Source organism: Camellia sinensis, chromosome 12 (genome assembly GCF_055761805.1).
Source record: "Camellia sinensis isolate YWXY chromosome 12, ASM5576180v1, whole genome shotgun sequence".
Lineage (NCBI taxonomy): Eukaryota > Viridiplantae > Streptophyta > Magnoliopsida > Ericales > Theaceae > Camellia > Camellia sinensis.
This window is the reverse complement of record NC_138972.1, coordinates 101,240,655-101,384,833: the sequence shown is the minus strand read 5'-3', so window position 1 is coordinate 101,384,833 and position 144,179 is coordinate 101,240,655. Positions and strand designations below refer to the sequence as shown.

The following is a 144,179-nucleotide window of genomic DNA, read 5'->3' as shown; positions in this document are numbered from 1 at the left end:
AAGGGCATCGGCCACAACATTGGCCTTCCCTGGATGGTAATGCAACTCGAAGTCATAATCTTCAATAAATTCCAGGGTTTTTCTCTCATGTGTTTTTAACTGCCACGAGCCATAGTCCACCATTTTCCCCTCTTGCATCAACACACAACCCAAACCCTCTCGTGAAGCATCACAATACACTGCGTAACCCAAACCTCTCACCGGAATAATCAAAACTGGAACGGTGGTAAGTCTAACTTTAAGTTCTTGGAACGACTTTTCACAAGTCTCTCTCCATACAAATTTGACCCCTTTCCACGTTAATCTAGTCAAAGGCGAAGCTAGCTTGGAGAAATCTTTCATAAACCGACAGTAATATCTGGCCAATCCTAGAAAACTACGGATCTCAAAAACATTCTTAGGCTATGCCCAATCTTACACTGCCTCTATCTTGGATGTATCAACAGACACCCCTTCCCCGGAGACTATATGGCCTAAGAATTTTACGTCTCTTAGCCAGAACTTACACTTCCCAAACTTAGCATACAGCTTATGGGCTTTAAGCAAATCCAGCACCATTCTCAAGTGTCCCTCGTGCTCCTCCTAAGAAGGTGAATAAATCAAAATGTCGTCTACGAAGATGACCACAAAACGATCTAGGAATTCCCTGAAGATCCGGTTCATTAAGTCCATAAACACTGCCGGTGCATTGGTGAGCCCAAAAGGCATCACCAGAAACTCATAATGGCCATACCGCGTACGGAATGCCGTCTTCGAGATATCTTCCTCTCTGACCCTCAACTAATGGTAACCTTATCTCAAGTCTATCTTAGAGAAACAACGGGACCCTTTCAACTGGTCAAATAGATCATCTATACGAGGCATAGGGTACTTGTTCTTAACCGTAGCCCGATTCAATTTTCGGTAATCAATACAAAGTCTCAAAGCCCTATCTTTCTTTTTAGCAAAGAGGGCCGGTGCTCCCCACGACGAAGTACTAGGGTGGATAAAGCCCTTATCTAGCAATTCTTAGAGTTGAATCTTCAACTCACTCAACTCGGCTAGGGCAAAACGATACGGTGCAATATAGATTGGTGCCGTGCTAGGCTCTAAATCAATAGAGAACTTGATCTCTCGATGAGGTGGTAAACTAACAAGATCCTCGGGAAAAACATCTGAATACTCACAAACCACTCTCGACCACTCAGCCTGGGTCTCATCACACTCATTACTCATACAGCTAGCGAGAAGACAACTAAGCTCGCTCCGCCCTCGCGGATCATACACTGGTGGCAAAACACTACCAACTCGATCCCCCAAGAAATGAAAACAATCCCCGCTCAAGGTACATACAGTGACCCTCTGGCGGTAACAATCAATAACAGCCCGGTATGACAATAACCAATCCATATCCAAAATCACATCAAAACCTGACATGGCCATAACTACAAAAGAAAATGGAAGCCGGCGGTTGGCGACCTCAATATCATAACCTCTACACCCTTGTTTCAAAATCAATTCACCCCTAACAGGTGATACAACACAAATAGGAGATGTTAACTGCGCCAACTCCAATCCCAAAACAGATGCAAATGCAGCAGATATAAAGGAATGGGATGTACCCGTATCAATCAACACATTAGCAACCGAGTTGTAAAACAAAAAGGTACCTCTTAGAACAGATGGAGCCGGTACAAGATCCTGCGGGGTAACAGCATACACACGCCCTGAAGGTCTCTGATCTACCTGCTCTACTCTCGGAGCAAAAGACTGCTGCACAGACTGGGACGATGAGACTCCCTGATTGGCCCTTGAGGCCTGAACAGACTGAGCTAGCTAATAACTCTGCCTCGACCCAGATGTACCAGATGTGCCACTCAACTGCGGACAAAACCTTTTTAGGTGCCCCGCCTGACCACACTGGTAATAAGAGAGCGGCTGGCCTTTGCCTTGACTCTGGCTCTGAGGACGAGCTGAAGATGAAGCTGCTTTGTGTCCTCCTCCCCTATGCGGGCAAGCTGGAGACTTGTGGCCCAGCTGGCCACATTTGTAACAAGTAAAGTCTCCTTGACTGCCTCTCCCATAACCAGAACTCGGCACTGGAAAGGTAGACCTAGCAAACGCACCCTGGGACTACTGAGGGTTAGAACCTCTCTGCCTCCTACCATCCCCCTGGCCATCCTGACCCCTCTTGGAGCCCCTCATCGTATCCTCCTCCTCATGCATAATAATCTCAAGATGGGCCGCAACATCCACAAGGCTCTCGTACTCCTGAGTCATGGACCTAGCAACCCTAACCTTGAGCCCGGTCCTTAACTTCTTTTCGAACTCAAGACAACGGCGTTCCTCAGACGCCACTAGCTCAGGTGCGAACCTAGATAAACTGGTAAATGCAGCCTCAAACTCAGCCACTGGTGTATTCAGTTGCTTGAGCTGACAGAACTGATCCCTCAACTTCTCCCTAACCGCAGGAGGCAAAAACTTGTCCTGAAAAATATCTACAAAAGCCTCCCAAGTCGCTCCAATACGCCCCCGAACAAACTTCCACCACTGACTCGCGTCTCATTTCAGTTGGAAGGATGCCAAGGTCACCCTCAAGGCTCCGTCTTCGATGCCTAGCATCTCAAATGTTTTCATCATCTGCTCAAGCCACTCATCAGCCTTAAAGTGGCTCTTTAGGATCTCCCAGAAACTCATCCAGGTTAGACCGAAAAAACTCCCTCTTCAAGAAAGAAGGCCCTACCTCAGCAACATGGGCCTGGACTTGATTCTCAGCCCTGAGAATGTCCATGGATTCCCTCAATGCTCCTGCCATCTCGCGGGCTAAGGCACCCATGGCCTGCTAACCTACTGTCTCAGCCATATTGGACTGACCAACACCCTCTTGCTGCGTCAGAATTTCATCCGGAATAGGCATCTCCTGCCTTCTAGGCCTACCTCGCCTACCACCACGTCTTCGTGCTGACATCCTATTAAAGGTAACGAAGAACATTAGCACATTCAGAAATGTGCCGAAGCTATTTCACTCGCGTCCTAAAACATTGGACAACAGTAATTCATTCCACGTAAGCACATAAGCACATAAACACTTACGAATTTCATTTCCAGATAATGATAGTCCCATGGCGTTACTAGAGTTCCGGTTAAAAACAGCATTGATCAAGTGCTTTTCCAACAGGACTCCCAGAAACCCAAGGATCCAATCAACATCCTAGAAACTAAATTCCATACCCATATAGTCACATAAGCATGTTATCAGATAAACACATAACATCACATCTAAGTCTCTAACAAGCGAGACAAACCCACTGTGGTACTAACCACTTCCCACGTACCCAAAGTATCCAAACCCGATACGCTCTGATACCAAGTTGTCACGCCCTCAAAATAATATATAAAAACCCAACTTTCTTGACATGCATAGACATAAGAGAATAAAGCATATTTCCATTTATCAGAGCATTTATTACAAAAGTTTTACATGTTGACAACAAAAGTAAATGCCCTACAGGCTTACAACTTTCCAAGTCAACACTTGGGTATAACAAAAGAAGAGTTCTAACTCTTTATACAAAATAAGCCATTGGCTTGAATTTACATGTAATACCAAAAAGAGAATAACAAAAAGATCTTTCTGCCTCTAAGTCTCCCAAGCTACGTCCTTGGAGGTGGCATATCACCTGAACCTGAAAATGATGTCCCATATAGGGTGAGCCAAAGCCCAGCAGAGATATACTAAACCAGATATGAGTAATAACTAAAACATTAGCATTCGATAAACGGTTAACGCTTGTAAACCAATTTACAACACTTCCCAGTTCCATGATTTATTCCACTTTTCTTTACTTATCCAATTCAAATTCATAAACATGGCTCATTATCTAGCCAAAAACTTGAAATGAGACTACAACTCATATTAAAACACTTCCATTTTTTCACAATTCAAATGAGAGTACAACTCATATTAAAATACTTCTAATACTTCAATCATCCACGTTATGCAAACGGGATTAAGATTTCAGGACTTTCACCCTAGACACTCCGGCCAACTTAGTTAACAATGGAGTCCATCCCCTATCTCCTCCTAAACAGGTTTAGGAGTACATCCCCTATCTCCTCCCAAACCATGAAGTGCATCCCCTATCTCCTCTTAAACAATATACATATGCAATGTATTTAAACACTTATCATATACAATGATCAAGCAAAGCACATATACAATGTGGCAATTCAACCGTCATATTCAATGACATAGCACATTTGATTAGTTTCAATTTTCCCTAATCAACGTATAGTATCTATAACAATCAAGGCTATCCTCCACCAATAGCCCAAAGCAGTTATTTCTAAACAGATAAATTATCAACATTTCATAGGTGAGTGATTAATCAATCCAACTACATCATTCAATTCCATCATTTCCTAATTTCATGATTTCCAACTCAATTTCATATTTCCCAAATTAATTATTCAAATTAATTACTCAACATGATTAGGGCATTTCCCTCATTTTTCAAATATCAACCCTAAGGCTCAATTTTATCAATTTAACAGCATTTATTCCATTTTCCAAGGTCTCACAAACACATGGAGTTTAACAATTTAAAACCCCATTTTTTCTTGTAACTTTAAAATAAACCCTAACTTTCCCAAAGCTACCATAATCTACCATTTATACAAAATGACTAAAATCTATGTCAAAACTCATAAGAAGGACTAGGGTATCCCTACCTCGAAGTTAGAAGCCCAAAGGAGTTGATGAAGAAGACTCAAAGTGCTCCAAATCCACGATTTTTCAGATTAAAGTGAAGCCCACGCCACCCTCTATCTTTCTTACAAAGAGATTAGGGTAGAAACACTTTAGAAGTAGATAAAATCTTAGAGAGAGAGAGAGAGTGTGTAGAGAGAGAAGCAGCCGGGGCTAGGGTTTAAGCAAAGAAGATGGTGAAAAAGTGAAGAAGAAGCTGCTGCTGCGAACTGGTATACTCGAGGCTCGCTCGAGCAAAGGAGTGGTCGCTCGAGCGACCAGACACAAAGAAACCTCGCTCGAGCGCAGAAAGCCTCGCTCAAGCCAACAACACGAAGCTTTAGGACTGGAACCCAGAAGCACGCTCGAGCGAAGGAAAGCTCGCTCGAGCCAAGAAACACAACCTTCAGGTCAAAAAGAGACGCAGACGCATGCTCGAGCGCAAGAATGCTCGCTCGAGCCAACAGACACACCACTCAGCTCTCGCTCGAGTGAAGGAACCCTGGCTCGAGCGAAGGAACCAAAACACAGAGCTCGCTCGAGCGACAAAAGCCTCGCTCGAGCGAAGACACCAAAAACTAGGCAGCAACAATTTGTTTCAAAACATACCCAACTTGTTACAAACTTGCCCAACACATCCTAAAACTCAAATACAAAGAATTAAAGGACGAAAATGAAACATATGTAACAACCGACATCTACGGAACTGAGTCCGAAATACAACAACCGAGTCCGGAATACAATAACCAATGAGAGGAAAACCGGGATCGTTATAAAATTCAACCCAAATAAACAATCAAACCTTAAAGCCTCAGGTTTGGTGTTGAACGATTATACACAATTGAAGTATTGCATGAGAGAGAGAGAGAGAGAGAGAGAGAGAGAGAACTGAAGTAGCTATGTTTCACCAAACAATAAACCATGAACCATAAATGATGATAAACAGAAATGAACCAGAAATAGAAATGATGCTAAACTAGAAACCATGAACCATGTAGACCTCAATTCCACTAACAAACAACAATTTAAACTTGAAGCATAGAGAGAAAGAGAGAGGGGGAGAGAGGTACTAGAGAGCTCCAATGGGGGTTCGAAGTTAATGATGATGACGGTGGCTGTGGTTGTGGGAGGAGCCAACTCGGTAAGCCAATCGAAGCACAGTTTCGCAGTTCTTAATCGGAAACTCTAGCCTTTAGAAAGCGAGTGAGAGGGTTGCGACTTGAAGCCACTGAGAGAGAAAGGAGTGAGGGGGAGAGGCGAGGAAGTTGATGATGATGATGGTGGCTGTGGTAGTGGGAGGAGCCAACTCAGTGAGCCAATCGAAGCAGAGTTTCACAGTTCTCAATCGAAAACCCTAGGTTGTGACTTGAAGCCCGAGAGAAGGAGAGAGAGGGGGAGAGAGTGAGAGACAGAAATCATTGAGAGAGAATGGAAGAGGCAGTGTTGAGAGTGAGCAAAGATGGTGGGTAGAAAAAAAAAACAGAGAGAGAGAGAGAGAGAGAGAGAGAGAGAGAGAGAGATAAGGAGGGAATGGGGATGAGACGTGGGTAGGTGGGAGAGGGAGAGAGCACAGAGTATTTGGACGGGAATCAAAGCACCATCTAAACCATTGATGTTTATCAGAATTGATCTGAGCCTTTGAAACTAAATGTATCTTGATATATTTTATATTTTTTCAAAAACCGTTCTACTTTATTATATATATATATATATAAATAAAATAAAAAAATGGTTGTTGACACTATATCAAATTTAGTTTATTTGTGTTTTATAATTTTCCATACAAGTGAAAGTAATTAAAATCATTAAATGCTTTTTTACTATATGTTCTAAAGCTACAAGTTAACAAGATCTTATAAAATAATTGTATATAAATTTAGAAGTTATTGAAATATTTAACTAAAAATGTATCTAAATAATTTAATAAAATATTAAATATATTTTTACTAGTTCCTCACGGGCATTTGTTAGCATTAGTCTAAAAAGAATGAATAAGACTATGGATACATCATTTTCTATTATATTTTTTACCATCTACTCACAATGAGAATGAGGTTTATGCTATGATGGTGTTTATTCTTATTGTGAGTAAGCAGTAGAAATTGCGGTAAAAAATGGTGTTAGTTGTCAAATTTTAAAAACAAGGCTAACGCTAACAACCCACGTACTTGATAAGGTGTATTTAATATTATATTAATTTGTCTTGAGAATAATTTTATATTTTAAATTTATTAATTAAATTAGATGTATAATAATTTTTTATTTTTAACTTATTATTTAAAATTTGTTAAGTTTGTAGACTCATTAAATAAAATAAAATATTATTAATTACTTCTTATTAAGTATTCGTGGGTTTTGTTGATGAATAATACTATATGTATCAATTAGTGTACTAACTAATCTATCAATTTACGATGTGGCATAATTTTAAAGGTTTTTGAAATTTGTAATGTGATTAATGAATGAGGCCAATAATAATGTCATAACTAGTATTGATACATTAGTTAGTATACTAACTAGTGCATGTAGCACCATCGTTTATTAACAAGTGTCCTTAGGAAACTAGTTAAAGTTGCATTAAATGAAATTAATTACTTTCACTAATATAGAATTTAGATAAAATAATGAATGGTTTATCGAAAAGAATTTAATTTTTTTGTAATAACGTCAAAATATTCTCTTTCTTTTGAGTTGATTTTTTTTAGAATTTCAGAATTTTACTTTTTAGTTCTTGTTTTTTTTTTTTTTTATGTTTGGTTGAAAAAAAATAATTTTTACATATTATTATTGCTTTTTTAGTTTCAAAAATTATTGATTAAACTTGTATAATGTAACTTACTTACCATATCCTTTTCAATGAATGATGTAAAAAATATATATATATATATATTTTAAAATAATAAATCATGTTTTAAAAATTTACATTCTTTTTAAATGGAATTAAGTGTTTGATTTAGTCACCTATATATTATACAAGGAAAATAGAGTTTTTAGTGAGAAGGCTTGTGAGAGCTCCAAAGTCTCATTTCACAATTGTTAATTTTTGTGATTTTAAAAATATTTAAAAATAATTCTATTGGCTAACAAAGTAATTATAGATTTAAAAAAAAAACAAAAAACCACTTAAAATTTTGAATTACAAATCCCTAAAATCTCTCCCCCCAATATTTCTCTCTTCCTAAATCTCATCTTATAACAAAGTAACTAAACATATTCCTCAAAAAAAAAAAAAAAAAAGACATTAAAAAAACATTACACATTAAAAAAAAAAAAATACAAATCTCATCTCATAAAAAAATAATTATCTATTTTAAAAAAATTATTATAGATTTAAAAAAACGTAAAACCACAATTGTTAATTTTTGTAATTTTAAAAATAGTACTATTGGCTAACACAGTAATTATAGATTAAAAAAATAATAATTTAAAATTGCTAATTTTTGTAGTTTTAAAAATAATACTATTGGCTAACAAAGTAACTATAGATTTAAAAAAATAATAATTGAATTACAAGTTCCTAAAATCTATTCTCTAATAATTATCTCTTTCCTAAATTTCATAATCTATCTATCTATGCTATATATTATAACAAAGTAATTTTTCATCTTAAAGGCTCTAAGTGTTTCAAAACCTTAAATCTAATTTTTAAATTTTTAATTTTTATAAAAAAAATTAATATTATTTAATTTTAGTGCAAATATATTGTTAGTAAAAAGAAAGAAAGGAAGAAAAAAGCAACAATTCTCAACCACACTCTCCCTCTCAAAATAAATCAAGCCTTTCTTTAAAAATAATATAAATCTCATGCACCATTTTCTCTCCTAAAATAAATTAATGAAAACGAAACTCTCTCACCTCCCATAAGATGTATACTATTAATATCTTTCACAACTGGTCTGATCTATATAAACCTACAATTAAGCCTAACATAAAATAAAAATTAAACCTTATATCTAGATTCTCTCTCTATTCCATAATTAAACACAATTTTATTCCTAAATAAATTTAAACATATCTATACTATGTATATTTTTTTTTTTAACATCTCATAATTTATTATTTTTTTATAATGATTCCATGATTTATAATTTAGAAAAGGAAAGATGAAAAAAATTATTCTTATACACTCTTTTTCTAACCAATTCTTTCTTTTATCTAAAAATACTAGCTATCATGCATTATACTTTTTCCAAGCCATTCATGTCTTCCTCGCCCTATAAATATTACATTCATGGAATGATGAAACTCATTATTTTTTAACTTTCTTTTTATGAGACAATTTGGAGGTTAGTTTGTATTTAATCTATTATATTTTAAACATACTCTTTTATCTTTTAGGTACACCATTTTTTCTTCTTCTTTTTTTTTTTATCTATGACCATTTTTTTTGTTTTTGCATTTCATATTTTGTGTGTCATTTCTCCCTCCTCTCTACCAATCATTATCTATATTTTGTTGGTTAATATTGTTTTACTAGAATTTTTATACTAAAATGGCGTGATAGGGTCATTTGTATAATAAAAAACATGTCATTTATTATAAAGTGATAGATCAAAATCTAAACAAAAACATTATTAATAAGTTTTTTGTATTGATTTTATGTTTGTATATCATTACATTAAAAAAAAAAGTACTTTTAATATTTTTTTGATATCATGATATGTGTTAATTGGTAGTTGACGGAGAGCACTACTAATCTTTTTTTTTTTTTTTCAAAGTTTAAAATTTTTAAAATGCATATGTTGCAATATCATTAATTTTTTCCTACTATAAATTTTATTTTAAATCTTATAAGATTTGTTCAATGACTAATATTCAATTTTTGTAAAAAAATTCCAATATATTCCTTCGAAAAGTTAATATATAGCAAGTCTATAAAATCATATTTTAAAACTCAAAATTATTAATATTTTTATTTGGTTTTAAATAATCATGTTAAAGTATATAAAAATATCCAAATAAAATTACACGTATTAATAAATATGGCATTAGTTTTATTGTAATCACATTTTTTAAAAATTTTTACTCATTTTTAATTTTTTTTGATATTTTAAATTACATGTTACGATAATTCTTCTTATTCATTAAGTTTTTAAAATTTCTTTAATTATTTCCCTTTCAAAAACCAATATAACAATTTTTTAAAATTCATATATTTTTATTCTAAAATAGTGAAGTATTAGAACTATGTCCTTTTCTTTATTTTTTATTTTTATAACAAAACATAATTTAAATTGTTAATTGTCAATACAACAATCTTAATCTATCAATACTATATATTATAGTAAAGGAACATTTGAAACAAAATTTTTAAACTTCTATATAAAATTTTATTTACGAGAGACAAATTACAAAAAAATAAACATAATTATCTTATTCTTAATAAATAATATATTATTTTATCCCGTGCATAGCACGGGTGACATGCCAGTATATTTTTAAAAGAAAGAGTTTATTTTTGTTTTTAGTAATTTTTTAAAAAAAAATTACTCTGTTTTTAATTTTTTTTTTCTCTTTTCAAAATGTCTATTAATTTTTTGAAAAACATTTTAAAAAATAAGAACATAATTTAATTTTTGTATTTTTTTATATAGATTTTTTTTAATTTTGTTTTTAATGAAAATGTTTTTGACTCAACTTTCTAATTTTTAAAATTTTATAGTTGAAAAATGGTTCTAAAATATTTTTAAAAAATGACTCAAAAGAGAGAATATTTAGAACTTATTATAAAACAATTAAATTGTTTTTGATATAACATTGATTACTTTTTCTAAATTCTACATTATTGGAAGTGATTAGTTTTATTTAACACAGCCTTAATTAGTGCTTTAAGGTACTTGTTTACAAGGTTTTGTTAACAAGTATTCTTATAGCACTTGTTAAGTATGTATTAAATATGGTTAGTCATTTTCATTATCATAGAAAAGAGAAAAGACAAAAAATATGTTTTTGTTAGAGACTAAACTATCATTTTCTCTAATTTCTTCTATTTTAAAGCTTAAAAAAAAATAATCATAAAAGTAAATACATTTATTTTTAAAAAACATCTCGTGTATTTTTTTTTAAAATTTTAAATACCTTCTATTTTCAATCATAATTAAATTATATGGTGTAAAAAAAATAAAGGACATATTTTTCTTTATTTTTTAAAATTTTTATATGCCTTTATTTTAAAAAAATATAAAAAATTATGTCTGTTATTATTTTTTTTTAGATTCATTTTTCTTAAATAGAGAGCATTTATTTATTTTTTATAAATCCACCAAATGTTATTTACAAATAAATACATTTACTTTTATGATTAAAAATATATTTTAAAAAAAACTTTATTACAAAAAATGTGTAATTTTAAAATAGAAGGAATTAAATAAAAACATAATTTAGTCTTTTAATAAAAATATATTTATTGGGAAAATGCTAGAAACCCAAATAAATTACCAAATGTTCTACCAAACCTCTCACATGGGTATGGGACCCACATACATGTAATTTGTATGAGTCTCACACCTATGTGAGAGGTTTGATAGAACATTTGGTAATTTATTTTGGGTCCCTAATATAACTCTATTCATTGTCTTTCCTCTTTTTTATGATAGTGGAGTAATTAATTATATTTAATGTGTCATTAACAAGTGTTCTTAGCACTTGTTAACAAAACTCTATTTACGAACAGTGCTACATGTATCAATTAGTGTACTAATTAGTGTAATTAGTACACTAATTGGTGCATATAGCATTATCCATTTACAAAACTCAAATAAATATTGTTTAGGATTTAACTGGTTTTCATTAATTACTTATTATCTATCAAGTATCCATGATAGACTTTATTAAATAAGAGATTATATTTTTCAATATCACCATTGATATTGAATGAATGTTGCAACAGTTGTTTTTAGATTCATGTTCTTTTGTTGATTAATCTTATGAAATTTTTTATATTGTTATAATTCTTAGATTCATTTTAGTTATGATTAAAAACAAAGGGAATTTACTTTTTTTTTAATAAAAAAAGTCACAAAATATCATTTAAAAATAAAGAACGTTCACTTTTATAATTAAAAAAAAAAAACTCAATTATGAAAAGTATATAAAAATGTTAAAATAGAAGTAATTGAAGAAGATGATAGTTTGGTCACTAACATGATATATTTAGGGAAAATTGGCCTAAGGTCCCTCTTCTACTTTTGATATGAGGAGAGGTCCTTTATAATATGTTTTGATGGCTAAGGTCCCTCAAATTTATTTTAGGTTATAAAGTACCTAAATTACCCTTCCTTTATAACATAAATTTGTTTGAATATTATGTGGTTGACTTAACTGATACATTTTGGAAACCGAATTTGAAGTGGAGATTTTGTCGGAGTTTTCGTCGGAGATTTCAGTGGAGATTTTATGGTGGAGATTTCGTCGGAGATTTCAGTGGAGTTGACGAGAAAGATTGCTACGATCGTGTAGATTTTGTTGGAGATTTCGTCGGAGATTTCAGTGGTGTGATAGTGTATTGATCACGTAGATTTTCAGTGGAGTTGAATCAGGTTTGTTTTCGATGGAGATAGCACATGCATTTTGATATTTGTTTTGAATTTTTGTGTAGAGAGAGGCCAGCTTGATAGAGTTGATTTTTATTTTTGAAATTAATTTTTTATTATTTGTTTTTTAATCAATTTGAAAGAGTGTTGACAGTGTGTTGATCGCGTAGGTTTTTGAGTTGAGTTGAATTAGGTTTGTTTTCGATTTAGATTCCAAATGGATTTTGATTTTTGTTTAGAGAGAGGCCAGCTTGATAGAGTTGATTTTTATTTTTGGAATTAATTTTTCATTCTTTGTTTTTTGATCAATTTCAGATAGTGTTGACAGTGTAGGTGATTTTGATGTTTAGAGTTCATTTTTGGTGCTCTGTTTTTTATCAACATGCTGATGAATTATAGTTGTGTTCTATGTTTTTTCAAACCAGAGAAATTTCATTTTCTGCACTATTGTTTGTGTAGTCCAGAGGAAATTATAAGTGCATATGGACATATTATTAGAAGTTTGTAATGGAGATAGAATATGAGAAAGTGAATGTAAGTTCATAAATTTCTCTATACTTGTATTTGTAGTTCAGAGAAAATTGTAAGTTTGTTACTCACTTTCAGTTTGTAGTTCAGAGAAAAGTATTTCTCTGGACTTGTATTCTATGTGATTTTTTTTCTATAATTGTGTTTAATTGTTAGCAGTAAATTTCTCTGTGATTCATTAAGTTTCTGTGATTTTGTTTTTTATCATCTTGAAGGTGAATATCAGTTTGTAGATGTCTTTGGAGTTTTATTTTAAGTTCAGAGAAAATTATAATTTTTAGAAATTTCTCTGGACATTTATGTTGTTCTTGTGAAGTGTTTCTGTGATTTTTTTTGTTGTTTTTTGTTTCAGTTTCAATGGACAGTGCAGTGTTGTTGCTGTGCAAATATGGGAATGATACTATTGTCATTAATGTTTCATGCGAATTGAATTTTGAGGAATTGGTTGGCATTTTGTGTAAAACATGGGAGAATTTGAAACCTGAGACTATGTGTATTTCATATTCTATTTTGGGCCATCCGAATTGTATGGTTCGAAATAATATTGATTTTCTGAATATGTTGAGGGTTGTTTGTGCACGCGGTGTTGATATAGTTGATGTTTCAGTTAGTAAATGTAGTACTTCTGATGAAGAGGATGAAGTGGGGTCTAATTGGGTAGATGTTGTGGATGGTGAGTGTGATAGGCTGGTGGATGTTGAAAGGAATTCACTCTCTAAGTTTTGTTCTCACCAAGAAAAGGTGTTATTGTCGGCTAGTTGGCGGAATAATATTACGAGTGTTGGACAAAAGTTTGAGGGTGGTGTGGTTGAGTTCCGTACTTTTTTATGCAAGTATGCTATTGAGGTTGGTTTTCAGTTTACGTATGTTAAAAATGACAAGCTGAGGGTTACGGCAGAATGTGCATATAAGGAATCAAGGGGGTGTATGTGGCGTGTACATGCTTCTGTTGAAAAAACAAATGGGTTCTTCTACATAAGGACTTTGAACAATGAACATACGTGTGGTGTGGCGGTTCATACGAGTAAACATTCGAGGATGACTTCCAGCTTGGTTTCTGGGCTGATACTTGAAGAGGTAAGTGCAAAACCTTTAACTCGTCCAGTGGATGTTGTGAAAGAAATGAAAGACAAGTATGGGGTCTCAATTAGTTATAACTGTGGTTGGTTGAGTGTTGAAAAAGCAAAATATAGTACATATGGGGATTCTTGTTTGTCATTTAATCAATTACGGTGGTATTTTGATGAGGCATTGAAGAACAATCCAGGGAGTCATTTTGAGTTAGATTTTGAAGATAACAAGCGTTTCAAAAGAGTGTTTGTGGCTTTTCATGCATGCATTGCTGGTTTCAAATATTGTCGGTCATTGCTTTTTCTTGATGGAACATTTTTGAAAGGACGATACAAAGGAGTTATGCTTGCTGCAACGGGGAAAGATGGGAATGAAGGTAATTGTAAATATATCTATTTTTATCTAAGTATGTGAATTTTCTATACATGTAGGAATTGAGTGAATGTGAATTTTCTCTGGTTTTGGCCACTGTGTGGATTTTCTATTGTTGTGGCCACTGTGAGAATTTTCAATGGATTTTTGTCAGTGTATGAATTTTCTCTGGATGTTGTCATTGTGTGAATTGTATCTGTAGGTGGTCACTAAGTGAATTTTCTCTGTATATTATGATTGTGTGAATTTTCTCTGTAGCTGGTCACTAAGTCAATTTTCTCTGGATGTTGCCAATGTGTGAATTTTCTCTAGATGTTGGCAGTGTCAAACTTCTCTGGTTGTTTTATTGTTCTATTTTTCTCTGTTGTTTTGTAGGTGGTCACTAAGTGAATTTTCTCTGTATATTATGGTTGTGTGAATTTTCTCTGTAGCTGGTCACTAAGTCAATTTTCTCTGGATGTTGCCAATGTGTGAATTTTCTCTGGATGTTGGCAGTGTCAAACTTCTCTGGTTGTTTATTGTTCTATTTTTCTCTGCATGTGTGTACCTAATATGCTTGTTCCTATTTGTTTTGTAGGTTTTTTTCCTGTAGCTTTTGCTGTTGTTGATGCTGAGAATAAAGACAATTGGTGTTGGTTTCTTGAACATTTATATGGAGTATTAGGATCAGAAAGGGTGATAAGTTTCATATCAGATCGACATTGTGGAATTGTGGAGGGAATTGCTAGGTTTTTCCCTAACTGCTTTCATGGATTTTGTCTGGAACATCTAAAGAGAAATTTGAGGGATAAGTTGTCATGTGGAAACACAAATTTGGTTAGGGAGACGATTGTGTCCAAGTTTTCAGAATGTGCATATGCTCCAACAAAGGCATCATTTCATTTCAAGTTAAATGAGTTAAAAAGTGAGGGAGGAGACATTGTGAGTATTTTCTTGAGAAGTTTACCATATGAAAATTGGAGTGATGCATATTTTGCAGGGAAACGTTATGGTGAGATGTATTCAAATGTTGCTGAGTCATTCAATTCATGGATACGAGAAGCTCGGCACTTGCCAATAACAAATTTGGTGGACATGATACGGTTGCAAATCATGAATATGAGGTCTGATAGGAGGCTGCTCTCTAGTAAATGGAATAAAATTTTGTGTCATCGTATGGATAGTGTGTTGGAGAAGTCTTTTTTGGACGGGAGGACATGGAATGTGAGTTTATCATCTGATAATGTCTTTGAAGTGCATTGTTTTCCTTCGGTTATGGTTGATCTTGGGTTGAGAACTTGTTCATGTCGAAAATGGGAAATAAATGGGTATCCATGTCAACATGCTGTTGCTGCAATTTTTAGGAGTGGAAAGAATTTGAATTCATTTGTTGAACCATTTTTTCATGCTGATATGTATCGTCAAGCATACTCCTTTTCGATTGGCCCAGTTCCAACTGTTGAAAAACCTGTGTGTAGCATTGAAGATGCTATGATTTTACCTCCATTGAGCAAGAGACCTGCTGGGAGGCCGAAGAAGAACAGAATTGCTTCTACTGGAGAGTTTAAAAGGGTGATTAAGTGTAGTCGTTGTGAGAGTATTGGTCACCATAATAAGAGGACATGCAAGGAACCTTTGTTAAATAGTTGAGGATTATACATTTTATTGATGGAATAATACATTTGATGATTACTTTGTGTATTTTGTTTTGTGAAATTTATTTTTTGGACAGTGTATATAATAATATCAATCAAATTCATCCAGAGAAATTTTTCAATATCAGTTAAAGTGTGTTTGTTGATATATACTATAGGCAGTGGGTTTGTAGTACCTGTCAAATTCATCCAGAGAAATTTTCCTATGGCAGAGAAAATTCTGTGTGTTGTGTTTTGAAGCTTCATATTCATCCACATAAATTTGACAATGGCAGACTAAAGTACTGTGTGGATTGTGTTTTTTCAATTTGATAATTGTTTTGTACTAACACAGTGCATTAGAGATTGAATGATCATATAGGCACCTTCTTTGGTGAGATATGAGTTAAATTTATCTGTAAATTTTTGGTAGCTTCATATCAGTCATTTCAAGAAATGTGCACAGCAGACAGAGCATTCAAAAAATTATTGTACAACCAAGAAACAAAATCAAGCTCTTTTGGAATTTCTCTGAGTTGAGAATTTCTCTGGACCAGGGAAGAATTTCTCTGGACTCACTTGAACTCAGAAATTTGTGTCAAAGCCAGAGAAATTTTCATCCAGAGAAATTTTTCACCATCAGAGAAAACTATATGGGCATTGTGTTCTGAAATTTGAAATTCATGCAATGAAATTTTCCAGTGGCAGATAAAATTACTGTGTGCTTTGTGTTTTGTTGAGTTTGATGATTGTTTTGTACCAACACAAAGTTTTACAGATTACATGATCATATAGGCATCCCCTTGGGACGATACAAGTTAAATTTCTCTGTGAATTTCTGGTAGTTTATACCAGAGAAATTTCTGCACACAATTTTCTCTGGCAGACAATTGTTGAAATTTACATTAGTCGAAATTAAAAAAAAAAAAAATGAAATTTAGATTAGTCAAGAAAGGATATATACATATACGTCAAGGATCATCATTCCTACAATGTATCAACAAGAAAGGATATATACATATATGTGAGACAATTTTCTCTGTGTGGATATGTACATTGTCTTCCTTTCACTAGTTTCACTATTACATTTGTGGTTCTTCTGGGGGTATTTCAATTGGTTCAGTCCATGACCGGCCAACTTCGGTCACAAATCACTCTATGAGTTCTGCCCTCATCAACCATATCTCTTGTGTGGACAATTTGGATTTGATAGGTTCATGCTTGCTATATTGTTTCATTATATAGCAGACAAAGAGGCCACAATCCAGACTGCATACAAATTATAGGTATGGTTAGTTTTAAGAAACATGCAACTGAAATTATCTTATTTATAGATGTATGAAACTTACGAATCGCTTTCTTGTTGTGGAGCATTGTTGACATACTCAAAGTCATAACTTGTGTTTTGTGAGTTAATTAATTTGAAAGAGGGTTGTGATTGAGCGTCTCTTTCAAGACAAGCTTTCAAAAAATTCTCCACGTAATCTTGCTGCAAAAAAATAATTTTTATATAACAGAGAAATTTACGGACAAGTCAATGGGATTCTATGAAAATTATCATCACATAAAGATGATGATGGATCAGAGAAATTTGCACTCGTTACCAATTGTTTTGCATCTTTGACATATTTGTCTTCTGCATCATCCCTCCTTGGCCTCAGTGAGTTGTAGAACCTCCATAAATTGTCTTGTTTGTCCAGGACAAGCAAGGTCCAGTGATTTCCATGTGTGGACTTCTCATTACCTCTAGTATTTATTGGGAAATGGAGGAACCTATAGTTCCTCCATGCTGTTTCAATATGCTTGTCAAATAAGGACACTCGAAAACTTTGATTTTCTGTCATGTTGATGAAATTCTGTGCTCAGAGAAAATCAAAAAATGGTTTTGTTAGTGACACAACTGACTTCAAGAAGTATATTAAGAAGAGAAAGTAGAAAGTAAATTCCAGAGAAAATCAAATAAAATAGTAGTAACATACTAAGCACATTGATGTGAAAAAAAATGAGGTTGGTTGTTGTTTCTCTCTGATTTGGTCAGCCAAAAGGATCTCTCCATAGCCATCAATGACCTGAAAAATATGATTTATAATTGTAATATTGTTTTATAAAGGCTGATGGAACATTGCAGAGAAATGTTGATGAAAGGGAAAGACTTACATTGTTGGCAATTTCTTTTTGCTTTATGAGGTTTCCAATGTCTTCAAAGGTAATGATATTCAACTCACTTGTCCAAATTAAAGCTCTACAAGATGACAAAGAAGGGATTGAATTGTTGTTAATGCAACATAAGTTTGTAATTTGTTGTTTGTTATGTTCTATTTTGTTTGTTGTACTTACTCAAGCCCAGACACATTTGATATGTGCTGCAAGATGTCTTTTATATGATCTTTTATCAATCTTGAAATGGGAAGAGTTTGTGGAAAGACCCAAGATTTTGTGATGTTTATAGGTTGAGGCAAGACGTATGCATCAGCATCAAGCACTTCTTTGTCCTTCGTGCTTTGCTCAACTTGTTTTGCAGCTTGTTTTGAAGCTCTAGTCACTTTCGCAACTTTCGGATATTGGAATTCTGGATCATGCTGCTTTTCCTTCCTTTCTTTTGCCTTTAAATTTTTTATCCTTGAGGTTGGATCTTTTTTGACTGTAGGCAGTGAAAATATTAGGAAAAGTGAAATTTCTCTGAAGCAACAGATGATATTTCAATATGTAAATTTATTTAATTCAATATTTTGCAGTTACCATAGAGTTTCTTCTTTTGTTTCGGTTGTTGTTTGTGTGGCATTTGCTCTTGTTGGGTTGTTGGTTGTTGTTCCAGTTGCATTCCAACTATACACAGTGAAAATCAAACAAGCCCCAAAAATGGAATAAGAAAATATACAGAGAAATGAAATGAGCAGTAGAAATATAACTAATGTGTTGAGAGAGATATAACTTCCAGAGAAAATTACCAATGACAGAGAAAATTATAATAAATATAAATTTCTCTGAGTTATGATGGCACAAGGACATAACTTTTTGTGGCTCAAGATTTTCACTGACCTTGTGGTTGAAGTTGTGTTGGTGTTCGGTATGGTTGTGTTGCTAGTTGGACAGATAGTTCTTGAACTTGTTCATGCAATTTGGCATTTTCAGTTTCAAGCTCCGAATTTGAACACCTCAACTGTTGAATTGTTTTTGCATCGTCTGCTTTTTCAACCTCCAACATCCTTAGTTTCATTCGGATTGTGCTTTCTTTTTCTTGAAGTTCTGAGTTATGTGATGTCAGGATTCTTATTGAAATATCCTTTTCAGCAAGTAATTCCATCCAATTTCTGTCTTCTTCTTTTTTAGATTGAGACAGTGCCTTCAGTCTTTGACGTAGATCAGCAATTTGGGCATCCTTTGATTCCTCAAATTCTTCAGGCTGATGCATTGTTGAGCCACAAATGCCATCATGTTGTTGGTCCATCGGCTCATTATTTTCTTCTTCATCACTTTCATCCTTGTTCTCTTCTTCTTGTTCATCTTCATCTTCATCTTCTTGTTCACTGTCTTCTTCTTTCTGTTCATTTTGTTCTTTGTCTTCTGGTTCTATTTCTTCACTTTCTTTGGTGGTTTCTTCTTCTGTGTTGCTTGCTTGATGTTCTTGTTCATTGCTGGCTTCGTATTCTTCTGTGTTGCCTTCTTTTTGTTCATTCCCTCCATCTTCAGATGGATCTTGTAATGTCTCCTTGAATATGACAATTGCCTTTTTTAATTCTTTCTTCATTTTTTTGCCAAGACAGAACTCCTCAGATGGGTTTTTGACTAGCTGCTTGTTATCAATCTGTAACAGGAGACTCTTTTATTAGAGAAATGTTACAAAATTCACTGAGAGAAAAAATTCAAATAAGGAAAATAAAATTCATCTAAATGATACTAATTGGAAACAAACTTCAGAGAAAATTGTATTGGGCCAGAGAAAATTAGAGACATGGAGTTAATTTTATGGGGCAGAGAAAATTATGAAACAGTGAAATAAACAGTGTTTATAAGTTAATGTTTTACTATATTTGTGTCAGAGAAATTTGAATTCCAGTGAAAATTCATTAGAAGGGTAGAAATAAACAGTGTTTATCAAAGATGCAAGGCACACAAGTTATGGGCAGAGAAAATTATACACAAGGAGATAAAATTTGATGGGCCAGAGAAAATTATGTAACAAAGAACATAATTCAGATATTAGAGAAAATGAATCAGGGCATATAAGTTAATGTGTTACAATTGTGGTCAGAGAAATTTGGATGGCAGAGAAAATTGATTACAATGGCAGAAATAGACCAGTGGTTAACAAAGAAGAAAACAGAAATTGATATTTCAGAGAAAATTAATCTTAATCAATCAATGCACAAGGAGGGAAACAAAGCAGTGGTCAGAGAAATTTTGAAATTTCACTGAGATTTCGGTAGCAATAGGAATCTAACCTGTCGAGGTGCAAGAGAGTGGACTGGTGTCTTCTGCAGCTGTTTCGTCAAGGTTTGAAGGTTCCACTTGGCACATCTTGGGAAGTCTGTTGTGTTACTGTCTTCTGAGTCAATGATAGTTGCATGTTCACATAGCCAATACTGTGATGAAAATGAAAGTAAATAAAATTTTGTAAACGCACAAATTTGTAAGTATGATAACTGCAAATTTGAATGGATATTATACTTACCAGCAATGCAATGACACACCCCGTAACTTTTTCTGGAGTTCTGTGCAATGCCATGATAGAATCAATCAATGTTGATGTGATTGCTTCCGGCCAATCATACTATTTCATTGATTCAAGAGGTTCCACATACTTTATAAAAACCCAACCTATTGAATTCCCACTTGTTGCAAAAAATAGGGTGAGACACAAGTACAATGTAACAATGATTGCTACATCTTTGAAGTCAGTTGGTTGCTTGCCTTTCATTGCTTTGACCAAGGCATTTTTAAGAACAGGACCAGTGAGCCTTGTGTCCTTTTGGAATCTTCTCCTGAGGAATGCAGATTTTGGCTTTTTAGAGTATCTTAATGACATGGCTCCTTTACCTCCTTCCAAACCAAAAATCAAGGTCATGTCATTTGTTGTTGTAGACACCCCATTTTTGACCGACCTTAAGACTCAGACGTCACCGATTGAGCGCTTGGTGATATTGCATATTGTGCTCGTTCAGAAGTTTCAGAGTCTTGGCTGCGAGCCCTGCCTCCGGACTTCCGAACCCTCTTCTGTGCCTTGCCTCGGTTTACGAACCAGACTCGGTTTTCTCTGTTTCTTTTCCTGAGGGGAGGGAGAGGTCCTGTAGACCATCTCTCAGTGGCCGTGGGCTACATTCTGTGGCCGTAGGCCATTTTGCCCATTTCGGAGCCCGGTTTCCGGTTTTCCGGGACCGTCAGGCCGTGTGCCTCGGTTCGGGACCGCCTAACCATCTCCGTTTGCTCTGATTTTTGGCATGCATCTTATTTACTCCCTTTTGAGGGACACTGGGGTCTGAGAAACCCACTTCGTGGCCGAACGCCACTTTCGGTGTTTAACGGGCAGTTTCTGGGACCCCGAACTGCGTGTTTTGGCTCCCGAACATTCGTTTTGCATTTGTTTTCGTTCATTTTTGGCAGGTACCTCTATTTCATCACTAGGAAGGTCATGGAAGGGTAGGAGGCCAGCAATTGTTTCAACAACCAGCTTTTTACTCCTCCGGCGCCCTCCGACGCCCGTTTTTCGCACTTCCGGGCCAATGTTGAACACCTTGGAGCCATTTTCTTCAAACCCAAACCACATATTTGTGATGTACACACATGGGAGGACCCTAAAAGTTCATGGCCGGCCACTAATTCCATTTGACCCTTTTGAACCCCTCATTCCGGGCCAATGTTGAACAACTTGGGCCATTTTTCTTGAACTTTTAACCACATATTTGTGTTGTACACACATGGGAGGACCCTAAAAGTTGGTGGCCGGCCATTAATTCCATTTGACCCTTTTGAACCCCTCTTGAAAATGGCTTGTTCTCTCTCCTGTTTCAGAGTTTCCAAATTCGAACCACAGGGTTGTGAAGAGGAGACCTGGGAGGCCACCTTTTTGTGGTGGCCGGCCACTAATTGAACTTGACCCTTTTGACCCCTAGCTGGCCGGCTAGGGGGGGTGGCCGGCTGGCCACCTGCAGAAAAAGTAAGGGGCCGGCCATGTTCCTCATGATTGGTACTTTACAGCTGTGCAGCTGTTTCCCCCAGAAAATATCCCAATCCGGGGGATATTTTGTGGGGGAAAGCTTGCCTCCTTTTCCCCCACCTTTACACCCTCCTTTTGGTCCTTATAACCAGCTGCCATTGTTTGTTTTGAGGGTTAGAAAATTTGTTCTTCAAGCCTCAAGATCCATATCTCCCTCCATCCTTCTCATTTTCCTAAAAAACCTTAAGTCCTATACCTTGTGTTCTTCATCACCACCAAGCTCTACCATCACTACTTCATTTCCAGCAACAAGGAGAGCTTCTCAAAGGCTAAAGGAGCTGCAAATTGGTCCAAGAAGCAACAAAAGCTTTGGTCTTCAAGGGTAAGTGACATTTCTCCTCTTTTGACCCTTTTTCTTGATCCATTTGTAAGCCCTATATGCTTTTTGTTTCAAGCTCCGGCCCTAACTGGAAGTGGCCCTCTTTTGAGCTCATTTTCACTTTTCATTAAGGACTCAACCCTGTTTGAGCCCTCCATGATGCACTTGCTTCATTAATCCTCTTATATGTCATAATCTTGCATGCTATTTTTGGCCCATGATTAATCTGTTTTTGAGCATGATGTAATCTGTTAATGTGCTTATTTTGGGCCCTTCTTCAACATTGTTGAAGGGCCCCTCACCATTTGGTGCCTCCATATGTCACTTGTAGTTATATCCCTTATTTGGCCCCATTTTTGCATAAATTGGTAGCCCCCTTTGCTTCTGTTTTTGTATTTTTCACAGAACTGAAAGTGGCCTTATTTTGGCCTATACTTCATGTTTCATTAACACTTTTTTTCTTTTTGGTGATTATTTTGTATACTTCATGTTATAGCACCTTTTGAGCCTCAATCTTGTGCCCTTTTTTTAGCATGTTTGTATATTGATTCGAGGCTTTCCATATACTGTAAACATTCATATTTTTGGTCCCTCTTCAATGTTGTAGAAGGAAATTTTTCAGTTTGGATTTTGCTTATATCACTTGCTTCATTACCCCTCTCTTGGCCCCTATTCTTGCATGCCATTTTTGCCATACCTATGCTTGCTGTTTGGCCATGTTTATAACTGTGAAAATGCCTTTTTTGGGACTGTCTAGCTTCTGTATTTGCATTGCATGTCCATATTGTGCATATTTGGCATAGCTATAGGCCATTCCGGGTGCCTAATTCGCATTTCGGGACTATTCCATGCATTTGGTGTCATTTCGTCTCATTTCGGGGCTGCTTTCCCCCACTTTTCAGTGCTGAAAGCCCATATCACATTTTCATGTCATTCGCATTGTGTATGCCATTGCCTCAGTTTGCGTGCCCGTGTGCACGCATTTCGAGGCACTTCATTTTTATCTGCCGGCGTCCTATGTGAGTGTGGCTGAGGTTCACTCATGTTGGTATAAGCCCATATCACATTTTCATGTCATTCGCATTGCGTATGCCACCGCCTCGGTTTGCGTGCCCGTGTGCACGCATTTCGAGGCACTTCATTTTTATCTGCCGCGCGTCCTATGTGAGTGTGGCTGAGGTTCACTCATGTTGGTATAAGCCCATATCACACTTCCATGCCATTGCATTGCGTATGCCACCGCCTCGGTTTGCGTGCCCGTGTGCACGCATTTCGAGGCACTTCATTTTTATCTGCCGGCGTCCTATGTGAGTGTGGCTGAGGTTCACTCATGTTGGTATAAGCCCATATCACATTTTCATGTCATTCGCATTGTGTATGCCATTGCCTCGATTTGCGTGCCCGTGTGCACGCATTTCAAGGCACTTCATTTTTATCCGCCGGCGTCCTATGTGAGTGTGGCTGAGGTTCACTCATGTTGGTATAAGCCCATATCACATTTTCATGTCATTCGCATTGTGTATGCCATTGCCTCGGTTTGCGTGCCCGTGTGCACGCATTTCGAGGCACTTCATTTTTTATCCATCGGCCTCTTATGTGAGTGTGGCTGAGGCTCTCTCATGTTAGTATAAGTCCATGTTGCATTCTATATGCCATTTCCATGCCATTGCATTGCGTATGCCATTGCCTCGGTTTGCGTGCCCGTGTGCACGCATTTCGAGGCACTTCATTTTCATCCATCGGCCTCTTATGTGAGTGTGGCTGAGGTTCACTCATGTTGGTATAAGCCCATATCGCATTTCCATATCATTTGCATTGCGTATGTCATTTTCTCGGTTTGCGTGCCCGTGTGCACGCATTTCGAGGCATCTCATTTTCGTGGCATTGTGCATGTTAGGCTATATCTTAGTTGCATTCATGCATGTCATGCATATTGCATCGTGTTCGGGATAGGAGTTAGCCCGGGCACGGGAAACGAGGTACGTTTCGTACTCCGAGTGACGGAACGTGTCTCAATTCCCTAGTCATCGACACTCCGGCTTATCCATGATGGAGTTAGGTTCTTGTTGTGTTTACACGTGCACTCATTCTATATTGAGTTGCACATTTCGACCCCTCTGCCATCATGCACCGATATGCGTGATTGGTGGCACGAGGATCGAGGCATGCATATATCTGTGAAAATACATTGCCATGCCCCTTTCCTGCTCTCTGTTGCAGCAAAATGAAGAATCAGCAACTTTTCGGAGTTTGGCTCGCATTTCAAGAAAAGGTGTAAACAGAGGCTAATTGGGGCATCCCAGTGGATTTCCGCGCAAGGCAGCCCAGACATGCATCATTCATCAGAAGCAAGGCAGTCCCTGACTTGCATGCCAGCTTTACAGTTTTATTATTTAATTTGTTAATTAATTAGGAATTTGTATATTATTCGGACTGTAACATTTGGACTGTAATATTCTTTTATTTGGGACTGTATATTTATTCGGACCCTCTGCGCGAGGGCACAACTGTAATAAGTGTGTGTGTGTGTGTTGTATGTCTTCCAACCCCACGTCTTTCTCCCTTTTATTTACCAGCTTATGGTGGTTAGACTAGGGCATATTTCAATTAGCATACAGTATGATAGCATGTTCGCATTCATTCATCTGTTTTGCATGCACCGGGCTCGGCGCATCATACTAACTGCATTGTACTTTCAATTCTAAATTGAATGCATGTTAGTTGTAGCATTCCATATGCCATGTTTAGAATAGCCGAACCTGCTATAATTGCATTTTGCATGTGTTGCATTAGGCATTTTTGTATACTTAGGATTCATGCATGGATTTCTAATGAATGTCTGTTTTGGCTTGGAGTACTCGGTAAGTTTTATGCTTTAGCATCCTTGCATGCGTGTGAGTGAGTGCCATGAATAGCATGCTTGCCATAAGGCTAAATGCTTATGTGATATATCTGCCTGAATGCCTGTGGGTGAAGGTTGGGTTGTTTAGATTGGAATAAATCATCGACTGTTTGTTTTAAGCCCACTAGATAGTGGCAAAACCATCCTTTCTTAAGCCCACTTGAGGGTGGAAAAATCTGCATTTTAAGCCTACTTGCGAGTAGCAAACCATCTTTCAAAAACAAACACGAAATGTTTTGTTCCAATTCGGGCGACCCAGTCTATACTTATATGCTGTGTGCATCACATAGTAACCTAGGCTAATAACCGGAATAAGAACACACAATGTTTTTAAAAATAGATATCATGGTTAGTAGAGGCCGGTCTTTGACCGGGCGAGCGGGGGTGCTCACGAAGTGACCTTCCCCAATCGTATCCAAGTTCCCGAGCCGAGGCAACTTTGGTGATGACGGACACGTGGCCTTTTGGCACCGAGTCAGGGTTTCCTAAATTTCCCAAAATAAAATATTTAGGTGGCGACTCTGTATCTGGCAAAGTAGTCCATGTTTGGCACTTCTTTCAAAAATCAGTTTTCTCAAAACGATTTGCCGGATTTGGACTCTTTGGTTCAGATTTAGAACCGTGACTACGAAAGTCGAGTCCGAGCTGTAGCGAGGCCCCCCCGCGGGCTTGTTACAATTGTAAAGGTCAGGTTCTTCTTCCCAACTGTGAATGCTTTTGTTTTTTCATTGTAACATTGGATTATGGCAACTACATCATCATCGGATTTCCTAGATTTCTTTGGATCCATCCTTCCAGTGGTTAGAGCTTGGATCAAATACCAGAATGGGGTCTTTTGAAGCTCTAGAAGATGTTTTGAACTGAATTTAAGTGTTTGAAAGAAGGAGACGACAGATGAGAGGTTGGATCGGAATTGAATGCTGTAGTGAGCTCTCTTTCTGTGGAGTTTAACAGGTTTTTTCCCCCTTGAGCTTGAGTCTTTTGAAGTTGGGGTACTCATCTGGATGCTAGTTGCTTCATCAGCTTGGACTTGTGTGTTTTGGGAAGGAGTTTGTGGTGTTTTAGTGCTGGTTTTTTATCTTAGATGATAAGAGGACTGAGAGAGTTGTTCTTGCTTCCTTGGTGTTTCTAGTGTTTTGCTGCTGGTTTTTGATCCTAGTCCATAAGAAGACTGAGACAGTTTCTGTTTTTTGCTTGGTGTTTCTGGTGTTTCGCTGCCTTTACGTTTTGCCATTTCTAGACAATGATTAAAGCATAGAGATGTCAACATTAAATCCCAGAGAAAAATGGAAATGTCAGAGAAAATTACAGATAAGGGAGAAAATTGGAGATGCCAGAGAAAATTACAGATAAGGGAAAATTACAGAAAATTTGACATGTCAGAGAAAATCAACACAGCATCATAAACATGGGAGAGAAATTTTCAATAATTGTTTAAATTACAGATAGAAGTAAACATACCAGAGAAAATGAATGATAGAAAAAAGTAAACATGGCAAGTGAAAGAAAATTTGCATTCCACAATTAGCAAAGATAAAATAAACAAAGTAATGTAAACATGGCACTGAGAAGTACACCATATTGAAATCAAGAATTGAACAAAATAAACATACCAGAGAAAAATGCACATTCTGGAGAAAATTACACATTCTTGAGGAAATTTCCATTCCAGAGAAAATTTCAATTCATAATATTAAAATGCAAGAAAAATTTACATACACAAGCAGAGAAAATTAACCATGATAGAGACACTCAATGGAGGAAAGTGGTGCGATGTGGTCAGAGAAAATTATAAATACCAGAGAAACTTAAGACAGAGGCAAGAGTGTAATTGACATTGCAGAGAAGGATACATATTCCAGAGAAATTTACAAAGCAGAGAAATTCAGAAACAAAATGACAGAAACATATTCAAGAATAAGATCAAAATTCAGAGAAATAACTTTTTCTCAAAGTACATATGGCAGAGAAAATTCCAAGAAGAAACATTCATTCCAGTCCACAATATTAAAATTCCAGAGAAAATTTAAAATGACAAAGACACAAGGGAGGAAAGTGATGTGATGTGGTCAGAGAAAATTATAAATACCAGAGAAACTTAAGACAGAGGCAAGAAAGTAATAGACATTCTAGATTAAGATAGACATTGCAATTAAAAATACATATTACAGAGAAATTTACGGAGCAGGAAAATTTATAGACAGAATTACATAAACATGTTCAAGAATAAGATAAAAACACAAAAAATTGTTGTGAAAATAAACATGCCAGAGAAAATTGAAAGAAGAAAATTACATTAATAAAAAATCAGAGAAATTCAAATGCCAGAGAAATTTACAGATAAAATCACACAAACATGTTGAAGAATAAGTTCAAAATACACAGAAATAAATTTTTTCAAATTCAGGTAGCTTTTTATTACGAAATTGAAACCCTAATTTATGAAAGGTTATTATAAAATGCTATTAACTGTGTTTCCAGAGAAAATCTAGTTGTATTGTAGAAAAACTGACCAGAGTTAGGATGAAACTTGAATGATGAGTTGATATGGCCCGCGATGAAGATGCGACGTGACGAAGATGTACTGAGATGATGATGAGCAGTGAAAACGAAGCTTTAACCTAGGTCAGAGAAATTTGTGAGGAAGGAATGGGAATGATTTTTGGAGAAGATAACGAAGCTGTAATGTCGATGGTGCAGATGATGTTGAAACCCTAATTCTGCTGTTCTCCTGTTCGTGAAGATGCTGGATGTTTGGAATGTAACTGAGATGTCGGAATGAGTTTGGTTCTGTGTTGATTTTGGCGAGGGTATTTTGGTCCACAAAATAATTAAAAACGCGCGCCAAGTTGTTTCAGGGACGTGAGGCATCACTATCTTTTTGTGTGTCCTTTATCCTCTAAATTGTTATTATTAGGGACCTTAAAAAAAAATCCCCATATATTTATAGCCTTTTCAATTTTCTACAATAATTGAGTTGGTTAAGAAATTTAATATGTAACGCCCTCAAAAAAAATAAGACATTAAACATTCATTCAAAAAATACGTACACAAAATAGCAATGTTGTATTCCATCCAGCAGAGTGTTCTATACAAAAGATGTTACAGGTTAATCAACAAAGTAAATGCCCTACGGGCTTATATCTTTTCAAGTACAACTTGGTTACAACAAAAGAGGGTCAAAAGCCCTTTACAAGTTAAGGCCTTTGGCTTTGAAATGAAAAGCATAAAACATAAAACAAAACAACCAAAACAGAGACTTCAGCCCTGAGACCTCCCATATAGCGATCCCAGTTTTCCTCTCATGTTTGCTGTATTCTGGACTCGGTTCCGTTGATAGTTGTTGTTGTCTGTATTTCATTTCCGTCCTTTAACTCTTTGTATTTGAGTTTAGAATTGCCTTGGGCGTGTTTCGAACAGGTTGGTTGAGCTTTTGTCCCAACTCTTATTGCCCAGATTTTTAGTGATCCGCTCGAGCGGGTCTTCTTGCGCTCGAGCGGAGTTTGCATACCTTCAGTAGTTTGTCTGTCTGCAAAAACACTGCAGATGTGTTTTTTACGCTCGCGCGGATTTCCTTACGCTCAAGCGGGTCGCGCTCGAGTGGGTGTTCGCTGTCTGTAAAAGTACTGTAAGAGTGTAATCTACGCTCGAGCGGGTTCCTTTTTGCGCTCAAGCGGGTGGTGTTTTGTTTTGTTCCTTGGCGCTCGAGCCGGTATTTTTGTGCTCGAGCGAGTTAAGTTTTTGTGCTTGACGCTTGAGCGGGTCATACGTATATCAGATCTGGACTATGTTATTTTAAATCACTTTTCACATTCTTTTTCTCTCTCTTACTTTTCAAAACTTCCATTGGAGAGCACCTCACTCTAAACCTCAACTTCTCTCTAGGGTTTGATCTAGTTTGAGTGATCTCCTACCCTTGGGCCTTTGTAAAAAGTGTAGAGCTTGGTGAGGGCTACCTTTTGATCCGAAAATTTCTTGGTTTGGAGCACTTCGAGTTTTCTTCATTTTCTCCTTTGAGTTCCGAATTTTGAGGTAGCGATAACTACTCATCTTTATGGTCTTTGACATAAACATGTAGGCATTTTGATTAAATGTTGATTTGGGAAATTTTTGGAGTTAGGGTTTCAAAAGTTATAAAGAGGGGTTTTATGATTTTAACCCATAAACATGTATTTTGAGTCTTAAAGAGAGATTATTGATGTTGTTGTTAATATTTGAGCCTTAGAGTCAATGTTGAGGAAGAGGGAGGAAAGCCCTAATTCTTGTTATGAATTAATTTATATAATTAATTTGGGAATGTTATGGAAATATGAAATTGAGTTGGAAATAATGAAATTGACTCATTATGAAGTAAAATGGTGGAGTTGGGTTTAATAATCACTCACCTTGAGAATTGTTGATTATTTATCTGTTGATGCATTTATTATCTGTTTAGAAATAATTGCTTTGGGCTACCGGTGGAGAGTAGTCTTGATTGTTGTAGACAATGCATGATGATTAGGCGAATTAAAACTAATCAATTGAATATGTCATTGAGTATAACGGTTGGAATAATACATCAAATTTGTGTATTGATTGAACATGTATATGATAAATGTTTATATACATTGTATTGTATGAGAAGAGATAGGGGATGTACTCCACGGTTTAGGAGGAGATAGGGGATGGACTCCTAAACCGAATATTGTTTGGGAGGAGATAGGGGATGGACTCCATTGATACAGCAAATCTGTGTATCATTTGTAAAGTACGGAAGTGTTTGATATGAGTTGTTATCTCATTTGAAATTGAAAGTATTGTTGATATGAGTCGTTATCTCATTTGAAAATTGAATTGTGGATAAAGGAAATGAGTTAGAATGTGATGTAATCTCATTTAATTTGTTTGGCCAAGTTCTGAGCCATGTTCATTAATTGAAACTGTATAAGTAAAGGAAAGTGAAACGAAGTATGGACATTTTTGTCATGGAATTGAATGTGTTATAAGTTGGTTTATATGAGTTAAACGTTTATCAAATGCTAATGTTTTAGTTATTGCTCATACTATGTTTAGCATATCTCTACAGGGCGTTGGCTCATCTTATATGGGACATCATTTTCAGGTGCAGGTGACATGCCACCTCCAAGGACGTAGCTTGGGAGGCTTGAGGCTGTTAGACCTTTTTGTTGTTCTATTTTGTGTTACATGTAAATTCAGGCCAAGGGCTTATTTGTGTAAAGAGTTAGAACTCTATTTTGTTGAACCCAAGTGTTGACTTGGAAAGTTCTAAGCCCGAAGGGCATTTCTTTTTTTGTCAACATGTAATATTTTTGGACTGGAACTCTGATGAATGGAAATACGTTTATTTCTCTTTAGTTTATGCATGTCAAGAATGTATGATTTATGGGTTAAATTTCGAGGGCGTAACATCTCAAGTTATGACCTTGGAGGCGGCATTCACCTGTACCTGAAAATGGTGTCCCAAGTAGGATGAGTCAAAACCCAGTAGAGATATGCTAAACAGAATATGAGAATTAACTAAAACATAAGCATTTGATAAATGCTTAATGCTTGAAAACCGATTTGCCAATCAACATTTTCCTCATATTCAATCCACTTCCCATTATTCATCCAAATTAATTCATTGACATAGTCCAATATTATCCAGACAGTTTAGAATGAGACTACAACTCATAAAAAAACACTTTGATAACCAACATCATTCAACACTTCTATTCACATGCCATTTTACAGAACTAAATCCGAGGGAATCGGCACCCATAAACAAATAAGGTTTCGGGACTTGCACCCTGGACACTCCGGCCAACTTAGTTATCAATAGAGTCCATCCCCTATCTCCTCCCAAACAATGGAGTACATCCCCTATCTCCTTCCACAAAGTATACATATACAATGTATTTAAATACATAATCATATGTAATGACCTAACAATTCACATATTCAATGTGTTAATTCCATAGTCACATTCAATGACATAATCTGATTGATTAGTTTCAATTTCCTTAATCATCATGCAGTGTCTATAATAATCAAGACTATCCTCCACCGATAGCCCAAAACAGTTATTTCTAAACAGGTAAATAAATCTATCAAACAGATAATTTATTACATTTTCCATCGGTGAGTGATTTGTCAATCCAACTACACCATTCAATCAAAATTCCCCCCAATTTCAAGATTCTCAACCCAACTTCATATTCTCACAATTTACCAAATTAATTATACCAATTAATTATTTTGATTCAATTAGGGCATTAAACCCCTTTCTTAATTATTGCACCCAAGGTCCAATTCTACCAGCTAGATACACATAACCCCTTTTTAGGACCTCACATATACAATGGAGTCCAAAGGTAGAAAACCCCTCTTTCAAACATTTCAAATCTCAAACCCTAACTTTCCAAAATTACCAAATCCCTCCATTTATACAAAATGACTAATGTTTATGTTAAAACTCATAATTAAGAGTAGAGTATCCCTACCTCAAATCACGAAGCTTAAAGGAGAAGGAAAGAGAAAACCCAAGATGCTCCAAATCCAAGATTTTCGGATCAAAAGATAGCCCAAACCAAGCTCTAAATTTCTTACAAAGAGACTAGGGTAGAAAACCTCTAGAACATGGATTATTTGTAGAGAGAGAGTGTGTAGAGAGAGAGAGGCAGTCGGATTAGGGTTTTTGGATGAAAGAGATGATGCAAAAGGGATAAATATCACGCTGCTACCAACTGATATAATCAAGGCTCGCTCCAGCGAAGAAGTGGTCGCTTGAGCGACCAGACACAAAAGAACCTCGCTTGAGTGCAAGAAACGTCGCTCGAGCGAACAATGCGAAGCCTCAAGTCTGCAACCCAGACGCACGCTCGAGCGCAAGAGTTCTCGCTCGAGCGAAGGAACACAAAACATAGGGCTCGCTCGCTCGAGCGCAAGAAAGCTCACTCGAGTGAAGAATACCAACCATCAAGTCTAAAAGAGACGCAGACGCATGCTCGAGCGCAAGAGTGCTCGATCGAGTGAAGAGACACACCAAACCAGGCTTGCTCGAGCGCAAGAAAGCTCGCTCGAGAAAAAGCTGCATCTTAAAAGAAACCTGAAGACCCTCAATCCTCGCTTGAGCGCAAGAACTCTTGCTTGAGCGAAGAAGCAAATACCCAGGCCTCACTCAAGCGCAAAACGCCTAGCTCGAGCGAAGAAGCCAAATCCTGGGCAGCAACCATTTGTTCTAACTCACAAGCAACCTGTTCTAAACTCACCCAACACATCTCAAAACTCAAATACAAGGAATCAAAGGATGGAAACGAGACACAGATAACAACATACAACCAATAGAACCAAGTCCGGAATACAATAAATGATGGGGAAAAAATGGGATCGCTATATAATACATCCTTAACTAGTTAGAGATATTCAAATAACTATTTTATCAGATCTATCCATTTAACTCACACAGGTTATGAGTAGTTTCAAAATGAGATTCGATCATAAGTGGTTTGGATTATATTTGGAGAACGAGTTTGGATATTTCAAATCCGTTGAAACTAACTTGATCATTATATATTTACGTTAAAAAGTTACAAAGTCACGTATAGTTTAATTACATCTTACCTTTTCATCTAACCCCTCATAGCTCTCATTTTACTTTTCCCACATATTTGGAACCCTTCGTTTGTCTCATCCATTCTCGCTTGAAACCCATCTTCCCAAAGCTTCAACATTTGTAAATGAACAGTTCTAACAAGCTATCCAAATGAAGTTTACTACGCAAAATAATCAATCATGACAACTTTTTGCTACAAGAAGTGATTTTACCTCTTAAGCAAAATAATCAATCATGGCAACTTCTTGCCACAAGTTCTCTCAATGGTTAGACATTTTGCCTCATTCCAACATTTATCTATCCTATGACAGCTAGCTAAACATTAAAAATGAATAAAAAATATTATACAAACCAACAAACATATAGCATGCACAAATAAAACTTTAACATTTACCGAGCCCACTTGAATAATATGATAAGGAGAACTTACATGGATAATTTTTTAAAATAAAATTTAGGAAATTGCTTATTAGTCGAGTAACTATGATGCAGGCTAACAACCAGGTAAACCAAGAAAAATATTTTTAAAAATCCACAAAACAAATAACAAGATGCCTTCTCTACACACTTTATAACATATAAAGCAAAAGGAAACTCTTTGCAACACACTAGCCCCGTTTGGTAGAGTTATAGGAAAGTGATTATAGATTATAACTTAACAGATTATAATTTATAGTTGTGAACATAAGCTGGTAACCTGTTTCGTATAGTTGTGGGATTATGGATTTAAACAGCAGAGTAGTGTTTGGTAAATAAGCTGTAAAATAGCTTTTTGCTGTGTAATTGTCATTTTTACCTTTATGAACATAAAAATTGTAATTTTGTCATTTTATTCACTTTAAATTTTGAAAAATTTATTTCATTAATGGAAATTAATATAATTAGTACCTATATTGGTACATTTTTACATTACCTCAATTTTTTTAAAATTAATTTATTTTTTTTTATATTGACTTCACAAGGGAATAAGAAAATGTCATTGCAATAAAAATACAATAAATTACTATTAAGGAAATAAAAATAAAGATTCTTACATATTAGATAACTCCTAATTTCGTCTGCAAATTGACATACAAATGTTATGTCTCCTCATTTCTATCTCGTTGTCATCACCTTCAACATGATTGTCATGGCGTGATTGTTGAGACCTTGATCCTTCCTCTTCATTAGGCACATAATTTGTGAATTTATCATAAGAGTCAAATGCAATATCACGGGACTGACTTCGTCGGATGAAATTATGAATTGCCATTGTTGCACAAACAAGTTTGACTTGGGTCGGCCACTTTTAGTTTGGTGGGATATCCTTTATCATCGGTCATCTTGCTTTCCAAATCCCAAACGTTCTTTCTATTATACTTCTATATAATGAATGTGCTTGGTTGAATTTTTCTTGTGCATTTTTGGGGGGGAGGGGGGGTTGACCATGTTCAAATTCAGCTAGATAGTATCTTTCTCCTTTGTAAGGTGCAAGATATCCTTTCATGTTTGGATACCCAGCATCCACCAAGTAAAACTCATCTATTTTAAAATTTCAAATATTAATAAAATAAAGTAAGCAATTATAAATTTAAAAGTAAATATGAAGATGTGAGTGTGGTGCATCCACTATAACAATCAAATATAAAACAATTACCTCCTTGTGGTTTTGGAAAATTATAACTAGGATTCCTAATGGTATCTAAGAAGATTCGAGTATCGTGTGCACTTCCTTCCTATCCTGGTAAGCAAAATGTGAAACACATATCAAAGTCACATGCAGCCATTATGTTTTGAGTCGCATACCCCTTTCTACCTATTAAACGAGCTTGCTTATCTGGAGATATATATGCTTTGATGTGTGTTCTGTCAATTGCTCCAACACAATCCTATTACAAAATAGTGAATAAAAATATTTTTACTCATAGATTGTTAGAAATATCCTACCAACATTAATTATATGTAACACCCAAGTTCCACTTGTAGTTAATTATTTTCCTTGAAATGAGGATAGTATTTGCAGTTGCTTCTAATATATGGATGCACACCATTTCTCGGTTGAGGCCTTACCCAATCAATAGATATCATTGCAACAGCTTTTAACACCTTGAAGTATTTTGAAATCATCTCGCACGGAATGTTGAAATCTTTCTTGGACATTTTTGTTTCGAATGTAACCACCTACAATATACAAAAAAATATTACAACCTGCTCCTAAACCGAGACTTTTCGTCCAGTTTCAAGGTCATAGTTTTTTTGTAACAAATCACACAATTGATAAAATACCTCTCTTTCCATTCAAAAATTTTCGAATATTCTTGTCCGATTCCCTTCTTGTAATTCTACCATCCACTTCCACCCTGTTAGAAAAGATGTCTTACATGGTTCTTTTATCAAATAATTTGTCGCATATGTCACTATGATGCCCCAAATTTTGATAATATAATACAATGATACACCGGGGTTAACTAGCGGATACACATCATTTATAAGCACAAAATACAGATAATTACACTAAAAGAAAATATTAGTTACAGATAAAATTCTTCAAGTCTTTAAATATAGATCAGTTCCTTGATACAAAAAGATTATCCAAAATATAGAAAATATAAAATCTAATCTCTATGGCAGCCATGGTTCCTTAAAGCTTTTAGGGATTTCGTTCTCGGTGTAAAACTCGCCTTCACCTGGCATAAAACGCCATGAGCTTGGAATGCCCAGTAAACACACACACCCCAACCCTTTTCCCATTCCAAATACACAAGTAACATAACGCCACGATCATAACATACAGTGAAATCAATAATTAAGCAAAGCTTAGAATTAAATTTCAGTTCTAATGAATAATAGTCAATTTTAATTAGTTCTAGGAAACTCCCTGCGGAATGCCGTTCCTACCCAACCACTAACATTAGCCACGAGAAATTCTGACTCCCCCTTGATTAATACAATACCAACCACTAGTGCGTCGCTTACCGCACAATTACCAATGATGCCCACGCACCTAGATTTCATACCCGAGTGGTGACATCACGGTTTGCCCCGAGGGAATGGGCTTCCAGGGATACTCTCCCTGTGTGAGACCCTCACTGCCACCCTTATGCCTCCCATTTCCGTTAAGCAGCCAGAATACCTCCCGTGCCATGTTAGGGTTCGAAAACACATTTGCGCAAGACTTCACAAAAATGGAACACATTCCACTGTATCATACTCTTGAATCCATCGTTCATTATCTCATAAAATTTAATACAGTGATCGCAACCCATTACCATCCCATTTGATTTCTCCTTTATTAAGTGCATTATGTTCTCAGTTATAGCAAAGCATGGTCAGTGTAATTACGAATCCAAACTAAACAACAAGTAATTTATTCATGGTAAAGCAAATTCACAATTTATCATAGATTATATATCAAGACTAAGACATTCAAGAAACATAGAATATAAGAGTTGCAAACCAAATAACAGCATATTAACACAAATTTTCAGATTTCCAGATTCGAACCAGTTTGAAAATAATTATGAAAAAAAAACTTTTATTAGCCCTAAGTATCTGGCCTCATGTGAGTTTGTAGATAAATAAGTCTAGTTTCAAACTCAATTTACGAAAGTAGGATAGGTATTTTAGATTTTAAGATAATTCAAAATTACCAAGATTTGTCCTGATTTGTTGGCCGTTACACAAATCGGTTTTTCTCTCAAACCCCGCACTATCTTGAGTTCAAAAATTTTTTAGTTAAAATATAACACCAAGATTAAGATTTTGACATAAAATTGGACTCAAGATTATTTTTCTGGAATTTTATAAAAATAGAGAAATTTGACTATTTTTCTGGTTCAGTGAGTAGCAAACTTAGAAAAAGTGTTTAGGTTATAAAAATACATCCTTAGGTCCTACCAAAATTATCACATACTATAGACATACCAAATATTACACCATAGAAACATATTTTTAGTTTATGGAGTTTTGATAGGAAAATAAATTCAAGAGATAGAAAAGATTTGCTGCTGGAAATTTAAGAAAGAAAGAGAAGCATACTATTTCTTGATTAATACACATTTATACAAGAGTGTAGGCCTAGGCTACAACATATATATACAAATAGCATGTATTAGGAGGGGAAAAACAAGTGGTAAAAGAACTTGAGAGAAGATGTGATGTATGTTTACCTTTGTTGTACAAGATTCAACAAAATTCTTCTTTTTCTTCTTCTTTTCTCTCTCTCTCTCTCTCTCTCTCTCTCTCTCTCTCTCTCTCTTCCTCTTTTTTTTCCCCCCCAAGATCACTCTCTTTCACTCCTCTAGTGCACGGATGAAAAATGTGTAAAATGAGGGGGAGAAGTGTGCATATATAGAGAAAGGATTAGAAGGTTTCTTAGGGGCCAAGTTCCATAGGTGTAATTGGTCAAAGTTGTTCATCAATGTCATCAAGGCCATTTCAACCCTCACATGACTAGCTACTTGGGCTCCAAGAAATATATATATATATATATATATGCCATATTTGTATTTATAAACATAATAAAATAGGCACAAGTACACGAATCAATAAAATATTACAATCAAGGGTTGGGATGAAATAAAATAAAAGTATATAGGGACCAAGTCTAAATTTATGAAACCTTGATATATGTTATTAATATAATAACATTATAAAATAGTTAAAATAATAAATTTGGGTCCCGTTAAATTAAAGCGCAAACAAAGGTGAGAAACCGAGCAAAAACGGCATTATCGGGAATTAAGATTTTAAAGTGATTAATCTATAATTATAGGGTCTAATAATTAATAATAGGGTTTTAAACATGATTATTAATCTACGGGATCGATTAGGGTTTACTCGAATTAATTCGCGATGTTTCCCGATTCTAGGGTTTAAAACACAATTAAGTGAAAATTCAAGGGCTTTATTGAAATAAACTCAACGTTAGGGATTTAATGGTAATTACAAAAATTAGGGTCTCTACATGTCACTACAACTATTGCCGCCGTAGCTAAGAGCATATTATTATTTTGTTGGGTTTGCGATGTGCTACCTTCATCTTCAATATCTTCATCATCATGATCATCATTCCATTCATCCTGATGAACCACCTCCAAATCAGCATCATCATGAAATTCAGCATCATGTGGGGTATGAAATTCCTCTAGAGTCTCATTAGTGTGAGGCATAACCCCTAAGCTAGGGTGTATGCCCATTCTCCTGTAGTAGTTGTATCTGAGAATAGTATGTCTAAGTCTTCAGTGAATTGCAACGGCATACGCTGAAATTTAGCAACATCAGGATACTTCTACAACAATTACAAAGGAAAATTTAACAATTTCAACTAACAAAATTTGGTCTGTTTAAACAAAAAACAAACAGAATATGTACATTAAGCAATTCACTTACCTCCAATTTCTTGATCCACCACTCATCAGATGCAGATATAGCTCCAGTCAATATATCACTGCCCAAGCTTGTCTCACCCTTTAAAAGGTTATTCCATAAAAGCCAATCTTTTTTCAACACATCCTAATGATTTTTCATTTGTATTCGTTGGTATGCTTTTCCAGTCATAGTTTTAAACTTACTTATCACATTTTCCCACCCGACCCTATCTAAGTGTGTACCAGGTCTGTGTCCAGCCTTCACTTGCTCAGCATAAAGCTTAATAAAAATTTCATTTGATTTTGCATCCCAGTGAGCTTTAATGGATGGTACTTGACTTGATCTTTCCTTATTCTTCCTATTTTCAGATTGTGTTTCCTCTTGTGTACTCATTCTATGAAAGAAAAAAAATTCTTTAAAACAAACTCATCCATCATTGCTTGCATTACAATAGCTAGATTAGTACAAAATAACCATACATGGCAACTAGGACAGACATATCAACATTCATTGGGTACAAAGCTTGGTACAATGGTTCACGGTAAACTACATAGCATAAAAACACCAAGTATCTCTAAAAGCCGCCTATCATCATTTGAAGAGTAATGGAACTAACATAACAATATAAATTGTGAGCAGACTCATAACAAGCTGATTCATGAATGTTAAGGATTGCTTAATCATTTGGTTCTTGACTTTTAGTCCTACAGTCTTGATATTTTGATTTTGATAAAGCATTCCTCTGCCTCTCTACCATCGCCACAAATTTTGGGGCACACCACCTCTAAAATTGACAATTTCTCTTCTCACAAATGAAATACAGTCTCCCTTTAGATGGCTTGTCAGACTCTATAACCCTTATAGCAGCTCTTAGACCACAATCACATTTCAAAGCCTCATACCTCAAGTCCAAGGTCTCAGCATTAGAAGAGTAATTACTAGAGGCTGACATGCCTTTGCATTAATTAGGAAGAATTGAATCCAAATCCTCTAAAATTGATTGCGAAGCTAATTGTATAATACATTTCATTTGGTCATTTTCTGATTCCAGTTTTATGAAAGATGATTGAGATAATATTTCACACACAAATCTAAGCGCACACCTTACATATGAACCAAAAAAAGACCAAAACAATAAAATGTTTCTAACATTATTCTAAAAGAGACAGGAATTCATTAATTTGAAATGAAATGTAAAATATAAACTAAAGTCCATAGTTTGAAATGAGACAAGAATTCATTAATTCATTATAAACTAAAGTCATCATACCAGATTTGTTAAAAATATAAGGCTATTGATAAAAAATTCATGACAATTTTTTATATAATTTACTGGTATCATAAAATTTTTGCTTCGTAAATGTGGAACCCATAACACACCTATTATAGCCACAAAAGTGGTGAGGCTGAGCATTGGATTTGGCAAATGCAGCCAAGAAGTATTGATTGAATAAAATGTTTCTAACATTATTCTAAAAGAATGCAAAAGCACTCCCTAATTCATATCACCAATGAACTAACTAAAGTCCACACTTTGAAATGAGACAGGAATTCAATAAAAATATAGAAATAATCACAGAGCAAACATATGTAAAGCACTTGGTCTTAAATTCCCAACAAGATAATGAACAACCAGTTTAGTTGCAAAGAAAGTCAAACAAAAACAAACCCAATTTTAACACGTATTCACGTAAGAATTTTTTTTTTTGTGTGGAACTGAATGTATTCACATAAGATTAATAAACATATGATTAGAAAATGGATATCAACACCCTACAGAATCTGAGTATGAACACAATATCCAAACCTTGCAAAATGTTAATTTCAATTCTCAGCAAAAGATAGAACCATAAAAAAAGGATAATTTGACTGACATTAATTGGCTTCAAATGTTATGTTTCTATTATGATGTTTTGCACAATTGGTATCTCAATGCATTCTGAAGAGGAAAAAGAACAAGCCAACTACATGATTCTCACCAGTCAATCAAAACATCGGCAAAAAAGCAAAGCTCCAAATCATAAAAAAAATTTACATATTCAATTAAACCAAATCATGGAGACATTTTCCTTCACAACAATATAGAAATGCAAATAAAGTCAAAACCAAAAGTTTAAAAAGCTTTACATTTCGCAATAAATTCCATAGACAAATTCAGCCTATTTGCTAGAAAAAAAAAAAAAAAACCCCAACTATTAGTAGAGTGTCAAACCATTTCACAGTAATCGGATGCACCATTTCACAGTAATCAGAGAGAGAAGGGAAAGAAGAGAGAGAGAGAGAGAGAGCAAGGTAACAACTCACACACCATTTCATAAAGCAACCAAAAAAAAAAAAAAGAACCTAAATCGATGTGTGTGTATATATATATATATAACATAGAAAGGGCATGAAATCTTACCTTTTTTGTGCAGATCAACGGAAGACAGGGAGACAAACTAAACGATCGACTGCGATCTTGGAGATGTGGAGGAATTCGTCGTTGGTCGTCAGAGAGGAGAGGAAAAGATGAGAAGAGAGTGTGAAAGGAGATGAGAGTGTTAGGTCAAGTGAGAAGAGGGTTTATATAATGGCATTTTCGTAATTTTCTCAATTTTGGAGGGGCATTTAAGTCATTTAAGCTCCCCTTACCACCTGCGCACATAAGTCATTTTTCAAAAGCACCCCCCGAGCTGCTTTGGAAATTAAGCTGAAAATGGCTTAAATTAAGCTATAATCTGATGAGTTAAGCTGCACCAAACACAATATTTTAGCTTAAATTAAGCTAAAAACTACAATAAGTAGCTTTTAAGCTACGCTAAATAGTCTCACTATCAGCTTACAAGGGGATCAAACTCAAAACAGTTGCACAAGCCATAGCCTTCAAACTGTCGTCCTGCATTGCTAAATACCTGCACTTTTGGCTCTTGCTCCTGAGATGATTTTCCACTCAAAATTTACTCGCAACAACTAGTAGTAATAGTCGCAGCGCTAAATCATTGTCTTGGATTACAATATTTGCACAAGTGCCCACAATATATCCACTTGATTCATGCTTCTTTTATTCTGACCCTACAATTATCATCAAATTAAAAACTTATTTATGATAAATTAATAGAAAACATTTGCAGTAAATCCAACTTTATAGTGAAGAGACATGAAGTTTGGGGTCATACTTTTCAAATACTATCCACTTATGCACATATATCCACAGGCTTAGTAGTGGTCTGTATCATGAAAATCATTTAAAGTGTATAGTACAGGTAACATGAAAAAGTTCCAACTCAAGATTTTAATTCTTTAAAGTCTGTTTTGTTTTTAAAGGATTTTTTGTCTTTCCAATTTTTATCTTTGGGGAAGACATGATTGGAACAAGCTCATACATGCTATAATTAGCATGTTTTAAACAGTGCTCTTTTTAATATGACATGTACAACAGGGTCACAATTGTTGATTGACATGAATTATTTAATAGCATGCCACAGGTGACTAAGTTCATATTGCCTTCTATTTTAGCTTGATTATCATATTCATAAAAATTATATATTAACACTAAACTGATTAAATTACATGTAAATGGGTTTTGTACATACTTCAATGAACTAAAGCAAGATGACTTTTTCCCATGGAGTCCATATACATTATTGGAATGAGGCATTTAGCTACATTATGCAGAACAACAACATATTATATATATATATATATATATATAAAGGCGTCATAGTGCACGTGGGATCTGGGGAGAGTAAGATGTATCCAGCCTTACCTCTATTTCAAAAGAGACAATTTTGAAATGTAAATCCATGACATACACAAGTGTCAAAACAGTGGAAAAAAGTTGCAAGCATTCATACAGAATATACTAAGATAAGTGAAGAAGGCAACAATGTATCACAAAGAAAAAGACCAAGTAATTTTGTTTCTCAATAATTCAGATATCTCATCCTTAGGATCAAAATATGCAAATTTTGTTCCTTGCTAGGCTAAATATATCTCATCCACAATTAGGATTGTACCTCAACCACAAAACACATCCTCGTTTTTCCACCATAGGTTTCGTTATGAGATGGCTTCTCCTATCTCAAGAAAAAATTGTTGCATTCCTTGTACAACATCTATATGGATGAAGCAAAATATTATGTAACACCAAGAATCAGAGGCAAAAAGAAGGATTTTGCTTTGAGGAGCATATGCTCACTTCAAAGCCACATTTCCACTCTCTTTTTAAGTCTAAAGGAGCCTTGTATATCTCAAAGTACATACGTCAATAAGCATTTGGCCATTTGCATTGATGTTCTCCACTATTATTGGACAAACTTTCAAGGAATTTTCCACTTCCATTGCCGAGCTTAAACATTGATTCCAACTCAGCAAGCCTTGTACAACAGTTTCGTTGCCTCACAGTGGAGGCACCAAGCAAGCTGTCATGACCCAAACCTACCCCTATTGGTTTAATGTCGTAACCGGCTAGTAATCCTAAGATTATAGAAGGCCTCTTAAACAGACACATAAGATTAGGAGCTAGTGGAAGCACGATATAGCATACATCGTCCATTGAGCTATGCAAACTTACATGAGACTGAAAATATTTAAACTTTTTATATACATATATTATCACATCAGTCATGTGTCATCACATATATAGAGAAGACAAAAGGGACTTAGCCCTATTGTAGACACCTCATTCTAACCAGCCCTAAGACTTGGGTGTTTTCTTTTGAACACCCAATGATAAAAATTGGAATATGCTACATTACAAATTGTTAAGCAGAAAAGTCAGATTTAAGCTTTAATCCCAACCTTCAACCATTTTGGCCAAATTATTTTATATCGTGTTTATACATATTTTTGGTATTTTTATTTAATAATAATAATAATAAAAGAAAAAAGGGAAGTGCGCAGTGTACGCGCACCTAATTCAATTATGTATATATATATATATATATATTATATGAATAAAGAAAGGGACAAAGTGCGCGGCTGAGGTGCACTTGATTTAATCATACATACCTAATATATATAAATATGTTTCTTTGATGATGGGTGTCGGCCATTTTGTTTATCTTTTATTTTTTGCTTTTACTTTACATGGCTATAAATGGTGTAAGACTTCAGAAGAAGAGGGGGAGGCTCAGAAGAGGAATAAAACGAGAGAGGATAAGAGAATTGTTTAAAAACAGAGAGAGTTTGTTTTGTCAAAATTATTTTCTTCCAATACTTTTCACATACCACCTTCACTGTCATACCATCTTTTAAAGCTAAAATTTAAAATTTCTTGCTGAGATTCCAAAGCATACACCATAATCGTGAGGGTGTAAAGAAGAAAGTTTGATAATTAGAAAATTCACCATTTCCCCCAAAGGTGAAATTTCACAATTTTCTCATTTATTTTCTTTCTATTTCTCTTGTTTTAAATATGTGATACTTGGGTTGCTAAAAATGGTTGATTGATGAAAATTTTCTACTAATTATATTATATTATATATTATTATATTGTATATATATCTTTTGGTATGGTGGTAGGTGAAACCACCATTATACTTATCATAAAAGAAAAGAAAATAAAAAGAAACATGAAAGTTGTCTGAAGCATCTGCTTAGGTGTTATTTTCTGCTGGTATTACTGTCTAAATATTATTTGCAGAAAACTTGTTCACTAGGTTTGGCTTGGCTCAGTAGTTAAGATGTTGGGTGTTGGGGCTTTGGTCATGGGTTCAAAACCCCATAGCAATATAGTTGTCTTTTTGTTTCATTTTTTTATATATTACTATTTGTGGATGATGATGTCAGCATGACGCACTGCTGACATCAACAAACGAAATATTCCTTGTTTCACAGAATATTCCTTGGTGTTAATGAAATATCTCATGAATTCTAAAAATTGCACTATGGCCCAAAATTTTCAAATAATTGTGGTGTGGCTCGACTTTTTGAGAGAATTTTCAGTAAGGCCCCTAGAAATGCGACGAAGTTATTCCTAGCTAAAAGGACCATTTTGGAGACAATTGTGAAGTTAGAATTTAGAAATTCTAAATATTTTTTGTTATTTTTTTAAAAGATTGTCGGATTAAGCTTTAATTTTGGCCACAAACAAAATGATATAATTTATGAATATTTGTTAGATTTTTCAATTGATAATTTTTGTATATATTATATCATTTCTCTTGAAAATGTTTTGTTTGCTTTGTTTTGGTCTTGCTACATGAAAAACAAGAATTCCCAAATGATTTTCCAAAGGCGAAATAGAGCAGCAAACAAATTTTCGGTGGATGATCTCCAAGGCCTATGCAGTTTCTGCTTTTCTTTTTATTTTGAGTGTTTGTGAAGATTTTTTTATATTATGTTATAACATTTATTCATCTCCCTTGGATTTGTAATATTTAAAGTGTTGTAATAATTCTTCATTCCTACTTCTTATCTATCCCATTCGTTAATCGCTTTCCCTAACTATACATATGAATATTCTTGCATGCCATGCATATTCATGCTTTTAAGTACATGATTTATGCCTAGATCCGGCTAAATTTGCATCTTTATGCTTTAATTGATTATTACATGATTTTGTGCGCTATCTCATGTTTTGCAACATGTCATGTTTTAGAAGCCGGATCTTTAGAAGCTTTCTTATGTATGTATTGCATTAGAATTTTGTATATAGGATCATGCATATTTTACTAATTTTATTTTGTAGTTGTTCGAGGGACGTCGGTAAATATGTAAGTTTTTATGCTTTAGCATCCCGTTTGTGTGCATTTTTCTTATTATGTTTAAGCATCCTACCATGTGGCTACTTCCTTATTTGATATAACTGTATGAATGTTAGTGGATAGAGGTTGTGTCGCTTAATTTGGAATAGTGTTGATTTTCATATTTATAAACTCAATTTATTTGGGTTTTATATCTCCAAAACTCTTTCAAAACTACATGAAATCAAATTATTCCAAAATAAATGACATAGTCTATACTTGTATGCTTCACATAGTAATTTTTAGGATTTTAAATAATCGAAATATGAACATATAAAATAAATAAAATTCATATCATGGTTTAGTAAAGGCCGATCTTTTGATCAGGTGAGTGGGGGTGCTCAATTAATGACATTCTCCTCTCATGCCTAAGGTTCCGAACTGAGTCAACTTTGGTTGTGACGAACAGTGGCCTTGGCACGAGTCATGGGTTTTCTAATTTTTCAAAAATATTAGGTGGTGACTCTGAGATCTAATAACGCAATCTATTTCTGACAAAAGGTTTTGTAATAAAATGGATTTTTTAAAAGTTGCCAAATCTGGACTCTTATCTATGTTTCACATTGCACTAGTGAGACTAGATCAAAGAGACAGAGGGTCTGAACTGTTTAACGCGCACAGGCATCCCCCGAGCATGTTACACCTATATATAGAATAACCAAAAACTTAAACTTTAATCACATAGCCTTGGCACTTAACAAATCCAGAACCTCCACGGGAGGCACATAGGTTGGTTGACAAGACAAAGTCCAGGCAGAAGCTCCAGGCCTGGTCACGCACCTAATCACCTATATATATATATATATATATAAACATGAGTGAGAGCTTAGTGAATAACAACAACGTAAAGCGGTTATGAATGATGTCCTTACTATAATCCAAAACGTTCAATTATAGTAGTAAATAAGAAATCAGAATCATATGCTTAGTAGATCCATATTTCATACAGAAAACATAGTAGTTATACGTGGTACATCCAATAGCAGAACCGTACGGACGGTCATGACGACCGAACAGACGGTCATGAAGACTGAACAGTCATATATGATGGCCATCAATACAGTAAACAAAAATTTCAAGAATTGGAACTGACAGAGATCTCTGTAACAATAACAGTAAATAGATGCTAAGGATGCCACGAATATAGTTCATAAAAATAGGACGATCATTCATTTAAACAAAAAGCACCATTTTAGAAACAGAGATAGCATAAGTCAGAAAATACTTATAATTAAACATAGCTTTACGAGATTGTTACTCACATAGCTCTAGAGACAGATTAGACGGACCGTAGTGCGTGACCTACACAAACGCATAACAGATACACATTGAAACACAATATCACTTCCTAAATCAAACCTGACTTCTCTTGTCTTTTTCTATTTAAGTAATCCGGAGTTCTACTACGCTTATACTTACTTTCTAAAATAAATAACACTTGAGATTGAGAAGGATTTGAGATTATATTCATGGAAGTAGAAAGAAATTAGATTCAATTGCATATAATTTGGATGAATTGAGGAATTGAACTTGAAATTAAGAAAACTATGGAATTAATCTTATGGATTTTGTAAGAAATTGGATTTGGGTAAGAAATTGAAGTTTAGATTTTATAAATAATTTAGCTAAAAGCTTAAAGTAAGAAATAATTGGGTTCAATTTCATATAATTGGAAAGAAATAATGAAGGGATTAAGTAATTTGGAGATTAATTCTATAAATTGATAAAAATTGGGTTTTGGATGGTAAATTAAATTAGGTTGAAGAATATGAGTTTTGATGCTTTAAATTTGTGAAGTTTGGGTTCAATTTTGATAACTATTATTGTTTGAAGATTTGATTCCATGTCTTGATGAAACAAGAACTAAATTTTTGGAAAAATTATGAGTCTATGAAGAATGAGCTTAATTTTTATATAAAAGGAGTTTTGATGTAAATGGTTTAAAGATGATCAAGTTTTCTTAATTATTTAAGAGTTTGTATATAAGTTTTGGAATTATATTTTTGAAATTGGGTTTGATATGAAAGAAATGAATTAAATTTAAATTTGGACAAATTAAGAAAGTTTTTGAATCATGTGTTCATATTTTCATCCCATCTCCTTCCAAACATTTCTAAGCAAGAACTATGACTCAATGAAGATTAATAAGTTAACAATCAACTTAAATGTTAAATAATAAATCATTGATTTAGTAGTAATTGATTAAGAAGCCAAGTAAGAAATCAGTCTATCTGGAAAAAAAAGATTTAGTAATGAAAGAATATGTGAAATGAGAACCCATCTTATTTTAGAAAGTAAGTATAAGCGTAGTAGAACTTCGGATTATTTAAACGAAAAAAGACAAGAGAAGTCAAGTTTGATTAAGGAAGTAATATTGTGTTTCAATGTGTATCTGTTATGCGTTTGTGTAGGTCATACGTTATGGTCTGTCTGATCTGTCTCTAGAGCTATCTGTGAATAACAATCTCGTAAGGATATGTTTAATTATAAGTATTTTTTGACTTATGCTATACTCTTTTTCTGAAATGGTGCTTTTTGTTTAAATGAACGATCGTCGTATTTTTATGAACTGTATTTGTGGCATCCTTAGCATCTGTTTACCCAATCTTTATAATTTAATTAACTCCAACTCAGACCCCAATTAACCAAATCTTAATTTTACTAAACTGAATCGAATATTTAATTAAACTCCCATGTGATCCAATACTTGAAATGAAACTGATTTAATTAATCAATTTCACCTTCTTAAGCCATTTAGGCTTTCCATTTCTAATTCCAAAATAACTCTTTTATAAAATCATATACGAATCAGACCCAATAATGTTCATCAATTCCAAAATTAAATCAGAATAATAACTAATTAAAATCCAAATCACCATGACTAACTAAATGTAAAATATTACATGTGGCGAAGTTGTCACAATAGCAGCTTTCAACTTTCTACTATTCTTCATTTCTTGAAAAAACAATGTAAACAACTGTCCATGGACTCCAAAAATTTCACACTTAACTTAAAGCTTGTGTCATAGCAAACATGGAATTAAAACTTTTGTGAAGAATATGTGTTTATCCTAACTTGCAAAACTACAATTCAAGAGGAGCTGTAGCTTATAACTGTCATCAAGAAAATACATAAATAGTGATAAAAGTGTTATTATTATTTATGTTAGTCCCTTACTGATAGAAGTTCAAATAAGTAGCCATTTAATAAAGGCCATTAAATTTTCTAGTGTATGTATGGACATTACTTCTTGGTTAAGAGGAGCCCTTCCAGAAATTCTCAGTGGCCTGGGAAAATAGTTTTCAACCAGCAATTGATGAGCCCTCAGTTGCAACTCGTGTTATTGCCCCAAGCACAAAGATATTACTTCATCAAAAGGTAATTCAATCTTCACTCTTACTTTCTATCTTTGGACCACTAATTGCATTAGACTTTGAATTAGCTTCTGCCTGGTATTTTGACAAAGCACATGAAACATTAGGTAACATTTTGACTCTGTAAATCACATCGACAAATGAAGCAGATAGATATGTTATGAAGAAGGGAAGATTTGTTTCCCTTAAATTAAAATTAAAACTTCTAATCACACAACTATTACATGCAGACATTATGCAGTAGCTCTTCAGAACCTCCTGTTTTAAACTCATAGATGGTATTTTCATAAACAGATATGAGAACATGCATGGCTTAACAGAGTTGGTCAATTGTTTCCTGAACCCACCTATGCAACAACAATTCTAGTTTAAGAGCTCATGTTAGCCAAGAAATTTTTAGTCACTATAACCAAAGTCTCTCAATTTAATAGCAAAATCATATGTGCTCTTCTCATAAATCATAGTTCATTTTCTCCTTGAATTCAAGCCTTGGAAGTATGTGAAGACATGCCATTCTTCTCTCTCAGCACTAGTGGGACCATCGTTATGTTTCCTGTCAAAATTGAATAGTAAAGAGATTTTGTCAGCTAACTATTCCATGGGCAGGGTCCAAGTTTTATGATACAAATCATCAAAGCAATAGCCAAACTGAGAACATACAGATAGGATGTGAGTTTAGATCATTTGAAGTACCACGTGTTTATGGAGATCAACGTTGCATCTGTTTATCCAAGTTCTGTTGCACTAGCATTGCAGCTCAAGTAGTTTTCCATCCTTCACCGGCATTTTCCACAACTACAAATGCTTATTTGCAACCATCCCAAAACTTGAATTGCTCACGTGCCTCCAACCGGTCTCTAGTGCCCAATGGTATCTACTTCACAAACACAATGTCTTCAAATGACATTTCCTTTGTTCAAAACAAACCACTACATAAACCCAACCTCAGGTTGATAGCCAGCTAGCTTTAGCTGCCCCGTTTAGTTCACCTAGCACCACATATATTTTGGCCAAATAAGGGTGAGATTTATCAGAAGCTACAAACAGATGAATATTGCTATCCATTTCAATCCAATTGGATCTAGGAGATGTTTTTTCTACACCTTGTACTTTGATGGTTGATCTGATCTTAGCAACCTTATAGGGCCGGCCCTGAGATTTAGGGGGCCCAAGGCGACCTTCGGAAATGGGGCCTTTCTCACATTGAAAAAAAAAAAAAGTTGATGGATAAATGGATAAAAATTTATTTGCACATATAATCATTAAAATTATAAATAAAAATTTATTTTCATATATTAAGATAGGAAGCAATCATTACAAATACTCAAAAAACTAAATATCTGGTTTTGTTGCTTTATAGTTTAGCAATATCCAGTTTATAATTGAACCAAATATCACATAAACATTACTCTTCTCACATTTTTAGCTGCAAAATCACCAAAGAAGCTTGCATAATCAAATTTATCCACCATATCCTTTTTCAATGGATAACAAAGCTAACCCATTCATTCTTTCTTGTGACATAGTTGACCGAAAGTAAGATTTGATTAACTTCAACTTTGAAAAACTTCTTTCTCCAGAGGCCACTGTAACAGGTACAGTTAACAAAATTCTATACACAATCCATGCCTTTGGGAAACAACCATCCATTGTTTTCAAATAATTTAATACTTCAATTGGCCTTTGGATTCCTTCCGGTAAAACTTCTTTCAAGACATTCAACTCTGAAAATAGATCTCTCCCATCAATATCAGAAAGTTCATCATGTTTCAGAAAATCTTCAAGATTAACACAATAAGTCTTCAAACATTCCTTGTTGGTAGAACTCACTTTTTGAAATCAAACAAAAATCCAAAATTTTCCTCATATACTTGAAATTGTTCAAACCTACTCTTAAGTGAAGAAAGAGCTTGATCAATTATATACATAAAGTAATTAACTCTAAAAGATTCTTCAGCAGTCTGTGTCACCTCTTCACTAACATTCTCGTCAAATTGCTTCTTTCTGCGAATGACACGCTTTTCACGAAATACTGGATCAATTTCCATTAAAGTAGCAACTTCTTTTGCCTCAATCATGGCATCCAAAAATCTAGTTTCTCTATACTTTTCAAGAAAGGTAATGAGTCCTTTTAACTAAATTATAGCAACATCAATATGCATGTCTTCCCTTTGAAATATTTTGCTAACAGAGTTAACTACAAACAATAAATTGTGCCAAATAATCATGCCAAGCAAAAATTTAAAGTTCCTAATTTCATATGTTGCTAAAGACTCAGCTTCACTCTTTGTATTGTGGGGTTCACCAAGATTTGCCAAATGATTTAAAGCATCTCTTATTTGTGGAGCTTGATATCTTATTGCTTTAACACTTTCAACGCGACTTTCCCACCTTGTTTGTGACAATGGCTTCAATTTGAGACCTTCCACATGATCTTTGAAAACTGTCCACCACTTTGTAGAAGATGAAAACAATAAATATATACGTTGTAACACTCCAAAAAAAGAGATAGCTTTGGGACAAGAGTTAGCCATATCACAAAGTGTAAGGTTAAGACTATGACAACCACATGGTGTGTAGAATGCTCTAGGATTTATTTCAAGTAGCCTTTTCTGTACACCTTTGTGTTTCCCTTTCATGTTAGAGCCATTATCATATCCTTGCCCTCTTTTATCACCAATATCAAGTTGGAGTGTGCACAATACCTCTTTAAGTACATTAAAAAGACCCAATCCCGATGTGTCATCCACCTTTAAAAATTCTAAAAAGAACTCTCCCACCTTTACTTGATTAGTTGAAACATCCACACATCTTATTACAAGAGACATTTGTTCTTCATGACTAACATCTGGAATACAATCAAGAATAACTGAAAAATATTTGGCTTCTTTGATTCTTTTCACAATTGTACTTTTGATCTCACCCGCTAACATCTGTATCAATTCATTTTGGATTTTGTGACCAAGATAATGGTAATGAATTTCATTCCTTTCAATGCGATGAAGGTGGTCTTGCATTACTGAATCAAATTGAGCAATCATTTCAATTAAACTCAAAAAGTTTCCATTTCTTTCTTAATAAATCTTCTCATTGTCTCCACGAAACGCTAAATTATTTTTAGTAAGAGTTCTCACAACAACAATTATCCTTAGTAACACCTTTTTCCAATGTTCTCTCTCCCTATTGCTTGGTTCTTGAACACCTTTATCAATTGTTTCATTCTTTTGCAATCTTTTTTCCAATTCAATCCATTTGCTCATACAAGTCATGTGCTCATTGCTAGTTTCATAACTTCTAAGCCTGTGACCTAGATTCTTCCAATCTTTAAATCCATTAGTAGCCAACTGAGTCTTGTTCCCATCTTCCTTAAATAACTTACAACAAAATCAAAATACTTTGTTTGAAGCATTTGAATATACTAGCCATTTCCTATCTTGCTTCTATTCATTTGATAAATTTCGAATGTAATATGTAGAGGAGAAATGTCTATCCTTGTCATCTCTAGGAAAATTGACAACATTACTTCTTATAGGACCTCTTTCAACTAATAAATCTTTGAAATTCTAATCAATCTTGTCCCAATTACTTGGGTCATTAATATTTAAGGGTCCATATTCAACATTAAAATCTTCACTTTCAGTGGCTTTCTCATTCACCAAATCTTCATTGTCATTCTCATTCAAACATTCAATAGGCTCTTCAACACCCAAATCTTCATTATTATTCTCATTACATTGATTAAGTTCTTCAATTACCAAATCTTCCTTAACCAAACATGAACTTTCTATTTGTTTCTTGCCACCAAAAAATTTATCAAGCGCTCCGATTGAGATTGAATAAAATTTTCTAATTTTTGCTTATTTTTCCTTTTTTCACATCCAGAAAGATACTTCCTAGGAGGCATGACTACTCTATATAATCACAAATCCACACAAATTCATAATCACTGATCTTTGCAAATAATATACTTTCAGAATTAGAGCACAACAAAAATTATAGACTTTCACTAAAGCACGTAAATTAGGTAATTTTCTAATTTAAAGAACAAATTATATAGGGCAAGAAATTAAGAGGAAAATTAGGGGAAAAATTAGGGCAACAAATTAGGGAAAAGATTTGGGCAAAAACTTCCTCCATTTAAATGTGATATATATATATATATATATATAGAGAGAGAGAGAGAGACTCACGGTTTTGATGCCCAAAATCGTTAATGCTCAGCTTCCGTCAAATATGGAGGAGAGGAGAAGACTGAAGACTTACGGTTTCATCTTCATTAATCCAATGCAAGAAGAGAGAGAGAGCAGTCCAATGCAAGAAGACTCACGGTTTCATCGAATATGGAGGAGATAGAGATGTGTTTCATTCTTCTCAGGTGCTGTGTTTCATTCTTCTCAAAGATGTGTTTCATCAAATATGCAAAGACCCATGTGAATTCATTCTGCTCAGGTGGGTATATCCTGATGTGTTTCACGTTTTTGGGGCCCATGTTCATTGGGCCTCTATTATGATATGTTTTATTATTATTTTTTTTGGCCCTACGTTCAATTGGGCTTACTATATTTGGATTTTTTTTTATATCTAAAACAAAAAATCATATTTTGGGGCCCTATTTTCAGCCCAAATCTAGGGGCCCAAGGGCAGGCCTCTTTGGCCTGCCCTCAGGGCTGGGCCTGCAACCTTATTCTATCGATTTGATTCAGCGTACATGTTAACCAGAAGGGTGTAACACCCATTATTGTTTGGCTCCAAAACCATCAACTTATTGACAGCAACTTGAGCAATCTCCAAGTTCATGTAAAGCTTACACCCACTTAATAAAACACCCCAAATAACAGAGTTTGGCACAATTCGCATGAACTGTATCAATTCCAATGCATCTTTGATCAAACCATCCTTACACAATAGATCAACCATGCACCCGTAGTGTTGAATTTCAAGAGGAATGGAAAAATCGCATGTCATGTTTAGGAACCTCGTACAACCCTCTTCAACTAGTCCTGCATGAATACAGGCACTAATTAAGAACACTAATAAAAGTAACACCATTCGGCTTTATCTTCCCCCTTCCATCCTACTAAACATTGCCAATGTTTCTTCTGCATAACCATGTACAACAAGCCCTTCAATTATTGAATTCCAACATAAAAGATTTTTTCCCCGCAACTTGAAGAACACCAAAAGGGATATATCCAAGCTCCCACACTTTGCATACATATCAACTAATGCAGACCCAAGGTAAACATCAAGATCAAACTCATTTTGCATTACATAAAGATGAATTTCCTTTCCAAAGTTCAGAGCACCAATATGGGCACAAGCCGAGATAATAGTAGCCATGGTCACTTCATCAGAGCTGATCCCATGGCTATTCATCTCATTAAAAATGGCCAACGCGTCTATATATTGCTTATTCTGCTAATAACAATTGATTATCGTTGTCCAAGAAATTAAATCCCTTTTGGGCATCTCATTGAACAATAACTTTGCAGATTCTACATCCCTCACTCTCACATACCCATCAATTATTGTATTCCACGAAGCGCAGTTCCTTTCAGGCGTTTCATCAAACAACCTTCGAGCAAAACCCAAATTCCCAACTCGAGCATAAGTCGAAACCATCGTAGTCCATGCAAAAACCTCACTTTCAGGCATTTCATCGAACACCTGTCTTGCTTCCATCATTTTACACAAACTTGAATAAAAATCAACCAAAGCAGTTTGAACAAACAAGTGTGAAGCAAACCCATATTTCAAATTATTCCCATGAACAGATTCTCCAAATTGAAAAGCTGATATTAATGCACAACCTTTAACTATCGACGAAAATGTATAACTAATGGGGCAAATGTGGGCTCTCAACATCTCCAAATAAAGCTGTAAAGCTTGAATCAGAGAAGAACAATGAACAAAGCCTCTTATCATTGCATTATACACAAACAGATTGGGTTTTTTCATCTGGGTAATGGCAAGAAGTGCATAATCGATTCGACGAAAGGTCGAACAAGCGGTGACAAATTGGTTCATAAAGAAACAGTTGTCGTTTGCGTTGGTCTTGAACATGAAGGCGTACGTTGATTCGATGTGTTTGAAGCTTGAACATGTCTTCAATAGCTCAATCACAGGATGGAGTTTTGGGTTCGAAGAACAGTTAAGGTTGGTTGTAGTTTTGAACACGGTTATCGCCTAGATGGCGAGAGAGTGGTCCTCACTGCAAAATTAATTTTAGAGGAAGGGCAATTTCGGAATGCCGACTCAAGCAGCCTATTTTAAAATGGGTAAATTACACTAATTACATCCACCGTTGGCGTTATAGAAATTATATTTCCACCTCTGTAGTTAATAGTCTCATTTCACAAATTCTTATTTATATAAAAAGTAAAACTTTTGGTAAAAAACAGACGAAATTACATTAGAAAAAAAAAAGTAAAACAAAGAAAGAAAAAGAAAAAGAAAAAAAGAAAAACAAAATAAGAAGAGAGAGAGTGTGCCATTCAAAAAAAACAAGAAAAGAGAGAGTATATGAATTTAATATATTTTGATACCAACGTTAATTTCGTTTAAATAATTACAATGACAGGGGGTCAATGTAATATCTCAAATGTTAGGGATGATATGTATTAGATCCAAATCTCAGGAGTGTAAGTGTAATTTACCCTTTTAAAAATTATTTTTGCCTTAAAAAATAAAATTATATGAAAACTCAACATTTTCTTGATATTTAAAAATAAATATAATAAACTCTACAATTTTGACACAATTAAATTGAATTTTCTTGATTTTAATTTATATAACACTTAACTCTAGGGTTAGCTCTACCATTTTGAGGGTCCAAAGCGAACTCTTAATATAGGACACCTCGTACATTGAAAAAAAAATTGTGATAAAAAGATATGTATTTAAATTTTGATCATACATATAGCAATCCCGGGTTTACCCTTGTTGTACAGTGATCCGGACATGTGTCTGTGGATGTCGGTAGTTGATTATTATCTTGTTTACATCCTTTTACTTCGTATTTGAGTTATAGGATGTGTTGGGCCGGTTTGTTACAGGTTGGTTGAGTTTAGAAACCAAAACTAGTTGCCCAGATTTTGACCTGTCCGCTCGAGCGGGGGTTTTGGCGCTCGAGCGGGAATTGCACCCATCCAGTATTTCCTGTGCAGTGTTGGACGCTCGAGCGTGGTATTGGCCGCTCGAGCGGGGTTGTGTGAGTGAAGCTCGAGCGGGGAGTTGGGAGCTCGAGCGGAGACCTGGTTTTGTAAAAGTTCTGGGAGTGTGTATCCGCCGCTCGAGCGGGATTGTTGACGCTCGAGCGGGAGTCTGTGAGTGACGCTCGAGCGGGGTGTTTGACGCTCGAGCGGGGCGACTGGGTTTAAGTTCTGTGTTTTGACCTTTCAAATCACTTTTTCACTTTCTCTTCTCTCTCTTACTTTTCCAAAAACACCATTGTTGAGCCTCTCACTCTAGAACTCTACCTTCTCTCTAGGTTTTGATCTAGTAGGAGTGATTTGCTCATCTTTGGCCTTTACAAAAAAAGTTGTTGATCGTCGAGGGCTACATTTTAATCTGAAAATTTCGAGATTTGGAGCACGTTGGGTTTTGTCATCTTCTCCTTTGGGGCTCCGAATTTGAGGTAGGGATATCCTACTCCTCTCTATGGATTTTGTCTTTAAATTTTGGTATTTTGAGATGTTGGGGTTGGTTTGGTAATCTTGTGAAGATTTGGGGCTTTTGTGTTATTTTACAAAGGTTCGGGTTTTATTTATAATAAACCTAGATGCATGTTTGGTATAGAGAAATGGAAATAAATGTTGAATCGTTGATGAAAATGGGACCTAAGGGTTGAAATGGTAATTATGGAAAATGACCTAATTACATTGTTGATTAATTGAGATAATTAATTGTGAGAAATGAGGAAATGAAATGGAATTGTTGAGATTGGAAATGTATGGGGTTAAAGGGTGTAGTTGAATGGTTTATCACACACCGAATTGAAATATTGATTGAATATCCATTTGTGCATTTATTTTCTGTTTAGAAATAATTGATTTGGGCTATCGGTGGAGGATAGTCGTGATTGTTGTAGACAATGCATGATGATTAGGCAAACGGAAACTAATCAATGGAATGTGTCATGGAATTTGACGGTTGATAGAATACATTAACTGTATGTATTGAGTGATTGTATATAGAACCAATGTGTTTGTATACGTTATGTGTAGAGGAGGAGATGGGGGATGTACTCCGCGGTTTAGGGGAAGATGGGGGATGTACCTCTAAACCGGATGGTGTTGGGAGAAGATAGGGGATGAACTCCGTAGATACAGCTCATATGCTTGTCTGGAGAAGTGAAGATAGAGCTCTTATGCTTACCTTTGTGAAGTGTGGATATAGCTTATATGCTTATCTGTGAATGTGGGATATTGTTGTTATACATATCTGTTGAGAATGTGGATATAGCTTATATGCTTATCTGTGAATGTGGCATATAGTTTTTATACATATCTGTTGAGATGATGATAGAGCTAATATGCTTATCTGTTGAAAAAGGGAAAATGAAAAGTAATTTGGATTCATAAGTCGTATGACTAAATATGTGATTTATGTGAATGTATCAGTGTTGGCCATCTATCAATTGCTAATCTTTTAGTCATTGTTCATGGTTGGTTTAGTGTATTTCTACTGGGCTGTGGCTCACCCTATATGGGAATATCATTTTCAGGTATAGGTAGCATGCCACCTCCAAGGACATAGCTTGGGAGGCTAGAGGCGGACATACTTTTGTCGTTTTATTTTTGATGTATTACATGTAAATTCAAACCAAGGGCTTAATGTGTAAACGAGTTAGTATTCTTTTGTTATAACCAAGTGTTAACTTGGAAAGCTGTAAGCCCGTAAGGCATTTTGCTTTTGTTGTTAACATGTAATACTTTTGTAATGGAACTCTGATAAATAGAAGAATGTGGTTATTTCATATGTCAATGAATGTCTCATTTGATGGATTTAATGTTATTATTTTGAGGGCGTTACAATACATATAATTATTAAAATTTATTTAAATATATAAAAAAATTTACAATAAATAAAAAAATTAAAATAATTCAAGCTGAAGTACTAAGTAAAAAGTGAACAAACTGTATACTTAAATATCACTCTTTTCATATTTTTATCTACAAAATTGTTGATCAAACTTGCATAATTCAACTTATTAACTAATCATTTTTAATTCATTAAAGGGAAATTTACTTGAAAATCCGACTTCAAAATTTTGTATACTATGAATTCCCTCTTTTTTAATAGATCGGTAGGTCCTGATCATTTGAAAACATTTTCTATGAGAACCTATTTAATATATTATTGTGTCGCATTAAGACTTTTTTATCCTTATTGATTGCTAGGCTCATTTTTTTCTTTATTTTTTTTAATATGATTTTTGAAATGTGGCATAAGAGTTGATTTCTATAATGGGAATGCTGCATTTTAGATGGATTGAATGTGGAATGTGGCTTGTCCAAACTAACAATGTGACTATGAAATTTTTTTTAGTATACTTTTTTGAAATGTGACATAAACAACTAAAATTAAAAAAGAGAATCTTCAGATTTAGATAGATTGAATATGAAATGAGATTTATCCAAACCAGCAATATGAGTACAAAAATCCTTTAATTTACTTTTTTGAAATGTGACATACTAAAATTGAGAGAATTTTCAAATTGACCATATCATAAAAACAGTGATAAATATGTCAATTTACATAAACAAGGACTTATGTATTCATTAAAACAATTATGGGACTAGTTAGTCTATAAATTCTAATTTTAGGATTTATGGGTCAATGCCCCTTGATTAATTGCTAATACATTAGATCTTTTTTTGTGACACAGCTAACCAAGGTAAAATTCAATCAATTTTAAATTTAAAAAGATTCTTTCCTGGAAACAAATGTAACCGTTATAATTAATCGTATTTTCTACGCAATCTATTCAAAAACAACCATCCATTAATTTAAAATAATTCATCATATCAATCGATTTTTTAATTTTTACCAGTAAAAACAATCATTCCTTTGTTTTAAGTAATTCACCACATCAATCAACTATTAATTTTAAATTTTAACCAAACTTTATTGAGGCTTTGCAAATTCAGAGATTTTATTTTTTTTTTTTTTTTTTTACTAGTATAATAACTAAAAGAAAAGTGGGGCTTTTTTTGGCTCAATTTTTGGGAGCCCAGAGTGGCAGCTTTACTAGCTTTGGCCAAAGTCACCTGCTTACCTCCATTTTCATTAATAATTTGTCAGTTATATGGATGAAAAAAAGATATTTTCACCTATTTTACATGAAATGCCACGTTGTTTATTTTTGTATTTTCGTATTATCTGAATTAGTGTCGATCATAGTTCTAAATGTCGGCCGGTACGTACCGTACCGGCCGATTCGTACCGGAAAATTGGACAGCCGATTCGGATATGGACCGGTATACCGGTGGGAGAGAAATTCACAGCCGTATCATCCGATTCCCGATACGTATCGGCCTGAATCCGATACATGGAGCGATACAGTTCCGATACAGCCGGTACGGATGAAATTGTGCTCTGTTTTATGCTCTGTTTCTGTTTTGTTGCTTCTGGTTCTATTTGTTGTTGTTGTTCTGTTGTTCACCTTGAGTTGTTGGCTCCTATTCGAAGTCCAAAACCAGACCAACCTCTCTTGTCAACACATCAATATTTCTTCAATTCTTTTGGATTCTTTGTATGCTGGTTTTTCTTCTTCTACTGGACTATTTACTAGTAACCAACCACTATATTCTTGGGTGGAGCTTTAACAATAGTGGGCAACCACAGAAGTTATGCAACTTGCAAGTTTCTTTCTATGCTCAATTTGTGTTTTGCATTTTTTTTTTTTTTTTCTGTTTCGTAATTGCCTTTGTAAGCCACCGTTCTGCATTTTTTAGAGATAGAGAAAGAGGGAGAGAGAGTGAGGATAGATTTTTTTAAAGCCAGTGTCTAAAGTTTTTTTTAAGCCACTGTGTTATACCCTTTTAAGCCATTGTTTAGTTTTATTTATTTTTTATTCATTTGTAGCTGCTTCAGTTCAGCCCTTGGAAAGCTCAGCCATTATTTAGTTTTAAGCCATTTTTATTAAAATATTAATATAAACAAGGGGAAAAAAAGACATTCTTGACGTGTGGCAAAAGGCATTATATTATATTATATATATATATATATATATATAAAGGCAAAAAGACAGTGGCTTTAAAAAAAATCTATCATTTTTAAGGGAAAAAAGACATTCAGCAAACAGAGCATAGAAAGAAAATTGCAAGTTGCATAATTTATCATTTAAAATATATTTTTTTAAAGGCAAAAAGACATTCAGCAACTATACCTCTGTTTATATTAATATATATATATATATATATATTTTTCTCAGTTAAGCAAGGGAAAAAAGGCAAGAAAAATAAATATTGAAATCAAAATCAAGGTTAAAAGTGCTCTTACATATCAAAATTTTGATAAAAATTTGATAAATTAAGTCTGAAAAAGTTAAAAAATGCATAAAATTGAGTTTTAGAGAGATTGTTAATGATTTTTAAAATTTCACGGCCTCGACACCCGATTCCCGATACGTACCGGTCGATACTACCGATACCGATACTCCGCGACCGATACCGTTACGTTACCCGATACCGCGATTTAAAACTATGGTGTCGATCCATTTAACATTACTAAAAGAGAGATCCGTGTAATTATGTCAAATTTGTGAAAAAATGAGAGAAATATGTCTAAATTAGTTTAGAGAATTTTCACTTACTAAATCTATTAAAATTGTACAAAGTTAGAAAATTTTCACTATCACAATAAATTTTTCCTGCAACTATTATTATAGTTGAGAGTAATATGATGTTTTAAATTATAGTTATCCTTATAACAATAAAATAATAGAATTTGAGCCCATTGTTTCAAAACTTTCAAAACTAATTATGACCTCCAAGTGCCCAAGATTATTTGTCAAAATACAAACCAAATAAACTAAAACAACACATGAATCTTTTTTATTTATTATTCACCCGAAAACAATAGTAAAAAAAGTACAATCATTTATTTTGTTTGCCATGTTTTGCAAGATCCAAAGAGAGCATTATTTCTACCATATAGAGATATAGATGCAGGAATAATCATGGATTCAACAGTTTTCCAATGGAAACAATGTGCTTATTTGCAGAAGCATCATGATGCTTGAGATGGGATGATCATATAATGCTCGAGCTCATCTTTGCCTTCAAAAAGAGCAGTGGTATAGGTGGTCATGAAATCTGAGAATGTGAAAGATTTATATAATGGGGGATTACTAGATTCGTTAACCAGTGATTTCGCAGGTTCGATGCAGCTATCAATACCAGGTTGGATGAAGCTTACTACGGTTGTTCGCTCAACTGAACTTGCCACAACCCGATGATCTGCGCTCTTCAGCTTCCCATTGCTGATTATCTACAAAATACCATGATATATATTCTTTTTAATTATTAACCAAAAATGTCATTAAAAATAAAATGGTTAAACTATACTCTGCGTTACTATGGTTTGACTTAAATTTCACTTTGGTTGTTGTTGTTTTAAATTAAACAACACTTTAAATTAAATTTCAATTCCGTTAATTTTTTTCTAAGAAAAATTACACTTTGAACCCTTATACTTTACGCTCCAGTTGAATAATTTCGTCTAAAAAATTGACCGAGAAACTAAGGGTACTAAAAGTATAAGGAGTTAAAGTGAGATTTTGATAAAAGTATAAAGGCATTCAATGCTAAAGTAAAGAAAGTAAAGTGAGATTTAATAAAAGTGCAAGGGTGCCAAGTGATATAAAGCATGAGATGGAATATGTGGCCCATTGAAGCAACAATAGAGTTGATTGATAAAGGGAAAAGAGAGAAAATACCTGTAACAAGTGATTTATGTTAACCACAAAGGCATTAGGGAGTGGCTCAACAGAAAGCCATTGTTGATCTTTCAAGACTTGAAGGCCAGACACTTCCCCTTGGTTAAGAAGGGTAAGAAGGAAAGGATCACCATGTTTAGGCAATCCCAACACCAAGCTTGGGTCTGGACATGCTGGGTAATGGTTAATACTCATCAACTGATTCTGGCTCAGTCCTTCCCTGAAGTATCCTGATTCAAGTCCTAACCCTTCACAAATCAGATCCAAGATTTGCAAGCCAAGTTTCCTCACCTCAATTGAATAACGTCCAAACACTTCTCTGCGCAAACAAAAGCCCAATAAAAAGCGTAAATTTGGAATCAAGATCAAGATCACATGTTCCTTTCTATACTCCCTTCTCTGTCCTATTATGTTTTATTGGTTCATAGAGTTGTCCATGTCATCAAAAGTGATCCTATAAACCAATCAAATTCAAGGGGATAGGTACATGAAAAAGAACAGGTGATCTGAATCCATGGAGGGACAGGTGATTTGAATCCGTAAATTTGTCATGATCAAAGAGGAGTATTGATAGTAATATTGTGTCTGCTAGTGCTAATGCAATGAGAGAATCTCCGGTAGTTGATACCAAAGAGCAACATCAAAGTCAAATTTTGAATCCGACAAAAAAATAATAAAAAAACTCAAATTTTGACATCTAACATTTCAATATTATAATTTGACAATTCTACTCTAATAAAACCACTGTCAATTGTTTTCTTTTCCACAAAATACCTGACAAAATAATATTTGTAGACCCATCAAAAGACATTTTGACATTCTTCATTTTTTTGCCCAAATTTGGTGTAAGTTTTGACAATGATATAATTTGGTAGCATGATAGATATTGGAGATGTTTTAATGGAACTCTTTCCTAATTTTGACTTTAGTGGATGTTTTAGGACACCCCCAGAGATTCTCTAATTTGGGTTTATAGGAACAAACTCCACTAGTTAGTGCTAAAATAATCCTAACATAATTATAATTTGATATGTTACAGTAGCAAAATACCATACACAAGTTTCCACTATGAAAATAACCACTGTTGGCTACTACTATCAGTCGGTTGACTCCACCACACATAATCACCGGTGAAAAATTCTTTTGTTGACAATCTAAAAAAAAAAATGCTGTAGTATTAAAATGTTAAATTTTAGCAAATGTTACATTACCAGTACAAATGTTACTCCACTAGGGCAAATGTCATTTTGCGACATCCAAATCATTGTTTATTTTTGTATGTTAGATTCTCACATCCAAACCATTAGATCAAAACTTTCTTAGGTCAACAGTGTTAACACAAACCATTTTTGCCACGCAGTTGGAGAAGATATCTTATTGTAGCAGCTCACTGAAATTGCTCAAATTAAAAATTATATAACATAGGAGTATATATATTAGCTGTGTGCATATCGGATGGATATACTGTTAAAACTGTAATAAGCTACAAATTTTAATCTGAGCATATATCAGTGATTTTTAGAAAAAGTTAAAAAGAGTGACAAACCTACAACTCAAGTTGTATATGGACAAAGCACTGACACCACCGAATCAACCACATAAAATACAAGTAGAATAATGAATAAAATTGTATCTTTTATGATGGGAATCGCCATATATGATATGTATACCATGATTATTTTATATGATTAGTTATATGATTGATTTTGTGTCTATAGTCTTACCTGTATCGAGGAGGATTGGAGGGCCAACGGTGGATATGATCCTCCACTGGGTGACAAGGGTGGCGGAAATTGTCTCTCCAATAATGAACCTTCTCATTGTTATAGTCTATACTTGTTTTAAATCCACAATTCTGTTTTGGATCCACAGAGTAGAATTTCTCCTTGTCCTTCTCGGGCAACTCAAACACTTCCTTCCCCACTATCAATGCATCCTTCATTAACTCTAATGATACCCCATGATTAATCAACTGCAAATTTTTTTTTTTTACTATTAGAATTATCCTTGAAACAGTAATAGTTGTGTGTATGGAATTTCTCTCACTCGTTGACAAAAATCTTAAAATATGAAAATCTTGAGACTCAAATCATTCAAATGAGAATGCAACTGTGCTCCATGCGCAAAAGCCATTCACCAAATAGTTCATAGACAAGACACAAGATGTTAGGTCTCAACTCACCCACTTGTGTCTTGTTTGTATATAGAAGGTTAGTATTTGTACCCTCAAAATTCAATTTGTTGACTTTATTAACTGATTAAATAAATTGCTTAGCATTTTATTTTACAATTTTGTATATTATTATGGGTAATGTTATATTTAATGTTACATATGATGTGAACATAAGGTCCCTTGGATAACATTGTAGAAAAACATGCTAATGGTTAATGAACCAAAAGTTGGGAGTCATGATTTTTTGGTGCCTTGTAAACCCAATTAATATTCTAGGCTATGGGTGTTAATTAGGCGTCGCACTACTATGGCCTACACTTGCTATATGATAGAGTGATTAACTCCATCATTGAGGTGGTGACCTTAGACAAATAGGTGGATGTTATGCAATAAATATATGCACTGAACAAGATCAATTTTGAGAGCACCTATGGAATGATCACTGTCAGTTTAAAATATAGTTCTATTACAATGTACTTATTTTCCTTTGACCTGAAAGGCTTATATAAATTAATTAATTATTCATTTAACTTTGATATTGTCAATCGGTGACGTCAAACCAAAGGCTATACACGGACATGTTAGGTTATGTGAGTGATAATTGATTTATATTAAGCACATGGAACGTTAGACCAAAGGAAAACCGGTTGATACTTTTTCATAAAAATATTTTTATTTGTACATGTATAATTATAAAAGTACATTTTTGGAAATTGCTTTTGGGGTTCAATTAGAATAAAGAAAAATTTAGAGTTCACCTATTTGAGCTAGGGTTGTTGATAGTGATAAATTTGTCCATACCTAATAGTTCATGTGGAATATAGTTTTGTGCAAGGAAGTTTGTGACTAATTGTAAGAAAGGGCCTCACTTATAATTCTCTGCTTTTAGGGGTTCAATTGTAATGTGTTGATGGATATTATTACAATTAGTGAAAGTTCTATATTATCTATTTAAAAGATAATTAAATGAAAAATTGGATAAGTTGTATCCTGCAAATTCAAGATAAAAGATATATATTTTATTTTTATCCCCATAACTAAAAGCTAGAGATTCCATCTCAACTATATGCAAACTCTATCATATGTGGTGTATATATATCAGACATATTTGATACAAAAATTAGTCATTAGAATTTTGTAAGTCGGTTGAAAAATACACACAAAAATATGATGCAAGGCGAATCACTCTGGAGGCGAGACATTTGGATCGCTACATGTTTGGATTGAGATATTTTAAATTGTGTAATCAAGTAGTGCTCTTTTTTTGAAAAATTATTTTTTAAATAATTATTATTTTCTTTTTTTTTCCCGCAAACTTTCAAGTACATGTGCAAATAATTTTATTCCTGAATATATGTATCGAAGAGAATCCTTGAAGTTGAAGTTATAATTAGTCTAAATTCTGATTGCTATATTTGGGAAGGACTACTACCAGCACGTTCAATTAGCAATAAGCTTCTCTAAAAACTGGATCTGTCTAGTTTAGCTCTCTCATTTCAATCATCCAATTTGTTCTGAATCCAAGTCTTTATACATGAATTTTCTGTTAAAAAAATCAAGTTGGTCCGACAAACATAGTTATATAATTTGATCATATTTTTTTTTAAAAGAATATGTAGCATAGTTCTGAAATCATTCTTCTTGTCCATTTATTTGAACAACTATGATGAAAATCATACAGTTATCATTAAATTGATCATCTACACATAAAATAAAAATAAAGGGATCAAATTATTAAAATGGGCAGCACCCTTTTATTAGGACTACAGATGAACCAAGTTCATTCAATCATTACAGGTAAATACTAAGAAAAATAAAATATATGAATAATGAGCTGACCTGAAAGAATCCATAATCTTGGCTAGCCTTCATGATTTGGTGCTGCAATTCCATGGGATGGAGTCCTTGGAAATCAATCACTGGGATGGTATTGCATGGAGGAACCACTTGATTTCCTGGTCTTCTTTCTGGTGGAAATATGTAAGATTCCGGCACCGACTCAACAATGTTGCACCTGTTTGAAATGAGTTTTTCCATTCTCTCTCTCTCTCTCTCACTCTCACTTGCCTCTTTCTGGGTTGTTTCCAAGGAGAGACAAATGTTCTTTATAAAGGCTTGTTTTGAAAGTTGACTTTTAGTTTTATTTTTTTATTTGTAGTAAAGGTTAGAACTTGGTTTTTTTTTTTTATATGGAAAGTTAGTTTTTAGGCAATGATGAAATTATAATTTTATTTTTTATGGGTTAAAATGTGTTATATGAGTGAAGTTATAAATATTTTAAACTAAATAAGAGTAGTTTGATCATTTTATTATAATTTGACATCATGAATAAATATTAATTAAAAAAATTAAAAATTACTTTTTATCAAATTTTCAAATTATTTGTCTAAAATGAGCTGAGCTAAGCGCTGAGCTCATTTTATTATTATTATAGTCGTGTACAGTTGAATCTCTTCTGCCATACAATTCAAGTCTCACTTTTCTTATGCGCGTGTCTGACTTGAGAAAGAAATTTTGAGCCCACCTATTTTGAAATATGTTTTTTTTGAAAGAACATTTTTTAAAAAATGTGTTTGGTTACATATATTTTTTTAAAAAATTTAAAATTATTTTTTTCTGTTACATATTAATTAATTATTTTTTTTTTCTCTTTTCTCTTCCTCTTAATCACTTTTTCTCACACATATGGGATTGTTTGGGATGAATTATATAAATATACTTTTTGAATTTTTAGATAAAAAAGTAGATGAAAAAAAGATGATTGTTTGGAATAATTTTTTGACTTTTTATGAAAAAATATGTATTAAAACATTATATAAAATAACAAAATTATCGTGTTATCCCTATGCCTTATGCATAGTGACAGTGAAGATAGTGACTATTGAAGAAACTTGTACGGATTGCTTTGAATTGTATGGTGAGGGCAGACATGCTTCAGGTTATATATATAAGATAAGGCTTTCCTCTAGTCCTTCATCAGACTGGAGGGGTCTACCACGAGTCCTGTTTCGATAATTCAAACCGATTAATATGTAGAAATCGTCGAGTACTATATGCTTGTAAAAAATTACATTGATCGGATATCGATAGCTATGTGATCAAATTAGTTTTGTATATAAAAAAAATGGACGGTGAAAAATAAACAGCTAAAAAAATATAATTTGATCATATAGCTATCGATATCCGATCAAATTAATTTTTTACAGACATATAGTACTCGACGAGTTCTACACATTGAACGGTTCGGATTATCGAAACAGGACCCATGGTGAGCCCCTACAGGCCCAACAATACTCTCTAGTCTAATGAAGGATTGGAGGGAAGCCTCATCCATAGTGCATTGCACGGTGAGGGTACTTAGCTTGTGTATAGTACAAGTTCATTGTTGTACTTGGCTTGCGTACTCTTTTTTTTTCGTATTTTTTTAGTAAATAGTGATAATTTTTTGATTTTTTTAATAATTTTTTGACTTTTTGTATTTTATAGACTATCCCAAACAAGCACCTATTCAACTATAACAAAATATAAAATTATCCCAAATTCCAAAATTATTTTAAAAATATATAACCAAGCAAACCAAAAAAATTTCTAAACTGTTTCCCAAAACTTTTTTTAAAAATTTATCTTAAAATACAAATCAAACTCACCATTGTCACGACCCGCTCTCCGTACTCAAGGGTTAAGCATCGTGATAGCCAGTAACTGAAATTACCTCCGGCCAAATCTTAAACAAATCAATAAACGCGAGCGGAAGTAAAATTTAAATAAGGGTACCAAAATAATCATTGGAGCTTCTATTTTTATTACAAAATATATTGACCAAAAAGACCGATATTTACATAGAAAAATATCATAAAAGTGTTATGTGTGTCTAATCCGCAGCCTCGCATCTGAGACTTTTCAAAAGCTATTTCTAAATTGCATTGTTTTCTGGAATCCGGGATCTGCTCACTTAGGATGAGTTCTTCTATACTTGAATGTTATCTCCTTGGGAGCGCTTATGCACCCTGTCTTTGCATCCCTTTTAGAAGGGTCTTCGTTCCTCCACAGGTATCTATTCTTCCATACCTGGAGGTCATCTTCGTTGTAGTATCCGCTTCGATCTGTTGTCTTTGGTGCGTCACATTTTTGGCCGGTGTCTTTCACTCCGTGACTCTGGTCACGAGTTTCTGTGTTGCGGTCATCCCGTTCAACATCGAGGTTGATAGGTCTCCCACTCCCAACAGGAGCATTGTCTCCAATCTGATCCTTCTGTCTGTCATTGGCCATCTATTCTTCTTTCTTTCCCACAGACGGCGCCAAATTGTGTGAGTGATTTTCTGACCACGCTGCCCGCTTAGTAACCAGCTAGAGAGCACTGACAGAATAGATGGCACCTGGCTGACCTGCAACAGAAAGAGAAAATTCCGGCTGTGGTTCGTCCACCCGGGGGCACTCCGACGATCAAGTCAGTATATCTCTCAAAGATAAATTAAGTACTAAACTCACAAGCTTGAGTATCAAAAGCATACCTTAGACTCATGGGGGTGCCTCTCTTTTATAGCCAACATAAATCTAGTCCTAATAGAAGCCTAACTTCTATGGACTCAGGATTACTGCTGATCTTGGACTCCTAGTAAGATTAGGATAAACTCTCTAAGAGTCTTATCTTAATACAAATTGAAGTCTTCTCTCATTCTAGGACTCTTGCCCCTCATTCGCTTATCTCGGATTCCGATATCTTCGGGGGTAACCTCGGCCTATCTGAGATGACCTCGGCATAACAAACCAGGACACGTGGCACCTTGGTTGACACGTCGGCGTCACCTTGGCCACGTGTTGGTACTCAGAAAATATATCCCCACACCATGAATAGTTAATTTGGCCAAAACATTTAAGATAACTTAGTCGGAACAATAATCCTTTAAGTAGCAAAACTGAGATTATGTAAGTAAATAACCATAACCACGGTGCATAACAGAACAGAGGTCACTGAAGTGACAGTCAGAATAGAGGTACGGACTCAAGAGGTGGCTCGTACGGACTATAGAAGTGGCTCCCACAATAGTGTAGCACTTATCTCCACACAGCACTTTGCTCTGTACAGAATAGATGTACGGATTTAAGAGGTGACTCGTATGGACTATAGAGGTGGCTCTTACAATAGTGTAGCACTTATCTCCGCACAGCATTTTGCTCCGCACAGAACAGAGGTCAATGGATCCATGACAAACAGAGGACCACAAAATGGTCAAACAGAGGCCAATGGTTATTTAAGTCTCCCAAGGCGTGAGACTCTCGTGGTGGTACTTACAAAACACAATTGTTTATAAGGTCAAAATCAAATATTCTTTAAAATATAAACAAACATATCCATAAGTTTCATTTTAGCAAATAAGGTTAAAAAAATAATCCACGTAATCAAATTATTAATATAGTTTATAATAATTTATAAAACATAACTTCTATAAAATAAATAATGGTATATCAAAATATACGTAAAATACATTAGGGTGACTCAAGGTATAATATAACTCACTTTAATTTTAATACCTTATTCTTTCTTTCCATTACTAAGCCTCCGTTTGGGAAGTGGGTTGGCATTTTGGCTTTTTGGCTTTTTGGTTTTTTTTGGCTATTTTAGCCTGGGCTAAAAAGTTTGATTTGGGAAAGGCTTTTTGGTTTTTGTAACTTTTTTTGTGAGAGAAGAATGTAATGATTATGGGTTAGATGTGATATTTTATTTTTTATGGCTAAAATAACTTATTTTATCTTTTGTAACTAAAATAACTAAAAAAACCCTATTTAACTCTTGCAAAACGAAGCCTAAAAACCCTTTCAATTTTTTTTTTTTTTTTTCCTTTTTTTCCTTTCTTTCACATTTCGTTCTTTCTCTCATTTCTTTTTTTTTTTTTTTTTTTCTTTTTCCTTTCTTGTCCTTTTCTTTCTTTTTTTTCTGGCCCAGGTGAACCCGCTTCTCCTTAAATAGGGAGGAGAACCCATTCTCTCGCCAACACGTGGCCAGCCCAAATCATTCCGTAGATTCGTTGATTAATTTGTAGATTTATACTTATCGTTTAATAAATATCTAAGATAATTATATTTTAACTTAATATTTTAATATAATTATATAAATTAATTAATTCTTAATTAAATTACACTCTATCATATACTAATAAAAAATTATTTATTTATTTTAATATCAAATCTATTATTATTATTATTATTATTATCAATATTATTATTATTCTCCTAAACTTTTAATAATAATATATAATAAATTATATATTTTCCATACTGTAATTAAATAATATTAATATAAATTTCACAGAATAATTAAAAATTTAGATTGTTACAATCTTCCCTCCTTTTAAAATTTCGTACTCAAAATTTGTCATATGTAAGTTATCCGCTGCGCACTTTGATAAATATATATTAGATAATTAATCTAATAGAAAATATTACTTCAAAAAAAAAACTTTACCAAAAATAACTCACTGTCTAGTTGTCAAAAATTATTTTGGGCCAAAATAAAAAATAATAAGCGACTTTAAAAACTTTTCACTCGTTTTGTTTACGATAAAAATAAATAAAAATGAGAACATAATGACAGAATTATATGCAAGAATTAAAAATTTTGAGATGAACTTTTCATTGATGGGAAATAGTTTCAAAATTAGTATTTTTATAATTAGAACCCACTTTTAAAAAACCTCAAAATAATTTTTTTTTTGAATACTGAACTAAAAATTATATGCATTTAATTATATTATAATTTTGGTGGGTGCTTGAGCCTGACATCCTTTGTTTCTTTTCCTTCTTTGTTATAACAAATATAAATTATATCTATTATCCTTCACAAATTATGTACACACAAAAAAATATATATATAATCATATAAAATTATAACATAATTAAATCGAGTAATAAAATATAATATTTAGGTACTAATTACCCGTTATCCTACTTCCTAAATGTGCGTGTGTCCTATGCTCCAATGATGACTTCTTTTTTTTTTTTAATAAACCATTGCTCTGATACTATTTGTTAATTAAATTACACTTTATCGTATACCAACATAAAATTAATTATTTATTTTACTATCACATCTATTATTATTATTATTATTATTATTATTTTGACCCCTAACATTTTAATAATTATATTGTTTTAAAAATTACACATGATAATATATAATAAATTATATATTTTCTTAACTGTGATTAAATAATATTAGTATAAATTCTACGGAATAATTAAAAATCTAGGTTGTTACAATTGTAAAACAATCCAAATTTTTAATTATTCTGTAAAATTTATACTAATATTATTTAATCACCGTTAAGAAAATATATAATTTATTTTATATTATTATTAGAAGTTTAGGGGTCAAAATAATAATAATAATAATAATAGTTGTGGTACTAAAATAAATAATTAATTTTTAAGTGATATATAATAGAGTGTAATTTAATTAATAATTAATTAATTTATATAATTATATTAAAATATTAGGTCAAAATATAATTATTTTAAATATTTATTAAAAGACAAGTATAAATCTATAAATTAATGAACGAATTTGCCAAATGATTTGGGCTGGCCACGTGTTGGCGAGAGAATGGTAGGAGAAGCGGGTTCACCTCGGCGAGAGAAAAAGAAAGAAAAGGAAAAGAAAGGAAAAGGAAAGAAAGAAAGAAATGAGAGAAAGAAAGAAGAGTGAAAGAAAGGAAAGAAAGAAAGGAAGAAAAAATAATGCAAGTTGAAATGGTTTTGGCAGTGAAAATAGAGAGTAAGGTATTAAAATTAAAGTGAATTATATTATATCTTGAGTTATTATAATATATTTTATGTATGTTTTGATATATCATTATTTATTTTATAGAAATTATGTTTTACAAATTATTATAAACTATGTTAATAATTTGATTACGTGAATTATTTTCTGAATCTTATTTGCTAAAATGAAATCCATTGATATATTTGTTTATATTTTAAAGAATATTTGATTTTGACCTTATAAACAATTATATTTTGTAAGTACCACCACGGGAGTCTCACGCTTTGGGAGACTTAAATAACTATTGACCTCTGTTTGACCACTTTGTGGTCCTCTGTCATGGATCCATTGACCTCTATTCTGTGTGGAGTAAAGTGCTATGCAGAGATAAGTGCTACACTATTATTGGAGTCACCTCTATAGTCCGTATGAGCCACCTCTTAAATTCGTACCTCTATTCTGTGCGGAGATAAGTGCTACACTATTGTGGGAGCCATCTCTATAGTCTGTACGAGTCACCTCTTGAGTCCATACCTCTGTTCTGACTGTCACTTCAGTGACTTCTGTTCTGTTCTGCACCGTGGTTATGATTATTTACTTACATAATCGCAGTTTTGATACTTAAATGATTATTTGTTCCGACTAAGTTATCTTAAATGTTTTGACCTAATTAACTATCCATGATTATTTGTATCCGTTATACTTTTGGTATAATATTTCTCCCTCTGCTAAGTGCTTATAGTTGTTTACCAATTTTTAAGAAACAATACAATTCAGAAATAGCTTTTGGAAAGATGCGAGGCTGCGGATTAGACACACACAGCACTTTTATGATATTTTTCTATGTAAATATCGGCCTTTTTGGTCAATATATTTTGTAATAAAAATAGAAGTTCCTGCCAAGTGCTTATAGTTGTTTACCAATTTTTAAGAAACAATACAATTCAGAAATAGCTTTTGGAAAGATGCGAGGCTGCGGATTAGACACACACAGCACTTTTTTGATATTTTTCTATGTAAATATCAGCCTTTTTGGTCAATATATTTTGTAATAAAAATAGAAGTTCCGATGATTATTTTGGTACCCTCATTTAAATTTTACTTCCGTTCACGTTTATTGATTTGTTTAAGATTTAACCGGAGATAATTTCAGTTACTGGCCATCACGATACTTAACCATTGAATACGGGGAGCGGGTCGTGACAACCATGTTGTGTTATCTTCCCAAATAGAGTTGGTGTTTGTTAGAGCAACTCTAAAGTATCATTTTTATTTTTCTTAACTAGTAATTATATTTTTTATTTAGTTAATTAATCAAATTAATTTTACTAATTTTTTTTAAAAAATACTATAAACATAGATAAATTAATAAATAATATTTTTATGACATGATGCATATTGACCTTACAGTTATAAATATTTTTTTAAAAAATATATAATTAAATTATTTTTATATTAAATTATTTTAAAAAAAAATATTTTCAAATGAGCTGGAGCAAGCCCAACAACGATAGAGGGAGCAAGCAGATGGCAGCAAATAGAGGAAATCCTTTCGCCCATCAATGAGGACTAGTTAGTTGTGGGGAGCCAAAATCAAAATGAGTATTCTACCTCTTGTAATGCAGACCTCCTTAGAGGAGGAGAAAACTATATGCACTAGTAAAAATGCCTTAAAATGCCCTTTTGCCTCCTCCCTTAGAGATGCTCAACTAAAATGGATTGTGTATTATAATAATTCAATTTATACCTGTCCATTAATAAGTGAGACTTTGATACACGATTTGAACAAATTAACTCAATCAATATAATCTATTTAGCTTATTTTAAGTTGTAGGTTAAAAATCAATTTTTTTGACTTTTTTTTTTAAAAAAAACGTGTAAAAAATAGAGTTAATGTAATTGAAAAAAGTCATTTATAAATGAATATCGTGTAAAAAACAGGTACAATCTTTTAATCTAATTGCCAAATTAATTCGGCTCATTGGGTAGATGTGTTGGTACCAATAAATGAATATCCATATCCAATCCATTTTATATTTAGATTCACAAAATGCAACCCATTTAAATTCATTTATAAATTGGACAGATTTCAAGTGACCATAATTAGATGGGTTCCCAGGTTCAGATTGAGTTTGACCCCGATAGTATGTGAGGAATTAGTGGGAATGCATATTTTTGAAATTCCATAATTAGATATTTTATTGAATATAATCAAGAAAATTCCCCAATTATTAAAAAAAAAAAAATACTAAACATTCATTTTATTTTTATTTATTTTAAGAATCTCTAGTCTAAAAGCCCACTAAAAAGTTTTTTCAAAAAAATATTAATTGAAAAAAATCACTACAGGAAAATCAAGTTTTAGCAGCGTTTTTTATCGCAGTGGTCTGGAAAATGCTGCTATAAATAGGCTATTGTAGCTGTTATTGACCGCAACTAAAAATAAAATTTTTAGTAGCATTTTCTTTCTAAAACGCTGCCATATATATATTTTTAGCAATGGTTAGACCTCAACTGTTACAAAAACCAAGCAAAATAATGGCCGCCAAATAAAACAAAAAATTCGCTCCAAATTAGATTTTTTTTCAAGTTCGAATTTTTTTTTTTTTTTTTTTTTTTGCGTAAATAACATATCAGATCAATTTCAGTCCCAAAAAATAAAAATAAAAACCGTTCAACTATCCTGGATTACAATTTGTGCCCTAGTCTATCAACACTTCTCTCCTGCAAGTATCAGAGCCTTCGTTCATCCTCCACCGCGACGTACGATGACGACGTCAAGCTATAGCACCGCTGTGATTTCAAGGTCAGCCTACTCTCTCTGTTTTTCTTTCTCTATCCCCCTCTGTCTTCTGGTCTCTCGCTCTCTACCCCTCTCTCTTTCTTCTATTGTCTTCGGACAAGTTTAAGTCCATGGAATCCATTGTTAAGATGAGATACTTGCCATTCCATGCATTGCTTCTAATATCTCCAAAACTTCTCTACTTTGAAGGATTTCATGAACATCTTGAATGATTTTGATTTGGGAAAATAATTTGGAAAATTGATTGATTAACATGATATGTGTTTTGATTATTATATTCACACATACACACACATATATTTGATCATCTAAGATATTCATATTTTAACCAATATAATTAGTGAAGTGAATGGATTGTTGTTGATGATACACGGTAAAGTCTCATGCTTGAGGAATCATTATGTATGCTAGATATTTGATGAAATGTCACAATGGAGTAATAGTGCCTACCTTTTTGTTTATTGGTTTGTTCTGTTTTTTTTTTTTTTTTTCCTGGGAATCATTCCAATTTCAAAATTTATCTCTTTTGTAAATTTACTTCACATTGAGCCTTTTATGGATTGCATCACTTAACAAGATAGTAACTACTACATCTCATTTCCAAATCGTGGCCAAATGCCTCCATGAGGACATACACCTACTAACATTGCATTGTAAGTGGCCATTTTATTGTTGCTATAATAATATAGGACATGGTTTGAAAAATCTTTTGCTAACTTCTCATAGATTATACTGTACGTGCTTCATCCATCTAGGAGAACATTTTGCCAATAATAAATACTAGTTAATCACATTTATAAAAAATGTGACTTTTTTAATATGGAGTAAAGTATACCATATGGAGTAAGTTCAAAGATCAAATCCATATCTATACTAGCATTTTTTTACAAGACATAATAAGCCAAATCAAGATGAAATATACTAGAGACCCCAAAACTTTTATCAAATTTTCTGCTTTATCAGCACATGGATCAGGCCTACTAAACATACTCGTATATGACACCACCAAAAATGATGCAGAAAAGATGCATCCAGGAAAACAAAAAAAAGGAAACCTCGCATAAACCATGAATCCTTTGAGAATGAGGGATGGACAAGGCAAAGAGGAAGCCACTAAAACCCACAATACAAAGTTCCATTGTTTCCTTTCTATTTTTCCCGCCACATTACAGTGTATTTGGTCGGTCCCCTTTTTTTAACTTTTTCCACTTTTTATATGCAGATTGGATTTATTGCACTCCCTCTCCACCTTTCCCTACAAAGGAAATTTCTCTTTACCTATCCCCTTTCCTTCCTCAGTCTTTCCTACCAAATGAAGCATGATGCCTATAAACTAATTAACTAGCAAACTTAAACCCATTTAATGGATTTGTCATTTATAGCAGACCAGAGGTAGAAAAAAAATAACAGTTTCAAATGACATCTACCAAAAAACTGAGTACGCATGGGGATGGTTACACAATGATTTAAACATTAAGTTACAGTCAGAAACCATTATCTATGTTTTTTAGATAGAACTGGAGTGTTCCAATTGACCACTTCAACTTCTTACATATCAGTGCTTCAGTAGGGCTCTAGAAAAATGGATCCAAATTGCACACATCTTGTGAAGAAACTCAAAAATTTTGATCTATCACACACATTTATATTGAAAGCTGACAGTATGTTTTCTCTTTTATTTAATTATCTTTTTCTTCTTTTCTTTCTAAAGGTGAAGTGATGCTAAGGTTATTACAGACAATTAAAACCAAATTGAATTTTAATGGAAAAATCAACGTGATAAATGAGGGTCAATCCACTGCTAATACCCAAATCCAAAATCACAACCTTGCCCAAAAACCCAAAAAATAAAATATACAAATAAAAGTATGACCAAATAGAAGATAGGCCTGGATTGAACCCACTGGCTCTGTTTACTTGAAGAGGCAAGCAATTCCATACTTTCCTTGGTTCCTACCAAATATATTTATATTTCACTCTATAAGGAAAAAAAAAAAAAAATCTCCAAAGAAATTCTCCAAATCCAGCTGGTGAGTCATTTGATTTGGATTGACCAACTAAATGTGAATATAAAAGTTCTGGCCACCAGCTGGACTGTTTCATAGATTCACAATAATTTTTTTAGAGCAATAACAAAAAGAAAGGGAGCGTTCTAAAGACAGGATCCCTTCAAATAAGAACTATACATGTTTTTAATAGTAAAAATACACACACACAATAAATAAATAAATAAATGGCCCTATTAAGTAAGGTTAGGTCTATTTGCTTTAGAAGTTAGATTTCTGCAATTCTAAATCATATTCTTTTTTTCGATTTTTTTATGATTATATAATTAGAATTTAGAGCTTAATGTCTTCAACATTTTTTTATCTTCCTTAACATTTCAAATGTACAACTAGCCTCTTTTTCAAATTACAAAATTTACATCTAGCAGGCATATCATAAAATTTCCCCTACTTGTCTTGTTTGAGCATATAACTTTTCCCTTATCTAATTAGCTTGTTTCAATGGTTTTGAATCAGCCAATCATAGATAACTTTATCTTGTGTACCTAAACTAAATTGTGTAGTGCTTTTTTATGTTAGTATAGATAACTCTTTATATAATATATTTAACTTTTTATTTTGTTTCATGGTGCTTTAATTTAGTTAATTATCAATGGATAAAAGTTGGATGAAGAAGAGTAGATTGTCACGAGATTATGTGCAAACGATTAAAGAACATACAATTTTTTTTTACCCTTCCACAAATACAGCAGTGTAGCAAAAGGCAACACATCCCATATTTTCCTTTTCAAGATTCTAAATTTATACCCAATCCACCATTGTAACAGACCTCTTCCTCTTCCCATGCATTTTGTATAGAAATCTCCTTAGAAGTAGACAAAGAAAATAATATTGTGAGGTGTATATGAGCTTTTCCTATGGCTTATGTTCTTTAATATCTTTAGTATACTATGATAAATGCTCATTTAATTTGATTAATATCTTTGTTTTTGATTCATTGCATCTATTGTTTGTTTAACAGATATGGCAAATAAACGATTTCGAACTTGCAATATTGAGAATGAGTCACAGCTCAAGCGATCAAATGGCTCTTCATAACCTAGCCAACAAAATAATTCTTCACAGCTTAACTCACCAAGAGGAACTTCACAACCTAGTCAGAGTTCTGTACTTAAGAGGAATAGCAGAGGCGAGGTAGGCACATATTTAGATATAATTTCCTGGACATTAATAATTGTTAGTTGCTTACTTAAATGTACTGAGCCCTTTAGATGTCTTCACCCATATCTAATCATAGAAATCATCTCGCAGTGCTTAAAGAACAACAAGAACAAACTACACAAATTGAGAACAATTTGTTTCTTAAATCTTTACCCACCTTTAACACACTTTCGCATTACTGTATTTTTTTCTCCATTTGTTGCTCTTTTCTCTCTTAATGGTTGATCTCTCTTAATATGCAAATATGATCTTGAACTTTTTCATTGTAATGTTTATTTTTTGATATGTAAACCATATACTTATCACAAAAAAAAAAAAAAGACTTGTCGAGAATTATTTGTAGTCTAAATTTTTTTTATAGACTATTCATGAAAATGATACTTATGCTCATTCAATCATTTTTATTGCAGGAAATAAGACAATATGGAAGCATCAAACAATGGACGTCATTTCTCGATTTGAGTACTATTGTCATGTGACAAGTTTATATGTACTTTTTAGATTATGGTGTGGCTATTAGTTTGTTAGAAATATTTGATCTATTTTGGTATGACAAGCTGATGTAATGAACCTTTTAATTAAAGTGTTTTGGATAATTTGGGATTATGAAAATGCAAATGCTTTTACCTTTTACAATTATTGAGTATTGAGCCATTATAATAAAATAGTGCTTTTGTAAATATATAATGTGAGCAGGGATAAGTGAGAGACAACTATTAATGGTTAGCAAACCATTGAAAATTTCAAGCCATATATTATTAGTAATTGAATAGTAAACATAGCTTATAATCGCTTTTAATAACTGTCGCTGTAAATAAAATTCAAAAAGAATTCTATGGCTATAGCGACAGTGTAAAACTGATGGCATAGAGTCAAAATATAGCCGCGGTTCACAAAACGTCGCGAAAGTGAATGATATAGTAGCAGTCTACCCGTCGCTATAAAATTATCAAGTAATGGGTAAATTTAAGATATAGTGACATTTGTAACCGTCGCTACATCTAACGTCGCAAAAAAAATAACTATACCAGCGTTTGCCGAAAACGTCGCTATAAGGATATGCCGACGGGGCTATTGTGGCGGTTTGGCTGCTGCTATTTCAACCGCGGGTAAAGGTCTTCTAGTTTTTAGCAACGCTTTTTCTTGCTTTTAGCGATAGTTTTGGCCGCTGCTAAAAGTGAATTTTTTTGTAGTGAATAAACAAGGCAACATACACCAAGAAGGCAAACCAGGCAAGTTCAGCTTGGCCAAGGTAGTTTTAGGATGTTTTCAACTTCTAAGAACAATATTACTTGGTTGTTAAATCCAGGCATTCACACGAATAAATTGAGTAAGAAATCAAAATGGACCAACTCAATAGATCAACCAAAATTACAAAACAAAAATGCCTGTAAAAAACACTCTGCAGACACTTACAGACACAAAATTGTTTGCTCACAACATCATAGCCAGAGAGTATAGGACTTTAGAAAAGCCAATTAACACTAATGTTGCCAAGCCAAATGAAAAGTGGCAACTGAGCCAAAGCAATGAAGAGCAGGAGGTAATGATGCCTGCTCGAGTCATAAGTCCTCACCTCCGCAAAAAGAACTCTCTTCATTGTCTTTACCAAGAAGATTCCCATGCACAAGCATGCCCACGCCATCAAAAAGTAGTATGAGTAGCTCCACATGATTCTTCCCAAGACAGCCAGACACATACCTGTGAAAGTATACCCGGCATATGCCACTATGTCCAGCAGGGGTGCCTCCCCACTACCCAATGAAAACAATGACATTTTCAACAGGGAAACTTGCAAGAACCACCCCACCAACCCCTTAATGAACAGCCAATTCAGAGCTTCTGGGCTAAACCTGCCAACAAAATGAAGAAGTATATCATAAACACCACACCTGAGAGAGAGAGAGAGAGAGAGAGAGAGAGAGAGAGAGATGACGTAGAACAAAATAATATCATTTAATTCCAGATCACATGACAGAAGACTCAAGTTCAAAAGCAAGAATGCCAAACACTGTCATCACTGAATTAACAAAAAAAAAATCACCATACTTTGCAACAGGTATGAGGTCACCTAACACTATTGGCGCAATCCCCAGTTTATGGCAAGTGGGAGAATCGTCATTTACAGAAAGCAAACTTTTTTTCTTTCTTTGGAACAGTATTTGTTGAAGCAAAAAAATAAATAAAAAATAATGAACTATGTTCCTTCTCAAAATACTTGTCAGATAGCTTAACAAACAACTGGCACAGTGAATTGTGTATATATTGATTGATTGAATGTGTGTTGAATGTCATGTTTACAGGGTTCAAAGGACTCTCCTTTATAGAAGAGAGTAGTTACATCAAGTAGCCTGTAAATGGCCACCGAAAGACTAAAGTAAGGGAACACTAATTATTAAAGCTAAACACTAACATATAATAATATTTAAATCTATCTAACAACCGAAAGCACCGACAACATACACTAACATGAGTGGAGTATACATTAGTGGAGTGTACATTAACAGCCCCCCTCAAACTCAAGGAGGATAGGTACCAATCAACTTGAGTTTGGAGAGAGTAACACAACATGAAAATAAATTGATAAATAAAATAAAATAGGATAGGAGACACTGTATGGTCGTGTCGGACCGTTGTAGCAGACAATGTCGGGACAGTTTACGGGGTCATGCCGGACCGATGTAGAGGCGAATCGGAATCAATGTCGAGACAGTTTACGGGGTCATGCCAGACCGATGTAGCAGACACTGTGTGGTCGTGTCAGACCATTGTTGTAGAAGCTAACCGGAATCAATGTCGGGACAGCTTACGGGGTCATGCCAAACCGATGTAGAAGAATTTGGTGGTGCACCAAGGGGACGACTTAGGGAGTGCGCCATGGGGTGGCTTGAGTGGTTCCCATGGTGTATAACCATGCTCACCAGCTTGAGTGGTTCGCATGGTGTGTAACCATGCTCGCCATGATATATGTATAAGAAGCTAAACGGAATCAATGTCGGGACAGTTTACGGGGTTATGCCGGACCGATGTAGAAGAATTTGGTGGTGCACCAAGGGGACAACTTATGGAGTGCGCCATGGGGTGGCTTGAGTGGTTCCCATGGTGTATAACCATGCTCACCAGCTTGAGTGGAGAGAGAGAGAGCAAGTGAATAAATGAGATGTGTATATACTTTGTTAATTTACAAAGGGAGCCTAGCTCTCTTCTAATAGCCTGTGATGTACATTGGATGCGAGGCACCGAAAGCATAAAGCTGAAAACATAAAGCTAAAGTGTTGTACACTAACAAATGTCTAGGCTAATGGGTCGTGACTGTACATGGGAGGACAACTGGTTGCTATGAATAATACACTAAATTATCACTACACTAAATTAACACTAACAGTCCCCCTCAAACTCAAGGAGGATAGGCACAAACCAACTTCAGTTTGGAAAGAGTAATAAAACAGGAAAATAAACTAATACATAAAATAAAATAAGATAGGAGACACTGTATGGTCGTGTCAGAACAGTTGGTGAAGACACTGTATGGTCGTGTTAGACCGTTGTAGGAGCTAACCGGAATCAATGTCGGGACAGTTTACGGGGTCATGCCAGACCGATGTAGAAGCTAACCGGAATCAATGTCGGGACAGTTTATGGGGTCATGCCAGACCGTTGTAGAAGCTTTGGTGGTGCACCAAGGGGGCGACTTAGGGAGTGCGCCATGGGATGGCTTGGGTGGTTCCCGTGGTGTATAACCATGCTTACCATGATATATGTATAATACCCCCCCTCAAACTCAAATAGGTTTGAAAATAGAAACCTATTGGAGATTGAAACAAAGGGATTGACAAAGTGGAGCGGAATGACTCAACACAGAGTGGAGATGGTAAAAAATGGTAGAAAGATTTATTTATTTATTTTTTATTTTTTATTTTTTTTGGAATGTGGAACTGAAAAATGTAAGGACTGTAATGATAAGGTAAATAGATGCAGCGCCACTTGAGGAATTTTGTATTTGTGAGTTATGGAAGGAAATCGAATAAAGTATGATGATGGTGATGAAATGATGAATATGGTGATAAATAAAAATAAAATAAAAGAGGTAGTGGGGAACAGAATGGTTTGTGCAAAAGTCGACTGGGTATGGGTTATAAAGATATATTTGTTATAGGAAGACAAGCTGAGGGGCGTGCTGTGAGTGGGGGTGCATGTGAGTGGTGTGTATAAGAGCAAAGCATGTGATATTCTGGAGAGGTAGGTAGGCAAGTAATCATGATCTGGACACAACCTTCCACTACCCTCCACCGTTGGTTTTTCTCTCTCGTAATTAAAATACGTAATTACAATAAGCAACGCCATAGCAAAGCTCTTTTCTTTTTTTTTACGTGGGAGAAGAATACCCATGTAGCCCACTATCCAAGGCATGGACAGCATCATTATCTCACACTTTTCAACCAATGACGTGGGGCAAACCCACTTCTCCATTACCAATTTAAAAACCCTCAAATTCTCCACTTGATGACCAAAGAAAAACATAGTTGAAAGCAACACTAACGACACTAGGTATAGAGAAAGATGTTTTCTCTTTTGTCTGTTTCTGTCCCCACCATCATCATAAAAGAAACTGAGAATAGTGCAGGCCGGAGCTGGTGCGAGCCGTGGCTGGAAGCAGCGGCAGGGCAGCAAGTGGGAGATGCACACACCCAGGGTCGGCGCGAGAGTCCCATTCCGGGGACGTGGAGCTCGGTGATGCGGCCGGAGTCGCAGATGACGCCAGGCCACGAGCATGGGGTGGGCCATGACCCCATCCAAGCAACACCACTCATCCATCTATCGGTTTGTATGGATGGAGCTATGGTAGATATCTCTCAGCCATGACATTAGCCCGGTCCAGGTAAGTCCAAGGTGGGGTTAAGCCGGAGATATGTCGTCCGAAGTGACGAGGAGTTGCCGGAGTCTGTTGATTGGAGGACCAAAGGTGCTGTTGCTCCGAGTAAAGATCAAGGGGATTGTGGGAGTTGCTGGGCGTTCTTGACGGTGGCGGCGGTGGAAGGCCTGAACAAGATCAAAACCGGAGAACCGATCGAGCTCTCTGAGCAAGAACTCGTCGACTGCGATCGAGCATACGACGCTGGTGCAATGGCGGCCTCATGATCAACCCAGGGGGGTAGCGTAACCAGCTGCAAGCTGTTTGGTGTATTGCTATCACCTACGGTGGGCAGAGGGTCCAATTGCAAAGCTGTCTGCTGGGTGCAAAAAGGAGCTATGAATCCTGTGTGTGTGAAACCCATTGTTGGGGACGATGATTGGAGGTGAAGAGTGAGGCAATTGGTGAGTGGGTTTGTTTGTTGTATTAAGAAGACTATCTTTGTTGAAGTGTTGTATTCGAGCTATGAATTGTTGTTGAAGAATCTGCCATGAAAGAAGAAATTAAGGAAATTTGGATTTGTCCAGCGGGCGGCCAAGGCGAGATTGCCGCCTGCCGGTGAAACGAAATTACTAGGTTCTTAACCTAGCTCTGATACCATGTAAGATAAATTGAGTGAGAGAGAATAAATTGTATGTATTATGATTGATGTATTAAATGTGTATATTACAAATGGTGAGGGGCTGCTTATATAGGAGAAGTTTACAGACAAAAGGATGCACTGCACTATCTGCACTATCTTAAAGCAACCGAAAGCAGCACTATCATTACCTAACATTATTAATGCATTAAAGCTAAGGCTAACATCATTGCAAGCACAGGCACTAATATATACTAATAGTAGAATATACTAACACCACGCATGCCCTTCTATTCTTGCATACAACACTGTGGTAGGACTGTAATAGGGAGCCAAAGAAACCATGCTATTCTAAGAACAAAGGTCAACTTGCTTCATTTCGCTAGGTAAAAACAACAAATTCTGGGTGTGTTTGGTAACGTTTACGTTTTCAGTTTATATTTACAAAAATTTTATAAACTGGTTTTTGTTTATTTTTAAAAAAACATAAACTACAAACGCATTTGATAATTGACAAAACGTTTAAAAAATTTTAAAAATATAAAAAAGAGTGAGAAATGGCAAGTGGCGGCAGAAGACGGTAGTGGAAAGTGGTGACAGTGGGTGGTGGGTAGGTGGTGGTGGTGGGTCGGTGGGTGACGGTGGCGGGTGGCACTACAAGAAAAAGCACCTTTGGCGACTAAATTTTTAGTCGCCAAAAGTCGACTTTTCACTTTCCCCAACTAAATATTTTAGTCGCCGATTTTGTCGCGAATACATGGTCGCCGGAGGTATTGGAGACTAAAAAAGTTTTAGTCGGCAAAAAACAAGTCTTTAGCGACCAAAGCTTTTGTCGCCAATAGTCAATTACATTTTTGAAAATTATACATTTAGCGACCAATCTTTTAGTCGCCGATAGTGAATTATTTTTTTATTATTTATACATTTGCCGACTATCTTTTTCGTCGCCAATAATCAAGCTTTTGGCGACCACACATTTTAGTCGCCAAAAGCATATTTCAGGAAAAAAAAAAATTACCCTCTGCTGTTCCCAAGTTTCGAACCACCAACCTCCCACATTCTAAACCTTTACCAACACACTCTCCCCACTATGCCACTACGACATCACATGAATATAAATGCAACATATATTATTTATATAGTATATTGACCGGTATTAATACAAAACTATATATATAAAAATAAATATTTTTATTTAATATAATTTATGTAAAAAATGAATTATTTACTAAAAAAAATAGGAGACCACTTTTGGTGACTAAAGCTGTTTTTTAGTCGCCAATTCTATACTTTTTGGCTACTAATTACTTTTTTGTCGCTAAAAGAATTAATTCCGGCCGAAAACCTTCACTTTTGGCGACTAAACTGAATTTTAGTCGCCAATTGTTGACTTTTAGCTACTAAATATTTTTTAGTAGCCAAAAAGCTTCACTTTTGGCTACGAATTTTTTTTTGTAGGTAAAACACGTATAATCGGTGACCAAACTATTTTTTAGTCGCCAAAACCTATACTTTTGGCTACTAAATGGTTTTAGTCGCCAAAAACCTTGACTTTTGGCTACTAAAATTTTTTTAGTCGCTAAAACCCATATAATCGGTGACTAAACTGATTTTTAGTCGCCAATAACTATACATTTGGCTACTAAACTGTTTTAGTCGCCAAAAGTCTTCACTTTTGGCTACTAATTCCATTTTAGTCTCTGAAAGTGCTACTTTCAGCGACGAAATTTTTTTTTTTAGTCGCCATTTGTGCCCTTTGTTGTAGTGTGGTGGGTGGTGGTGGCAGGTAGTGGATGGTGGTGGCAGGTGGGTGGTGAGTGGTGGTGGCAAGTAGGTGGTGGGTGGTTGTGGCGGGTGGATGGCAGGTGAGTTGTGGGTGGTGGTGGCGGGCGGTAGATGGTTGTGGCGGGTGGATGGCGGGTGGGTGGTGGGTGGTGGTGGTGGTGGTGGTGGTGGTGGTGAGGGGTGGGTGGTGGTGGCGGTGAAGGGTGGGTGGTGGTGGCGAGTGGGTGGCAGGTGGGTGGTGGTGGTGAGAAGTGGGCGGTGGGTGGTGGTGGTGGTGGTGGTGGTAGGTGGGTGGTGAGTGGTGGTGGCAGGTGGTGGTGGGGGTTGGGTGGTGGTGGTGGTGGTGGAAGACGGTGGTGGAAAATGGTGGCGGGTGGTGGCTAGTGTTGGGTGGTAAAAAAAAAAAAAACTAAAAACTCAAAACGGAAACACATTTTTTGTGTTTTTATTTTTTTGTCAAATTTATAAACTAAGACCACTGATTTATAAATCAAAAAAATTTTCAAACAAGTTTTTATTTGAGTTTTTAACATTTTTATAAATATAAACAGAAAATTGAAAACGTAAGTGTTACCAAACGACATTTTGTAAATGCTAACAGATAGGGCATAATGTAGGGGGCTAACCAAGCTCGATTTGGATGTAAACAAGGCAAATCGTTTTTATTTGGTTTTAAGATCCCATTTAATATAGAGAGAAAAAAAAGGGGGTTTTATTTTAAAAAAAATGTCCAACTTACAGTGATGCGACTACTTACTTTCCATGGAGACCTAACGAGAAGCCAGCAAGAACAACATAGGTACCAAACGCCATGAATGGAATGTACAAGTCTGGAGCATTTATATCATAAATTGGTGGCTTATAGGAAAGCCTTCCCCCCACAAGCTCTGTTATCCTTGTCCAATGGCCCTAATGCTGTGTTTGGTTGAGGGATTTAACGAGAAGTTTGGAAAGAAAAAGGGAAAAAATGTGTGAAACTAGGTGAAATATAAGTATATTTTATTCACATTTCACCTAACTTTTCTCTTTCCCTTTCCCTTTTTCTTTCCAAATCCATCCTCAAATCTCACAACCAAACACGGCGTAAAGAATGAGAATAAGAAAATGGTAACAGCTGTCGAAGAAATAATTGACCAACTAGAGGGTAAGAAAATAGTGGAATTAGTAGTTACCCTGTGCAGAAAATGGAAAGAGAACAACCTTCAATTTGTTCCTTACGTAATGGTCATTAACTTGAAAATAGTATTGGGGATCAGAGAAGTACCTACTTATCTGTTCATTAAAGAAAATATTGAAATTGTGAATGAACAAACCTCAAAATTAAATATCAAAATTATTAATGATCACAGAACACAAAAAACCTGGTGCTTAGAATGTTAAAATCATTATGACAGTGCTATTATCCGATTATAGAACAACCAGTAGATGTGCATATGTCGCATTATGCAATACCCTTATGTTGTGTTTGGTTGGGAGATTTGGAGAGGGATTTAAAAAGAGAAATGGAAAAGGTAGGTGAAATGTGAATAAAACATGTCTATATTTCACCTAATTTCACACACCTTTTCCCTTTCCCTTTCCAAATCCCTCCTCAAATCCCCCAACCAAATACAACATTTAAGAACATGCTGCAGAACTCATTCTAAAAATAAGCTTTCTATACTACTATAAATAACACATTTGCCGGTGGAGGGGTGAAGGACTTTCATTTCTCTGAATATGCTAACCATGGGAAATAAAATGTCCAGTAGAAGTTCAATTTTTTCCTAGATTTTACATTAGATAGGACTTGAGTTAATTGTGTTTTTTTCCTCAGCATTCATATACAAATGTCATCCTTTGGGGTTTACGATCACTCCTAGTAATCGGTTATAAATACATCTTACTTTGCCGTAGTTCATACAACCCCTAAACTCCTCTTCTTATTTCTGGAACTAGGTCCGCTATCACTCCACATCTTCTTTACCCTCTCGACAACTCAGGGTATGCCCTCTTTCTTTCTTACATCTTAAATGATCAGTTTCTAAAGCTGAAACTCAGAACGACGATGTCTTTCATACAAAGATTTCAATTTTATAATTTCACTCTATTATGAATTAATTTAGTGAAAGTTACTATTTTTTATGTTTCCTGCTTTAATTGATAGAACTGTTTGTTTGTTTTATAATAGATTTTGGATGAGGGAAATCTGATGTTGGCATGAGAATGAGATGATGATCATGATTTTATTTCCCTATTGGTTTGATCGCCGATATGATGGCATTTGTATTAGCTCTGTCCGATCATTCTCTTTAAATCCCACCATCTTGTTTGTTTATCTTTACATTGTTCTATTTATTCTTAAATGCTCTGTTTTTTAGAATATTATGCAATATTTCTGGTTTTTGCATCATGGACGGATCGGGGTGCGAAAGTATGTTTGGGGCCCTTATAATTTTAAAATTTTCAGTATAATATTTGATGTTTTTCAAATTTTTGGAGATGTGGATCCATCCCTGTTTTGCATCATGACTAATTGTATGAAAAACACCAAACGATTACTTTGTGCATTTTAATATTTGTGAAACGTGCAAAGATTTTATTCTTAAGAAATTTGCTTGAGAGAATGAGATGATGATTAGATTTGTTTCCCTATTGGTTTGATCACCAGGATGTTGGTTTTGTATTAGGTCTATCTGATCATTCTCTTCATTTTTAGAAAAAAAACTTTCACTGGTTTTTTTTGGCTCAAAACTATTTTGATTATTTCTTGGAAGTTTGTACATTGCTGATATGTTTTTTTTTTTTTCTGGGCCTGCCGCATGATGTTAGCGGATTAGTAAGATGGGTTTTCACAATTGGCTGTTCGACTTCATAAACTTGAACCTGCAAATCTCCCTTTAGAAATGTAGAGGCACAACCATTGGAGTTGTTATCAAATTTAGATATGTTTTTTTATTCAATAAGCATTTAAAAAAATTTCCTTTGTTTCGTTAGGCACTAATTATTTCTTTTGGCGTGAATCCAGTTGGTCTGCTAACCTCTCCTCCTCTTTTTTTTTTTTTCTTTTTTTTCAAATTTTCTTGCTGTTTTTATATTTGTTCAATGTTATTTTTTTCTTTTATATTTAGTCATCAACTTGAATTTTGGTTTGTGTGGTTTTGTCCAAATCCAAGGAACCCGAAAGTCTATGTAGTTGCACAAACCATGCTGACTCTATCCAGAATTTCTGGTGATTATTGTGCTAAATGTGACAGCCATGTTGCTTTCAGACAATCTTGTAAGATGTTCTTACATGTTGATTATATATCTTGTGCATTTTTAGTAGTTGGAGAATTATTTGATGTTGATCTAATATTGGTTTGATAACCTTGGTGATGGCTAAATTTATATGTTAGATCTATCTGATCATTCTCTTCATTCTTTTGTTAGATTTTATTGCTTTATTCTGGATTTTCTTCAAATGGGTGTTGGTGATGTTTGAGCCTACATTTTCTGTCAAAATGAATCCAATTACCATTTACCAAACCTAGATGTTTCTTCATCTTTTTCAGATGGTGAACCTAGATGTGTCATTATAGTTTCTCTTTGTTATGTAACACTAAAAAAAGTTGTTCAATTGAGAAAGGTCTGCACATATGGAAGGCTTTTCAGGTTCAGTGTAATCGAAGCCGTTGAGCTCAAAATTTGTGCTAGATTTTTTTGTTGTTGAGCCTAAATGATCTTATAGCCATTCTTAGCTAGAAGATTTTTCAAAGCTTGACAGAGATTTGTACATATTTTAGGGGTCATGTTTGGGCACTTGTTAAGGTGTTAAGGAGTGAAGTCTTGTAAATTGTTGAATCTTAAATAATAATTATTTTAATGTATATCAAATGTAAAGTATTAATTATAAAATATGGTAGATTTTGTTAATGTGTGCGCTTAAGGTACATGTTACGATGCTAGAAAATATTGCATATCACCATGAAAGTGGGTGTATTAAATAATGCATAATGATTTTTAAGCTTTTTTAACATATGCCTTAAGGGTGTATGTTAACAAGACTCAAATATTTTATATAAAATTCATACAAAAAATATGACAAAAATGATGTAGCAATGTCATTATTTATTGTAAATAAATTTATTTTTAATAATATTTATATTTTGTTTTGAAGTAAAAAGTTCTCAATGAGTCACAATGTATGAATATTGCTCTCTATATAATAAGCCTCCGTTTGGGAAGTGGGTTGGCTTTTCGACTTTTTGACTTTTTTGGCTATTTTAGCGTAGGCTAAAAAGTTTGGTTTGGGAAGGGCTTTTTGGCTTTTTTGGCTTTTTTGTGAGAGAAGAATATAATGATTATGGGTTAGATGTGATATTTTGTTTTTTGTGGTTAAAATAGCATATTTTGTCTTTTGTGGCTAAAATAGCTAAAAAAACCCCATTTAGGTCTTGCCAAACGGAGCCTAAATAGTCAAATAATAAATGTGTATAATTTAATGTTTTAGATAAAAATAGAATTTACTAAAATCAAGAGCAATTAATACAAGTATAAATATACTTAGCCCTATGTTAATGTTCCTTAGACATTAGTTCATGTGGCGTCTCAATTTTTTTTTTTTGAAACGTTATAAGATTTAAATAACAATAACTTACTAGATAAAATTTTAACTACTAGTTAGGAACTTTTAAGTTCTTACAAAGCCAAAGTCCAACGACAAAATAAAACTACAAGTTCACACACAACGTCACAACATAGTTTAATCCTAATACAAGGAATAACAGGATTTTATTCTGATAAAATCTTGACTCTAAGTCAGCCAAGGTTCGATATTGGCAGCAGCTCCAATTTCAGCCCCAGTCCCTTCTTCGACATAATTTGGCATGAAACGCCAGGGCAACAAAATATATGCCATGAGTTTTGCAACACAGTAAGAAAACGTAACCAACCTACCATTCTTTTTAAGAGAAAGATAATAAGATTCTAAACATGAGATAACAATATAATTGTACACATAAATTACAACCCTTAGAATAATTTCAGTAATTTTAATAAATTAGGTGACACTCGAAATCTCACCAAAGAGATTTAACTTACCAACCACTAAGCATGGCAACGGTTAATTTGAAACCCTCCCTTGGTCAAATATTTAAGTGTTACCAACCGTAACTACCAGGGATGCCCACGTCCGGAGTTATATACCCAAGTAGTGGCATCCGTGGTCTGCCCCAAGGAAACGGTCTGCCAGGGGTAAGTAACCTCCCTGTGTGCCACCTGCACATCCACCCTTATTCCAAAACCGAATACCGAAAAGGGTTCAAATAAGTCTCGTGTCATCTTAGAGTTTCGCAACACAATTTACGTGAGAATTCTCAAAACCAGGGCTCACCCTGAACAGCCGGTGTTAACCGTCGACCCTTAATTCCGTACAGTCTTTAAACCAAGACTCACCCCGAACAACTGGTATTAACCGTCAATTGTTAATGTTGTATATGCCGTTAACCATTTCAGTTAATTTTGATATTAATCACAAATAATTCCAAATTTTTAATCACAAGTAATGTTATACCAACTCATTAAAATTCCCAATCATAAAATATTGCATGTGTCACACAATACTAAATAAGAGTACAGAATTTTAAATAAACAATTTATTTAAACCATGGTATGAAATAATAACTTAGATACAAGAATTAAACCATAAATACACACATGCACAATTTTTTTTTTTTTTTGATTTACAAAATTAGACTAGCATAATATTAAAGTGGTGATTTTATTCTGTCCAGAAAAATTTTCAGAGTATATATCTTGTAAATAAAATTATAAATACATTACTTATACAACTCTAAAATTCATATCAATCTACATGATACTCAATAAACATGTTATGGTTATTTTTCAGAAAGCATTTTCCAAAAATAACTTATAAATAATTGTAAACAATTTCCAAGGATGTTTATGACACAGATTTGTCACATTTCCTTACATTAACTCCATGCTTAAATTTATAGATCAAACCCATGATCTACAAATTTATCATGGAACTAGACTTCTCAAATTTCATCTTTTAGTTAGAAATTACCAGATTTGGCTTAATATAGAATTTTAAAACGTTTTTCAAATACCTGGTAAAATCTGTCTCACAGTTTCATATTTAGTTAGAAATTTGTATAAATTCGTAGAAAGCTCGAAAATTGTTTCCAAAAATTTCTGGATAAACTAGACATCATTATAAACGACTTTGTAGAATAAATCATCTCGAAATTTTGAGTATAAAATTATCTAAAAATTCAGGTAACATGCTGGCAGATTCAAAACAGATTATTCTCAACACAGTTTCAGATTTAGTTAAAACTTTGTATAATTTCGTAGAAAGCTCGAAAATTGTTTCCAAAATTTCTGAATAAACTAGACATCATTATCAACAACTTTGTAGAAGAAATCATCTCGAAATTTTTAGTATAAAATTATCTAAAAATTCGGGTAACATCCTGACAGATTCAAAACAGATTATTCTCAACACAGTTTAGACAATGTATCATATGTATACAATCTGAAAATTTCAATTATGCAAAAAAAAATGAGAGGATTGAGAGGGTCTTCTTACATAGTAGTGATGAAATGATAGAAGAATTTGCTTCCTAAACCTTCTTCTCCTTCTGCTGAATTCTTCTTCCCTATTTCTTCCTCACCCGTCAAAAGGAATACATGCATGCAAACACTGAAACCTACCCTTCTATGCATGACTATTATGTGCATTATATAGACCTCCGAGGCTAGCTCTCTTTCTCTCTCTCCCTCTCTCTCTCTCTCTCTCTCTCTCTACCATTACCTTTCTCCAAGTTCTAAGAATAAGCTTTCCCTAAATTTTATGGTTTCCTAATTTCTAAGAGATGGTGGGTTTGGTAGGAACTATGGGTTGTTTGCCCACGGTTTGTTTGTTTATATATATATATTTTTATTTATTTATTTATTTATTTATTTTTTTAACAATAATTATTGAACATCCACAACATTTTTATTCTTAATAGGGTCTTTGTTAGCAATAGAATTGGGTTAATTTAAAACTACTAAATTAATTTAGTTATTTATTTTCTTTCAAGAATAATTTAAATATGGGTTTTCACAATCTACCCTCCTAAAAAGAATTTCGTCCTCGAAATTAATTCGTACCTTTAGACTCGAAAAGTTGGGGGTAATTGACACGTATGATGTCTTCTCGCTCCCACGTTGACTCTTCCGTCCCAGAATGTCTCCAGAGAACTCGAACCAATGGTATAGTTTTACCTCGTAATTTCTTCTCGCGACGATCTAAAATCTTGACAGGCTTTTCTACAAATGTCACATCTTCATCAAGATTAATCTCCTCCCAATTAATGATGTGAGAAGGGTGTGGCTCGTATTTCCGTAGCATAGAGACGTGGAAAACATTATGTACTCCAGCCAGTTGAGGCGGTAGAGCCAAACGGTACGCCACTTCTCCTATTTTGTCCAAAATTTCGAAAGGTCCAATGAAGCGAGGTGACAACTTTCCATTTTTTCCGAAACGAACAACTCCTCGGCGAGGCTGTATTTTCAGAAACACATGATCTCCAACTTTAAATGCTGAAGGTCTTCTCCTTTGATCTGCATAGCTTTTCTGCCTACTCTGAGCGGTCTCAAGCCTTTGCCTAATTAGTTTCACCTTCTCGATAGTTTCTTGAACTAACTCTGGCCCTAAAAGAGGTGCTTCTCCGACTTCTGTCCAACATATTGGTGATCGGCAAGGCCGTCCGTACAAAGCTTTATACGGTGCCATACCAATACTTGCTTGAAAACTGTTATTGTAAGAGAATTCGACTAGTGGTAAATATTTCTCCCAACTACCTTTAAAGTCCATCACACAAGCTCGAAGCATGTCTTCTAAAGTCTGAATTGTTCTTTCTGATTGACCGTCAGTTTGAGGGTGAAAAGCTGTACTAAAACACAACTCTGTACCCAAGGCCTTTTGCAGACTTTGCCAGAACTGTGACGTAAAACGAGAATCACGATCTGACACTATTGAGACTGGTACTCTATGCAATCTAATGATTTCTCGAATAAATAATCGGCTTAAAGATTCGAGTGTGCCTGCTGGTCCTATTGGTAGGAAATGTGCCGTCTTAGTTAATCGATCAACCACCATCCAAATGGCATCATGGCCTTACGACGACCGGGGTAATCCTGTTACAAAATCCATTGTTATGTGTTCCCATTTCCACTTAGGTATTGGTAAAGGTTGGAGTTTCCCTGCCGGCTTTTGATGTTCTGCCTTCACTTGCTGACACGTCAAGCACTTAGATACGAATTGAGCAACGTCCTTCTTCATTCCACTCCACCAATACTGTCGCTTAAGATCCTGGTACATCTTGTTTCCTCCCGGATGAATCGCAAAAACTGAATGGTGAAATTCTTTAAGTATTTCGTCTCTTACTTGTTCGATGTTTGGCACAAAAATTCTATCTACATACCTTAAACTACCATCTTGATGGAGTGTCCAATCCGGTGAAGATTCCTCGGTCACTAATCGGGCCTTGATGAAGTCGGTCTCTTGATCAAATCTTTGGGCTTCCAACACTTTGGTAAGAAGTTGGGGTGTTGTAACTATTGTAAACAACCTACCCTTCCCATTCTGAGTCTCTGGTTGTAACTTAAACTCATTCATAGTGCTTACCATTTCCCATTCTTTAATTGATATGCTGGCTACAATCTCTCTTGTCTTTCGACTTAGTGCATCTGCTACAACATTAGCCTTCTCGGGATGATAAGATATGGTGAATTGGTAATCTTCAAGGTACTCCATCCAGCGTCTCTGCCTCATGTTCAAATCTCTTTGGGTGAACAAGTACTTCATGCTTTTATGATCGGTAAATATCTCAAATTTTTCGCCATAAAGGTAATGTCGCCAAGTCTTAAGTGCATAGACCACAGCCGCCAACTCCAGATCATGAGTAGGATAATTTTTCTCATGATTCTTCAATTGTCTTGATCCGTAAGCTACTACCTTCCCGTTTTGCATTAACACACTACCTAACCCTTCCTTAGAGGCATCACAATAAACAGTGTACCCAACGTCACGTTTGGGTATGACTAATATAGGAGCGCTTGTCAGTCTCTTCTTGAGTTCTTGAAATGACTGTTCACACGCTTCGTTCCATTCAAACTTTACTCCTTTTTGCGTTAGGCGTGTCATCGGCTTGGCTAATTTGGAGAAATCCTGAATGAATCTCCTATAATAACCTGCTAATCCCAAGAAACTACGAATCTCAAACGTATTCTTAGGTTGTTTCCACCCCATGACTGCTTCTACTTTAGCAGGATCCACTGATATACCTGATTCAGACACAACATAACCTAAGAACTTTACTTCCTTCAATCAAAATTCACATTTGCTAGCTTTAGCATACAATTGGTTTTCTCTTAGAATTTGCAAAACGGTTCTCAGATGTTGCTCGTGGTCTTCCTCCGATCGTGAGTATATCAAAATATCATCAATGAATACTACCACAAATTGGTCTAAATAGGGGGTAAAAATTTTGTTCATTAAACTCATGAATACCCCAGGAGCATTTGTCAAACCAAATGGCATTACCACAAACTCATAGTGGCCATAACAGGTTTGAAATGCAGTTTTGGGTATATCTTCTCCTCTGACACGAAGTTAGTGGTATCTCGACCTAAGGTCAATTTTGGAAAAACATTTTGAACCTCTTAATTGATCGAACAAGTCATCAATTCTGGGTAAGGGATATCGATTTTTAATGGTGGCTCGATTTAGTTGTCGATAATCGATGCACAATCTTAAGGTTCCATCCTTCTTCTTCGCAAATAATGCTGGCGCTCCCCAAGGGGACGTGCTTGGTCTGATGAACTTTTTATTCAACAGTTCTTGCAACTGTTCCTTCAATTCTCAAAGTTCAGCTAACGCCATACGATGTGGTGCTATTGAAATCGGTGAAGTCCCAGGTTGAAGCTCAATCATGAAATCTACATCTCGTTTTGGAGGCAATCCTGGTAATTCGTCAGGGAAAACGTCAGCGTACTTGCACACCACATGGGGTAATCCTGGATCCTCTCGATTTTCGTCTTCCAAAATTAGGCTTGCCAACCATCCGTTTAGTTGATCATGCCATCGCGACTTGCGACACGTTGGAGTTAGAGAATCTTGTCTATCTCCTTTAAATTGAACTTTCGTGCCGTTAAGGGGGGATGCTGTCACTGTCTTACAGTAACAATCAATAATGGCTCGATGAACTGACAACCAATCCATTCCTAGGATGACGTCAAAATCAGACATATCCATAACTCTTAGATCACAGATCAAAAATGAACCGGAGATTTCTAGCTCACAAGATTTACATACTAGATTTACTCGGGTTTGACCTCCTAAGGGTGAAGCGACACTCATAGCTATCTCTAACGCTTCTGGTTCTAAACCCAAACTTGTCACACATGCAGTGGATATAAAAGAATGCGAAGCTCCAGAATCAAACAATACTTTAACCCAAGAATTCATAAGGATTAACATACCTTGAATTACTGATGGGTTATCAACATCTTCTTCTTCTTGGAGAGCATACATTCTCCCTACTGCCTGTTGGTTAGTCTCTCCTGGTTTCTTTCCATTTCCAGCTCCTTGTGGTTGTGTTCTTGGTCGGCCTGCATTCTTAGAGGCTTGAGGCTGCCCCTTGTTGGTTTGAGTATTTTGAGTAAGCTTAGAACCTTGCCCTAGTTGGCATTTGTTGGATTGTTGTGCCCCTCGCTGATCCATAAAATACTCCCCACCTTGAGGACACTCACTTCGACGATGCCCCTGTTGACCACATCTGAAACATCTTCATTTCCACTCATTTACAAAGTTTTCTCCCTACTGGTTTCCTCGATTCTGCCTTTGTTGCTGCTGCATCCCTCCGGCATAAGGTGCTGGCGCAGGATGGTTTCTGGTGTTGCGGACTGGGCCTCCTCAGCGTGGTTGGTTGTTGTTCCTTGATCGCTGATTTCGAATGTGTTCGGAATCTGCTAACTCTCGTTCCACAATTAAAGCTCGATCCACCATCTGGGCATAGGTGGAGAGTTGCACTATGATCAATCTTCCTCTAATGTCTGTGTCCAAGCCCCATTCAAATCGCCTAACCTTATCCTCTTTATTTGCTACTATGGCTGAAGCGTACCGTGAAAGAGCTTCAAAACGGTTCGCATATTGAGCGACTGACATTTTTCCTTGTTTCAGTTGGATGAACTCTTGAATCATTTCTTGTTTTAGCGAGTTAGGAAAATACTTTTCCATGAACAGGTCTTCGAACTGTCTCCAAGTTAATGTCTCTACTTGTCGAGTACTTTTGATCATTTCCCACCAATGATCTACTTCCCCTTCCATTTGAAATGTCGCCATGGTCACTCTATCTTGTTCATTTCGGATGTCAGAAGTATCTAGCACCTTCTTAATTTGTCTTAACCAAGCTTCAGCTTCATGGAGGTTTGATCCACCAAGGAATTTGTGGGGACGTAGCTTTTTAAATTTTGCGATCATCTCCGATTTGTTTTGATCTTGGTTTCGGGGTGGTATATTGCCTACCCTATCAGCAATCGTGCGTATAATTTGAGCAACATCGCCATCAGGCACTCCATCAGCATTACCGTTGTTATTATTTCTTGTTCGCCCAGCCATTCTGCATGATGGGATTTTCTTGTGATTTATTCATTTATTTATTATCATTATTATTATTATTATTATATTTACGTGCAAGGATAGTTAAAAAAAAAAAACTTCATTAATTAGGCTAGATAAGCTACAATTAGCAAAATACAAATAAAACAAAAGAAAAGATTAAATAACATACTACGAGCAAGAGATAGCCCCTACAATCCGAGTTAACTCCTACACTCACAATTCTAAACTAGGCAATTTTTACATGTGAGCATACAAAACAATCAGTTAGCCTAGTTTATAGTTCCTTTAAGACCCCTTAAAATAGCCAAGGAAAGTCTCTCCACACCAGGGCTTTCGGCTCCCATGTGGCTTGGAAAAGTCCCATGAATCGCCACAGCACCCATACGAAGATAGCAGTTTCGCACACACGATGCCATAACAGCAGCACTGGCTTCTCCCGATAAGTCCTCCAGTCCCTGAAGTTCAATGACCCATCTCTCCTCACAATTCTGCTTGGGTCGGGCATGATACACTGAAGGCTCCAAAAGTCAAAAAGGTCGCCCACCCTATCAGTGAAACCATCCGGGAAAGGGCCTAATTGATATACGCAGGGAGTCTTTTGTTCTAGAATCTGGACAGGTCCGATATAGGTACCCACCAAACTCTCATCTTTCCAAGAACAACCTCCTAGGGGATAAAGTCTGACATATACAAAAGAGCCAATCTACAACCTGTTTCGCACATCCCAACCCTCAAACGTGGCTCCTATATCTCCAGTGTTCTCCTTGGTATTGCCTTCCATAGACTCATCTTCAGTGTCTGACTCAATCACAATAACTTCCGGGGGGTTGTATATTGGTACAACTTCTTCAACTTCATCAGACTCAGACTCAGGCTCAAGTTCAGGATCAGGTTCAGGGTCAAGCTCAAGCTCAAATTCATAGTCTTCTATAGGCATCTTCACTTCTTCACTTGGGTCAGATTCTATGGATTCATAGTCTTCTATAGGCATCTCCACTTCTTCACTTGGGTCAATTTCTATGTCATAGTTTTCCACCGAATTTTCCTCGTTAGAGTTAATGTCTGATGACCCTGGCATCCTACAAATAAAAAGGTTCTAACTTAGTCAAGTTACCGCAAAATACAAATTAACGTAAGGTTTTCTTAAAACAAACTTTTACCCATGGCCCAAAGGTTCAAACCTAGGCTCTGATACCAAACTGTGACGCCCCAATTTTTTTTTTTGAAACGTCATAAGATTTAAATAACAATAACTTACTAGATAAAATTTTAACTACTAGTTAGGAACTTTTAAGTTCTTACAAAGCCAAAGTCTAACGACAAAATAAAACTACAAGTTCACACACAACGTCACAACATAGTTTAATCCTAATACAAGGAATAACAGGATTTTATTCTGATAAAATCTTGACTCTAAGTCAGCCAAGGTTCGATATTGGCAGCAGCTCCAATTTCAGCCCCAGTCCCTTCTTCGACATAATTTGGCATGAAACGCCAGGGCAACAAAATATATGCCATGAGTTTTGCAACACAGTAAGAAAACGTAACCAACCTACCATTCTTTTTAAGAGAAAGATAATAAGATTCTAAACATGAGATAACAATATAATTGTACACATAAATTACAACCCTTAGAATAATTTCAGTAATTTTAATAAATTAGGTCACACTCGAAATCTCACCAAAGAGATTTAACTTACCAACCACTAAGCATGGCAACGGTTAATTTGAAACCCTCCCTTGGTCAAATATTTAAGTGTTACCAACCGTAACTACCAGGGATGCCCACGTCCGGAGTTATATACCCAAGTAGTGGCATCCGTGGTCTGCCCCAAGGAAACGGTCTGCCAGGGGTAAGTAACCTCCCTGTGTGCCACCTGCACATCCACCCTTATTCCAAAACCGAATACCGAAAATGGTTCAAATAAGTCCCGTGCCATCTTAGAGTTTCGCAACACAATTTACGTGAGAATTCTCAAAACCAGGGCTCACCCTGAACAGCCGGTGTGAACCGTCGACCCTTAATTCCGTACAGTCTTTAAACCAAGACTCACCCCGAACAACTGGTATTAACCGTCAATTGTTAATGTTGTATATGCCGTTAACCATTTCAGTTAATTTTGATATTAATCACAAATAATTCCAAATTTTTAATCACAAGTAATGTTATACCAACTCATTAAAATTCCCAATCATAAAATATTGCATGTGTCACACAATACTAAATAAGAGTACAGAATTTTAAATAAACAATTTATTTAAACCATGGTATGAAAGAATAACTTAGATACAAGAATTAAACCATAAATACACACATGCACAATTTTTTTTTTTTTTTTTTGATTTACAAAATTAGACTAGCATAATATTAAAGTGGTGATTTTATTCTGTCCAGAAAAATTTTCAGAGTATATATCTTGCAAATAAAATTATAAATACATTACTTATACAACTCTAAAATTCATATCAATCTACAGGATATACTCAATAAACATGTTATGGTTATTTTTCAGAAAGCATTTTCCAAAAATAACTTATAAATAATTGTAAACAATTTCCAAGGATGTTTATGACACAGATTTGTCACATTTCCTTACATTAATTCCATGCTTAAATTTATAGATCAAACCCATGATCTACAAATTTATCATGGAACTAGACTTCTCAAATTTCATCTTTTAGTTAGAAATTACCAGATTTGGCTTAATATAGAATTTTAAAACTTTTTTCAAATACCTGGTAAAATCTGTCTCACAGTTTCATATTTAGTTAGAAATTTGTATAAATTCGTAGAAAGCTCGAAAATTGTTTCCAAAAATTTCTGGATAAACTAGACATCATTATCAACGACTTTGTAGAAGAAATCATCTCGAAATTTTGAGTATAAAATTATCTAAAAATTCGGGTAACATGCTGGCAGATTCAAAACAGATTATTCTCAACACAGTTTTAGATTTAGTTAAAAATTTGTATAATTTCGTAGAAAGCTCGAAAATTGTTTCCAAAAATTTCTGAATAAACTAGACATCATTATCAACAACTTTGTAGAAGAAATCATCTCGAAATTGTGAGTATAAAATTATCTAAAAATTCGGTTAACATCCTGGCAGATTCAAAACAGATTATTCTCAACACAGTTTCAGATTTAGTTAAAAATTTGTATAATTTTGTAGAAAGCTCGAAAATTGTTTCCCAAATTTTTTGGATAAACTAGACATCATTATCAACAACTTTGTAGAAGAAATTATCTCGAAATTTTGAGTATACAATTATCTAAAAATTCGGGTAACGTGCTGGCAGATTCAAAACAGATTATTCTCAACACAGTTTAGACAATGTATCATATGTATACAATCTGAAAATTTCAATTATGCAAAAAAAAAAAAATGAGAGGATTGAGAGGGTCTTCTTACATAGTAGTGATGAAATGATAGAAGAATTTACTTCCTAAACCTTCTTCTCTTCTTCTCCTTCTGCTGAATTCTTTTTCCCTATTTCTTCCTCACCCGTCAAAAGGAATACATGCATGCAAACACTGAAAACTACCCTTCTATGCATGACTATTATGTGCATTATATAGACCTCCGAGGCTTGCTCTCTCTCTCTCTCTCTCTCTCTCTGCCATTACCTTTCTCCAAGTTCTAAGAATAATCTTTCCCTAAATTTTATGGTTTCCTAATTTCTAAGAGATGGAGGGTTTGGTAGGAACTGTGGGTTGTTTGCCCACGATTTGTCTGTTTGTATATATATATATATATATTATCTATTTATTTATTTATTTATTTTTTTAACAATAATTATTGAACATCCACAACATTTTTATTATTAATAGGGTCTTTGTTAGCGATAGAATTGGTTAATTTAAAACTAATAAATTAATTAATTTATTTATTTTCTTTCAAGAATAATTTAAATATGGGTTTTCACAGTTCAGGTGTATAGTATTAACTTGTCTTGATTTTGGTAAGTTTTTAATTTTATTGGTTTATTAAATGGGCTGGTTTGACATCCATGAAAAAAGATAAAAAGTCAAAAAGTTATTAAAAAAGTCAAAAAGTTATCACTATTCAAAAATATATATATATAAATAAATAAATAAATAAATTTACAAAATAAAGTACAAGTCAAAAACTGTATTAAAGTGATGCGCTGTCTACAGTGCTGTTGGTACACATTAAATAGCCGGATGCACTTCTCATGATACACAGGACAATGCTGTTTGGCCCGTGGGGACCCATCACGGGTCCCGTTTTGATAACCTGAACCGTTCAATGCATAGAACTCATCAAATACTATATGCTCGTAAAAAATCACGTTGATTGGATATTGATAACTATATGGTCAAATCAGTTTTGTATAAAAAAAAATGGACGGTACACAAAGTGTAACGCTCTCAAAATAAGACATCATCATTCATTCACAAATCCATAAAGACAAAATAGAAATGTCACATCTTACATTCATCAGAGTATTCTTTAGAAAAGGTATAACATGTGATCAACAAAATATATGCCCCACGGGTTTACAGTTTTCCAAGTTACCACTTGGTTACAACAAAAGAAGAGTTCTAACTCTATACATGAAAAGTCCTCGGCTTGAATACACATTTAATCATCAAAACAAAATATCAAAAGGGAGTCTTCAACTCCAAAACCTCCCAAGCTAAAACCTTGGAGGCAGCATATTACCTGTACCTGAAAAATGGTGTCCCAAGTAGGGTGAGCCAATGCCCAGTAGAGATATGCTAAACAACATATGAGAATTAACTAAAACATTAGTATTCGATAAATATTGAACACTTATAAACCATCTTAAACATTTTTCATAATCAATCAACATTGATATCACATTTCAATTCATTTCCAGTTATTACCCAAGTCAATTCATTGACATAAGTCGTTATCATTCAAACAATTCAAAATGAGACTGCAACTCATTTAACAACACTTCAATCATAAACATCTTTCGTACATTTCCATATCTCTGCCATTTTACGGAACTACGTCCAAGGAAACTGGCACCCAAATATATATAAGATTTCGAGACTTTCACCCTGGACACTCCGGCCAACTTAATTATCCATGGAGTCCACCCCCTATCTCCTCTCAAACAATGGAGTACATCCCCTATCTCCTCCTAAACAAGATACATATACAATGTATTTAAACACGTTGTCATATACAATGACCAATTCAATAACATATACAATGTCAATATCCAACCGTCATATTCAATGACATATTCTAATTGATTAATTTCAATTTACTTAATCAACATGAAGTTTCTACAACAATCATGACTATCATCCACTAATAGCCCAACACAGATATATCTAAATAAATAAATATATTTCTCAACAGATAATATATCACATTTTCCATAGATGAGTGATTCATCAATCCAACTACACCATTTAACTACTATTTCCTCTAATTTCATAATTTTCAAACCAATTTCATCTTTCCACATTTATTTCACTATTTATACAAAATAGTTATTTAATTCAACTTAGGGTATTTTCCTATTTTTCTCAAATATTGCACCCAATGCCACATCTCACCCATTATACACAACCAACCTCATTTTCAAGGTCTCACATACATGTAAAACCCAAAATAGGAAATCCCTCTTTCAAATATCAAAACCCTAACCTCAACTTTACCCCAAATCTTCCACAAACCCACCATTTATACAAAATGACTGATACTTAGGTTAAAACCCATAAAGGAGAGTAGAATATCCCTACCTCAAAAAGAAAAGACAAGCCAAGCAAGAGATGAGCTCTAAAGACGATGAAACCAACTTCTACTCGGATGAAAATGGAGATCTTGAAGAGCCCAAACTTTTTAATGAAAGACACAAGGGTTGGAAATTGTCACGACCTAAACCCGCCCCTATGGGTTTAGCACCGTAAACGGCCAGTAATCCGAGATTACAGAAGGCCTGCTTAACAGTAAAACAGTAATATAGAGTACAGGGGCTAGCGGAAGCCAAAACAGCAAATGAGAGATGTCCAATAAGCTGTGACAGTCTGTATGCAAAAGACTTTTTAAACATATACACATTCAAAGTATAACAGTATGTACATATGTCATATACAGGCATGCAGGTTAGGGACCAAATCCCTACCACAACAGTACAGTACAGGTACACATATCAGTCTATACAGTGTTACAAAACCAGATACAAAACGAGAAAATCTAAAACACCCCAAAGCAGCCTTAGCTTGGCAGCACTTGGAACCTCAAGGTGAGGCACGGTGGTTGGCTTGACAAAACAAAAGCTAATCCGACGCTTCTAACTCCGGTCCAATGCCTGAACACCTACATATATATATAAATAGTAAACTAAAGCCCAGTGAATAACATATGCGTAAAGAAGTTAAGAATGAATGTCCTTTCAGTATTTAAAACAGTCATATGAACAGTATATCAGTTATTCAATTATAGCAGTCATAAGTGGTACATCCAGTAGCAAACAATACAAAAGGTCTTAACAGACCGAACAGTCAGTTGATGGCCATCATATCAGTAAACAGTAGTGGATCCAACATAGGAACCGACAGAGATCTCTGTAACAATAGCAGTAACAGTTCAGTAACAGTAAATTGCTATGGATGTCACGAATACAGTTCACAAATAGGACAAATATTCATTCAGTAAACAATGTCATTTCATAAAGTAGTACAGTCATTTATTCAGAAAATAATCTTAATTGAACATATCTTTACAACATAGTTACTCACAGAGTTCTGGGCAGCAGATAAGCTAGTACGCATCCTCGGATGCCAACCTTACACAGTTACAAAGTGAACACACACTAAGCTACACTGTTGAGAAATAATAACTTAATCCCTATTTTAACTCGGTGTGGTTCTACAACAATATCCTCATTAAGATGCCTTAAACTAGGCCTAAGAATGCCTAGAATGGAATGAGGTGCAAAGATGCACTTTAAAAATATTTTCAGAATTTTCAGAAAACAGAGGTCCCGCTCGAGCGTGGGTTTCCGCTCGAGCGGACATGCAAACAAAAGGCTCCGCTCAAGCTTAAACTTTCCCGCTTGAGCGGACTACAAAAGTACTGGATGCGTGAAAATCATGCTCGATGGGCGCTCGACACCCGCTCGAGTGTGTGACACAAGTCCTCACTCAAGCATGCAAAACCCCGCTCGAGCGGACTGTAAACACGACAAAAGTGCTGGATACGCGAATTTCTCGCTCGAGCGCCACTTACCCCGCTCGAGCGGGAGTCCAAAATTTGGAATTTTCAAATTTGAACCTCAAGCTCAAAATCAAGTCAATATACCAAATTCGATCCTTTTGGGCTAACTTTCTGGAAAACACTTTAAAACTCATAGTATAACATGATTCAAAACTTAATTTGTAAAATCAAGGCCCAAAGATGAGTCAATTAAACCCAATTTCAAACCAAACTTCAAGAACATACTTCAAATGTAACATGCATGTGATCAATCAGATTCAAAGCTTCAATTACTTGCTCAAATTACCTCAAAAACAAGATGAATTCATGGACTAAGCTCAAGATATGAACATGCATGTGGAATTTCATGAAGAACAACCTCAAAATGCAAGACCATGCACATGCATGCATGGATTAAACTCCAATTCAACATTATTAGACTAAATCAAGACTCAATTCTTCCATAAATCAAGAACCATGCAAGAACTAACTTGAATACATTAATGAGAGGTTGAAAATCCTACCTTGGGTTCTTAATTACCAGTCTAGAAGCTCAATTTGCCAATTATCTTTCAAAATCCCTAAGCCTCCAAGCAAATCAAGATGAAACCAAGTTTTTCTCCTAGCTCTCTCTCTCTCTCTCTCTCTCTCTCTCTCTCTCTCTCTCTCTCGGTTTGGTGCAAGAAAATGGCTGAAAAAGTGTTGATTCTAAGTCTCAAAATATGATATGGAGTGGGCCACTAAATGGCAAGGTTGTAAATAAGGCCAACTCTTGTAATTTATCAATATTTAATCTAATTTAATCATACCAAATCACATTTCAATTAAATATATCTTAAAATCATATAAATCTTAATTAGCACAAAACATCAATCAATTTCAGATTCAGCCGCCGATAAGGCCTTTAATTTGCAGCTTAAAGCATAAAACATGAACAGATAATTTAACAGTCAACAGATAGAATTGCATTCAAACTAGCACAATCAATCAATCAGTTTAATAATTCAGTCAGTCAGTCAATTAACATGCTTAATCTTAGATTAGCATTAATCAGTAGTGTTATCAGTAAGCAGTGGTGAGAGTTGTCACAGTCTTCCCTCCTTATAAAGAGTTTGGTCCTCCAAACTCGAATTACCTTTGTTTTGGAAGAAAATAGGGTTCAGTGGGAACAATTCAGGATATCTCCTGACCATATCATCTTCCCTTTCCTAAGTGGCATACACGCCACCATGGTTTTGCCAGTCAACTTTTACTAGTGGAATCTCTTTATTCCTCAACTTTTTGATCCGTCTGTTTACAATCTGAATAGGCCGTTCTTCAAAGGTGTAGCCATCACTTAGCACTACATGGGTAGGCTTAATCACATGGAAGGGATCCCGAAGGTATTCCCTCAACATTGAAATATGGAACACGTTATGCATATGCTCCATTTCAGGAGGAAGCGCTACTTGATACGCCACCGGACTAATTTTCTCAATAATCTCATACGGTCCGACATATCTCGGCGCTAACTTGCTTTTAACCCCAAAACGGGTCTGGCCCTTCATTGGTGTCACTTTTATAAAAACATGATCACCCACTTCATATTCTCTGTCTCGCCTTCGGACATCCGCATAACTTTTCTGTCGGCTCTGTGCGGTTTTCAATCTCTATTGGATCAGTTTCACTTTTTCTATAGTTTCTTATACAATCTCTGGCCCAAGCAAAGGCCCATCTCCAACTTCTGCCTAGCAAATCAGAGATCAGCATTTTCTGCCATATAAAGCTTCGAAAGGCGCCATGCCAATGCTCGAATGAAAACTATTGTTGTAAGCGAATTCAGCCAAAGGTAGATGACTTTCCCAATTTTCCTGGAAATCAAGAACATACATCCGCAGTAAGTCCTTCAGAGTCTGGATGGTTCTTTCTGACTAACCATCAGTCTGAAGATGATATGCACTACTCAGTCTCAGTTCAGTACCCAATGCTATCTGTAAGCTTTGCCAAAATCTCGATGTAAACTTTGAGTCCCTATCAGAAACAATGGACACAGGCACTCCATGCAGTCTAACAATCTCGTCAATATAGAGTATAGCCAATTTGTCCGCATTATAAATTGTTTTGACAGGTAAAAACTGAGCAGATTTAGTCAATTTATCAACAATAACCCAAATTGAATCCGTACCTTTACTGGAGCCAGGTAACCCAACAATAAAATCTATAGTGATATGTTCCCATTTTCACTCTGGCATCGATAAGGGTTGCAGTAAGCCTGCGGGTCGTTGATGTTCGGCTTTGACTTGTTGGCAATGAAGACACTTGGACACAAAATCAGCAGTTTCCTTCTTCATTCCCGGCCACCAAAAATTCAATTTCAAGTCTTGATACATTTTCGTATTTCCTGGATGGATAGACAATTTTGAATTGTGGCCCTCTTGTAAAATTCTTCTTTTTAGTTCAGGATCATTCGGTACACACAATCTTCCCTAAAATTTCAACACATTATTCTCAAATTTGAAATTCGGCCTCGGTTTAAATTCCCGTTCTTCGATGATCTTCTTCAAGAAGTCATCCTGTTGCTGTTTCTCTTTAATCTCTTCAATCAGTGCCGGTTGAGCAGAAATAGCAGCTAAGGTTTCACCTTGTTCACGCAAAACAATCTCAATTTCATGTCTCTCAAGGTCACATAGCAATTCTTTCTGCCCGGTGAGTAAACAAGCTAAATTTTCAATCGATTTTTAACTCAGTGCATCAGCAACGGTGTTAGTTTTTCTTGGATGGTACAAAATTTGCATGTCATAATCTTTTATCAGTTCTAACTATCTACGCTGCCTCATGTTCAGTTCTATCTATGGGAAGAAGTATTTCAAACTCTTGTGATCTGTATACACTTCACATGTCGCCCCATAAAGATAGTGACGCCAGATTTTCAATGCAAACACCACTGCGGCAAGTTCTAAATCATGGGTCGGGTAGTTCTTCTCATGTGGTCTCAGTTGTCGGGAAGCATACGCAATCACTTTCCTATTCTGCATTAAAACACATCCCAAACCCTTATAAGAAGCATCACTAAATACAATATAACCATCCGTACCTGAGTGTAAAGTGAGAATCGGTGCGGTCACTAGTCGAGTTTTCAACTCTTGAAAAGCTGCTTCCCTCTGATCGGTCCAGTCAAATGATATCCCCTTCTGAATCAACTGTGTCAGTGGCAGGGCAATTTTGGAGAAGTCTTTGACAAACCTTCTAAAATACCCGGCTAAGCCTAGAAAACTCCGGACTTCGGTGACATTTGTCGGTCTAGGCCAGTTCACTACTGCTTCAATTTTCTGTGGATCAACTGAAATTCTGTCTTTACTGATTACATGCCCCAAAAACATAACATTGTCTAATCAAAATTCACATTTAGTTAGTTTTGCATAAAGTTTCTGTTCTCTTAGGGTCTGTACGGCAATTCTTAAATGATGTTCACGTTCCTCCATGCTTTGGGAGTAAATTAAAATGCCATCTATGAATACAACAATAAAGTCATCGAGGAACGGTTTAAAAATTCGGTTCATAAGGTCCATAAATGCAACTGGTGCATTGGTAACTCCGAAAGGCATAACTAAGAATCCATAATGTCCATACCTCGTTCGAAATGCAGTCTTCTCAATGTCTCATGTCTTGACTTTCAACTGGTGGTATCCAGATCTAAGGTCAATTTTTGAGAACACTTGGGCACCCTGTAGCTGGTCAAATAAATCATCAATGCGAGGTAATGGATATTTATTTTTCATTGTTACCTTGTTCAATTCACGGTAGTCAATGTAGAGTCTTAGTGAGCTATCTTTCTTTTTCACAAATATGACTGGCGGGCCCCACGGTGAAGTAGTGGGCCTGATGAACTTCTTATCTAACAGTTCCTGCAGTTGAACTTTCAACTCTTTCAATTCGGTAGGTGCCATTCTGTACGGAGCTTTAGATACAGGCTGTGTACCCGGAATCACATCAATGGTGAACTCGATCTCCCTATCAATCAAATCCCCTGGCAGATCATCTGGAAAAACATCTGAGAATTCTCTGACTATAGGAATATTGTTCAAATCAGTTTTATCATCAGTAGGTACAGTCAATACAGAACACAGATACCATTTGCATCATTTTCTAATCAATTTAAAAGCTTTCATGGATGAAATCAAGTATGGGGGAGGTACTACTCTAACTCCGTTAAACATAAATTCAGGCAGTCCGGGTGGACGGAAAACAACTTGTTTTGTTGCACAATCTATGGTAGCATAGTATTTTGTTAACCAATCCATTCCCAATATCACATCAAAATGATCTATATTCAATGGTAGTAAATCAATATACAGATGCGCATCTTCAACAATAATCTCACATTCAGGATACATATAAGCACAAGTCATGGATCCCCCAATAGGTGAAGATACAGCTAACAGATAGTTCATGGGTTCAAATTGTCTATTCAATTTTTGCGAAAAAGCATGCGATACATATGAATGTGTAGACCCCGAATCAATCAAAACATACGCATTTTGAGCACAAATTGAGAGTATACCTAACACGATAGTCTCGGTATTTTGTACGCCTCCCGGTACGAGTGCGAACACTCAGCCTTGCCTCATAGGCACTTTTCCAGTAGCTTTGGGGTTGGGTTTTGGTGGAGCAGTTGATGCTGCGGTGCTTGGTGCAACTTTACTATTGCCCCTGAGGAGTGGAAGGGAAATCTTTGACCATGTGGCCCACCTTGCCACACCTGTAACAAGCACTTGAAAGTTTATAACAAACCCCCTTATGATGCTTACCACATTCAAAGCAGGGCGATATAGAACGGTTTCCTTGACTGGAACTAGTTGTTGACCCTGTGTTCTGCTTTTTGTTCGATGAATTGTTTCGGCCTTTCTTAAATTTAAAACCCCATCTCTTACCACGCCACTCAGTTCCCGGTGTTTCAGTCTGTTTCAGCGCCTCGATGTTCGATTCAGCCATGATTGCTCGGTCAAGAACATCCACATACTTCAACAGTTTCAAAACATTAATTCTATCAAGAATTTCTACATTAAGGCTGCCTTCAAACTTCCTATCCTTCTTGTAGTTAGTGTTCACCATGTGTGGTGCATATCGGACAAGTTCAGTAAACTTTGACTCATACTCAGCCACGGACATGGTACCTTGTTTCAGTTGTTCAAATTCAGTCACCTTTCTGTCCCTAACACACTGTGGGAAGTATTTCTCAAAAAAGGCTCCCTTAAACTGAGTCCAAGTCATAACGGTGTCAATGTCATGGACTAGCATCCACCACTTTCTGGCCTCTTCTTGTAAGGCGAAGGTAGCCAGTAGCACTTTGTATGTTTCAGAACACGAAAAGACTTCAAATAACTATTCTGTTTCAAGCACCCACGCTTCGACCTTTAAGGGTTCAAGGCCTCCTGAAAGGATGGCGGTTTCATCTTACTAAACTTCTGTGTTAGAGCTATTATATCATCATTAACAGGTGGCTCTGGCTGTACTGGAGGAGGTGGGGGCTGTTAGTTCTATTGTTGCAGCCTCAAGGCCTCAGTCAACATTTCCACTATTCTCTCTAGCCTTGCCATTCTGGCCTCAGATGATTCAGATTCATCAGTAGTTCTTGCGTTATCCATTTCACTATAGACAATTATGGCAATTATAAACATAGACAGTTGCATACTTAAACACATTAGCACAGATGTTCATGTCTTGGCCACACACACTTATCAATGTTCATGCAATGCCCTATTTACTTTTCTAGGACATCATATAGCTCATTTGGACACGTGTGTGCAGTATAACTCGTGGTTTAGTATCGCTCTGATACCACTCTGCCATGACCCAAACCTGCCCATATGGGTTCAACACTGTAACCGGCCAGTAATCCAAGATTACCGAAGGCCTGCTTAACAGTAAAACAGTAATACAGAGTACAGGGGCTGGCGGAAGCCAAAACAGTAAATGAAAGATGTCCAATGAGCTATGACAGTCTGTATACAAAAAACTTTTTAAATATATACACATTCAAAGGATAACAGTATGTACATACGTCATATACAGGCATAGAGGTTAGGGACTAAATCCTTACCACAACAGTACAGTACAGGTACACATATCAGTCTATACAGTGTTACAAAACCAGATACAAAAGGGGGAAATCTAAAACACCCCAAAGCAGCCTTAGCTTGGCAGCACTTGGAACCTCAAGGTGAGGCACGATGGTTGCCTTGACAAAACAAGAGCTAATCCGACGCTCCTATCTCTGGTCCGGTGCCTGAACACCTACATATATATATATATATATATATATAAACAGTAAGTTAAAGCCCAGTGAATAAAATATGCGTAAAGAGGTTAAGAATGAATGTCCTTTCAGTATTTAAAATAGTCATTTGAACAGTAAATTAGTTATTCAATTATAGCGGTCATAAGTGGTACATCCAGTAGCAAACAATACAGAAGGTCTTAACAGACTGAACTGTCAGTTGATGGCCATCATATCAGTAAACAGTAATGGATCCAACATAGGAACCGATAGAGATCTCTGTAACAATAGCAGTAACAGTTCAGTAACAGTAAATTGCTATGGATGCCACGGATACAGTTCACAAATAGGACAAACATTCATTCAGTAAACAGTGTCATTTCATAAAGTAGTACAATCATTTATTCAGAAGATAATCTCAATTGAACATATCTTTATAACATAGTTACTCACAGAGTTCTGGGCTATAAATAAGCTAGTACGCATCCTCGGATGCCAACCCTACACAGTTACAGAGTGAACACACACTAAGCTACACAGTTGGGAAATAATAACTTAATCCCTATCTTGACTCGGTGTGGTTCTACATCAATATCCTCATTAAGATGCCTTAAACTAGGCCTAAGAATGCCTAGAATGGAATGAGGATGCAAAGATGCACTTTAAAAACATTTTTAGAATTTTCAGAAAACAGAGGTCCCGCTCGAGCATGGGTTTCCCCGCTCAAGCGGACATGCAAACAAAAGGCTCCGCTCGAGCTTAAACTTTCCCGTTCTAGTGGACTGCAAAAGTACTGGATGTGTGAAAATCACGCTCGATACCCGCTCAAGCGTGTGACACAAGTCCTCGCTCGAGCGGACTGTAAACACAACAAAAGTGCTGGATACGCGAATTTCCCGCTCGAGCGCCACTTACCCCGCTCAAGCGAGAGTCCAAAATCTGGAATTTCCAGATTTGAACCTCAAGCTCAAAATCAAGTTTCAATATACCAAATTCGATCCTTTTGGGCTAATTTTCTGGAAAACAGTTTAAAACTCATAGTTTAACATGATTCAAAGCTCAATTTGTAAAATCAAGGCCCAAAGATGAGTCAATTAAACCCAATTTCAAACCAAACTTCAAGAACATACTTCAAATGTAACATGTATGTGATCAATCAGATTCAAAGCTTCAATTACTTGTTCAAATGAGCTCAATTGCCTCAAAAACAAGATGAATTCATAGACTAAGCTCAAGATATGAACATGCATGTGGAATTTCATGAAGAACAACCTCAAAATGCAAGACCATGCACATGCATGCATGGATTAAACTCCAATTCAACATTATTAGACTAAATCAAGACTCAATTCTTCCATAAATCAAGAACTATGCAAGAACTAACTTGAATACATTAATGAGAGGTTGAAAATTCTACCTTGGTTTCTCAATTACAAGTCTAGAAGCTCAATTTGCCAATTATCTTTCAAAATCCCTAAGCCTCCAAGCAAATCAAGATGAAACCAAGTTTTTCTCCTTGCTCTCTCTCTCTCTCTCTCTCTCTCTCGGTTTGGTGCAAGAAAATGGCTGAAAAAGTGTTGATTCTAAGTCTCAAAATATGATATGGAGTGGGCCACTATGTGGCAAGGTTGTAAATAAGGCCAACTCTTGTAATTTGTCAATATTTAATCTAATTTAATCATACCAAATCACATTTCAATTAAATATATCATAAAATCATATAAATCTTAGTTAGCACAAAACATCAATCAATTTCAGATTCAGCCGCCGATAAGGCCTTTAATTTGCAGCTTAAAGCATAAAACATGAACAGATAATTTAACAGTCAACAGATAGAATTGAATTCAAACTAGCACAATCAATCAATCAGTTTAATAATTCAGTCAGTCAGTCAATTAACATGCATAATCATAGATTAGCATTAATCAGTAGTGTTATCAGTAAGCAGTGGTGGGAGTTGCCACAGTCTCCCCTCCTTATAAAGAGTTTGGTCCTCTAAACTCGAATTACCTTCGTTTTGGAAGAAAACAGGGTTCAGTGGGAACAATTCAGGATATCTCTTGACTATATCATCTTTCCTTTCCCAAGTGGCATACATGCCACCATGGTTTTGCTAGTCAACTTTCACTAGCGGAATCTCTTTATTCCTCAACTTTTTGATCTGTCTGTTTACAATCTAAATAGGCCGTTCTTCAAAGATGTAGTCATCACTTAGCACTACACGAGTAGGCTCAATCACATGGAAGGGATCCCGAAGGTATTCCCTCAACAATGAAATATGGAATACGTTATGTATATGCTCAATTTCAGGAGGAAGCGCTACTTGATACGCCATCGGATTAATTTTCTCAATAATCTCATACGGTCTGACATATCTCGGCGCTAACTTGCCTTTAACCCCAAAACGAGTTTGGCCCTTCATCGGTGTCACTTTTACAAAAACATAATCACCCACTTCATATTCTCTGTCTCGCCTTCGGACATCCGCATGACTTTTCTATCGGCTCTGTGCGATTTTCAATCTCTGTTGGATCAGTTTCACTTTTTCAGTAGTTTCTTGTACAATCTCGGGCCCAAACAAAGGCCCATCTCCAACTTCTGCCCAACAAATCAGAGATCGGCATTTTCTGTCATATAAAGCTTCGAAAGGCGTCATGCCAATGCTCGAATGAAAACTGTTGTTGTAGGCGAATTCAGCCAAAGGTAGATGACTTTCCTAATTTTTCCAGAAATCAAGAACACACATCCACAGTAAGTCCTCCAGAGTCTAGATGGTACTTTTTGTCTAACCATCAGTCTGAGGATGGTATGCACTACTCAGTCTCAGTTTAGTACCCAATGTTGTCTGTAGGCTTTGCCAAAATCTCGATGTAAACTTCAAGTCCCTATCAGAAACAATGGACATAGGCACTTCATGCAGTCTAACAATCTCGTCAATATAGAGTATAACCAATTTGTCCGCATTAAAAATTGTTTTGACAGGTAAAAAATGAGCAGATTTAGTCAATCTATCAACAATAACCCAAATTGAATCCGTACCTTTACTGGAGCGAGATAACCCAACAATAAAATCCATAGTGATATTTCCCATTTTCACTCCGGCATCGATAAGGGTTGTAGTAAGCTTGCGGATCGTTGATGTTCGGCTTTGACTTGTTGGCAATGAAGACACTTGGACACAAAATCAGCAATTTCCTTCTTCATTCCCGGCCACCAAAAATTCAATTTCAAGTCTTGACACATTTTCGTATTTCCTAGATGGATAGACAATTTTGAATTGTGGCCCTCTTGTAGAATTTTTCTTTTTAGTTCAGGATCATTCGGTACACACAATCTTCCTTGAAATTTCAACACATTATTCTCAAATTTGAAATCTGACCTCGGTTTAGATTTCTGTTCTTCGATGATCTTCTTCAAGAAGTCATCCTGTTACTGTTTGTCTTTAATCTCTTCAATCAATGCCGGTTGAGCAGAAAGAGCAGCTAAGGTTCCACCTTGTTCACGTAAAACAATATCAATTTCAAGTCTCTCATGGTCACATAGCAATTCTTTTTGCCCGGTGAGTAAACAGGCTAAATTTCCAATCGATTTTCGACTCAGTGCATCAGCAACGGTGTTAGCTTTTCCTGGATGGTACAAAATTTGCAGGTTATAATCTTTTATCAGTTCTAACAATCTCTACTGCCTCATGTTCAATTCTTTCTGTGTGAAAAAGTATTTCAAACTCCTGTGATCTGTATACACTTCACATGTCGCCCCATAAAGATAGTGACACCAAATTTCCAATGCAAACACCACTGCGGCAAGTTCTAAGTCATGGGTTGGGTAGTTCTTCTCATGTGGTCTTAGTTGTCGGGAAGCATACGCAATCACTTTCCCATTCTGCATTAAAACACACCCCAAACCCTTATGAGAAGCATCACTAAATATAGTATAACCATCCGCACCTGAGGGTAAGGTGAGAATCGGTGCGGTCACTAGTCGAGTTTTCAACTCTTGAAAAGCTGATTCCCTCTGAACGGTCCAGTCAAATGATATCCCCTTCTGAGCCAACTGTGTCAGTGGTAGGGCAATTTTGGAGAAGTCTTTGACAAACCTTCTGTAATACCCGGCTAAGCCTAGAAAACTCCGGACTTCGGTGACATTTGTCGGTCTAGGCCAGTTCACTACTGCTTTAATTTTCTGTGGATCAACTGAAATTCCATCTTTACTGATTACATGCCCCAAAAACATAACATTGTCTAACCAAAATTCACATTTAGTTAGTTTTGCATAAAGTTTCTGTTCTCTTAGGGTCTGTAGGGCAATTCTCAAATGATGTTCACGTTCCTTCATGCTTTGGGAGTAAATTAAAATGTCATCTATGAATACAACAATAAAGTCATCGAGGAATGGTTTAAAAATTCGGTTCATAAGGTCCATAAATGCAGCTGGTGCATTGGTAACTCCGAAAGGCATAACTAAGAATTCATAATGTCCATACCTCGTTCGAAATGCAATTTTCTCAATGTCTCATGTCTTGACTTTCAACTGGTGGTATCCAGATCTAAGGTCAATTTTGGAGAACACTTAGGCACCCTGTAGCTGGTCAAATAAATCATCAATGCGAGGCAATGGATATTTATTTTTCACTGTTACCTTGTTCAATTCACGGTAGTCAATGCAGAGTCTCAGTGAGTTGTCTTTCTTTTTCACAAATAAGACTGGTGCACCCTATGGTGAAGTACTGGGCCCGATGAACTTCTTATCTAATAGTTCCTGCAGTTGGACTTTCAACTCTTTCAATTCGGTAGGTGCCATTATGTACGGAGCTTTAGATACAAGTTGTGTACCCGAAATCACATCAATGGTGAACTCAATCTCCCTATCAATCAAATCCCCTGGCAGATCATCTGGAAAAACATCTGAGAATTCTCTAACTATAGGAATACTGTTCACATCAGTTTTATCATCAGTTGGTATAGTCAATACAGAACACAGATACCCTTTACATCTTTTTCTAATCAATTTAAAAGCTTTAATGGATGAAATCAGGTATGGGGAAGATATTACTCCAACTCCGTTAAACACAAATTCAGGTAGTCCGGGTTGACGAAAAATAACTTGTTTTGTTACACAATCTATGATAGCATGGTATTTTGCTAACCAATCCATTCCCAATATCACATCAAAATGATCTATATTCAATGGTAGTAAATCAATATACAGATGCGCATCTTTAACAATAATCTCACATACATGATACATATAAGTACAAGTCATGGATCCCCTAACAGGTGAAGATACAACTAACAGATAGTTCATGGGTTCCAATAGTCTATTCAATTTTCGCGAAAAAGCATGCGATACATATGAATGTGTAGACCCCGAATCAATCAAAACATACGCATTTTGAGCACAAATTGAGAGTATACCTGACACGATGGTCTCGATATTTTGTACGTCTCCCAGTACGAGTGAAAACACTTGGCCTTGCCTCATAGGCTCTTTCCCAGTAGCTTTAGGGTTGGGTTTTGGTGGAGCAGTTGATGCTGCGGCGCTTGGTGCAGCTTTCTTATTGCCCTGAGGAATGGTAGGGCAATTTTTGACTATGTGGCCCACCTTGCCACACCTGTAACAAGCACTTGAAAGTTTATAACAAACCCCCTTATGATTTTTACCACATTCAGAGCAGGGCAATATAGAACGGTTTCCTTGACTGGAACTGGTTGTTGACCCTGTATTCTGCTTTTTGTTCGATGAATTGTTCCGGCCTTTCATAAATTTAAAACCCCGTCTCTTACCACGCCACTCGGTTCCCGGTGTTTCAGTCTGTTTCAGTGGCTCGATGTTCGACTCAGCCATGATTGCTCAGTCAAGAACATCCACATACTTCAACAGTTACAAAACATTAATTCTGTCAAGAATTTCTACATTAAGGCCGCCTTCAAACTTCATGACCTTCTTGTAGTTAGTGTCCACCATGTGTGGTGCATATCGGACAAGTTCAGTAAACTTTGACTCATACTCAGCCACGGACATGGTACCTTGTTTCAGTTATTCAAATTCAGTCACCTTTCTGTCCCTGACACACTGTGGGAAGTATTTCTCAAAGAAGGCTCCCTTAAACTGAGCCCAAGTCATAACGGTGTCGGTGTCATGGACTAGCATCCACCAACTTCTGGCCTCTTCTTGTAAGGTGAAGGTAGCCAGTAGCACTTTATGTGCTTCAGAACATGGAAAGACTTCAAATAACTTTTCTGTTTCAAGCACCCATGCTTCGACCTTTAAGGGTTCAAGGCCTCCCTGAAAAGATGGCAGTTTCACCTTACTAAACTTGTGTCAGAGCTATTATATCATCGTTAACAGGTGGCTATGGCTGTACTGGAGGAGGTGGGGGCTGTTAGTTCTGTTGTTGCAGCTTTAAGGCCTCAGTCAACATTTCCACTGTTCTCTCTAGCCTTGCCATTCTGGCCTCAGATGATTCAGGTTCATCAGTAGTTCTTGCGTTATCCATTTCTTGCGTTATCCATTTCACTATAGACAATTATGGCAATTATAAACATAGACAGTTGCATACTTAAACACATTAGCACAGATGTTCATGTCTTGGCCACACACACGTATCAATGTTCATGCAATGCCCTATTTACTTTTCTAGGACATCCTATAGCTCATTTGGACACGTGTGTGCGGTATAACTCGTGGTTTAGTATCACTCTGATACCACTCTGTCACGACCCAAACCCGCCCATATGGGTTTAGCACCATAACTGGCCAGTAATCCGAGATTACCGAAGGCCTGCTTAACAATAAAACAGTAATACAGAGTACAGGGGCTGGCGGAAGCCAAAACAGTAAATGAAAGATGTCCAATGAGCTATGACAGTCTATATGCAAAAGACATTTTAAACATATACACATTCAAAGTATAACAATATGTACATACATCATATACAGGCATACAGGTTAGGGACCAAATCCCTACCACAACAGTACAGTACAGGTACACATATCAGTCTATACAGTGTTACAAAACCAGATACAAAAGGGGGAAATCTAAAACACCCCAAAGCAACCTTAGCTTGGCAGCACTTGGAACCTCATGGTGAGGTACGATGGTTGGCTTAACAAAACAAGAGCTAATCCGACACTCCTAACTCCGGTCCGGTGCTTGAACACCTACATATATATATATATATATATATATATATAAATATATATATAAACAGTAAACTAAAGTCCAGTGAATAACATACGCATAAAGAGGTTAAGAATGAATGTCCTTTCAGTATTTAAAACAGTCATTTGAACAGTATATCAGTTATTCAATTATAGCAGTCATAAGTGGTACATCCAGTAGCAAACAATACAGAAGGTCTTAACAGACCGAACAGTCAGTTGATGGCCATCATATCAGTAAATAGTAATGGATCCAACATGGGAACCGACAGAGATCTCTGTAACAATAGCAGTAACAGTTCAGTAACAGTAAATTGCTATGGATTCCACGAATACAGTTCACAAATAGGACAAATATTCATTCAGTAAACAGTGTCATTTCATAAAGTAGTACAATCATTTATTCAGAAAATAATCTCAATTGAACATATCTTTACAACATAGTTACTCACAGAGTTCTGGGCTACAGATAAGCTAGTACGCATCCTCGGATGCAAACCCTACATAGTTACAGAGTGAACACACACTAAGCTACACAGTTAGGAAATAATAACTTAATCCCTATCTTGACTCGGTGTGGTTCTACATCAATATCCTCATTAAGATGCCTTAAATTAGGCCTAAGAATGCCTAGAATGGAATGAGGATGCAAAGATGCACTTTAAAAACATTTTCAGAATTTTCAGAAAACAAAGGTCCCGCTCGAGCGTGGGTTTTCCCGCTTGAGCGGACATGCAAACAAAAGGCTCCGCTCGAGCGGACTACAAAAGTACTGGATGTGTGAAAATCACGCTCAATGGGCGCTCGACACCCGCTCGAGCGTATGACACAAGTCCTCGCTCGAGCGTGCAAAACCCCGCTCGAGCGGACTGTAAACACGACAAAAGTGCTGGCTATGCGAATTTCCCGCTCGAGCGCTACTTACCCCGCTCGAGCGAGAGTCCAAAATCTGGAATTTCCAGATTTGAACCTCAAGCTCAAAATCAAGTTTCAATATACCAAATTCGATCCTTTTGGGCTAATTTTCTGGAAAACACTTTAAAACTCATAGTATAACATGATTCAAAGCTCAATTTGTAAAATCAAGGCCCAAAGATGAGTCAATTAAACCCAATTTCAAACCAAACTTCAAGAACATACTTCAAATGTAACATGCATGTGATTAATCAGATTCAAAGCTTCAATTACTTGCTCAAATGAGCTCAATTGCCTAAAAAAAAAAAGATGAATTCATGGACTAAGCTCAAGATATGAACATACACGTGGAATTTCATTAAGAACAACCTCAAAATGCAAGACCATGCACATGCATGCATGGATTAAACTCCAATTCAACATTATTAGACTAAATCAAGACTCATTTCTTCCATAAATCAAGAACCATGCAAGAACTAACTTGAATACATTAATGAGAGGTTGAAAATCCTACCTTGGGTTCTCAATTACAAGTCTAGAAGCTCAATTTGCCAATCTTCCAAAATTCCTAAGCCTCCAAGCAAATCAAGATGAAACCAAATTTTTCTCCTAGCTCTCTCTCTCTCTCTCTCTCTCTCTCTCTCTCTCTCTCTCTCTCTCTCTCTTGGTTTGGTGCAAGCAAATGGCTAAAGAAGTGTTGATTCTAAGTCTCAAAATATGATATGGAGTGGGCCACTAAGTGGCAAGGTTGTAAATAAGGCCAACTCTTGTAATTTATCAATATTTAATCTAATTTAATCATACGAAATCACATTTCAATTAAATATATCATAAAATCATATAAATCTTAATTAGCACAAAACATCAATCAATTTCAGATTCGGCTGCCGATAAGGCCTTCAATTTGCAGTTTAAAGCATAAAACATGAACAGATAATTTAACAGTCAACCGATAGAATTACATTCAAACTAGCACAATCAATCAATTAGTTTAATAATTCAGTCAGTCAGTCAATTAACATGCTTAATCATAGATTAGCATTAATCAGTAATGTTATCAGTAAGCAGTGGTGGGGGTTGTCACAGAAATCAATAGATCAAGGCCAAAATGTAGAGAGAGAGGGTATTTTAGAGAGAGAAGCTCTCAACTTAGGGTTTTGGAAAGCTTTAGAGAGAGAAATAACAAAAAAAATGTTTTAAAAAGTCACTTTCGCGATATGATATATGTACAGTCTGCTCGAGCGGATAGTTTGACGCTCGAGCGTCAGACACAAAAATTATACCCGCTCGAGCACCAAGACACAACAGCAAGACACTACCCGCTCGAGCACAAATATACCCGCTCGAGCGTAGAATGCACTCGTCCAGTATTTTTACAAACTTCAGATAGTCGCTCGAGCACCAAAGGGGCCGCTCGAGCTTAGACTCGCTCGAGTGTTAAAAGCACTTCCGTAGTATTTTTACAGACGCACAAAATACTGAGTGATTGCAAACCCCGCTTGAGCGGAAGAAGGCCCGCTCGAGCGAAAGACCAAAATTCTGGGCAACCAGCCACCAACTAACCTGTTCAAAACACGCTCAAAACATTCCAAAACTCAAATTCAAAGGGCAATAAGAGGGAAAGACATAACCAATAACATTAAACCACAAGATCTGAGTTCGAAACACCTTAAAGGTCAAGTTAAAAACCGGGATCGCTATACAAAGTAACAGTTGACAAAAAACTAATCCGATCAGATAGCTATTGATATCCGATCAACGTGATTTTTTGCAAGTATATAGTACTAGATAAGTTCTACACATTGACAGTTTCGATTATCAAAATGGGACATGTGGTGGGGCCCCACAAGCCTAATCCAGTCTAAACAGCACCGTAGGCAATCTAGTCTTATACATTTTGCTGTCAATCGTATGCATGATAGTACCATCACTGTCAGTAGGCAATTATATATTTAGGAGTAATATGGTAATTTGCTATTTTATACAATATTTTAATACACATTTTTTTTTTAAAAAAAAGTCAAAAAATTATTTTAAACAATCATCTTTTTTTCCTTTACTTTTTAGTCCAAAAAGTCAAAAAGTACACTTATTTAGTTCATCCCTCACTGTCAATAGACAATTATATATTTAGGGGTAGTATAGCAATTTTGCTATTTTATATAATATTTTAATAAACATTTTTTCGTAAAAAGTAAAAAAGTTATCCCAAACAATCATATTTTTTTCTTCTATTTTTTAGTCCAAAAAGTCAAAAAGTACATTTATTTTCATCTCTAAGGGATTGTTTGGGATGAACTAAATAAGTGTACTTTTGACTTTTTTGACTAAAAAGTAGAAGAAAAAAATATGGTTGTTTAGGATAATATTTTGACTTTTTGTGAAAAAATGTGTATTAAAATATTGTATAAAATACCAAATTACCATATTATCCCTAAATATATAATTGTCTACTGAGAGTGATGGTACTGTCATGCATACGGTTGGTAGCAAGATGTATAGAATCAGATTGCCTACAGTCCTGTTCGGACTGGACGGTGCTGTTCGGCCTCTGGGGGCCCACCACGTGTCCTGTTTTGATAATCGAAACCGTTCAATGTGTAAAACTCGTCGAGTACTATATGCTTGTAAAATATCACGTTGATCGGATATCGATAGCTATCTGATCGGATTAGTTTTTTTTTGTCAACCATTACTTTGTGTACCATCCATTTTTTTATACAAAACTGATTTGAGCATATAGTTATCGATATCTGATCATCGTAATTTTTTACAAACGTATAATACTCGACAAGTTTTACACATTGAATGGTGTAGATTATCAAAATGGGACCCGTGATGGGTCCTCACGGGCCGAACAACATTGTCTTGTGTATCATGAGAAGTGCATCCGGTTGTGTAATGTGTACCAGCAGCATTGCAGACAGCATATCACTTCAATACACTTTTTGACTTGCACTTTTTTTTGTAAATTTATTTTTTTTATATTTTTTTTGGTGAATAGTGATAATTTTTTTTACTTTTTTAGTAACTTTTTGACTTTTTATCTTTTTTCATAGATGTCAAACCAGCAATGCATTTTTTATTTAAATATTTTAACAAAAGTTGAACACAATTACTTTTATAATTAAAGTTAGGGATGCGTGTGGTGCGGTTTAAGTGGTTTGAGAGTAAAAATAAATTAAGTGGTGGATTGACAAATCGTGGTTTAGGTGATTTTGGACAGATTGAAGAATATTATAATTAATTATAACGTATTTGCATAATATTTTATATATATATAATATAAATTAATTTTACATAATATTTTTTTTATATATATAACTATTAATTTGGAACAAATTTTATATCTTAAATATTTATGATACTCATTTTTATTTTGATATTTTATTAATAGTTAAAAAATATATATGTATTAATTATAGTGAAACAAAGTGATTTTAAACACAAATTATAAAATTTAAAGTTTAACTTGTGTTTAACGGATTTAGTGATACTAATTGATATAGATCGATGCGATTTTAGTGAATTTGGTGATACAACCATGATACAGACCCCCGCTATCCCTCACCCTCACTATCCCCACATACACGTGGGGGTTAGTGATTAGAGAAAAAAAAAATTTGGCCAATGACTGCCTACTGGAGGTCCTCGGGATCTCCCTAATGCTTGGGACCCCCACTGGGGAGACCTCTAGTGGGCGGTCATTAACCAAAGCTGTTTTTTTTTTTTTTTTTCCTTACCAATCACTAATCCTTACGTGTGTATGGAAATAATGGGAATGGGGGATAGTAAAGATATGTATCATAGTTGTATTTTGCCTATCCCTAATTAAAGCGACACTATAGAAAAAATGAAATAATTTTTTTTTTAACAAATTGACGTGGCTTCTATCATGTGAGTGTATTGGGGCTCATGTCGGTTTATTATTATTTGTTACATCAGTTTGTCAGAAAATTTTTGAATTTGTTTTTGTTTGTATGTCACTTTCCTTCTAATTAATACTTTATGCTTTCATGCTTTAATAAAGTTTCATTTTCTTAAGCTATAATTAACTATATATGTTGAGAGAAAATATTATAGATCTTAAATAATTTATTAAATATTTTATTAAAGTTTTTATATGGGTGTAAGATTTATATAAATTCATATATGTGTGAATTTTACATTTATGTGAGAGTTTTAATAGAAAGTTTGATAGATTATTTAAAATTCTTACTATAACTCTTTATTGAGTTCTCATGTAATTATTATTTTTGTGGATAATACATTAATTATATGGCTTTTGTTAATGAGTAAGGTTACAGATTTTAAAAGTTTTATCAAAATTTTTATCAAATGTCTCATATGGGTGTGAAATTCACACTATGTGAGCCTTATGTGGATCTTACATCTATGTGAGACATTTGGTAAAAATTATGATAAAATTTTTGGATCTCTTAACATTTTTGTTTGTTAATGTGTCTTTGGGTATATGTTAGAAAGAATTTAATGATTCTAATTACTTTTATTTTTATGAAAAATGTTAGAAACATAAAAGCTGTCAAAATTTATTTTACATGGAGACCAAAATACTTTTTTGCATTTTCCTCTATTTTGTCTTCAATTTTATTTTTTACCTTGATGCTTTACAATATTTTTATTTTGGGTAATAAGACCATATTAGGATAAATTCAAGTAATGTGACAAGATTTTTTTTATTTACTTTTTAAATCTTTTCTGACAAGGAGAAACAAATTTTTATTTTTTATAATATTATATTATTAATGGATTATTCATCAATGCATTTCAAGGAACCATTTTGTCTTAAATGAACTTCCAAATGAAGAAAGTATTCGGTCTGTTTGATCTCAATTTTTTAAAATTTGATTTTTTTTTATTTTTTGTATTTTATTACTTTTAGGGAATATTTTTAAAATTGTAAATAATATTTTTTTTTTTTAGATGTATTTTACTTAGATGTATTTAAAAATTAAAATATTTAAAAAAATTAATAAATACATAAGAATATGAAAAATGTATTGAATTTTTATATTTTTGGTATTTAGTGATTTTTCTATACATTTTTTTCACAAATATTATATTTTTTTTAAGTATATTTAGATTTATCTAAAAATAAAAAAATATATATTTAGAATATTAAAAAAATTCAGTTAAAAAAATAGAAAAAATAAAAAATTTTAATTATCTGAAAAGTGAATATTGAAAATTCAAATTAAACAAGTTGATTGTATTTCTCCCTTTGTCTTATTTTATAAGTGTATATTTTCATTTTTGGATGTCCCAAAATGTTAGTATTATTTGAAAAGTCAAAACAAAAAAATTTGTAATTTTCCGAAACTATCCCTCATATGGGGCCATAAATATATTTAAATTAGAAGTAAAACTTTGAAATTTCAATTATAGTTTAACAATTGCATATCCTCTTAAGAAGTTAAAACTCTCTTACGGGATTAACAAAATGGGCCATAGGGAGTATTGTTTTTCTTGATTTATAATTTGATTTTTCTTTGTGATGAAATATTTATTTTTATCCAAAAAGGAAGTATTATTTTATTTTATTATAATTTTTTAATTTGTTTTTATAATGAAATATGGCCTTCTGAGTAGGAGTGGACGCGAGTCGGTTGCGGTCATAAAATTTCTAATTCGCCATTCGTCCGCCAGATTGGCGAATTAAAGAAAATCAATCCACATCCGTTCGCCAATCTAACAGATGTGGATTGAGCGGATTGTCGGATGGATGCGAATCGGTTTGAACGTTTAAAATTTTATAAATTTTTAACATAATTCAACTTATGTACTTTTTTAAAAAAATAAAAAAGTATTACAATTAATGACTTAAAAAAGTATTACAATCATTGCATGTTTCATCCAAAGAAAGAAAGTTTGAAACTTTAGAATATTACAATCACTGCATGTCTCATTCACATATTACAATCACCGTATACCTCATTCACATAAAGTATTACAATATGTGATTCTTAAAATATAAAAACAATTCAAACCACGAAAATCTTAAACAAAACAGTAGTAAAGATTGTATGTCTTTGTATTGTTGGATTTATATCTGTTTTTAAAAACAAAAATCAATTAGCATATATCATCTTTTTTATTTATTATTTGTAGAGTTAGATTTAAAAATAAAAAAATATAGATAAATAATACATTTATTTTTTTAATTCAAAAAATATATTCAAGTTGAAAACTCTTTTTTAACAGAATATTTAAATTCTTTTTCAATTGAAAACACAAATAGAATATCTAAATAAATTGAAAATGCAAAATCTTGCAAATTACTAAGGGTGCTTGTGGTTTGATGGTTTGGTTGCAGCCAAAGGAATTTCAAATTCGCCATCCATTCAAAACTAGACAGATTTGGAAAAATCAATCTGCAACCGTTTACTCATCATTATGCATCTGTCCAAATTGTGGTGGATCAGTTTGGTTCAGTTGGTTTGGACAGATCAGTATATCCGTTGCCTTTTTTTTTTTTTTTTACTTCTGAGTCAAGGAATTTTTTTTAATTTTTAGCGAAAATGCCTTACAGTCTTAAACTTGTATTTGCACAAGTGTGCTAGACACGTTTTATTTTAATATGTTTGTTTTGGAAAGAAAGAAAAACCTAAATGTGAGGGTAATATAAATAAAAAAAAAAAATGGTTGTTGACACTATATCAAATTTAGTTTATTTGTGTTTTATAATTTTCCATACAAGTGAAAGTAATTAAAATCATTAAATGCTTTTTTACTATATGTTCTAAAGCTACAAGTTAACAAGATCTTATAAAATAATTGTATATAAATTTAGAAGTTATTGAAATATCTAACTAAAAATGTATCTAAATAATTTAATAAAATATTAAATATATTTTTACTAGTTCCCCACGGGCATTTGTTAGCATTAGTCTAAAAGAATGAATATTAAAGATACATCATTTTCTACTGTATTTTTTACCTTCTATTCACAATGAGAATGAGGTTTATGCTATGATATTCTTGTTGTGAGTAAGCAGTGGAAATTGCGGTAAAAAATGGAATTTGGATCCTCGGCCGCCCTTCTGGGCGGCCGTTCCCAGCAGCCCCTCCAAAACGACGTCGTTTTGGGGGTTTTTTCGTTTTTTCGTTTTTTTTTTTTTTTCCCGCAGAACCAGAGCAGAGGGGAGGAGAGAGGAGCTCACTGGAGGGGAGGGGAGGGGAGCTCGCCGGATTTTGGGGTCCAGATTCGCCGTCGCAGGTCGTCGAGCTCGCCAGCCGTTCGATCGTCGCCCGATCTGCCGTGGCCTCCGCGTCCGGCCCGCCTCTGCCTCCGCCTCCTCCTCCTCCTCCCCCGGTGATTATGGCCTCCTCCAGTCTGGTGCTCTCTCTTCTTCTCCCTTCCTCTCTCTCTCCTTCCCCTCCCCTCCCCTCCCCCTCTCTCTCTCCCTCCCCTCCCCTCCCCTCCCCTCCTTTCCCTCTGGTTCTGTATTCCAACGAGGAAGAAGAAAGAAAAAAAAAAAATCAAAAAAACCCCCAAAACGACGTCGTTTTGGGGGGCTGCTGGAACGGCTGCCGGGAAAGGCGGTCAAGAATCCGGACTCGTAAAAAATGGTGTTTAGTTGTCAAATTTTAAAAACAAGGCTAATGCTAACAATCCAGGTACTGGTTAAGGTGTATTTTAATGTTATATTAATTTGTCTTGAGAATAATTTTATATTTTAAATTTATTAATTAAATTAGATGTATAATAATTTTTTATTTTTAACTTATTTAAAATTTGTTAAGTTTTTAGACTCGTTAAATAAAATAAAATAAAATGTTATTAATTACTTCTTATTAAGTATTCGTGGGTTTTGTTAACAAGTGTCCTTAGGGCACTAGTTAAAGTTGCATTAAATGAAATTAATTACTTTCACTAATATAGAATTTAGTTAAAATAATGAATGGTTTATTGAAAAGAATTTAATTTTTTTTGTAATAACATCAAAATATTCTCTTTCTTTTGAGTTGATTTTTTTTAGAATTTTAGAATTTTACTTTTTAGCTCTCTTGTTTTTTTATTATGTTTGGTTAAAAAAAAAAATTACTTAATATTATTGCATTTTTAGTTTAAAAAATTATTGATTAAACTTGTATAATGTAACTTACTTGCCATATCCTTTTCAATGAATGATGTAAAATATATATATATATATATATTAAAATAATAAATCATGTTTTAAAAATTTACATTTTCTTTTTAAATGGAATTAAGTGTTTGATTTAGTCATATATTTTTAAAAGAAAGAGTTTATTTTTGTTTTTATTAATTTTTTTTTAAAAAATTTACTCTATTTTTAATTTTTTTTCTCTTTCAAATTGTCTATTAATTTTTTGAAAAACATTTAAAAAAAGAAAAACATAATTTAATTTTTGTATTTTTTTTATATAGAATTTTATTTATTTTTTTTTTTAATGAAAATGTTTTTGACTCGACTTTCTAATTTTTAAAATTTTATAGTTGAAAAATGGTTCTAAAATATTTATTAAAAAAAAAAGACTTAAAAGAGAATATTTTGGACTTATTATAAAACAATTAAATTCTTTTTGATGTAACATTGATTACTTTTTCTAACTTCTATATTATTGGAAGTGATTGGTTTTATTTAATACAACCTTAAGAGTGTGTTTGTTTTGAGAGATTATTTCATGGGATTGGACTATTAGTCTATCCGGATTAATAGCCCATTGTTTGGTTCAATTTTTTTTGCTCTGAATTAATAGTCCCTTCGGACTATTAGTCCATCATATGAGGGATTATTGTATCCTAGGGGGAAGGGTGGAATTATTTCCATGGGATTGGTATCCCATGAGACTAGTATGTGACATGTCCATTTTGAAAAAATATAAATTATAAATTTAATTTAATTGAAAATAATAAATTAAAAATTATGGGATAAAATAATAAATTAAAAATTATGCTACTACTTAATAAACAATTGAAAAAGGGTAAAATCGTCTTTTGAACATTTATAAATTATTTTTTTAGTGTTGTTACTTTAAAATTATATATTAAATAAAAAATATAAATTATAAATTTAATTTAATTGAAAATAATAAATTAAAAATTATGGCCTTATAAATTATATATTAAATAAAAATGATAAATTTCAGGAGAAAAATAGTCTTTTGAATATTTATCCTTATCCAGTCCGTCCAACCAAACTTTGGATTCACTAAAAATAATCCAATTCAGACGTCTAATCCCATGACTAAACAAACATAGGATATAAATCCATTCCGACTAAATAGTCCAGGGACAATGTATCCTAGGGATGACAATTTGAACCCGACCCAACGAGAACCTAACCCCTCTACTCCGATTAGAACGAATTTTTCCCGAAAATTATCCCCAATAAACCCAAGAATGACTGTCATGACCTGAACCCGCTCCTATAGGTTAAGGACATAACTGGCCAGTAATCAAGGGATTACCTGCGGTCTCAAACCAAACAAGACATAACTCATCAGAGTAAAGGGGCCAAACGGAAGCAAATTCAATCTTTTGTCCATAGAGCTGTGCTTATATGGTACGTCGTAACAATCCATACATGTATATGTTAATAACTCACATCAAAATATGTACTAACACAAAGTTCTGTACATACAGGATCATTCAAGTCTAGGTCAGCCAATCAAAACTATATACAGCCGTAATCCAAAATTCTAGCCAACATGACAAAATATAACAAAATGGCAAAAAGGCAAAAACAAGTCTCGTGCGTGAGACGTATGGGCTGACTCTTCAAAACCTTGGTTGTTACACACAAACTTCACTGAGGCTGGGTTTGGACCTCCCTTGGCTCACCTATAGATACATGAATGAGAGTAAGCGAAAGCCCAGCGAATAATATCAAATAAAGAAGATACACAAATGGTATTTAGAATAACATACATCAGACGGCCTTAGGCTCAATTCGTATTTCTATCTAGTATATATATATATGTGTGTGTGTGTGTGTATATATATCAAGTAACTGCGGTTCCAAACACACTAGACGGCGTCGGTCCCAATCCATTCCTTCATTCATGTCAGACTGGCCTCTGGCCCATTCATTCATTCATTCATGTCAGACTGGCCTCTGGCCCATTCATTCTTTCATTCATGTCAGACTGGCCTTCGGCCCATTCATTTGGCATAACAAGCATTTGTCCACAATTCAAATTAACGAGCTTATAAGACTTATGGAGAAATAAGTAGTTGGACAAATGACATACTTCAAAACCTTTATTAAGACATTGCTCACAGTGTTCTGCCGGTGGATTCACCCTTAAGCTCGACCCTACACATTACACAAGACATATGGGTCACAAACAATCCAATCCGTTCTTAATTCATACATCCCTCTTAGGCTTCTTTCTTATTCTTTTAATTCATTCATAATGCTCAATGCATGCCTAAAAGTACTTAGAAATGAAAGAGAACGAAAAACGAAACGTAAAACATCTTTACAAATTTTTTGAAACAGGGTCCTCGCTCGAGCGTGGACTTTTCCGCTCGAGCGGACCCATTAGGTCTGCAAAAGTATTGGTTGCCTCATTTTTACGCTTGAGCGTGAATTCAGACGCTCGAGCTGAAAGTCTCACTACATGGCTCCCCGCTCGAGCATGAATCTCTCCGCTTGAGCGTGAATCCATGTCTGCAAAACTTCTAGGAGCTCGTATTTCCCGCTCAAGCGGCGCTTTCCCCGCTCGAGCAGACATACCCAATTCTGGAAAATCCAGAATTGTTCTTGAGCTTCAAACTTGCATTCAAATCAACATATCTTGCATATTATGACTCAAACTTTACATATACATTTATTAACATGATCTAACACCAAATTCATTACATTATGAAGCTCAATTTCATGAATTAATCACATGCATGTCCCAAATTACACCGAACTCATTTCCAACATAACAAATTCATGCATTCAAAACTCATACTCTTATGGATTGTATATGCATGTGTGATATAGCTCTCATTCTCAATTTAAATGATGAAGGGATGACCAAAAGCATGAATTCCAACCAAAAATTCAATATGGATCATGTATTTCATGCTTAAACATGCAAATTCATGGCAATTCCTTTCATGCATGCATTCTTTGACTTCAATTCATCAATTACAACACAATTCTTGTTCTTGATCACATATCCTCTTTGAATTTACATGATTACAAACTCAAACCCATGAATTAAGGGTTGATTACTCACCTAGAGGCTTAAATCTTCCAATTTATGCTTAATTTTTTAGTGTAGCTTCAAGATTACCAAGTTCCTTAGTCAAATCTTTATCTTGAGCTCCATCTCTCTCTAAATTCGGCCCTTCTCTCTCTCTAGAGAATAATTTTCAGATTTGAGCTCAAAACAATGCACATAAGTGTAATAGAGCCCCTTTTTATATGAGCTCCTATAATCACAATTAGTTAGCATTAATTAATTAAGCACTATACCATCAATTTAATCTATTTAATTTGATTCGAATCAATTTTCAATTAAATTTCACCATAGGCTTTAAAAATTACGCTAATCACAATGACGTAGTCAATTTCAGTTTCTGTGGCTGATAGGGCCTTCAATTTAAATTCTAAAGTAGAAAGTCAAACAGATTTTTCTACGGTGAACAGATAGAAATTCAAAACCACATATATTTACATAAATGGCACACAAAATTATATCAAACACATAATCATAATCATAATTAAGATTAATTAGCGTAATGCGGACCGGGGTTATCACAATGATATTAAAAATTAAATTCTCAATGAGTTTTGGACCGGAAACGGTGATAGATTCCTCAACCCCCGGCCCCGCCCCGCCCCGAATAGTTATTATATAGCTAACAGCTTGTATTTATCTTTTTGAAAAACTTGTACCTACCTTACCTATCTTTATTATATTATATAGCTTGTACCTATCTCACCTATCTTTATTATATTATATATCTCAAGCTCATAACCATCTCTCTTACTCTCTTATCTTAACTCTCTCACTTTCTCGTTCTTCTGTCTAAACTAGCTCACTCTCTCTCAACTCTCTCATTTTTCTCTCTCTCAACTCTCTCACTCTCACAGTCACCGACACGGTGACACCACCACCATCGTTGGTCTCGACCCTCCATCTCTCTCTTCTCCTTATCTCGATTTCTCTTTCTCTCTTTCCACTTCGTCTTTCTCTTTATTCCTCATGGCTACCGCCACCACCGTCGCAGAAGGTCCATCTCTCTCTCACCACCACTAAAGCCACCGCCGCAGCCACTGTTGATGAAGGTGTACTCAGACCTGTTCGATCTATACTCAGATCTGTTATCTCTCTCTCTCTCTCTTTCTGATCCAATCTTGATAGTGTTGTGTTACCCAAAAAGCAACCTAAGAGGGGGTGTGAATTAGGTTTCTACAAAATAAAATTAATAATACCACAATAAAATTAACTACTAATACAACAAATTATTAACAAGCACAATGATGAACTTAGCAGTAAATGATCAAGCAAAATAACAATGAAGTATAACTAATATACAGGGTAAATCAAATGATTAACATATGAATATTAGATAGCTATAGCAGTAGTATAAAAGTAAAGAGATTAGGGAAGAGGAGGCAAATAGATTTATAGTGGTTCGGTTTCAACCAAGCCTACATCCACTCCTCAAGCTTCACTTGAGATTTTTCACTATCTTCTAGCTTCACAGGGGTGCTAGCAATCTCTTTACAAATGGAGCAATCCTCTACGGATTCTACACAGACTTCACAAGCCCAAACCCTTGCAAATCTTAGGTGATTCACAATCACTCTCAAGATTTCAAGAACACAGTGTTTGCAACACTTTTACAAGATGAAATGGTATTTTTGCTTTCAAAGAAAGCTTACAATAAATATCTCTCAAAGATAGATATATAAAATGAAGCTTTGATTTTTTTGTAAATCTCACACAGGAAAGATAGGCTTAAAGCTAGAAGGCTCAGAATATAATTTATGAGAAAAGATGTGAATGATTTTAGATCAAAGAATATTTTCAGATTTTTTGTAACTTGTTTACATTAGAGGCTTTAGTGTATATAATGAAAATTATAACTGTTTATAGCCATTGTATTCATTTGAATTTATGGTCGTTGTAGTCATTTGAATTTATAGCCATTTATAGTCGTTGTATTTCCATCATTACCAATTTGAATATTTTCCAATCTATCATTACAAATTTGAATATCTTCCACTTGAACCTTTTGAACCTTTTGGCCTTTTGAACTTTTATAGCTTTTTATAGCCGTTGTACTTTCATCATTACTAATTTGAATATCTTCCACTTGAGCCTTTTTGAACCTTTTGGCTTGCTGCTGTGCTAGGCTGCTTAAACCTTTGTTTTGGGCTATTTGAACTCCTGATTTAATCAAATATTAAATACATTCTAACAACATTTAGGATAAAGGTTTATGTGAGAAATAATGGGACAAAATAAATTTTGATTCTACTTTTTTCTTTCAAATAAATCATCAAAATAAATTTTGATTAAAGTATAATTAAATAAATCATCAAAATAAATTTTGGATTCTATTTTTCTCTTTCAAATAAATTAAAACATAATTAAATAAATCATCAAAATAAATAAGTCTAACAAATTGTATTGTTGTTGACGATGATTGTTGGTATTGTTGTTGAAAACATATATATTTTTTTCAGATTAATTTTTTATTATTTATTTAAATATGTTGATGATGATGAAACATACTGATATATCATATATATGGACTTGTTGTTCTTGAACAAAATTCACAAAAAAAAAAAAAAAACTCGGGGATTTTTCGGGGTTGGGGAAACTCGATCCCCGTTAGGGGATGGAGATGGGAGGGTGATGGGCTCCCTCGCCGAAAATTGCGAACGCCGACGGGAACGGGGATGGGGATGGAGATTTTTTAACCTTCAGGGATCGAGGACAGGGAGTGTAGTCCCCGGCCCCGCCCCGGCACGTTGCCATTCTTAATGTATCCCAGGACTAACAGTTCGATGGATTACAATCCCCTCTGATTTTGTTAATACGTATTCTTAGGATACTTGTTGAGCATGTATTAAACATGGTTAGTCATTTTCATTATCATAGAAAAGAGAAAAGACAATAAATATGTTTTTGTTAGAGACTAAACTATCATTTTCTCTAATTCCTTATATTTTAAAGTTATATTTTTTTGTAATAAAGTTTTTGTTATAAAAAAAATTTAATCATAAAAGTAAATACATTTATTTTTAAAAAGCATTTTTTGTATTTTTTTAAAATTTTAAATACCTTCTATTTTCAATCATAATTAAATTATATGGTGTAAAAAAAAAATAAAGGACATATTTTTCTTTATTTTTTAAAATTTTTATATGCCTTTATTTTTATGACACATATAAAAAATTATGTCTGTTATTTGTTTTTTAAATTTTTAGATTCATTTTTCTTAAATAGAGAGCCTTTATTTATTTTTTTAAATCCACCAAATGTCATTTACAAATAGATACATTTACTTTTATGATTAAAAAAAATTTAAAAAAACTCTATTACAAAAAATGTGTAATTTTAAAACAGAAGGAATTAAAAAAAAAACGTAATTTAGACTTTTAATAAAAATGTATTTATTGTCTTTCCTCTTTTTTATGATAGTGGAGTAATTAATCATATTTAATGTATCATTAACAAGTGTTCCTAGCACTTGTTAACAAAACTTTATTTACGAACGGTGGTGCTACATGTACCAATTAGTGTAATTAATACATTAATTGGTACATATAGTATTATTCATTTACAAAACTCAAATAAATATTGTTTAGGATTTAACTAGTTTTCATTAATTACTTATTATCTATCAAGTATCCATGATAGACTTTATTAAATAAGAGAAATAATATTTTTCAATATCACCATTGATATTGAATGAATGTTGCAACATTTGTTTTTAAATTCATGTTCTTTTGTTGATTAATCTTATGAATTTTTTTTTATTGTTATAGTTTTAGATTCATTTTAGTTATGATTAAAAATAAAGGGAATTTAATTTAATTTTTTTGAAAAGTCACATAATATGATTTAAAAATAAAGAACATTCACTTTTATAATTAAAAAAAAAAAACTCAATTATGAAAAGTATATAAAAATGTTAAAATAGAAGTAATTGAAGAAAATGATAGTTTGGTCACTAACAAGATATATTTATAGCCTTTTCAAGTTTTTGCAATAGTTGAGTTGGTTAAGAAGATTTAATACATCCTTAACTAGTTAGAGATATTCAAAAAATTGTTCTATTAGATCCATTCATTTAACTCACACAAGTTATGAGTTGTTTCAAAATGAGATTCAGTCATAAGTGGTTTGTATTACATTTGGAGAACGGGTTTGAATATTTCAAAGCCATTGAAACTGACTCGATCATTATATATTTCCGTTAAAAAGTTACAATCCCATATAGTTTAATTACATCTTACCTTTTCACCTAACCCCACATAGCTCTCATTTTACTTTTCCCAAAAATTTGTAACCTTTCGTTTGTCTCATCCATTCTTGCTGGAAACCCATCTTCCCAAAGCTTCAACATTTGTAAATGAATTATTTACAAATTGTTTTGTTGGAACAGTTCTAACAAGCTATCCAAATGAAGTTTATTAGGCAAAATAATCAATCATGACGACTTTTTGCTACAAGAAGTGATTTTACCACCGAATGTGGCAACTTTTTGCAACAAGTTCTCTCAATGGTTAGGCATTTTGCCTACTTCCAAAATTTATCTATCCTATGACAGCTAGCAAAACATAAAAAACGACTAAAAAATATTATACAAACCAACAAACATATAGCATGCACAAATAAAACTTTAAAATTCACCAAGCCCACTTGATTACATGGATAATTTTTTAAAATAAAATTTAGGAAATTGCTTATTAGTCGGGTAACTATGATGCAGGCTAACAACCAGGTAAATCAAGAAAAATATTTTTAAAAATCCACAAAACAAATAACCAGATGTCTTCTCCATACACTTTATAACATATAAAGCAAAAGGAAGCTCTTTGCAACACACTAGCCCCGTTTGGTAGAGTTGTAAGAAAGTGATTATAGATTATAACTTAACAGATTATAGTTTATAGTTGTCAACATAAACTAATAACCTGTTTGGTATAGTTGTGGGATTATGGATTTAAATAGAAGAGTAGTGTTTGGTAAATAAGTTGTAAAATAGTTTTTTGCTATGTAATTATCATTTTTGCCCTTATGAACATAAAAATTGTAATTTTGTCATTTTATTCACTTTAAATTTTGAAAAAGTTATTTTATTAATGGAAATTAATATAATTAGTACCTATATTGGTACATTTTTACATTACCTCAAAATTTAATTTTTTTTAAATTAATTTTTTTTTTTATAATGACTTCACAAAGGAATAAGAAAATGTCATTGCAATAAAAATACAATAAATTACTATTAAGGCAATAAAAATAAAACTTCTTGCGTATTAGATAACTCCTAATTTCGTCTGCAAATTGACATACAAATGTTATGTCTCCTCACTTCAATCTCATTGTCATCACCTTCAACATGATTGTCATTGTGTGGTTGTTGAGACCTTGATCCTTCATTTTCATTAGGCACATAATCCGTGAATTTATCATAAGAGTCAAATGCAATATCGCAGGACTAACTTCGTCGGATGAAATTATGAATTACCATTGTTGCACAAACAAGTTGGACTTGGGTTGGCCACTTTTAGTTTGGTGAGATATCCTTTATCATCAGTCATTCTAAATCCCAAACGTTTTTCCTATTATACTTTTAAATAATGAATGTGCTTGGTTGAATTTTCTTGTGCATTTTGGGGGATTGATCATGTTCAAATTCAGCTAGATGGTATTGCTCTCCTTTGTAAGGTGCAATATATCCTTTCATGTTTGGATACCTAGCATCCACCAAGTAAAACTCATTTATTTTAAAATTTCAAATATTAACAAAATAAAGTAAGCAATTATAAATGTAAAAATAAATATAAAGATGTGAGTGTGGTGTATCTACTGTAGCAATCAAATATAAAACAGTTACCTCATTGTGGTTTTGAAAAATTATAACTAGGATTCCTAATTGTATCTGAGAAGATCCGAGTATCGTGTGCACTTCTTTCCCATCCTAGTAAGCAAAATGTAAAACACATATCAAAGTCACATGCGGCCATTATGTTTTGAGTTGCATACCCCTTTCTACCTATTAAACGAGGTTGCTTATCTGGAGATATATATGCTTTGATGTATGTTCCATCAATTGCTCCAACACATTCCTATTACAAAATAGTAAATAAAAATATTTTTACTCAAAGATTATTGGAAATATCCTACCAACATTAATTATATGTAATACCCAAGTTCCACTTGTAGTTAATTATTTACCTTGAAATGAGGATAGTATTAGCGGTTATGGATGCACACCATTTCTCGGTTAAGGCCTTACCCAATCAATAGACACCATTGTAACAGCTTTTAACACCTTGAAGTATTTTGAAATTGTCTCGCTGGAATATTGAAATCTTTCTTGGACATTTTTGTTTCGAATGTCACTGCCTACAATATACAAAAATATTACAACCTGCTCCTGAATCGAGACTTTTCGTCTAGTTTCAAGGTCATAGTTTTTCTGTAACAAATCGCACAATTGATAAAATACCTCTTTTTCCATTCGAAAATTTTCAAATATTCTTGTTTGATTCCCTTCTTGTAATTCTACCATCCACTTCCACCCTATTAGAGAAGATGTCTTACACGGTTCTTTTATCAAATAATTGGTCGCATATATCATTGCAACTGTTGCCGCCATAACTAAGAGCATATTATTATTTTGTTGGGTTTGCGATGTGTTGCCTTCATCTTCTACATCTTCATCATCATGATCATCATTCCATTCATCGTCATCACTGTTACTCATCTCCAAAATACTTACTCATTGAAAGGCTTCTTATTTACTATTATAAGAATGAAATGAACACAATGATTTTTATTAAAAACACAACTAATTATTGAAAAGACAATAAGATTTGTTTACCAAAATATATGTGGGCCAAAATATGGAACACACAACTATTGTCCCAGCAAAAGACCTACTTCAAGAGAGCTGAAACACCGAAATTGATGGATACCTGAGGCCAACACATCTATATATATATATATACACTTAACCGTTCACCTACCATTCATCTTCAAGATTCAAATAAATGCCATCTACTATTCAAATGACATCCACCTAATAAAAATTACATATAAGAATAAAGCTGAATGACATCCACCTAACATTCAAAAATTGCATCTGAGAATAGAGCTAAATGATAGCCACCTAATAAAAATGAATGCCACCTACTACTCAACCATTCACCCACCATTCAACTAATAATGACAACCACCTAATAAAAATTGCAACATCCAGCACAAATATTTAACCATTCAACTAACAAAGTCCAACATAATAAAAATCTAACAGAATATAAATAAAAGTCCAAATAACTAGTCCAACATACTCATACATAACATTAATAAAAGAAAAAACTAATGAATCCAACATAACAGTCCACCATTAATAATAAAAGTCTTAATAAAGGTCTTAAACATGAAATAATAATAAAATTCAAAAACATCCAACTTCAAAAACAATTAGTCGCGATAACCTATGCTGATCTTCTCCATCTCATTCTCCAACTTTAGAAACCTCAGCCGAACTTCATCCGTAGGAAATGTCATGAAGTACTCACGATGCTTGTCTCTTAAGAATAATCTGCCAACCTAGACATACAGCTCATCATCCGGGGACACACCAAGGATGCTTTCTAACTTTGCCAAACATGCTGCAATTGAAGGATATCTTGATGAGGTTTGTGTTGAAGTTGCTGAGGATGACTCAACCACATTGACTATACGATCAAGTGTCTTTTTAAGTAGAGCTGCACCAGAAACTTTCTTCTTTGTCTTGCTGTTGTTTGATGAACCAACAGTGTTTGATGGGCCTTTTTTTGTTTAAATTAGAAGGATGAATCACCTCTAAATCAGCATCATCATGAAATTCAACATCATGTGGGGTATGAAATTCCTCCAGAGTCTCATCAGTATGAGCCATAACCCCTAAGCTAGGGGTGTATGTCCATTCTCCTATAGTAGTTGTATCTGAGAATAGTATGTCTAAGTCTTCAGTGAATTGCAACAGCATACGCTGAAATTTAGTAGCATCAGGATACCTCTGCAACAATTACAAAGGAAAATTTAACAATTTCAACTAACAAAATTTGGTCTGTTTGAACAAAAAAACAAACAGAATATGTACATTAAGCAATTCACTTACCTCTAATTTCTTGGTCCACCACTCATCAGATGCAGATATAGCTCCAGTCAACGTATCACGGCCTGTCACGCCCTCAAAATAAACCCATAAAGCATACAATATTGACATGCATAGACAAGAGAATAAAGCAAAAATACATTTCATCAGAGTATTTCTTACAAATGTATTGCATGTTAACAACAAAAGAAAATGCCCTACAGGCTTACAGCTTTCCAAGTCAACACTTGGTTACAAAAGAAAGAGTACTAAACTCTATACAAAATAAGCCCTTGGCTTGATACACATGTAATACAAGAATGTAACCACAAAAGATGTCCCAACCACTAAGCCTCTCAAGCTACGCCCTTGGAGGTGGCATGCTACCTGTACCTGAAAATGAAGTCCCATATAGGGTGAGCCAATGCCCAGTAGAGATATGCTAAACATAATATAAGCAATAACTAAGACATTAGCAATCAATAAATGTTTAACTCACATAAATCAATTCATAACCCATTTCAATTACATGACCAAGTGTCCATGTTTTATCCAAATTTCCAATCCATAACCCTGGCTCAGAACCTGGCCATATACTTTCATCTCATGTTAACAGTTCTTCCATGTCAATAATTCAAATGAGATAACAACTCATAACAAAATACTTCCATAAGTCTCAACAGATACACATATTTGCTGTATCATTAACACATACAAACACTTCCTTACTTCACAAGTAATACACGGATTTGCTGTATCAACACTTCAATAGATACACAGGATTGCTGTATCAATGGAGTCCATCCCCTATCTCCTCCTACATAACATCCGGTTTAGGAGTCCATCCCCTATCTTTCCCTAAACCGTGGAGTACATCCCCTATCTCCTCCCACATAACACAATGTATATAAACAACTATCATATACATGTTCAATCAATATACAAATTCGATGTATTATTCCAATTGTCGTATTCGATGACATATTCAATTGATTAGTTCCAGTTTGCCTAATCATTATGCATTGTCTACAACAATCATGACTATCCTCCACCGATAACCCAAAGCAATTATTTCTAAACAGATAATAAATGCATCAACATATAGTTTATCAACATTTTCAAAAGTGAGCGATTAATAAATCCAACTTCACTATTCCACCTCATAATGAGCCAATTTCATTATATTCAACTCAATTTCATATTCTCATAACAAATGTCATTAATTACAAAAATGACCCCATTATACCCAAACATGGCATTTTTCTCCCTTTTTCCAATATTGACCTAGAGGTCCAAATATCAACAACTAACATCAATAACCTCCTTTTTAGAACCAAAACAATTATATATGAGCCAAAAGAATAAAACACCTCTTTTTATTATTACATAACTCAAACCCTAACTTCCCAAATCAAACCATCTATACAAATAGCTCAACATCCATGTTAAAGCATATAAGAATGAGTAGGAATCCCTACCTCAAGAGATGAACCCAAGGAAGAAGATGAAGAAAAACGAAATTGCTCCAAACTTCAAGATTTTCGGATCAAGATGTAGCCCTCAACGATCCCCACACTTTTTACAAAGGCCAAAGGGTAAAGGACCACTCCTACTAGATCAATCCTTAGAGAGAAGTTGTGTTTTAGAGAGAGGAGCTCTCCAATGGAGTTTTGAAAAAAGTAGGAGAGAGAAAGAAAAGTGAAAAGTGATCCAAAAAGTGAAATCACAGAGTGTTATAAAAATCGCCCTGCTCGAGCGTCAGACACAGACTCACGCTCGAGCGTCCAAAACTCTGCTCGAGCGTCGATTGCATACTTGCAGAAGTTTTGCAGACATGGTCCCCGCTCGAGCGTCAAACTCCCCGCTTGAGCGGAGGAACAAAATCAAAGGGTCACGCTCGAGCGTCAAAACTCCCGCTTGAGCGTACAAAGACCTGTAGAGAAAAATACTGGGAGGTGGATATTCACGCTCGAGCGTCAAAACCCCCGCTCGAGCGGAGAAGCAACAACGAAGGGCCTGCTCGAGCGTGAAGGCCAAATTCTAGGCATCAACCTTTGGTTTCAAAGCATAACCAACCTGTTTCAAACCTGCCCAACACAACCCAAGACTCAAATACAAGGAGTAAAGGATTCAAATGAGAATGAGACAACAACACATCCATGGAACTGAGTCCAGAATGCAATAAATAAAGAGAAGGTAAACCAGGATCGCTATAACCTTCCCCCTTAAGGAATTTCGTCCCCGAAATTAAGTACAAGTTTTCAAAAACAAGTTTTTCTCAATTCTCAATAGTTTTACAACTCAACATTTATCAACTTGACCCAATACCGGTCATCTCATCTCCTTTCAAGAGGCAAATACCATATATAGTCCAATATGCATTATTAACATGCTTTCCCTTGAATTTCAACAAATTCCAATATCAGTTTCCACAATTCCATAACATTTTCAATGCCAACAATATATATTGCATTTCTAAAACATCATTAACATATACAATGTTAAAATAAACTTCCATTTCAAGGCACGTTCCACAATACTTCCATAAATCAAAACATATACAATGTTTTACAACTTAAGACATATTTAATGCTCTTAAAGTTCAACAATGTTACAAAATTCCCATTACATGGTTAAACATTAACAAACAAGTCTGGATATTTCTCACGGAGCTCCAACTCACATTCCCAAGTGGCTTATTCCACTCCGTGATGTTTCCACAAAACCTTTGCTATGGGAATGGTCTTGCCTCACAAGACTTGATCTCGCTTATCCAAGACCTGAACCGGTCTCTCCTCATACGAGGCATCCTTGTCAACCTCTAAGTCAGTCCAATCTAATACATGCGATGGATTCGGCTCGTACTTCCGAAGCATACTAACATGGAACACGTCATGTACTCCGGACAACTACGGCGGCAAAGCTAAACGATAAGCAACCTCACCAATCCTCTCAAAAGGACCAATAAACCGAGGGGACAACTTCTCGTTCTTCCCGAACCTCATCAAACCCCGCCTAGGTGATATTTTCAGAAAAACATGATCACCTGTCTCAAACGCCAAAAGCCTCCTCCTACAGTCGGCATAACTCTTTTGGCGACTCTGGGCTGTAACAAGCCTTCTATGGATAAGCTCAACTTTCTCCGTCGTTTCTCTCACCAACTCCGGGCCCAACAAAGGTGCATCACCCACCTCGGCCCAACAAACTGGAGACCTACATGGTCGGCCATACAAGGCCTCAAACAGTGCCATACTGATACTCGACTGAAAACTGTTATTGTAGGCAAACTCCACCAAAGGTAGGTGCCTCTTCCACAACCCACTAAAGTCAAGCACACAACCTCGAAGCATATCCTCAAGGATCTGAATAGAACGCTCGGATTGCCTGTTAGTCTGAGGATGATAAGCAGTGCTAAAGGTCAATCTAGTACCCAAGGCACTCTGCAAACTCTGCCACAACCTAGCAGTAAAACGAGGGTCTCTATCTGAGACGATCGACACTGGGACCCCGTGCAACCTCACTATGTCCCGAATATACAAGTCAGCAAGATGATCTACCGAATCTCTCAAGTGCATAGGGATAAAGTGCGCTGACTTAGTCAATTGGTCTACAACCACCCAAATAGCATCACTACCCCGCTGAGTCCTCAGAAGACCTACAACGAAGTCCATAGTGACATATTCCCACTTCCATTCGGTAATAGGCAAGGGTTGCAACAAACCCGCTGGCCTCTAATGCTCGGCCTTCACTTGTTGACAAGTAAGGCACTTAGATACGAAAACTGCCACGTCCTTCTTCATACCCTGCCACCAAAACTGGCGACCCAAATCACGATACATCTTAGTGCCTCCCGGATGCACCGCAAGGTGCGAATGGTGAAACTCTCAGAGTACCTCCTCTCGGTAAGACTCTGGTACAAACAAACGGTCTCGGTATCTCACACTCAGGTCGGGATACACCGCTAAACCCTTCTCAACCTTCCCACTGGAGATCTTCTCTTAGAGGGATTCTACCTCAAGGTCACCTCCCTGTGCCTCTAACACTCAATTCATAAGTGTAGGCTGTGCAACAACAGAAAACAAGGCCGCAGCCTCAACGGATTCGCCCAGAAGCAAATCAAACTTACCAAGTGCACCCAACATTTCCCACTCCCGGATGGCTATACAAGCAACATCACTAATGGATTTCCTACTAAGGGCATTGGCCACAACATTGGCCTTACCCGGGTGATAGTGCAACTCGAAATCGTAGTCCTCAATGAACTCTATCCACCTTCTCTGTCTCAAATTCAAGTTTCTCTGTGTAAACAGATACTTCAGACTCTTATGGTCTGAGAACACCTCGAACCTCTCACCATATAGGTAGTGCCTTCAAATCTTTAAGGCAAAAATCATAGCTGCTAACTCTAGGTCATGTGCAGGATAATTCTTCTCGTGTATTTTCAACTGACGTGAGCCATAAGCCACCATTTTCCCTTCTTGCATCAACACACATCCCAAACCCTCTCGTGAGGCATCACAATAAACCGCATAACCCAAACCTCTCTCCGGAATAATCAAGACCGGAGCGGTGGTTAATCTAACTTTTAACTCTTGGAATGACTTTTCACAAGTCTCACTCCATACAAACTTGACCCCTTTCCGCATCAATCTAGTCAACAGCGAAGTTAGCCTGGAGAAATCCTTCATAAACCGGCGGTAATACCCAGCTAATCCCAGAAAACTACGGATCTCAAAAACACTCTTAGGCTGTGCCCAATCCTGCACTGCCTCTATCTTGGATGTATCAACAGACACCCCTTCCCCGAAAACCACATGGCCTAAGAACTTGACTTCTCTTAGCCAAAACTCACACTTCCCAAACTTGGCATACAGCCTATGGGTTCTAAGCAACTCAAGAACCACTCTCAAGTGTTCCTCGTGCTCCTCCTCAAAAGGTGAATAAATCAGAATGTCGTCCACAAAAATAACCACAAAACGATCGAAGAATTCCTGGAATATCCGGTTTATTAAGTCCATAAAGATTGCCAGTGCATTGGTGAGCCCAAATGGCATCACCAAAAACTCATAATGGCCATACCGTGTATGGAATGCCGTCTGCGAAATATCTTCCTCTGTGGCCCTCAACTGGTGGTAACCCGATCTCAAATCTATCTTAGAGAAATAATGGGACCCCTTCAACTGGTTAAACAGATCATCTATACAGGGCATAAGGTATTTATTCTTAACCGTAGCCCGATTCAACTTCCGGTACTCAATACAAAGTCTCAACGCACCATTTTTCTTCTTAGCAAAGAGGGCTGGTGCTTCCCACGGCGAAACACTAGGGCGAATAAAACCCTTATCTAGTAACTCCTGGAGTTAAATCTTCAACTTAATCAACTCGGCTGGGGCAAAACGATAAGGTGCCATAAAAATCGGCGCCATGCCGGGCACTAAATCAATAGAGAATTCAATCTCTCGATAAGGTGGCAAACTGACAAGATCCTCGAAAAAGACATCCGAATACTCGCAAACCACTCTCGGCAACTCGACCCAGTCTCGTCACACTCACTACTCATAAGGCTAGCGAGAAGACCACTAAGCTCACTCCGCTCTCGTGGATCATACACCGGTGGTAACACACTACCAACCCGATCCCCCAAGAAATGAAAACAATCCCCACTCGGGGTACATACTGTGACCCTCTAACGGTAACAATCGATAATAGCCCGGTATGATGATAGCCAGTCCATACCCACAATAGCATCAAAACTCGATATAGGCATAACTACAAAAGAAAATGGAAGTTGGTGGTCGGCGACCTCATATCGCAGCCCCGACACCCCTGTTTCAAAATCAATTCACCCCCAAGAGGCGATACAACACATATAGGAGATGCTAACTGTGCCAACTCTAACCCCAAAACCGATGCAATGCCGTAGATATAAAGAAATGAGATGCACCTGTATCAATTAACATATTGGCAACCGAGCTACAAAATACAAAGGTATCTCTCACAACAGATGGAGCCGGTACTAGATCCTGTGCGGTAACGGCATACACGCGCCCTGAAGGCCCCTGATCTATCTGCTCACCCCTCAGAGCAAAGGACTGCTGCACAGACTGGGACGATGAAGCCCCCTGATTGGCCCTCGAGGCCTGAACTGACTGAGCTGGCTGAAAACTCTGCCTCTGCCTCTGTCCAGATGCACCAGATGTGCCACTCAACGGTGGGCAAAACCTCTTCAGGTGCCCCGCCTGACCACACTAATAACAGGACAGTGGCTGGCCTCTGCCCTGACTCTGGCTTTGAGGTCAAGCCGAAGATGAAGCTGCTCTCTGCCCCCGCGTTTTTACGTGCAAGCTGGAGACTTGTGGCCCAATTGACCACACTTGTAACAGGTAAAGTCTCCCTAATTGCCTCTCCCAAAACCCGAACTCGATACTGGAAAGGTCGATCTCACAAAAGCTCCTTGGGATTGCTGAGGTTTAGAACCCCTCTGCCTCCTACCGTCCCCTTGACCATCCTGACTCCTCTTGGAGCCTCTCTGCCTCTCCTCTTCCTCCTGCATCATACTCTCTATGTGGGCCGCAGCATTTACAGGTGCCCATAATCTCGGGTCATGAAACCCCCAACTCTCATCTTGAGGCCATGCCTCAACTTCTTCTCAAACTCCAGACAACGGCGTTCCTTAGACGTCACTAGCTCAAGAGCAAATCTCGACAAGCTAGTAAATGCGGCCTCAAACTCGGCCACCGACAAACTCATCTACTTAAGCTGGAAAAACTAGACCCTCAGCTTCTCCCTGACAGCTGGAGATAAGAATTTCTCCTGGAAAGCATCCACAAAGGCCTCTCAAGTGCCACCAATACGACCCCTCGTGAACTTCCACCACTGACCCGCATCCCCCTTAAGCTGGAAAGATGCCAAGGTCACCTTCAGTGCCCCGTCCTCGATGCCAAGCATCTCAAACGTCTTGGTTATCTGCTATCACCACTCATCAGCTTTAAGTGGCTCCTTCGGATCCCCAACAAATTCATCCGAATTAGACCGGAAGAACTCCCTCTTTAGAAAAGAAGGCCTCGCATCAACAACTTGGGCCTGGGCTTGATTTTTAGCTCTGAGAATGCCTATAGACTCCCTCAGTGCTCCTGCTATCTTGCGGGCTAAGGCACCCATGGTCTGCTGAC

At 35.2% G+C, this 144,179-nt stretch overlaps 5 protein-coding genes, 4 long non-coding RNA genes and 4 pseudogenes across 9 annotated transcripts; 5 read left to right on the top strand and 8 right to left on the bottom strand.

The window, feature by feature from the left end:
* Positions 1 to 12,069: 12,069 nt before the first annotated feature.
* Positions 12,070 to 15,987, top strand: LOC145804670 (uncharacterized). The gene is made up of 2 exons (XM_082899432.1): positions 12,070 to 14,233; positions 14,807 to 15,987. The coding sequence occupies exons 1-2, from the start codon at positions 13,144 to 13,146 to the stop codon at positions 15,856 to 15,858; spliced, it is 2,142 nt and encodes a 713-aa protein (XP_082755558.1). The 5' UTR covers positions 12,070 to 13,143; the 3' UTR covers positions 15,859 to 15,987.
* A 1,041-nt stretch (positions 15,988 to 17,028) lies between these two features.
* On the bottom strand, positions 17,029 to 17,780 carry LOC145804230 (uncharacterized). The gene is made up of 3 exons (XR_014345854.1): positions 17,447 to 17,780; positions 17,192 to 17,331; positions 17,029 to 17,111 (listed from the first exon to the last, which is right to left on the bottom strand). It is a non-coding gene; the product is annotated as an uncharacterized LOC145804230 (long non-coding RNA).
* A 52-nt stretch (positions 17,781 to 17,832) lies between these two features.
* Positions 17,833 to 18,452, bottom strand: LOC145804669 (uncharacterized). The gene is made up of 3 exons (XR_014346918.1): positions 18,180 to 18,452; positions 18,000 to 18,084; positions 17,833 to 17,911 (listed from the first exon to the last, which is right to left on the bottom strand). It is a non-coding gene; the product is annotated as an uncharacterized LOC145804669 (long non-coding RNA).
* Positions 18,453 to 18,543: 91 nt separating this feature from the next.
* Positions 18,544 to 20,889, bottom strand: LOC145804668 (uncharacterized). The gene is made up of 4 exons (XM_082899431.1): positions 20,515 to 20,889; positions 20,285 to 20,425; positions 18,882 to 19,647; positions 18,544 to 18,668 (listed from the first exon to the last, which is right to left on the bottom strand). The coding sequence occupies exons 1-4, from the start codon at positions 20,566 to 20,568 to the stop codon at positions 18,559 to 18,561; spliced, it is 1,071 nt and encodes a 356-aa protein (XP_082755557.1). The 5' UTR covers positions 20,569 to 20,889; the 3' UTR covers positions 18,544 to 18,558.
* Positions 20,890 to 48,476: 27,587 nt separating this feature from the next.
* Positions 48,477 to 52,749, bottom strand: LOC145804681 (uncharacterized). Its single transcript, XR_014346928.1, has 3 exons — positions 52,511 to 52,749; positions 49,014 to 49,309; positions 48,477 to 48,873 (listed from the first exon to the last, which is right to left on the bottom strand). It is a non-coding gene; the product is annotated as an uncharacterized LOC145804681 (long non-coding RNA).
* A 130-nt stretch (positions 52,750 to 52,879) lies between these two features.
* On the bottom strand, positions 52,880 to 54,488 carry LOC145804680 (pentatricopeptide repeat-containing protein At1g06143 pseudogene; annotated as a pseudogene).
* Positions 54,489 to 60,352: 5,864 nt separating this feature from the next.
* Positions 60,353 to 65,627, bottom strand: LOC145804679 (hyoscyamine 6-dioxygenase-like). Its single transcript, XM_082899440.1, has 4 exons — positions 65,276 to 65,627; positions 62,988 to 63,235; positions 61,264 to 61,582; positions 60,353 to 60,815 (listed from the first exon to the last, which is right to left on the bottom strand). The coding sequence occupies exons 1-4, from the start codon at positions 65,471 to 65,473 to the stop codon at positions 60,555 to 60,557; spliced, it is 1,026 nt and encodes a 341-aa protein (XP_082755566.1). The 5' UTR covers positions 65,474 to 65,627; the 3' UTR covers positions 60,353 to 60,554.
* An 8,084-nt stretch (positions 65,628 to 73,711) lies between these two features.
* LOC114256439 (uncharacterized) lies at positions 73,712 to 77,861 on the top strand. The gene is made up of 3 exons (XR_014346917.1): positions 73,712 to 74,001; positions 77,026 to 77,198; positions 77,636 to 77,861. It is a non-coding gene; the product is annotated as an uncharacterized LOC114256439 (long non-coding RNA).
* Positions 77,862 to 78,690: 829 nt separating this feature from the next.
* LOC145803776 (uncharacterized) lies at positions 78,691 to 79,243 on the bottom strand. Its single transcript, XM_082897116.1, has 2 exons — positions 79,197 to 79,243; positions 78,691 to 79,078 (listed from the first exon to the last, which is right to left on the bottom strand). Exons 1-2 carry the CDS (start codon positions 79,241 to 79,243, stop codon positions 78,691 to 78,693), a joined length of 435 nt encoding a protein of 144 aa, XP_082753242.1.
* A 7,462-nt stretch (positions 79,244 to 86,705) lies between these two features.
* On the top strand, positions 86,706 to 86,790 carry LOC145804931 (small nucleolar RNA Z102/R77; annotated as a pseudogene).
* Positions 86,791 to 87,105: 315 nt separating this feature from the next.
* Positions 87,106 to 87,187, top strand: LOC145804932 (small nucleolar RNA Z102/R77; annotated as a pseudogene).
* A 627-nt stretch (positions 87,188 to 87,814) lies between these two features.
* LOC145804937 (small nucleolar RNA Z102/R77) lies at positions 87,815 to 87,895 on the top strand (annotated as a pseudogene).
* A 6,502-nt stretch (positions 87,896 to 94,397) lies between these two features.
* Positions 94,398 to 96,155, bottom strand: LOC145803775 (uncharacterized). The gene is made up of 2 exons (XM_082897115.1): positions 95,512 to 96,155; positions 94,398 to 95,313 (listed from the first exon to the last, which is right to left on the bottom strand). Exons 1-2 carry the CDS (start codon positions 96,153 to 96,155, stop codon positions 94,398 to 94,400), a joined length of 1,560 nt encoding a protein of 519 aa, XP_082753241.1.
* Between the last annotated feature and the right edge of the window lie 48,024 nt (positions 96,156 to 144,179).

What these genes read in the sequence shown, in the direction of transcription:
- LOC145804670 (XM_082899432.1), top strand. Translation starts at nt 13,144, where the DNA reads ATGGACAGTGCAGTGTTGTTGCTGTGCAAATATGGGAATGATACTATT. An exon ending in GGGGAAAGATGGGAATGAAG is followed by an intron (nt 14,234 to 14,806) that starts GTAATTGTAAAT and finishes TTTGTTTTGTAG; the next exon opens with GTTTTTTTCCTGTAGCTTTT.
- LOC145804668 (XM_082899431.1), bottom strand. Translation starts at nt 20,568, where the DNA reads ATGGCATTGCACAGAACTCCAGAAAAAGTTACGGGGTGTGTCATTGCA. An exon ending in ACTCTCTTGCACCTCGACAG is followed by an intron (nt 19,648 to 20,284) that starts GTTAGATTCCTA and finishes CTCCTGTTACAG; the next exon opens with ATTGATAACAAGCAGCTAGT. An exon ending in AACACAACTTCAACCACAAG is followed by an intron (nt 18,669 to 18,881) that starts GTCAGTGAAAAT and finishes CACTGTGTATAG; the next exon opens with TTGGAATGCAACTGGAACAA.
- LOC145804679 (XM_082899440.1), bottom strand. Translation starts at nt 65,473, where the DNA reads ATGGAAAAACTCATTTCAAACAGGTGCAACATTGTTGAGTCGGTGCCG. An exon ending in AAGATTATGGATTCTTTCAG is followed by an intron (nt 63,236 to 65,275) that starts GTCAGCTCATTA and finishes AAAAATTTGCAG; the next exon opens with TTGATTAATCATGGGGTATC. An exon ending in ACATAAATCACTTGTTACAG is followed by an intron (nt 60,816 to 61,263) that starts GTATTTTCTCTC and finishes GGTATTTTGTAG; the next exon opens with ATAATCAGCAATGGGAAGCT.
- LOC145803776 (XM_082897116.1), bottom strand. Translation starts at nt 79,243, where the DNA reads ATGACAGTGTTTGGCATTCTTGCTTTTGAACTTGAGTCTTCTGTCAT. An exon ending in GAACTTGAGTCTTCTGTCAT is followed by an intron (nt 79,079 to 79,196) that starts GTGATCTGGAAT and finishes TTTTGTTGGCAG; the next exon opens with GTTTAGCCCAGAAGCTCTGA.
- LOC145803775 (XM_082897115.1), bottom strand. Translation starts at nt 96,155, where the DNA reads ATGGCTGGGCGAACAAGAAATAATAACAACGGTAATGCTGATGGAGTG. An exon ending in GCTTTAATTGTGGAACGAGA is followed by an intron (nt 95,314 to 95,511) that starts GTTAGCAGATTC and finishes AAGATGTTTCAG; the next exon opens with ATGTGGTCAACAGGGGCATC.